The following is a 144179-nucleotide window of genomic DNA, read 5'->3' as shown; positions in this document are numbered from 1 at the left end:
CGCCTCTACTTCCTTTCCTTGCTGGTTAATGGTAGATAAGAGTCCCATGAACTTATCTGCCCAGGTTGGCTTCAAACCATGATCTTCAGATCTCAGCCTTCTGAGTAGCTAAGATTACAGATGCGAGACTAGGGCATCCAGCCTTCTTCTAATCTTTAGTGAATAGTGCTAAGCAATATTTCAAAACGTCAAGATTTGTTATCAACATTCTGGTACTTCCTAAGGATCTCTTTATGGTCTTCGCTACCTACCCTTAGGATAAGACTGTGAGAATGGAACTAGATAGGAAAAGAAAACAAAAACATATAGGAAGTACATTTCCACTAACAGTGTATTAGAGTTCTCTTTTGGCCATATTTCTCACCAGCATCAGTTATTGCTTGTTTTCTTGATAATGGCCATTCTAACTGGGGTGAGGTAGAATCTCAGTGTTGCTTTGATTTGCATTTCCTTTATGGCCAGAGATGTTGACTATTTCTTCATGTGTCTATTGGCCATTTTTACTTCTTCTGAGAAGAGTTTTTTAGCTCATTAGCCCATTTATTAATTAGGTTGTTGCATTTTTGAGGGTCTAATTTTTAAATTTTATGTGTATTCTGGATATTAGGCCATTGTTTGATGTGATTGGTGTATTCTAAATCCATTTGTTTGGTGATTTCTTGATTGTAGAGGTTATTCATAGAAAAATAAAAATGAATTTGAAACTTAGAATCATGATGACTTAGTGCAGATTGATAGAAGCACTGTTTGATTGCTCAGCCATCCATGCATGTCTATATTTTTATAGCAGATAATTTTCCCTTGCACTGGGACTATTAGGAGATGCCTCTTCCAACATAAGAGTTTCCACTGTTTCCCATCCTCTCTGCACTGCTAAAGGAATGTGCTCCTACATTTATCTTCTCTCAACAAGATTGTTACCATCAACATTCAAATGTGCTTTAATCTCGCTCTTGAAAAAAATGGGTAATTCCAGGTAAAAGGAAGGTATTATACAAAATAAGGCAAAAAAAAAAAAAACCTACCCATTTCACTAGATAGTAAAAAGTACCCAAAAAGCCAAAAGGGCCTGTCAAATTATTTCTGTGGCCAAACTGAACACAGTCCCACTACACAAAAATTGGGGCAACTAGTATGTCAAAAAGAATGATAACTTCAATATATTGAAGCATATTTAAATATATGTAAAACAATGAGTTTTTAAAAAATTCTATGTTGGAGGATACGCCAAGGGGAGAAGGGTAGATGAAAAAAAGAAGAGAAGAGGGAGGGGGGAAGAATATAGTCAAGAATTTATTGTATTACTATGCAATTAAGAAAAGTAAGGCGAGGAGGGAGTGAGAATGTTGAAAGAGGTGGCAGGGATCAAAATAAATTGTATTCATAAAGTGCATTGATAAATGGCAACTCATTTGTACCACTGTTTAAAGATAAAAGTAGAAGAAGAAAAAAACAAAAAGGAACAATCCAAAATTTATTCTTCTTTTACTATAAACATTAATGTGAGAAACCAAATAAACAGCAAGGGAAAAATTACAGGTAGTGAAGAAGGAAGGATATAACTAAAATGTAATCTTTTATAATCTCACATCAATGTAACTGTATCTCAAGGATTGATAGCTGCTTCCATCACACAGGAAAAAAGCAAGCAGACATTATGCTCCTTTTAACAGGTAAACATACAATAACCTCTCAATTAATCTTGTTAAAAAAAAGTAAACTCAAATGGATCCTACTTTTTGGATACAACTGTTGGTGGTGGTGAGATACAGAAGACAAGGAAGCCAGGCGCTGGTGGCTCATGCCTATAAGCTTAGCAACTCAGGAGGCTGAGATCTGAGGATTGTGGTTCAAAGCCAGCCCAGGCAGGGAAGTCTGTGAGACTCATCTCCAATTAACCACAAGAAAAACAGAAATGGCATTTGTGGCTCAAAGTGGTAGAGCACTAGCCTGAGCTGAAGTGCTCAGGGACAGTGTTCAGGTCCAGAGTTCAAGCCCCATGACCAAAAACAAAAAAAAAGAAAAAAGTTTTCACTGTAATTGATGTTGGTATAATATGGGGAACGGAAGGGAAAAAACAAATTGTTAAATAGGGATATGGGTGACCCATTGCAATAATGAGATGTACAAGAGGCTATGTCAAAAAACGAACTTTACAATTTGGGGTTGGGGACAGGGAGTGTAGTTGTGGAGATTGAAGGGAAGGGGAAAAACAAAGGAGGAGGCAACAATGCTTGATAAGAAATTTACTCATTACCATGCTCATGTAATTGTAACCCCTCTGTACAGTATTTTCACAATAAAAACTTATTTTAAACAAAGAAAAAAAGAAAAGGAACAGTAGTCAGGAATACTACTAAGATCTGAATGTGTCCAAGATTCATGTATTGAAAAGTTAGTGCCCTACCCTGCATTGGTGAGGGGTGAGGACTTAGGGGAGGTGATTAGGCCTGAGGAATGGATTAGGTAGTATTATAACAGCCCTAAATAGACAAAGACACATATCCAGACAATAGGATACCATGGGAAAAACAAGTTGGTTTCTTCCAAAATAAATTGAAACAAAGTGAAATGATGGAAAAGTAATCTATAAACTAAAAAATAATATACCACAATGTCAAACCTAAAGGGTATTGCTCAGAAATTATATCAAATAAATATATATCCTAACATTCATAAGACAATTAGAACACTCTCTTTATATGTGCCATTGAAGTATTGTCAGTTTTCTTTAATTGACATAAATATTGTGTCATACTTCTTTGCAAAAAAAACTCTTATCTTTTAGATATACATATATATATACATAAATGTGTGTGTCTAAGTGTGTTGACATATTTATAAATGAAATAATGATATCTAGGATTTGCTTCCATAACTATATAGAAGTGTAAATTGATATATTTTAGTGGTACTTGTGTTTGAAGCCAAGGCCACACTTGCTAGGTAGGTGATCTGCTACTGAACCATACCTGCAGCTTTTTCTTGCACAGGTTGTTTTTGAAATAGGGTCTCATTCCCTGCCTTTGCATGTCCCTGAACTATGATCTTCTTTGTCCTTGCTTCCTTTCAGAGCTGGGATGATCATCATACACCACCATGCCCAATTTCTTCCATGTGTCTAGAGGATTTTTTCTGCCCAGATTGGCCTAAAACCATGATCCATCTAATCTTACCCTCCCAAATAGCCAATATGAGAAGTATATACCACTATACCCAGCTACTAGTTAAGCTGGGGGCTCACATGTATGCCCAGGCTAGCCTTGAACTACAATCCACTAGATCTCAGACAAGTAGCCAGTATTACTGGCCTAGGCTTGGCTGGGATGGCTAGTGCTTGAAGCCACTGATGGTCTTAGACTAGTAAACCTTCATTAAAATTGTCTCTTGGTCATGTTTTCTTTTATTCATAGCTTCAAATTTCTGCTTCCTTGTGGAGCAAAATTCCATACAAAACTCTGGTCTCCACTATTCCATCTACCATTCACAATCTTTTCAATTAGGATCTTTTTCTTCCCCTTGCCCTTACAGATGCACTATGAACTCCATCTGCCAAAGCTAATCTTCAATTTCTTTCCTTATCTCACTCAGCTTCTTCATGGTATTTGACAGCATCTGGACCATTCCTTACTTTGGGGACTGCCCCTTCCTTATAAGATCCTTCTAATTTTATTGGCCTCTCCCTTTTTTCCCCTCAGGATTCTGGAAGGCCTCTCAGCTCCTGATCAATGCAACTCAGTATGCAATCTCATGCAATTCCCTAACTTTAAACCCAACCTAAACACCAATGATATCCTGGCTCCTGAATCCCAAATTGTATGTCCATTTCACAGCAATGTCTTTTAGGCACATTGTAACATTAGAAAATGAACAATGAAACTGCTAACCATGCTTTCCCCCTTCACATCCACCCCAAAAGTACATTCATACCACCACATCCAGATCTTCCATCTCTTCTAGTTAGTCATGAAGAATCAAAATTTCTTTCCTCTTTTCTTTCCTACTCTGTACAATCCATCTGTAAGAAAATCTTGTAAGCTCCAACTTAAATATATTCTATAACTGATGTGTTGGTCAGCTCAGGATGCCAAAAGAAAATATCATAGACTTGGTGGTTTAAATAACAAAAAAAATATTTATCACAATTCTGGAGATTGAGAAATCCAAAGGAGACTGAAGAAGTTCTTTTGGTAAGGTTCCTCTTCCTCGTTTGGAGAAGTCTACCTGTTTAGTGTGTCATGCAGAGAGAGAGAGCAAGAAAGAATGGGGTAAGGAGGAAGGAGAGTGCTACGGGCTTCCTCCTTTTTATTGGTGTACATTAAATTCCTACATGGTAAGAAGTTTTATCATGACACTGCCACATATGTACGTGATCTACTTGGAATATACCCACCTCCTCTAGTACTCTTTCTTATCCTCCTTTTCACTCCCATTTCCTTCCCCTTCCACCTTCCTAATACCTCTTTTATTTTCATGATCTTGTTTTGCTTTACTTTTCCCTAGTTCTCACAAGTGAGAGAAAACATGCAATATTTGTCCTTGTGGGACTGGGTTAATTCACTTCACATAATGATATTCCAATTCTGTTTCCTAGCAAATGGCAAAATTTCATTCTTCTTAATGACTAAGTAAAACTCCATTGGATGGGTATGTTACATTTATTTTATTATAGAGTCACTTCTCCTACCATATCAGAACCCCCATCTCATGACTTCATTTAATCTTATTTACCTCACTATATGTCTAATCTCTAAAATAGAAACACACAGACAGACATACTCACACAAAAACACAAAAATGCATACTTTTTAAAATAATGAAAACCAGTATTTTTGAATGCACATGTTGGTCCCACTTAAACATTTCCCCTGATCATCTTTCCAGACCAGTTGGTGATCTGTCTTGTTCTTTTTTTAATTTTTTTGTGCCAGTCCTGGGACTTTAACGCAGGGCCTGGGCACGTTCTCTGAGTTGTTTTGCTCAAGTCTAACATTCTACCACTTCAGCCTTAGCTCTACTTCAGGCTTTTTGGTCGTTAATTGGAGATAAGAGTTTCACAGATTTTCCTATTTGGTCTGGTTTTAAATGGTGATCCTCAGATCTCAGTCTCTTGAGTAGCTAGTATTACTGTCATGAGCCACCAGGACCTACCTTCCTTTTTGTCCTTAAAAAACTGATATTACATTCTATTAAATGAATTGTAGCTTCTTTATTCATACTTCTTTGGAAGGACATGAAATTATTAGTTTGTTCAATTATTTTTTATTTTATTGTAAAGATGCTTACAGAGGGGTTACAGTTACATGAGTAAGGCAAAAATGAGTATATTACTTGTTGACCATTGTTACCCCTTCCCTTGTTGTTGTCCTACTATCAAAGTACTTATACGTTATAGGGCCATTTGCTCATATGTATTTACAGAGCTCTGTTGATATTTTTCATAGACTGTATTACTCACTGTGAGATGGCTCTGTTAAATGGAATGATCATTCTCCTTCTCAAGTTCATGTATGTATTTCAACTCCCATCAGCAATCTATGGCATTGTCCTCATCAGCTCAGAATGCTCAAATGTTATCAGTTTCACTTTTGTGACAAACTGACAGACAAAATCATCTTGCCATTTTCATTTACTTAACTTTGTATGTCTCCATTGATCACTTATAACTGATAACTTTTATATTCATGTTTTAATGTAAAGGTAATTACAATAGCCTATTGAGATTAGTAAGTGATTGCATTAGAGTATATAACTATTAAAATGGATTAAATGAAATATTAGGACGGAGGATTAGACTTCTGTGATGTAAATAAGTATTTGTCACTGCATATGTGTGTTCATTTCCATAAACATTTATGGGATGTTTGCTGTTAACCAGGTATTCCTCTAGGCCCTTGAAAGCAAAAATTAATATAACCTTGGCCCTGAACTTGGAGATCTTCCACCTAATTAATTAAGCATCCAAAGATGGGAAATTAAAATACAAAATGATCAGTTTTGAAGCTTCAGACCCATACATTATAGTTCCTCAGTATATGTGCTAATATAAAATTCCTAATGAGAAAAAAATATAGGACTGGGTTTTTACTGTAATGGATAAAGTGATTGCAGATTAGCATTAAATACCTATTAGATTTTTATAATAAAAATGTGTTGAGGTTTCAGTAGGTAAAAACAAATTTAATTTCCCTGCAGACAGGGGAATATGCAGGAAGAGTTGATGAATTGCCTTCCTTGCTTCTTAAAATCTCTGCTTGATTTCTGACAGTTTGACGAATAACCAAGTCCACTGGGGGACTGCTTTCTCAGATGTATTCACTCATAAAGGAGTCATAGTTTGTAATAAAATCACTGCAAGCATTAAAAGAAAATGAGAGTGGGAACCACATGTGCAATTCTCTGCAAAGCTGAGAAACAACATGCTCTCATTTTAGACACCTTATCAAGGGCTGCTAAAGCAAAAATAATTGCACTTCGGATTTAAACCCAACAACCCAGATGCTGCACAGTTGGAAAAGTGGGACTGCCCTGGTTCTGGAACATAGTGGAAGAACTTCTGAGGCAAATTCAACATCCCTCCCCACAAACTGTCTTAGAATATAGATGTCCCCCTTCTCACCCTCCCAAACAGGACCATCAAGTGGGGTGAAGAGGGAGCTGAATGAGGATTCCCCCAGGAAACCTCATCACAGAATCTTCCTGCTATCCCTTTCCTCTACCTTTCCTTCCTCTGATCTTCCCTCCCTTTCCCCTCTCTCCTATCCTCCTCTCCCTTTCCCCTTCTCTCTTATTCTCTCTCCCTTTTCCCTGTCAGTTCCCAAGAAGGTTTCAAATCATTAAATCATTACGGTCAGTGAGAACTTTATGAGTTAGGATATGTTTGAGCAAGGAGACAGAAAGAGGACACAGAGAAGTGTAGTTAACTTGGAGCTCCTCCAGGGAGGCTGTCTGTGCTGTCTGCAGACTTCTTTCTACTCAAGGAACATTTTGCTCTAGACACTTCCATCCTTCTGCAGCCTCAACCCCACAAGCTGTGGTACACACTTTTTGATGGAAAAGACAATGAGGTATGGGCATTTTTGTAGCATCTTGAGTTAGAATCTCAGCTACACCACACTGGCTCCAGGGGTAGTGAAATTATCTTAGCCACTGGACTTTGTCCCAGAGCCTATTACAAATTAACTAAAATGTGAGGCAATCTTGCTAGCTAGAGATAGAAATTAATTTGCTACTTTGGCCTTCTTTTTCTATATTGATGTATATTTGGCACATGAAAAGTTGCACATGGAAATGTATGCAAATTGGGGAGTGTGAGCATGTGTAGATATTCATGTGATCATCACCACAATCATGGTAATAAAAAATGCTCATCACCAATCACTTCCAAAAGTTTCCTTGTGTATCTCTATATTTTTGTGGCAAGAACAATTGTTATGAGTCAGTCTCCTTTAACATATGAAGTGTACAATATCTTATTGTTAACTATATGAATTACACTGTTCTAGAACTTATTTACCTTGTATAATTGTTCCATTATACCCACTGAACAACTTCCCTAAGCCTCTTCCCTCCTTCTGAGAACCACTATTCTATTGCCTACTTATGACATTTGAGTACTTGACATGCTTCGTGCAGGAAGAATCATACAGTGTTTGTCCTTCTGTAAGTGACTTATTCAATTTTGCATATCTTCCAGGTTGGTCCATCCACATTATACCAAAACACATGATTTCATTCTCTTTAGGGACAGAGTAATATTCCACCACATATTCTTTACCTATTCATCTATTTATAGACATGACATAGGTTGTTTCCATATTTTTGGTACAATGCTACAATAATCAAGGGCATGCAGATTATTTTGCATTTTGACTTCAATTCTAGCCTTGACTCTCACAGATTGAGCTTTGATATATGACTGATCCCCTGACTCATAATGGGAATTGGAATCCTAATAGAAAACTTCATTACATGTATTAACTGTGCCCCCCCAAAGACATGTGCTATGCCTAACCTCCAACATGTATGACTATGACCTTGTGCTATGCCTAAACTCCAACATGTATGACTATGACCTTGTTTAAAAAGTCATTGCAGATATAATAAAGTTAAGGATTTGAGATGATTGTCACTTTAAATCAAGCGGGACCTAAACTGAAGGATGGTCTTTTATGAGACAAAAGGAGAGAAGACACAAATCCTTGTGAAGATGGAGGTAGGACTGGAGTGATGTGTCTAGAAGCCCAAAAACACCAAGGATCTTCCACGGCCTCCAGAAACTATGACAGAAGCAGGGAAGGGCCTCTCTCCCAGAGCCCACAGAAGGAACTAGCTCTCTCATTCTTGACTTCAGATTTCTGTTCTTCAGAACTCCCAGAACAACTAAGCTTCTGTTGTTTCTCCTAATTTGTGATGGTTGTCCTAGGAAACTAATATAGCCCCATAATCCAGATCCAAGACATTTGTGTGTTCTGGGGTGGCACAAGGGCTATGCCCAGTGGAGATAACACAGGGTTTGGAGTAGAGTGACTTTACCAATCACTACTGTGTGCACTTGGTAAGTCCTTGTCTAAGCTTTGATCTTTCCTTATTAGAGACCAGGAAAGCAGCCTTGAACATGGAATATAAGTTAGGTAACATAAGTAAAAAATGTATTACAGGTGATCAACCCCAGCTGTCCATGTATATGACCTGGAAACTTTAGAAACTATGTTTGGCAACACTTTACCCTGGATAATTAAATCAGACTTTCTGTGTCTAAGCCATGAGCTTATAATGGCTATGCTATGATAATTTTCAAACTCTTTGAGCACTATTCATATTCATTAGTGGATTTTTCATATCCACTAGAAGATTTTGTTTTTATAATTATAAAAGCCAAAAATAAATACACAGAAGTAGAAAATAGGTGTTAGCAAGGATGTAAAGAAACCTGAATTCTTGTGCATTATTGATAGGATAGTGAAACAGTGCAAGTATGGACAACACTATGGCAGTTCTTTAAAAATTAAACCCAAGGGCTGGGAAGGTGGCTCAGTGGTAGAGCACTTGCCTTGCATGCCTGAGGCCCTGGGTTCAATTCCTCAGTACCACATAAGCAAAAAAGAAAAAAGCCAGAAGTGGTGCTATGGCACAAGTGGTAGAGCGCTAGCCTTGAGCTGAAGAGCTGAGGGACAGCGCCCAGGCCCAGAGTTCAGGCCCCATGACCGGACCCCCCCAAAAAAATTAAACCCAAGATAGGTATGGTGATGCGCATCTATAATCCCAGAATTTGGGAGACTGAGGTAGAAAATAACAAGCTCAAGATAAGCTTGGGCTCTATGGTGTGTTTGAGGTTAGCTTGGACAAAACTATGTAACAAAAAAAAAACAAACATAAACTAGCATAGATCTAGCAATCTTCTTCTAATTATACACCAAAATGAACTAAAAGGGAATCAGACAGATCTCTTATACCAAAACTCATAGCAACATTATTCACAGAAGCCAAAGGTGGATACAATTTCCATATTCATCCATGGATGAATGGAAAAACAAAGTATGTGACCTTATTCACCACTAACATGGAACACCGTCTAGAACCTCATGAATGACTGTTAAAAATATTGTGTCAAGTGAAACAATATTTGTTAAGAGGACAAAGATTGCATGGTTCTAATTATATGAGGCAGCTGGAATAAGCACATTCACAGAGATAGAAAGTCAAAGGGAGAGTTCTAGAAGATGAAAAACAGGGAAAGGAGGTTATTAATAAATACACAGATAATTTCAAGTGGAAAAGATGAAACAGTTCTGGAGAGGAATATTGTTGATGGTTATGGAACATGTCAATATACTTAGTCCCATTAAGTTGTACATTTGAAAATTGTCAGAATGGTCAATTATATGACATTTATATATTTTTACCATAGTAACCAAACAAAGCAAAAAGTTTTCACATACATTGTTGCTCTGTTACTACAGTTAGAAAATAAGGATCCACAATGCTAAGTAACAGAAGTCAGGTCAGAAAAGTCATACAAGAGACATCTGGCCAATAGCCAGGAAGGGAACTCAAGGAGACCCAAGACAGATTCCCACACCTGGTAATTAGATGCCAGGAGCCAGGGCTCCTAGCAAGGCTGGGTCACCAAGGTCAGCTAAGTACTGAAATCTGTTCTTTCCTAATAGTCTATGAAGAACAAAATTAATTCTGACAATGGAACAGAGCTGAAGTTTTTGTGGACAATGATGTATTCTTGACAAATACATGGGAAATAAGTTCAGAAGACTGTTTTATGTCCAACTTTGCTTTGTTTTCTTTACATCTCAACTCTGTATTTTGTTTTGCGTGTGTGTACTTAAAGAAACTTTTGTGAAATCTCAACTCTTAGCCTTTTGGATAAACTCCCATCCTGCACATCAGTCTGAGAGAGGTTTGAAAGCCTGTAAGCCTTGCATAAGTCTGACAAGCAGTCTATCGATCTATTTCCAGCTCAAGAGTGGGTTGCAAAGAAAAGTTGAGCAAGGGTGTGTGGGTGAGGGGTGAGGGCGTGCAGGAATAGAGACTGCGTCTCTTCTTTTCCATTCAGAAGGAATATTGTTGACCTCACTCCCAGGTGTGAGCATGTACTCTCCTTGGACTGTGTACACTCCTGGCACTGCTTTTAACTATCTTCCTTAAAAATACGATAATATCACAACCAGACTCCAGCCTAATTATTTGCAATGATTTCGGCAATCCTGTTAGAAATGAAAGATTATACAGAACCACTTTTACCAATTGCATGTGTTTAGTCTCATGTGAGTTCATGTTCCCTAGAATAGGTAAAGACAGAAATAAATGATATGTAATTCCAGGAGTTTCATTAGGAAACACAGATACAGACGGCATTCCCTGTACCTTTATACTTATGTTGGTTCATAAATAAGGTTTGATTTAGTTAGGCTGTGCGTGATGACAGGTTGAAGGCAGATCATAAAGATACATCATTCAAGGTCAAGGACTGAGTGTAAGCTGATGTTAGCTGCTTAAATTCTCAGTAACATATTTTGAGGCTGCATGCCTTTCTGATAACACATCACTGCCCTGTGGAGTTGAGTTTCTCAGATGCTTTAACACTGAAAGCAGCCTTGATCTCCTATGCAGGTCAAAGCTTCAGATAATGTATTTACAGACAAGATTTCACATTCACCTTAGCCTTCTATAACAGAAACCTAAACCCTCATCACAGGTCAGTACTGGTTACTAGCATAGTCATGCTTGTTGTTTTTATAACACTGAAGAATTATTCATTTCAATTTTACTTAATCTCTTGTTGCCAAGCCCATAGGAACACTAGCTCTTCCTCTGTTTTGATGATAGATCTCACAATTCTGCTGTGTGGTTTCTCTTACTACATCTAATTAATAAGACTAGCTTTTTCAGGCTCTGGATGTGACATAATTTTGTGGTATTTAAGCAGATTTATCAGTAACAATTTCCTATAGCCAGTCTCAAGAACGTTAAAATGAATATGTAGTACCACATTAGATGGAAATGAGTTGTTACAGGCCACACCCAGAACCTGTGTAAAAGACATAAAATTAAAGAAGGAATAACTTCATCATTCTTTGCCTTTATTGGCTCTAAGTTATGTTCCACCCTTGTACTTACCTTATGCTACAGGAAATATGAACTATTTACTTGTTTTAAGGATTGTAAACATTTATTCCTTGTATTTATATATTCAGATATGCTGCATATACTACCCCTTGATAAACGTTATCTTGATTCTGATGTAACTGTGACCATTTTTGACGTACTATATATTTTGTTATAGCGTTTACAGTTTCATTGATAAGATTTGTAAACTTAATTCACAAAAAAAGTCAATTTCTCGTTGCTTTTAGCAAGGCACCAGCAAATGGGCAGTGAAAGAAGAATATGGGATGGAGTGTGTGTGCTGGGTCCTCAGGGCTCCTTTGTTGTTTGAGAAACTCTCTCCAGATTTGGAGTCCTGGAAGCTCAGCACAGACAGGAGTCTAGTAGTTCTATATTTCACGTTTCACAAAATACAAAGGCAGATAGCCCAGCCTCACACTCATTTAGGTAATCATTACAGGTTAAGGTTCAGAAGTTTTTGATACATCACACACAAAGGATCTCCTATGCCACCCTTTGCTCCAGGTTGAGCCACAGGGTCAATTTGAGATCACAGTGCAACTAGCCTGGCCATCACTTATTGCATTATTATTGCTAATAATGAATATTACCAGGTTGTGAGCTCTGTAATACACTCTTTCTTTGGGATAAAGCAGGGAAAAAATAAAAACGAAACCCAAATATCATGACAAATAATTGTCTCTAATTTTCTGCCCAGGTCAACAAAGAAACAATGAGGTGAATAGTAAGAGTCAATCACAGTAAACATCTCAGTGTGGATCAAAGGGAGATCTATCTCGATAATCTGAACTCTCTACTTGTTCAGAGGACCATTTCATCCATAAACTCTCCAATCTATATTATAAAGTAGACCTTTGAGTTCCTAGAATAATTGTTTGCCTCTGAAATACTTGGTTAAGAATGAGTAAAGTCCACAGTTATTATTATTTGTTGTACCTTCTTTCTGGAGTATGTACAGACCCTCACTAGTTAATGTAGCAGCTTACATTTTCTAAGCCAAGACTTCACTCTGTGATTTTTATATTTTTAATCTCTCAGATCATATGTATTCCAAGTCATATACTCTTTTAATTCATCCTTTTGAGAAATATACATAAAGTATGTTTTACTTATTTAGCAGTGCTGTGGTTACTAGGCAAAACAAGAAATAAATGATGCCATTTTTACTTTCAAGGTTTCCACGCTCTAGTTAGAAAAGTAGACAAGTAAAATCCCAGTATAGGTCTGTAAATAATCCTCATTTTGTATGGTTCTGAAGACAATCTGCAAGATGGCCTCCAAAAATCTTTACCTCCAAGACCACCAGCAATGCCTCACTTCCAAGATGGCCTCTAATGGTCCTCACCTCTGGTACCTGGATGCTAGCATGTATGACCAATAAAAGAGAGGGGGAATGAATTCTGAGGTAATAAAAACATGATAATTTATACAATGTTATTTTTAATCACTTATCAGCAAACCACACATCATGATGGGACTAAAGTGTTCATGAAAATACCTCTTAAATGCAAATCAAGGTTCCTAGACAGAACTACCAGCAATTTCCCAGTCACAGGACTTGTTCACATTGGAAGCAAATTATCCTGTCCCAGTCAAACCTTCAGCTGAATGCAGTCCTCAATGGCATGTGACTAACTCAAGAGAAACCCCAAGCTAGGACCAGCTATACAAGCCAATATAAATGGTGGTTATGATAACTATGAGAAAATAAGTTTTAGAAAAATTTGATAAACAGCACCAGATGATTAAGGTAGGCTATGCTTTTGTCTGGTAGAGTGAGCTTTTCTTCTGCCTGAAACCTTTGTATGTGCTTTCGTATTTCATCTCTTTCACTTTCAAAATCACAGACATCAATACTGATTTTCTGAATTATACCAATCTGAGATGGGTACCAATTACTTAGTACATTATAAGTATTATAATTGCTTGTCTATTTTTCACAACTATTCACAATAGTATGAACTATGTATGTTCAGGTTGTACTATACTTAAAGTTTATCAGTGTACCAATTCAAGGCCTGGCATATTTAATGTATATGATAATTAGTTAACTGAATTATATGAATGATAAATGGTAAACTTCAGTACATACACAAAGATTGTGCTTTATTAATTTTTATATTTATATGCTTCATTTCAAGGGATCTTTTGTCTTTTATGTTTACTTTCTCTACCAGCTTTACTCTGGACCTCATCTGTTATTTCCTTTCTGTCTCTTTACAGCCTCTAATATAGTGCTAGATACTCAATGTATGCTCAATAAAGCCTGACTGAATAATCATTTAATACCTAAAAACAGAAATTCAATAAATATAGTCCCAGTGACCTGAAAGAGTAATGTCCTTCCTTGTGTGTCTAATAGATTACCAAGGAGCAAAAGATGATGCTAAGCAAAATGAACCCCAAGATAGGGACACAAGAGATTTTATCTTTCTTGTTGTTCTTGTTAATGTACTTATAATGTACTATGTGATTTTTTTTGTCTCTTTGTATGTTCTTCCCCCATGGTATAACCCCTGTTGTCACTGTATTTGATTCTGGTGTCCTGCATTTTACATATACATTTTATATATACATATCTGGGAGGGGAAGGGAAATAACAAAATGCTGAAATAAGGATACAGAATGACCCATTGTAACGAGATGTACAAGACACTCTGTTGAAAATGAACTTTACAACTTTGCGTGGTGGGGGTAGGAGTTGGGGAGGTGGAGAAGAAAGGGATGGTAGGGGAAAAACAAAAGAGGGGATAACAATGCTTGATGGGAAGTGGAGTCATTACCTTGCTCATGTAACTGTAACCCCTCTGTACAGTAGCTTTATAATAAAAATATATATTAAAAAACTAGACTCCTTAGATTTCCTATGTGCACTGAGTTCACATTAAAAATAAGAGCCTTCCCTCTAAAAGAATGGATGTTTGACTATCCCAGTTCAGGAACCTGTCAAAGCTCCAAAGCATAAGTGAATTATCACAGATGAAAAGTTGGTGTCAAGGGAAGAACAGTCAAAAAGTCCAGCTGTCACTGCTGACTCTGCCTCTCTACTAAGCTAGATCGCTCCATACATCTTGCCAGAGCTGCTGTCCTTGGGTACTCTATCCTGACCTCTTTACCTTATATCTTCAGGATATAAAGTCCTTAGCTCTAGCCTTGACCAGGATTGGTTTAATTTATCTAACTTGCCTTTATCCATGCTGGGTTCTAACCGTGACCTCTTGGCTTACAACTCCTAGTGTATTTCCATTCTTCTGTTTAAGTACAACCTATAAACTTATGATTGAATATTTCCTACTCAGACAAAAACGTTTTTTATTATGAAAATACCATACAGAGCAGTTATAATTACATGGGCAAGACAAAAAGTTTTAAATTCTGAATTTATCCAAGTTTTTAAAAAAGAAAGAAACCTGAATTTTGGTAAAAATTATTCTTCAAAAATACTTTGTTATGTAGTATGGTTTCTCAGAAAAGCTAACTCACAGCCCAACAAAATAAATACCAGGAAATGGGTACCCAAAAGGGAGTTAAGAATAAAGCAGAGGGAGGTAGACAAAGAGAGGAAGAGGGAATAATGCAGTCATAAAATCCAGTTCATATTCTACAAAATTAGGAAAATTGAGGCAAGGGGGGAAGAGGTGGGGGAGAGAGATGGGGAAATGATGAAATGGGGGACTTGGAGCAAGATACATTGTGTTCATGCTTTGTTGAGTAGCAACTCCTTTGTACAACTAAAGATAAATAATAAAAATACTTTGTCATGATATATTGTTATCCAGAAATATGAAAACATAATATTATCAAGTGAGAGAAAAATGAAAAAGTAGAAGAAATATAATGAATATTTAAGACTTATAACTTACTAACATTTACCCTGTGGATTTTCAATAATTTAATAGAAAAACAAAATAGATTTTTATTATTCAACACGTTTGCATCCATTATCCATCAGAGATGGAAATGCCTCTAGTTCAATCATATTTATCTTGTAGGTATACTAATAACTTCATGTTGATGGCTTTTGTGTTTTATATCCAATTGTATATTTGTTATTATGAGAACAATAAATTTAACTTCATAAAGGAAAGAGAAAATTACATAAAGTAAAATGATATCTAAGGGGAATGAACTGAAGTAAACCTTATTAATAGAAAACTAGCTTTAGAAAATAAACTGATTTTAAAATTAATATTGTGGTATAGAAGGTTTAAAAACTATACCTTAGAAGAAATTAAAATGATTCATATGTGTTTTTTGGCTCTAAAATTCTTATATTTAATAATTTAAATAGTCTGAAAAATCCTTTGTATTTTATTAAAAAGTTCAATAAAAGAATACCAAATGAAGCATAATCATCAATTTTCTAAGTGGCATTTATTGAGCATCTGTCTTACCAAAAAAAATCATGTCAACAGCATAATAACAAAAAAAGTGTATTAAAAGTCAGCCATTATGTTGTTTCTATGTTTTTTCCACTATTCCATTTATAATATTTCCTACCACCACAGCAATGTTTATGGAGCATTCTTTGTAGGTCTTGAACTGTGCTGAGCACTCTCATGCATAATTTCACTTAATATTCCTATAACAGATAACCTGGTAACCCACCATACTGCTAATGAGTGAACTAAGACATGGAAGGATTTGGTAACTTTTCCTATAATATAGTTGGAGGTGAACAGAGCTAGAACTCAAATTGAATCTATTTGTCTAAAGTTGAGCTCTTACTTAATTCTTTTTTGGAGACTCTGAATTGTCATCTCCCTCGAAAGTCCTGCCCCCTTCTTTACAACATACAGATCCCACTCACTTTTCTAAGTCAAGGTTCTTGTCATAACTGGGGAATGATTGCCTAATGTACGTGATAACCTGTGTTTGATCCCAGCACTACAAAAGCAAACACAAATTTAAAAAATCTTGCAATGGATTCTGTATTTTGGTTACATACTCCATTATATTTATATGAACATGTTTATCTGAAACTTTACAAAGTAAACTCCTATTTAATGTTTCCATATACCCAGAAATTTACCAAATTGAAACATAATTCCTAAATACTAAATAATACTAAAAAAATTTATTCAGTATAGACATTTAAAGTTGGTAACACTGATTAACAAGGTATTTAGCACATTCATCCTAATATCATGATCAATACTTTACTATATTATTTCATTTAATCCTGGAAGCAACTTGAAAAGTTGGCTTCATCATGCCCACTTACAAATGATGAAACCAAATAAATATTAAGTAACATCACCAAAGTCACAAACTAGTGACTGGCTTTGAACTGCGATACTCAGATTTCAGCCTCCTGAGCAGCTAGGATTATAGGTGTGAGCCATCAGCACCCAGCACTAGTGACAATTTTAAGATTTGGGTTCAAATTATCTGAAAAATATCTGTCCTTATTATCTACTATACTGTTATATCAGGACTTTAATAGGATATTTATGAATAAAATTATTTTTGTTGCAAGGGAAAGAACTGACATGAATTGGTCATAATACTGCATTTTAATTATTGTTATATGTCTGAGTGCATGAATGAGAGTATGAGATATAACTCACTGATGATTTGATACTTTCTAAGAAGTAGAGGAGAATAAGCTAAATAAGAGTCCTAGAAATCACTCACTTGAGAGAGAAAAACAATTTAACAAATTACCTATAACTTTCTATCGCTAAAGCCTGACCTATCAACAGTCTCTAATTTCCTATGAGGTTGCCAAGTAGATTGGAAAAGAAGAGTTGGTTTTATCTGTTTTGTGCTCTACCACTCCAGCCACATTTCCACTTCCATCTTGTTGCTAGTTAATTGAAGCTAAGAGTTTCAGAGACTTTTCTGCCTCAGCTGGCATATCTTCAGATCTCAGCCTCCTTAGTGTGATTACAGATATGAGCCACAGCCACAGATGACTTAATAGAAGAAACATTTCACATTGTTAGAAAATTTAAAAAGCAACAATCTTGATTGTTCTCTTTTCAGTCACAATCTCTTGAAAACATATAGCCTAGGCTCCGTCCCTCAGGTTTGTGGCATACTATAAATTATGTTTTACCCTTTCTCGGGGACTGTTCTTTGACTTCCTTGCTTTGTCTTTTCCTAATAGATGATTCATCCCCCCAAAAGAGCCAATGAAAACAAGTCACAGGCAGACAAGGAGAACATTGCTTAGGGAGAAAGGAACCAAATCCATTGCAATTTCTCATAAACTGATGACTCACTTCTCTTGCAAATACTGCCTTCACTGAAGCCAGTTTCTGTTCTGTACTCTGTAACTGGGCCAAAGATGGCCACAATGGAGTAGAAGTATCCTTATTTTCTGGGAAGCAATATTTTTGATAGTTTACAAGGAAGCCATATCAATAGTTAATAGAATTTTCAATATCCAGCAGAAAAAAATTGATTTTTGAGAATACAGAAGTGGAAAATAATTTTTGGCCTCTAAGAGTTATATGTAACAATATATGCCTTCATGCTACCATTTCTTAAATGGCTAATATATTTGGCTGACAATGGAAAATATCATCCTATAAATAGGATTATTAATGGTGAAGAATTGGAGATTCAGTAAGAGAAAAGTGATTTGCTGCAGAAGCAGATACCGCTGAGCAAGGCAAAAACACGAGAAGAAAACATTCCAATACCATAGAAGATAATGTACTCAATTCCACAATGGGAGAGAAAATATTCATAACCCTAGGGATGTGACCAGAAGCAAACCTGCTACATTCAGGTAAACATTATTTATAATATTGAAGACATTGTAAATGACAGTCCATTCTGGTCCACTCATGCAAGACAACACAATGCAGCTGTAAAAATGAGTTGTTGGGGACTATTCAAAGACCTGAAAGAAAGTGGCAAAATACTATAAAATAGTAGAAACTACAAGATATGCACCGATTACAAACACACAGCTATTAGTGTGCACATGTGTCATATACAGATGGCAAAGGGGAGCAACAATTTACCATCAGTTCCAGCTTAGGAGCTTGTGAGCAGTTTTTAATATTCTCCTATGTGCTAAGTAACAGAAATGAGTAACTCAGCAGACAGATTAAGCAGCATATTAGACACAACTGCAAAGAGAGTTAAAAAGGGTAGAAGGGACATTTACGGAAAGTATCCAGAATGTAACAGCAAAAGAGGGACAAGAGATGGCAAACATGTAAGAGAAGTTAAGGGACATAACATAATGATGAAGGGGATACATATGTGCATCAGATGTGCGGCAGATCCACAAGCAAATTAAAACCATGGATGTAAGTATTACACATAGGACAAGGGCTACTAATGGATGGGAGCAAGACATGGGTTCAGCAATATTCAGCTTCAGAGATAATGACAATATTCTATTGAAGATGGGTGGTGGGTACTTTCCTAGTTTATTAGTTTTGTCAAAATACATTATAAATATTTTGTTATATTGTTCATAATTAGTTACAATATGGAAAAGTAGCCTGAAAGAAAATACTTCATTTCCAACATAGTGTCTAGTGAGTGTCACTGCGGAATTGGTTCACACTTTGTCCCACTATTTCTGTGCTTCCCCTTCCCCTCCCCAAATCTTATATACAAGAACTATACAACTTGGGGAAAAGGGGGTCGGGACGTGAAAAGCTGGGAGAGCATGAGGGATAGAGTGACACTGTTCAAAATGAAATGTACTCATTACTTGACTTATGTAACTGTAACCCCTCTGTACATCTCCTTTACAACAAAATTTTAAAACGCAAAAGAAAAGAAAATCCTTTACACTTTTAACCTTATTTGGATCCTAAGACTCATAATTTTTATATTCTTATATTTTCTGGTATTTTTCTTCTTGAGGCAATTCAATTTACAATAAAGATACGATAAGGACTCTTTATAAAAGAAGGAAATATAATGAACTCCCAACACAATAAGTATCTTTGCATAAAAGCACAAGCTGAGATGATGATGTGATCTAGAACCAATTTTTTTTTTACACACAGCACAATTTTCTAAATGCGTTGTATCAAAGTGGGAAGGCTCCTTAGGGTTCTGCTTTTTTTCTAGCTCCCAATCAAAGCAGGTTTTTAATTACTTTCTGGAACTAATGCAGGTTCTTACACTAAATTACTTCAGTTTCTTAATTGTATTTAATGACAAAATTAATTAGAGATTTGGGACTGGTAAGATTATAATAGCACTGCTGAGATTCTAAACTTGTTTTAAGCAGAGTTCATGGCAATGATAACATTACTTTCATTTTGGGCTGAACGTATTTGTAGGAATAGGGGTTAAGGCACATTGGGAAGAGAAATACTGACACTGGTAGATTTGTAGATCAAAATTTTCTTAGGTGTCAAAGCAATTTATTTATTTATTTATTTGTTTATTTATTTATTTATTTTTGTTGGTTGTGGGGCTTTGAACTCTGGGCCTGGGTGCTGTCCCTTAGCTCTTTAGCCCAAGGCGAGTGCTCTACCACTAGATCTATTGCACCACTTTCAGTTTTCTGGTAGTTTATTGGAGATAAAAAGTCTCATGGCCTTTCCTGCCTGGGCTGGCTTTGAACTGTGATCCTCAGATCCTCAGATTCTGAGTAGCTAGGTGTGCACCACCAGCACCCTGCTCAAAGCAATCTCAATAACTAACAATGACAGAAAATAGAAAACAGAAAAGTGAAAAACAAACCTTTAAAGTAAAAAATATGACCTGCTATAAAAGTATCACTTGCAAAATCATTTAAGGAGCAGAAAGAGATAAAATTTAAAAAGTAATCTCATTGGAATTTGCCTTATTCTTTTTTTTTTTTATTGTGAACATACTGTACAGAGGGTTTACAATTACATGGGCAAGATAATGAGTACAAGTCCTATCAAGCATTGTAGCCTCCTCCTTTGTTTACCCTTCACATCCCTTCCCATCCTCCCCCCGCCCCCCTAACCCTCCCCCCCTCCCACCAAAGTTGTAAAGTTCATTTTCGACATGACAACTTGTACTTTTCATTGCTGCAATGGGTCCACCTGTATTCTTATTTAAATGACTTGTTTTTCCCCTTCCCCTCCACAAATTATACCCACATCAAATACAGTGAAAGCAGGGGTTATACTGTGGGGGAGGGACATACAAAGCAACAAAGAAATAATCTTATAAATGCGTTAGAAACAAATGCATGAAAGAAAAAAAAACATTTAAATACATATCTTGGGGCTCATTTTCCTAACATCACCTTATCTGACCTTTTCTGCTTGACTCATACATATACTAGATATTGCAAATAAGGGAAACCATGGTTGTAACATAAATTTTCTTGTAACGAACTTAAAGCCGTTCCTATTCTATTTCCTAACTAGAAATTTTAAAGACTTGAAAAATAAGTTGTCATGATTATCTTGCTAGTTTATAACCATAGTTTTTGAGTTTGAAAAACATAGTTTTCATAAACAATGAAATGTACAGATATTAAGAATAAAGTTTGGTCCATGCTGATAAAATACTGTGTAACTCTCAAACCTATCAAGATTCTATCATTCTATCAATCTTGAAATTTCCCTTGTGCCTCAGTCTTTAAACCCATGTAACTACTCTCCTGATTTCTATTTCCACTAATTAGACGTAGGGTTTTAAATTTTAAAAAAATCTTTAAGTAGTTATAGGAAGTAGCTGCTATTTAACAAATTAGTTTATGAACACAGGGCATCTTGATTAGTGTCGCTCCTCTTGACATTCTCACCCATTCCTCCCCATCACTTTTCTTAATTGTAGACTATACATTGGATTCTTGACTCTATTTTCCACCTTTTCTCCTCTTCTTTTGTCAACTCTTTTTCCCTGGAACCCACCCCACCTCTTCGGGGGACCTGTTTCCTCATGTTTTATTGTGCTAAACTTTGACTTTGTAAACCAGGAAGTCACTGGCACAACCATATTTACTATAGCACTAATCACCATAGCCAAGGTATGGCATCATCCAAGATATTCCTCAATGGACCAATGGATCAAGAAAACGTAGTATATATACAGAATGAAAATTTACTCATCCATTAGAATGATATTGTATCATTGGTAGAGAAATGGAAAGACCTGGGAAAAATTATGTTAAGTGGACTAAGTCAGGTCCAGAGACAAAGTATGCATGTTTTCTCTTATATGTGGAAGATAGATTTAACTTATAAATTTAAAAGTATGTTGGTAATATGTGTTAGTGTATATAGATGTAGTTTTTGCATTTTAATTAGTGTATTTATTCTTGTAGTACTGGGGATTGAAGGGACTCTAGGCTCCCGAGCCACAACTCTAGCTCCTTTTGTGTGATTTGCAAGGTAGTGTCTTGCCTTTTCTCTGGGCTGGCCTGGGTTGCGTTCCTTCTACTTGTGTTCCTCATGTCTCTGAGGATAATAGTCATATGCAACTGTGCCCAGACATTGTTTCTGATTTTTGTTCATTGTTTGTTTTTGCTTTTTTAATTATGTACTGAAGATGGGGTCTTGCTTCATAGCCTAGACTGGCCCTGAACTTTTGGTCTTCCTGCCTCAGCCTCCTGAATGCTGAGGAAAATGCTTTTAAAATATTCTACTGTATACTACAACTCATTTATTCACTTTCCTACTGCTAATAGCTATTGGGGATGATTTTTAGCTCTAGTTACTATAAATAAAGCTATTGAAAATATTTTTGTATAAGGTTTTAGAAAACAATATGTTTTAATTTCTTTTGGATTAAAAACCTTGTTTGGACTAAACACGTAAGTTGGAATTGCTAAATCATAGAGTAAATATTTATTTAGCTGTTTTAAAAGACTGTCCAAGACAAATAAGTACATGAAGAAATGGTCAACACCCTTAAACATAAAAAAAATATAAAACAGGGCTGGGAAGTTGGCTCAGTGGTAGAGTGCTTGCCTTGCATGCATGAGGCCCTGGGTTCAATTCCTCAGCACCACATAAGCAGGGGGAAAAAAAGCCAGAAGTGGCGCTGTGGCTCAAGTGGTAGAGTGCTAACCTTGAGCTGAAGAGCTGAGGGACAGCACCCAGCCCAGAGTTCAGAGTTCAGGCCCCACGACCGGACGCTTCCCCCCGCCCCCCAAAAAAGAAATATAAAACAAAATGACATTGAGATTCCTTCTCACTCCAGTCAGAATAGATGTCACCAGGGAAACAAGTAGCAAATGCCAGTGAAGGTATGCAGGAAAAGGACACCTATGCTCTGTTGGTGAGAGAGTAAATTAGCATAGCCGCTGTGGAAATCAGTATAGAGGTTCATCAGAAAACTAAACAGAGAACTACCATACGATTCTGCCATGCTACTCTTGGACATGTGTAGAAAGGAATTAAGTCCAAAGGAGATAATCACAGAACAGCGTTTATAGCAACACTAATCATAGTAGCTGAACTATGGAATCAGCCCATGTGTCCATCAAGCCATGAAGGATAAAGGAAATGTGATACATACAGATAATTGGGCCATAAAGAATGAAACTGGGCTGGAGGCAACTTTCCTTCAGCAAAGGGTCCTTTTTAACAGACTGTGAATGATGGGGGTTAACTCAAGCTAGCTACAACTGAGATGAATAAAGACTTTCTTGTACATTACTTAGATTTAGTTCACCACAGACTTAAAAGCCTTTTGGGTACAATTAGGATATTCCCGATAGCATAGCTGGAGGTTTGGGTATTTGGACAGGTTATATAAATTCTCATTTCCTGACTTTAGCATTTAGTGTGTGTGTGTGATGCACTTGTTCTTAGGGGATTATCTATTGCTTTGTATGCCTTCCCACAGCCTTCCACATGGGGCTGGCAAAGGAGGTGCTGCTTTGAAACTGAGGCTTTAAATGCCTGTTTTTGTTGTTGTTGTTTCAGTTTTCCCACTAAAGCACACCCAGCTTCAGCAGACTCAGCTCTGTCAGTGGAGTAAGCGTATCTCTCTCAACCAAAAACCCCTTACCCAGCTGTGGGAAGACCCTCATTCTCAGGTCCAGAGTGCTCTTAGTTTTGTCCATTCTGTTTTCCTTAACACTTCAGCTTGGCTTCTGGGCCATTCATTAGTCTCTCCATTTTCTTGTCCTTTCACCAATCTTTTTAGTGTAGGCCCATGAAAAAGATCTGTAAAGAGCAAACTGTTTTTAAGCATGGTGCTCTTTGGTTTCAGATCATCATGCCAGCCTTTCCTCTGCCTTTGAAAATGTGTTAAAAGCTCTGCCATTTTCTCCTTAGTGTGGCAACTTCCTTCTCCAGCTGTTGTACAAGCAGCAGCTCAGGATTGCTTTTCTTGCTTTCTCAATTTTAGTTGTTAGGGTTTTTTTTTTTTTCCGTTTTGCTTTTCTGTTTCATTCTTTTTGCATTCTCAACTCTCTTCTATTGAATCAGACCATACATTTGTAAGTTATCCAGTTTTTCTTATGGAATAATAGAAATGTTACCTTGTTTTATACCTGAAGTGGAGACCAAAGAAGCAATATACAAGTCTAGTACTATGTAAATGTCTTTCAAATCCTTTTTTGCAATTCTTCAGATAAGTTTGTGGTCTCCTGCCTTCATGGAGAACAATGACTATTAACTTGGGCTTGTTCCAGGCTGTTCCATCTTTTCTTCATCAATTACTTTCAATATTACAGAAGTTTTATGCCTATTATAATGAACCATGCTGTAAGAAGTTTCTTCAGCTATGACCTCTCTCCTGCCCAACGCTGCCCATTACTTTCTCTGTCACCCAAATTACTTTAACCTTACCTGCTTTCCAATCCGCTCAGCACCCTTCTCAGAAACAACTCCCAAAACATTGATTGATACTGTAGTTCCCTGGTTTTAAAGTCTTTCAATGACTTTCTAAAGCATGTACAGTGATCTGCAAGATTTAAACATCCATTCTGGATCACTGATGTGCAGTTATTTTCATCTAACAATTCTTTACTTTGAACTCCATCCTGCATAGTATAATAAAATTACTGTAGTTAATCTCAGGGAAATCCGTAGAAATCATAGCTTTCTTGCTTCCCATTTTCTCCCCTAAATTGTCTTGTTCTGTCATGGATTGTTTGTGGAACATTTCAGTTAACACCACTCTTTGATGTAAAAAACTTTGTGATGTTTGTGTTCCTATCCTGTCTTTACTGGTCTTTTTTCCCTCTTTACCCAAACCCACAAATTCACAGGTTCTCAGTGTCATTTCAGAAAAATCTATTGGCAGCTTCTATACATTGAATGAGTCTTGCAATGAATCTATGACTTCCTGGAATTCTTTTGTCTGTCTGTGGCAGTATTCAGAATTTTTTTAAGATACTCTCCAGTGCTATCATAATATAAAAAATTTTAAGAGCTTGTCACTTATCCCAGCATCCCAGAAGGGCAGCAGGGCTCAAGACTCCTCTATTCTGACATCAAAATTTTATAGGGCCTTTTGTTCTTTCTTGATGTTCAGAAAAATTTCATCTTTGGTGGGAATAATAAAAGTAGATTCTGCCTCATCTCAAATTTCCCCAAATATATGTCTTATTCTTAAACTATGGCTTTTGAAACTCAAAAGTCAAGACTTGACATCTTTGTTCTGTGATTTGATTGGATGAACTCACATTGAGAACAATGGGGACTCCTGTCTAATGACAGAGAGGACAAACTGGGATAATAGAAAATGATAGGAAGGAAGTGAAAGAGAAATATCAGCGCCTATCTTAAAGCATCTACCCAATTAGCTTGGTTTTTTCACCTTTCAAAAATACTTAGCAAGAGCTAGAAAAAAAGCAAAAGCAGAGGTTTTATTCTCTGTAACTTGCTAGAAATTGTTTATACACTATGCTCTTGAACCTCTATCATTAGAGTATATATTTGGGTTGTTTATCTTGTTGTAGCTATATAGCTGTGTTAATTGTTTACCAGTCTCCTCTAATTTGCAACCCTGGTAAGTAATATACATCTGAAGAGTAGTGGCAAAGACATCAAAGTATAATCTAAAATGGCATGACCCCCAAAAATGAATTGATTATATACAATTCTTCTAAACACTCAGATAATAAACCATTAGTCTCAAGAGGATGAGAGATAGAACAGATGAATTTACTCAGGACACATTGTATTTATGCATGGAAAAACATGAAGACAATGCTAATAAACATGCTTAAAACAAAATAAGACAACCCCTATAAAACTCTTACAGTTAAGAACATTATAAAAATTGATGGTAGCTCTACTACATTACAAAGAGATGCATGCAGACTTTTCCTGGGGTTTCTGCTTTATGCTGTATCTATGGCAAAAGTTAAAATCATAGAGTAAATTGGGCTCAAGAGATCAAAGGAGATGTACTATATGTCAAAATAGGAATATGATCAGTTTTTCAAAGGCTTATTGGAGACTTCACAACCTTTCACAGTAAATTTGTTCAATTTTTCACTGGCAAGAAATGTATTCCTTAAGAAAAAAAAATCATGCAGCTCCTGAAGAATAGCTTTGACTATTATTTTCTAAAAAGAGAGTAGCAGTGATAATGATGGCTTGTATGGAAACTCTTAGCATATCTGAAGTTCATTTCTAGATCTTTAAAAAGGCTAGTATATAAACAACAACAGATACAGACCTTGACAAAAATGATGGAAAAAGCACTTCTAAATATTTAACACTTCTAAGGTAAAGATTGAGATTTATTTTATAGAACTGACTACCTAATAAAACACTAGAAGAATAAGAAGAAATCTGAATTATCATTAAAAATATTTACTGGATGTGTAAAAGTATGTCTTATACTAGTTTTTATGCAGTAAGTTCAGGGATCATTATTGAGTCAGTTAGATTCTGTTATGCACAAAACTGCTCTAAAACTAGTTTTTTTTTTTTTTTTTTAAAGCAAACATTCTTGAGAGCTTGTTTGGAGGTTCTAGCAGGGGAGCACAGCTACTTGTACACCCTTGACTGAAGACTGGTCCTCCTCTATCAGGGATGGTCATCCTCTTCGACCAAACATGCAGTCTCAGGAGGGATGCACGTGGAAAGGTGAGGGAGGAAGGGATACCTGCCTAGCCAGCCAGATCAGTCGAATTAACCCTGGCGATCAATGGGGCGGCGGATGTTGCAGCCAGATCGCCCTCACATCATGCAAACATTCTTGATTATGAAGGTTCTGAGAATTGTCTAGGTAGATACTTTGATCTATGCCTAACAGATCCAGGCTGGCAGCTGGCTTAATGTTGGTGACAATCATTATTGTCATCATCAATCATTACTGATGAGCCACTTAAGGTGGCAAGTGTGGGCCAAGGACTACTCAAGCTTCTGTATGTTGCTCACTGTTGATAATGTTCCACTGGCCAAAGCAAGTCACATGCCCAGATTGAAACAATTGAGAGTTGTTAGAATATATTTGTTATAAAAAGACCCTACTTCTCATTCTGATTCATATAATAATAAAGATTCACTATTTGTATCTCTTCTGGTCCCAAAGATGAAATCATAGACTATTTCTCTTGACACTGAGAGGAATTCATAGAAAGAATCATGAGCATGGTGTAATCTTTCATACCATAAGCTTTTTGCTTATTGTTTGCAATGGAATAAGTTCAGCTGTGTATTTGAGTTGGAATGTCATAAATTTACTATAAGAAATTTTACATTTTATTTTAACTTTTATTTTGCCACTGAATAAAAATATATACAAATTCTAAGGATTTACCTTTTTTTGGGGGGGGGGTCCGGTCATGGGGCCTGAACTCTGGACCTGGGCACTGTCCCTCAGCTGTTCAGCTCAAGGCTAGCGCTCTACCACTTGAGCGCCACTTCTGGCTTTTTTCTTTTTGCTTATGTGGTGCTGAGGAATCGAACCCAGGGCCTCATGCATTCAAGGCAAGTGCTCTACCACTGAGCCACCTTCCCAACCCCAGGATTTACCATTTAACTGATTAGTTTGGAATGAATATACTTTATAACCAACACCTACATTTAGAATCAAAACATAACCAATACAGTATTGCCTCTATTTATCTATTCTCCCATATTATTCTCCGCAAAGGTAACCACTATCCCCACTAGTTTTGTTGTTTTAGAGCTTTATATAGTTGGAGTCATATCGTATATTCATTTGAGTTCTTTGACATTTACTAGATTACTAGATTGAGTCTTATTTTTGAGCATAGATGTGGTTCTATAATTTTCATTTTTATGGTATTTAATTGTAAGAATATAACACAAATTTTGATCTTAGTTGTTTCCAGGGCTTTTTTTATTATTGAGGATAAGGCTATTTTGAAAATTTTTATACATCTTCTGGTGCACACACACACCAGAAGATGTATAAAAATTTTCAAAATAGCCTTATATATATACTGTGTGTGTGTGTGTGTGCACGCGGTATGTGCGGATTGTGTGTGCATGTGTGCTGGTTCTGGGACTTGAACTTAGGGTCTGGGCACTGTCCGTTAGCTTTTTTGCTTAAGGCAGACATTCTATTACTTAACATCCCCACTTCTGGCTTTTCGCTGGCAAAAAGATAAGAGTCTTAGCAGACTTTCCTGCCTGAGCTGGTTTTGTACTGCAATCTACATATTTCAGTATCTTGAACAGCCAGGATTATAGGTAAGAGCCAGTGAGGCCTATCTTATATATACATTTTGAATATACAATTGACAGTAGGATTGCTGAATCATAGCAGCAAATGTTTCTTTATCATACTTTTGTGGATATATTTTATCTTCTCTTTGTTGTCCTAGGTTTTCAGCTAGTGAACTCTTACCTTCTATTTTCCCCTGCTTTATTTTAAAACACTCACATATAAATTCTATCTGGGTCAATAGTAGTTGATATGTTATTGAAAATTAAATAAGCTCTCCAAAAATGTAAAGTATAGCAAATCACTGTCTAGTAATAAGCAAAATATCTGAACTGTTCCATTCATTCATCAGATTTTTTGAACACCTACAAGTGAATTTAGATTTATATATGGAGACATGTAGAAATGTAAACTTGCACATCCCACCTCAAAGTAGCCTCAGTGGTAGCTAGTGACTCATGTCCACTTTTGCAACTCCTCCTCCTGTTTACCAGTGCTTGCCCTTGGCCTGAGAAAGCAACACATAACAGGTCAGCAGCCACAAATAGGATTATTTGTACTACTTCAGTTCATCACTCATCCACTACAAATTCACTTTTCCTATTCTATCTTAGTAGATAACTATCTATAGTTTGATCTCTTTCTTTTAGGGGCTAAAATAATTACTAGGAATATGAAAACTTAAAGAATGATGCTATTATTCAATCTTCACATTTCTTGTATTTTAAGGAAGATGACCTTATACATTTATGTAAAAAGGAATTTTCAGACTACTTATATTGTGGGATAGAATGTTTATAGTGTTCTTACTGTTCAGTATTTTATACTGTAATATGACCAGGAGGATATATTAGTTTTTAGGTAATATGCTCAAGTATCTTTCCTGCTTAAGGGAAGCATGAAAAATCAAAATCGCCCATTAGTCCTTCTCATTGGTTAATGTTAAATCAGTTTTTGTGAATTGCATTCGTGCATCTATGTGTTCCTTAAGGCCAGAGTGTTGTAGAAGCTACCTGTAATTTACAAAAATGCAGCACTGAATTCTAGTAACACAATTCACATCATGTAAAATCATTCATATACATTTCTATATCGTATAATAACCCAAAGATCTTTTGCTGTATTTTTTAGTAGCCACTTTTACTAGATCTGTAATTTCCATTTGCAACCAAAAGGGAAAACTTCAAGGAAAAGAATGTAAACACAAGTGTAGTAAGGTGGGACTAACTATCCTTACCACCCAAGTGATCCAAACCCTCTCAACAGGAATCACAGAGTTAACACTGGTATTGTAAGAGCAAGTGGTACAAATCCAAATCAAAGCTGCTTAAGTAGAAAAGGGTACATTGGCTCATATAACTGGAAAATCTAGCTTCAGATTCAATTCAATTCAGACATTATTGGGACTCTCCCCTCCATCTGGCCCTGCTTCCTGTTGAGCTGTGCTGATTCTCTTCCACTGCAAACTAGCTTTCTCCACAGGACAGAAGATAATGAACTTCCACTAAACTCCCTGTTCTGCATACCCTTAGACACAATCTCATTTCATGGTCCAAACTGGAAAACTACTGGGGTGGGATTCTAAATGGATGAGCTCAGATCATACACTCACTCCAGAACTAATTGCATTGCCAAGAAAAATTGGGTATTATGTGTGCAATGGCAGGAGTTTTTAGTTGGCAGGTTCACCAGAACCATCTGCTCAGGAAGAGGAATAACCCTCAGACAATAGCAGCAAATGTTCACCATTGCCTTCACAGGAACTTCCCATGAACTGACCACAAAAACACAGTTTTAGGGAAGGAAGATCTCAAGTCAAACAGAAATGCAATTCATTAGCACACCAAAGGTGTCCTAATCACACCAAAGGTGCTATTCCAGAATTCTTATTTCTGGAAGGAAAGTTGATTTGAAGCAAGTTCAATCTCATCTGCCCAAACTTTTAGGTCTTGTAATGTTTAAAACAATGCATTAAAGAGTTATTCACCTTAATGGTATGAACTGTCACTCAAGTGCATTATCAATATATAAGGTGTTTGCCAGAGTATGTAGACTAGATCAAATGTAAACTATGGATTTGGGGGATGGTGATATAATAAAGTAGGTTTAATTTTAACAAATGAGCAACTGGTTGGGGATGCTGACAACTGGAGAGACAGTGCATGAATGGGGCAAGGGGTTTTTGAGATATCTCTACACCCACTGCTCAATTCTGCTATGCAACTTAAACTGCTCTAAAAACAGGATAACCTAGTTCTGTAATACAAGATTAAAAATAATTCAAAAGTCACAGGCAGTTGTTTTCCACTACTGAAGTATTATTAATAAGAATCTACAGTGAGAAACCAAACCCTAAATGGGACAAATCTTAAATGGGGTATTAACGGGATAATCACGCCTCCATTTTTGCAGAAACCTTACTAAAGTGTCAACCAGATTGTTTCCCTCATTCTGAGGTATCAGGGTATCTTACCAAACACAGAGTAGAACTAGTCCTTTCTACTGCTCTATTAAGTACTAAGCTCATTATTTAAAACAAATCTTGTCATCACAAAAACAAAAACAAAACAAACCAGCACAACTTTGGATTCAGGGACACTGTGATGCTGTACAAAACAAGCACTATCATGGCCATACATTAGAGTACCTCCTGATTGCCAGCTCCATGTCAGTGGTGATCAACTAGATGTGACACTGTCTCATCTTACCACCCAGAGCTTATCTGAAAATGTCTGAAGACAATCACTATATTAAACTGGGATGTGTGTTCCTCGTAGTTAGTTGGTAAGGGAAGGGATACTGGTGAAAACATCCTAACAGGATTAGTTTTGGACTAGAGACATTCATTAGTCCATATGCTCCGCAATGTTTAATTAAACCAAAATGAGAATGGGGAGGCTAAGAAACCTGGGTCTTGTAGCGGTACAGAGGAAAAGACAATGTTTAAGACAAATTCTTGCCCCAGAAGAATGATTAACCTACTTGGACAGAGGGATAAAATAAATAATGAACTTACTGTTCAATGTGTAAGTGATTACAAGGCCTATGCCAAATGTGCTTTGAACTACATCAAGTGCTGTGCCTTGTCAAGAGAAGCCTTCATGAGTATGAGGTAAATGTGTAGTCTTGGTAGTCTCAATTAAACACAAAAGGGTGTTTTAGTTGATAGAGGTGGCAGACACTCATGGTAAGAAAGAGCAGTTTCTTTTCAGGACAGTAGATAACCAATTTAGCCACCACAAGACTATGTGTCCAGACAATCATAATAAGAAAAAAGAAACACTTAACTATCACAGGGGATAGCCTGGCCAATGGATTTCTGGCTGTCATATAATAAGCTTGACATGAGCTATAAAATTGGGCAACTCTTATCTTTCAGTAGTTCCTGTAGAAACACTAAAATGCTGTCATGTAGTTGTGCCCAAATGATTGCAGCTCCAAGAGCAAGTTGAACTTGGAGGAAACTATAATAGGCTGAAATTTTACTTAATCCTCTAGTCTGGCCTAGTCACTGGACATAAGTGTGTAAGGGAATGAGAGGATAGGAATACTTAAGACTCAGTTGAATTGAGGTAGGTAAGATTCAGGTGGCTAGTGCACTCACTGTTACATTTTCTGAATTAATGGTTTCTGTTCTGTCATTTTTTTTTTAACTGTTTATTTGAGAACAGGTCCTCTTTTACCCACTGCTACACCCTTACCAACTAAAACAGTAGGTAGCAGGAAAGTACTGAACAGTACAACTAACAACTACACAAGAAGGAACAGAAATATAGTAGTCACAGTTGGGTAGAAAGATTGGGACATATGCTTAAGTTCTGACACAATTTACTAATTAGAAGAGAGTAGCATTGAAAACTCAAATCTGATGGAACAAATTGCAGAGAAATAGAAAAAATATATTTAATAATTATAAGGAGGGATTACACCAAGAAAGTACACTTGACAAGTTTTATAACAGTATAGTCAGAGGGGAATGCTGAGCTTAGCAGAGTACATGTGGTTTCTCAAAAATGATGAAGGGCCTATCTATTCTACTGTATGAAGAGCAGAAACTGAAAAAATGACCTTTACAAAATAGAAAAGTAAATAATATACAATCACAAACTACTCCAAATCTAGTTAAACTGTAGATCATGTTTGGTTTTCTTTGAAAGTCCCAAGCTGACTGTGAACTTATGGTCCTTCTGCCTAAAGGCATGTGCCACACACAGTACCATAAGCATGTGCTACTGGGCCCATTTTAACCCTACAGATCAGTGTCAGCATTTAAAAACTGGGAGCAAAGTAAAGATCCAGATTCTTTAACTATCTTCAACACCAGAAAGATGGACAAACGTAGGCCTTTGTTTCCAAAACAGGACTGCCAGAGCTGAGCAAATGTTGATGCCTGGGAAATGACCACAATATACCATTAGTGCAACCAGTCTCATTTGTACTGTCCTTTTTCCCACTGTAGGTATCTGAGTTTGTAATTCCTGGCCTAGTGGTACAAGGTCAGCTTTAATGACAATGACAACAATAAAAATGGTAACAATAAGCATAGAGACACTGCTGTAAGAAGAGCACTGATCAACATGCATTGTATTCATAAACTGCTTTGTTAAATGCCACCTCCGTTGTGCAATTACTTGAATAAAAAGTATAAAAAAGAAAAAAAGAATGCCACAGAGATCTTTCATCATCTGAAGGACAAGGGTAGATGACTTAAGTTTCAGCTAAAGGGTCTGTCTAAAAGGTCAACAGCAGCAAACAGTAAAAGATGATATTAAAAAAATATGCACAGTCAAATGTGTAGTTAGTTACCAGTGTATATGAACATGAACCTATCTTGTCCTAAAAACAAGTATTCTCACTTCCACAAGACTTCTGCTCTTTTATACATTGTCCACAGACAGAACTAGAAACCATTTTGTTCACTGTTTTATCTTTGGTATCAGAACAGAACTGGGCATATAGTAGAAGTTCAATATATTTTCAGTTAAATTTTAAGTTTAATCTATGTTAGTAACTTTTAAAGGTCTTTTAATTACCCAGTAAAAATATTTTTTACATTGTAAAATGAAGAACACAAACTACAATTCCTAATCTCTTTTGTTCCATTTTACCACACCTAAAGATGACTATTCAGGTAAAAAAGAAAAGAAAAACATAGAATTTACTTCCTACAGGGCCTCACAGCTTTGACAGTCTCTTCTAACAACATTCATTATCATTTAATGACAACGGTAGGAGAAACACAAAGAATTTTTCCACGTTTATCTCTATAATCCTAGCTATCAAGAGCTAAGATCTGGAGTATCATGTTGTTAAAACCCTGATTGGCAGAAAAGTCTGCCAGGCTTCATTTCCAATCAATGAGCAAAACGTTGGGACTGCAGTCAGATGTGTGTGAGCAAGAAAACTGAGTGAGACCTTGAGTTCAAGACTAGTACTGACTCAACAAAGAAAACATTTTTTTTTCCAAGCTGTCATATCGATATTTCTAATTTGGGGGGGGGAGGTGATGAGAAGGGAAAGATAGGAATATTTATGTGGACTTGACTGCTAAAGTTTCCAGATAACAAAGATAGAAAGCATTCTGAACCAGAACATGCCTTAAAGCTATTCACTATTCCTGAATGCAAACACTGACTAAAATGGACCATATCTACTTTTAAAGCAAGCAAGCAGAATACGTCCATTTAGTAAGTGGAGTTAAATATGTCAATCAATTTGAGATCTCAGAGGTAATATTTTATTTCAAAGTAAAAATGATTTGACCAAAGTTATAATGACAAAAACCCTAAAAATTATTATTAAAAAACAGAATTATTCCAAGGCTATTCACTTATGACATTTTTCAATGACCAGTCCAATTAAAAATTAAATATATATTAACTTACAATACAACTTCAAGACTGAAAAAAATGTTCTAATCACAAATAATTGTAGATCAACATAATTAGCAGTAAGAGGGAAGAATTGCGACCAATGGAGAATCCTAATTATAAATAATGTACCTGTGAATCAGTTTAAATACTAACATACACTTACCCCATTTAAGACATAATATAAAACTTGTAATTAACCCTCTACTTGCGAAGACAACCATCTGACAACCATATTTCACTAATAAAAAATTAATTACTGAAATGGTCTATAGTTTTGACATCAATTACATATAAAAAGTCACTAATCATAGTAAAATGTAATAATTAGAGTGTTAAAGAAAAAATATTGTCAATAAAAAAAACACACTGGTTTGTAGACCACCATTTTATTTATAAAATATAAGCAAGGCATACATCTTCTTTTGCTGAGACTTTTCTTTCCCAATAATTACACCAAGAGGGCCTTGAGATGCATCAATTATAAAACACACTGAAATGAAAACATTTTCAAACTATACAAATACAAACCAGTGCTTTGTACAAGATTTCTCTATGAAGTTCACAATGTAAAACACTTCCACTGATGGAATATAAGGCACGTTCAGTTTGTTATGTTGTAGAATTATTTTTGCTTTGCTGGAGACTTTTCTCTTCTCCAGTGTTGATTTTTCTTTGATTCTCTGGAATGTTCAGAGTACCTACTAGATTTTTCCCACCGTCTCTCAGAACCATTCTGATACCTATCTTCGTCACTTTTAGATGTTGAATGTTTTCTATTCTTTTCCCTTGACTTTGATCTTGCTTTTCTTCTAACACTTTCACCATCATGACTTCGAATTCTATGTTTCTCATTTTCAGGAAAAGAACTTCCTCTCTCTCCTCTTCTCTTTTTTGGATCACCATGCTTATTTTCTAAGTCTATGTGCATTTCTTGGTCTCGGTCATTCCCAACTCTACTGTAACTATTTCCTTCAAAAGGAATACTTCTGTCTGATGTGTGTTTTGTTATGGGATCTCTCCAATTTGGATCTCTTGAGCTCTGACCTCTGTGTCTTTCTGACCTTCTTTCTCTTTCAATCCTTGTTTCCTGGTGCCATTGTTCTGTAATTCTTTCTTCTTTTCTCTTATCATTTGCTTGTTGGTGCCTGATCAATTTATCTACTTCTTTACTTCTGGTCTTCCCTTGTTCCTTATTTCTTATATTTTTAGCTGTGTGAAAATAAAATTAAGTCAAACTTTTATTTTAACTGTAACTTACAATTTAACAGTATTTACAGATATAGTTACTCTTTTACATAAAATGAAAACAAAGCCAAACTGATTACCTGTAAGTCTGATAGAATATCTGACAAGATGTGTAACTTTTTATATATTTAATATCAATATTAGTTACCAAAGTACCACTCAAGACAATGAACAGAAACTTTTTTTTGCCAGTTGTTAAGGCTTGACTATCCCTGAGCTTCTTTTACTAAAGGTGAGTGCTCTACCACTTGAGCCACAGTGCCACTTCCAGCTATTTTTGAGTACTTTATTGGAGATAGTCTCATGAAGGTTCCTGCCTGAGCTGGCTTTGAACCACAATCCTCAGATCTCAGCCTCCGGAGTAGCTAGGATTACAGGCATGAGCCACTGGCACCCAGCATGAAAAGAATGTTATAAAAGTTTTTTGGTGTAACTAGAAATGTTACATTTGCACTTATATACTTTAACCCAAAATAGAAATTCTAGCCCATATACATTGTCATATTAGTTTCATTATGTCATATTAATTCTAGCTGTGGAACATAATCAAAACACAATGATCACCCACCACATCATGGATATCACTTGCTAAACACAGGGTGGGATGCACAATTGGATTCTTGACAGCATAAATCTACGAGATTCAAATAAAACCCTTTTTCTATGAAAGCAATAGTTTCTAGTACTGTCAGTCACTAGCTGTACCAGTAAAAGAATCTGTTAGGATTTATAGTCACAGACTTTATGATAGCAACACAGGTTTAACTTCTGAAAGGACTTCTAAAAAGACCTTGAAGGATTTAATATAATCACAAATACAAATATAAAATACTGGGAAATACTTTAGCATTTTAAATCCTAAAACAAACTTTGTTATTTTACCTTTGTTAGTTAACTACTTGGGTACATAATAGAAGTACTTAGATGACTAAAATTTTAAAAATTCTTACATATCAAAAACAAACGTGGGAGAATTATCTATTTTTACCCAAACTCTATCTAGCTTTCATTACAGCAACTTCTATTTCTTCTATCAGATTCTACCATTGGTACATGGCATTATTAACTCCTTTCTCTGGTTCCCATCACACCATTCTCTGAGCTGCAGCTACCCAAGCAGAAAACCATCTCTATGTTGACCCTCTTCTATGCTACTTTCCTAGCTCTGCCAACAGTAAACCTAAGTCATATAAAAACATGCAATCTCTCTTGCTAGGTCTGCTCTAGTTTTTTAATTTGTGGGTAATTCATACTGTCATAATATTATTTAACATTTTACCAATCCAAGTACTCTAGTAAAATTGTAAGATAAGGTAGATTAACTATGTATCAGCAAGCTTCCTTAGTGCTGCAGTTCATGCTGTGCTATCCTATGTTCTCAGAATGGACACCATGAAATACATTGTGTAGAATTAAGAGGTAAACGTTGAATGAACAGTATCTGAATTATTTCAATTTAAGGAAATGAAATCGTGCTCTAACAACAGAAAATACTGTTTGACTATAAATCCGATAATCCTACAATTATGGAGTTCATACAATATATAATGTATGTAAAACACTCCAAGATATAACAAGGTAGAGAATGAGTGTAAAGATTAACTTTCCAACCTAAGACTCCTGTAAAAAGTGAAGTATGGCATTAAAATCAAATCAAATAAAAAATATGTATTTTACATAAGCAGACAGTCCTTTACCCAGATAAGACTACAATTCAAGAAAGCAGAAATTGGGTAAAAAAAATCTTTTCAAAAACTGAGCAAGAATCAATCTTGAAAAAGTGTTTCACAACAATATCTCAAATTGTGATAATGAAGACTAAAAGATCTGTGCTTTGCTGAAAGCAACTAGAAATAGCAGAAAGATTTAAAATCTTCTGTTTAAAGTCAATGATGATCTGAAAGAATTTCAGGTGTTAGAATGACAGGAAGTATCAAGTACAGGGATGTGTCGAAAGAGCACAGGAGTCAAGCAGAATAAACTCCTAGCTGCCTAAAGTGAAATAACTTCAATAAAATAAATGATAGCACTGGTCTTTAAAATTCATAAAAGATAATCATGAGTTAATACTAATATAAAATTATGATTGAACAAATAAATGAGGGAAGAGAGGCAACTCTTTTTTATAGAAGAAAGTCACTTACTACATTCAGAGTAGAAAATTTTTTTGAAAATCACCATTAGGCAAAGATCATAGTAAATGTTGCAAAGATCCAAAGGAAGCTGCCAAAATTAGTACGTGAAAGCTGGAGGATAAAGATTTGCATAGTAATAGTTTCTACATAAGTAATAAAGTATCTCCATATGAGATATTAGTAGAAGAACACAGCTTCTGTAAAGACATCAGGCAAATATGATCTTAATCCAGTGATCAAATTAATATTAACAAAACTAAGACAAAGCAATATGATGCACTTGGAACATGTCTTTTCTGTGGTATGCTTGTCAAAAATGCCTACCCTCATGCTAATCAAGAGAAAGAAGCAGACTAATTTATATTGAAGGATGGCAAAAATAAGTGACCAAAGAACTGTACAACATTCAGAGAGCCTGGAAGGTAACAGAGGCTGAGAAGAATGTAGTTAATTCACACAGGAGCTTGAAAGAAAAAAGACATATGAGTTTGTTGATTTCTGATCAGCTGATCTGCTTCTTCATTTCCGGTAACATCCAAATAAGGCCTGCAGTTCAGTTTTACTACAGTTTATTTGGATATGATAGAAGAAACAGGATCAAATGTTCACATAGGGATTCCAAAGGAGGATATTCTTAGGAGAGAACCACAAATACTCAATAGCCAAGTGCATCTGATCATATAAAATGATGTTTATCAAAATGAACTCAAAGAAATGGAGGTTTTTTTTTTGTTATTTTGCTTTTTGTTTTCCCCTTTTTTGCTCTTTTGATTCCTGTACCTTTTCTCTTGTATGTAAATTTATATATTTGGGGGAGGATTAAAGGGAGCACAGAAATGATGGGACAAAGGGTGAACTAATACAGCAGTGAACTTGTGGGGGAGGAGGCAGAGAGGGAAAAAACTGGGAGAAAATGAAGAGGTGGGACTGTTCAAAAGAAGTATACTATCTGACTTATGTAACTGTAATCCCTCTGTATATCACTTTTACAAGAAAATTATAAATGCAATATTGTTTTTAATACTGTTCCAAAAATACTGTTCCAATGTTAATTCAGGTATTTCAGTTCATAATTAAAGTATGTTTATGTAAGAAGCTAACATTGGAGGAGTTAGATTGAAGGTGGATGTAGGTTTTTGTACTGCTTTTGCCAATTTTATTATCAGTGTGAAATCAGCTCAAAATGAAAAGTTAAAAACATAAAGGAACTGTTAAAAAATGAGAACTAGAAGGGCTAAAAATTAAGAAGACAGAAACATACAAAAGCTGGTATTCTATAGCTAGTTTCTATCTGGAAACATTTGCAGGGCTGCTGAGGGCAAAGACAGAAGACAGAAGAGCTCTCTGACAGCCTCTCAGGGTTGCAAAAACAAGAATAGCACTAGTTAGTACACACACACACACACACACACAGTCTACATGTGTATATGTATATAGTATAAATACATAAAATGTAAGTACATAGACTATATGTACATACATATATATGTGTTTTATGTAGCAAAAATGAATATGCAGAATACAGAAAGAACTACAAATCAATTAAAAAGTTAACTTAATAAAACCAAAGGGAGAAGGGGAAGAGAAAAAATACTTAAGCTGCTACCTAGCAAGAAGAAGAAATATCTGATGTAACTTAAAACTAAAACTACAATGCAATATTACTGCCAAAATGGCTAAAATTTTTAAAAAGGCCAAAATATAGCTGAAAGGAATAACATGGAATAATCACTTAGAACTACAACAGTGATTCCATCTGAAGGTATATAACCCAAACGCCACACACAAACATGTATTTTTCTCAATTTAATAAGAGGTTATGCCAGAGTGGAATATAAAATGACCTGCATGCTTTCCTACTGTCCCTGTGGGCACTATAATCTGATAGGTCTGACTTGCTTTGTCTTGTGTGCTTACTCCATACTACCTCTAGAATCAACCAGTGACCTATCAGAATCAACTAATGATCCAGAGTATAGAGCTAACTGCTGATCTAGACTGCAGACCTAGAGTTGACAACAGGTATGTACCAGGGGAACACACAGACTTTTAAATCACTTGGTGACTTGGTGTCAGCCATCTCCAGCTTTGTGGAATAAGCCAGTGAGGCCATAAATGATTATAATAAACCAGCTCAGTGCTTCCTCAAGAAACAAGAGTCTATCAGTTTATCTTTCAAACAAAATTACTATTAGCTGTAAGTATCACTGTGCTACTTATCCATCATTTCCTAAGAAGGCTCTAGTTTTGAAAATGCCTACTAGACCACACTATTGGGCGATTACAATTAGTGAACAAGGATGCCTGAGCTAAAGAGAACAGCAGAACGATACTTCTGGACAGGTACTGTCAACTGTAACCAGATCAGAGATAGGCATTTGTTTCTTAGGTCTGTGACATTTATTGTAAGCATAATAAACGTTCACTGGGATTGAAAAAGATGAAAAAATGTACAACCTACCAAACACAATAGCTTAGTACAGACTATTTTTAAGTATGCTCAGAACACTTATAATTGCCTATAGTTGAGCAGTGGGAAAGAGTATTAATGATTGAAAAAACATTAACTAAGCTAGAAATAAAGGTGTTCATATTGGGGCTGGGAAGGTGGCTCAGTGGTAGAGTGCTTGCCTTGCATGCATGAGGCCCTGGGTTCGATTCCTCAGCACTACATACACAGAAAAAGCTGGAAGTGGGTGCTATGGCTCAAGTGGTAAAGTGCTAGCCTGAAGAGCTCAGAACAGTGCCCAGGCCCAGAGTTCAAGCTCCAAGACCAGCAAAAAAAAAAAGGTGTTCATATTGCCTAATTCCATGGTTAAAACATACAAAACAGTTAGGCGTGGTGACACATACCTATGATATGAGAACTTGGCAGGAGGGTAAGAGTTTACAACTACTTTGGGCTCCATAATGAGTTTGAGGCTAACCTCAACTAACTAGTGAGAGCTGTACGAAAGAAAAAATTCAACCCTCAGTTAAGTTTCTGTGCTTTATCCTTATAGTCCTAGGTACATAGGAAGCTAAGATCTAAGGACCAGGGTCCAAAATGAGTCTGGGCAAGAAAAGTCTATGAGACTCCAAGTAACCAGCAAAAAAGCTAAACTGAAAGTATGGCTCAAATGAAACAGCACCAAACATGAGCAAAAAGCCATGTAAGAGTACCAGGTATCATAGGGATGGAAGGTAATAACAGGAAACAGAGAACTTTGGGTGAGTACTAGCTATAGCTATATGGTTATATTCTCTATACAAATTCATCTAACTCATGAGGTATACAATGAACAACCAATGCCAATTACATAAATCTTTAATACTAAAAGTAAAAAACTAAGATTTCAAATATAAACATCAGGAAAACTACTCTAAGAATAGACATTCATAGACATTCAGATGGCATTTGCCAAAAGTATTTTCATTTTTATGAAGTTAATTCCAAAATACCATTTTAGTATTAGAAATGCTGTAATCCACTGAAGACTTTAAGGGTGCTAAACATTTTTATTATTAGTTGTAGCTTTTAAATAGCACATTACAAATACCACTAGTGATCACTTGTTAGAAAAAGGAGATTAAATTGTAAATGAGCTTCAATACCTGAGGATGAGCTCTGACTGCCACTGGAGGAGGAGTCACTCTCATCACTGGAAGAGTCTGAACTGCTCTCGCTGCTGTCAGAAGCAGAGTTCGAGGAGTCTGACTCTGAAGAGGATGAGGCTGAAGAGGAAGAGGTCAGGGAGGATTTATTTTGTTCAACATCTGGTTTCTGTGCCACGATGACTTTGGGTGTATTTTTTAGATGCTCACGCAATTCATCCCTAATTGAAAATATAATCTGTTAAATTATGCCTCAAAAAGCAATTGTGAGTTAATTTTGAAAGCTGAAAATAAATTTCTGATAATCCTTACGTTAAGCCTCCAAGCCCTATAGAAGTGAAGAAGTTGATGGCAAACCGTGTGTTTCTTGGATTGTCTCGGGGTAATAATCCTTCAAAGAAAGGCTGTAGGGTCCTGAAAAAGGAAAAAAAAAAAAAAAGGAAACAAAGAGACATGTAAAGATAAACATGCAATGGCCTTCAACAGTCTTTCAGATTTTCCATATATTAAATTAGTAAGTGAAATGCAATCAACTAAGTAGTAAATATGTTTACAGATTAAGCCACAAGCTAGGTAAATGAAAGAAATAGTATCAAGTAACAATCTGCTAAACTCGATTTCCATAATTACACAATAGAGGTTTCTGAAAGACTTCTGATATATGAATATATCAACACACAAAGTTCAGACAAATGCATATATATGAATGTATATAGACAAACATGTATATACAAATATGTTAAAATTTCCTTTATCTTCATATGTGTGTATGTATGTGCATATACTTCATGTTAAGAATGAGGGAAAAGTCTAAAGCCCAGACTAAAACATGTTTAATGATTAACTTACTCATCTTTTAATCTTGCATTAAGTTTAGGAAGACCCATATATTCACACAGTTCTTGGAAAAATATTTTGACAAAAATTCTACTTGATGATGTAGTGGTTTCTTCACTCAGTTTTATACACTCAAGAACCTGAAAATTAAGACAACTTTATTTTGGTTTTCAGTAGGTAGGATGAGGTGACCATAAGTATAGGGATTCCTTAACACTTATTTCATCTTAAGCTAGAATTATCTCTGAATATCTTTTCTGATTTTTATTACTAAGCAAACTTTAGACATTCTCTACACTATTTTCAAAATTTAAGCTGTTAGAGAAGTAAATTCATTCTTTCTTGAGTAATTGGCCTTTTATAGCAGGGATGATATTCTCTCTTGAACATGTTAACATTGAGGTACACACACTCACTTATACACAATACAAGTAAAGAAAGAAAGAAGGTCGCTCATGCCTGCAATCCTAGCTACTAAGGAGGTTGAGATCTGAGGATCACGGTTCAAAGCCAGCCCGGGCAGTAAAGTCCGTGAGACTCTTATCTCCGATAAACTACCAGGAAACCGGAAGTGGGGCTGTGGCTCACATGGTAAAGTGCTAGCCTTGAGCTGAAGAGCTGAGGTACAGCACCCAGGCCCAGAATTCAAGCCCCATGACCAAAAAAAAAAAAAAAAAAAAGGAAAACAAAGAAAAAAAAGAAAAAAAAATGAAGGTATATTCTGAAAACTAAGATTGTAGCTTAAAAACAAACTCATAAAGAAATATTTTGGGGCAAAATAACTTCCAGTTTTTTAGGTTCTAGTGATCCATTGGTTAGTCAACTGTTAAAAACAAAATTCATTTTCTTGAACAGTAAATATCAGTTAAAGATTAATTAAGTTTCCGGGTTGGTTTACAAATGTCCATATAACTAGTTAGATATACCTAAAATTTAATATACTACAAAAATCACCCCATGATTACAAGTTGAATAGTATCTTATTATGTTATTAATTTAAGGTTTTCTACATTTTATTCTCTTTCTTCTTGGGTTGACTCCCTCCCTCCTTCTCTTTTTTTTTTTGTCATTGGGCTTCAACTCTGGGCCTGGGCGCTGTCCCTCAGCTCTAGCTCAAGGTTACTCTACCACTTGAGCCACAGTGCCACTTCCAGTTTTCTGGTGGTTAATTGGAGATAAGAGTCTCCTGGACTTTCCTCCTGGGCTAGCTTTGAACCACGATCTTCAGATTTCAGCCTCCTGAGTAGCTAGGATTAAAGGTGTGAGCCACTAGTGCCTGGCTCTTCTCTTCCTTTCTAAATTCCATTCTCAACTTTTGATTGCCCAGTACTTCTCTCATGACAAGATATATAGGTTGTAACTAAATTATGGTTATTAAATGAACAGTAGTTATACATAAATAGCAGCTTAATGAATATAACTCCAATTCTAATCCACTATCCATTTCCCCGTTAAGGGTGTCTTTCCTTGCTGTAACTCTGACAATAGGATCTCTTCCCTACAGGATACTCATCAATCAATGTACACACAAAGGCACATATCCTTCTAGGACACTTTTCTTGAGTTCTAACAAGAGGAACTATGAAAAGTTGGGAAACAGGCACGTGTGTCACAGAGGCACACAGACACGTGTGTCACAAGAGGGCAACTTGTGTTTCTCCTTTGTGACACATGACACAGATCTATGTAACAGAGATAAGACTTATACCTAGTATTTCCTCTGAAAACAGTCCTAGTCATCATTATTAACCAACATTCTGGTTTCAACTGTTGTATACTTTTTTTTTTTTTTTTTTTTGGGGGGGGGGGTCTGGTCGTGGGCCTGAGTGCTGTCCCTCAGCTCTTCAGCTCAAGGCTAGCACTCTACCACTTGAGCCACAGTGCCACCTTCAGGGGTTTTTTTCCTGTTTAATGTGATGCTGAGGAATCGAACCCAGGGCCTCATGCATGCAAGGCAAGCGCTCTACCACTGAGCCACCTTCCCAGCCCCTGTTGTATACTTCTTATTCTTACAAATTATAACTTACCTCCCCCCTTTTTTTTGCTTATGTGGTGCTGAGGAATCAAACCCAGGGCCTCTACCACTGAGCCATCTTCCCAGCCCATAACTTACCTTTTTTATCCCATGCTACATGAACATAATCTCAAAGATAAAAGTTATAGAAAAGTATACTACAAATGTCATTTTAGTTCACATATCTTAGTAGGATTAGTGTAGAGAGGGTATAATTAATACACATTTGAGAATAACAGAGGATGAGGAAAGAATATTGACCCAACTACTTACACTCCATGGAAGTGAATCCGTGTATAGTAAGTGAGCAAACATCTTGGCAACATTTCTCAATTTGTTTGTCTCCAAACGATGGATAGTGTCGTACTGTTCTTTGAATATACTTTCAAAGGATTCCATGTATTCTTTTTTTAGCATGCAAAATCGCTAATAAAAATTGAATGTCAGTATCAGTAAAAACTGAATTTCAACCGTTATAAGCACACTCACCTTTGTAATTTAAATCTAAAATAAACATATTTTACTTTCAAAAATATATCATCACTAGACTTTTTCTGTTTACAAGATGCTCAAAATGGAAGTTTGATATATGATTTCTATCTGCCTGGATTTATAAACTAAGACAATTTACTTCTGTCAGAGCTATGTTGTCATAGTAGAACAGGGCAGAACATAAAGCAAAATCATTCATTCATGCCAAGATTTCCCTTAGGGCTTCTGTTAGATTCTAATAGAGGCCAAAACTCACCCCTGCTAATAAGCCAAAAAATTTCTCATATGTCCTTTGTTGAGCACAGCAATCAAGTATCATATTACATAGTTCTTTCTGTTTGGAAAAAGTCACAGTAATTATTCAAAATACAAATACCCTATAAACAATTAAGTCTGGTTTAGAGGATCTAAGGCTATTTTTATGATTAATGATAAAATTCTAAATTCATATTAATATAAATCATTTCTAAAAAACCTGGCACATGAAACAGGTATGTCAGCAGAGACTAAATATATGGTAACCTAAAAGGACCCTAACAATTTATACACTTTCCAAATATAATAAACAAGACAGAACACAGTGAGTCTTTGCAAAAACGTGACTACAACAACTTTACTTGTAATTTAAAAGACCTTACTCATGGTTAAAAGGAACAAATGTAAAAAAATTAGAAAAACAAAGGAATAAAAAAAGTATTTTGAAAAAAAAAAAGTATCTTGGAGTTCATTTAGATAAACATCATTTTATATGATCATATGCACAGCTATTGAGCCTTTGTGATCCTCTTCTAGGAATATACTCCTATGGTCTCACTACTGAAGATTTAGAGTCCTTTTTAATTTATCATGTCCAAGTGTAAATTTCTGTCTTTTACCACCCATTGTACATTCTAATTATTACAAATGAAGGAAAACATGCAACCTATGCTTCTTTGGGTCTGGCTTTATATATTTGCTTTCTTTAAATAGAAAGCACTTCTATAAAAATAAAATATGAATTTTTTAAGTTAATTTTTATCTGTGTATCTTTATTTGGATCTAATGTCAGTTAATAATACATATGTAACCTAAGAAGTAAATCAATAAGAATTTACTATGCTCATCTATGTAAATAATGTTAAGAGATTTTGATGAGGGCCCTTACAGCAAGAGATCAGTAGGGGTCCTAAAAAAGCAGATAATGGATACTCTAGAACTCTGCAGTCCAGCAGGAATCAACTAGGCATATTTGCATTACTTAAAGTTGTATGCTGTTTGCATTACTTAAAGTTATATGCTATTTGCATTACTTAATGTTATATAAACTAAAATTTTACTTAAGTCATATTAGCCATATTTCACGCAACCCACACATGCCTAGTGGCTACTGTTCTGGTTAGGGCAGAATAGAAATATTCTGTCCTGGCAGGAAGTTCTGTTGGACAGTACTACTCTATGAAGAAACAACCTCATCAGAGGTCTCACTTTAAAACATAATAGTAATGTCATCACATTGCTAACATTTTTCTTTTTAAAGAAAACCTGTCACTACTCAATTAAAAAGTGTTTATAAATGCATCAGTCCAGAAAAAATAAGCTTCATCAAAATTCCATATGACACTGAAAACTTTAAATGAGGCTTTTCTACATTCCACTGTATTATGTTAACTTGATTTATTAAAATTCACTTTCAATTTCTCTTACTAACACTGTGTTGTACAATACAGCAGTTAATTAGATTTTAAACAATAAAACATGGTAATGTGCCAATAGCATTGCTAACAGCACTACTCGAAAAACAAATTAATTTCATCCCTAGACTAAATACAATTATGAGTTATTCCCTATGGCTTATACTAATAAAATATTTTAACATTTCAATTAAATATTAGAGCAATTTTAGTAGTCTACTGAGTACATAAAAACTAAAGTACTATGATACTTGCAAGTACTCTCAAAATATGTTGAGGTTAAGTTCTAGAACAACTACCCTTTGGATTGATGTTTATGATGTAACTGTAGTATTTAAATAATGTAACAAGATCATACATTAATTATAACCCTTCTTAATTATAGTGTTGAGTATAATTTTAAAGGTTAATTTACTATTTACTTTTCCAAAGATGATGTATCAATTGCAGCCAGAATACAAATAGGAACATCATTATTACTATATTATCAAATAATTTTTTTAATTCAAAAATATTTGTTTTTCCTCAAAATTCTACAGCACAGCATTTTAAGAACAAATCTATGTATTACAGAATAAGGATTAGAAAGTGTTTTCTCCAAAGTACCTGGTAGTACATATTGTAAAGGTTAGAGATAAAATAATCTCTGTTGAAATTACTTATTCTACTACCATGATGTGAAAACAGCCATAAGGAAAGGGAGATAGCTCAATTAATGGTTTTATTCTAATAAAACTTTATTTTATAAAACAGGCAATAGGTCTAGGTCACAGATCATGATTACTGCCTTACAGCAAAGAAATTACATCATCAAGGAAGGAAATCACATCTAATAGTAACTTAGCTCAGAGGATCAAGAATTAAAAACTGAGCAGCTTCTTAGATTGATACATTCTATCTAATATCTATGTGGAATCTACTATATGTAAAGCAAAGTGAAAAGTAAAAACAACAAAGCCTTGGCTCAGGTTTAAGGACCTAAATATCTATAGGTATAGAGAACAATAAATACAAGACCATTAGTAAAAAATACAAGACAATTTACTTACCAATTTGGTGTTTATTATCCTCATCATTAGAGTTCTGATATTTTGAAGACTGAGGTACAGTGAGTTATAAAGGGAATGAGTCCCAAGGGGTAAAGAAAAGGCCCTATATGTACTTTATAAATCTCTAAATCACTGAGCTTACAGAGAGTCTGACACAGAATATGTCAAATGAATTAATGAATGAAAAACAACAAATTCTATGTCCAACTAGTGCAATGTAATAGTATATACTTTTCTATAACAAAGTAATTCTTTAATGCATAAAGGGATGGATCAGGTAGTTCATAAAAGAACACACTTCCTACTATGACACATTTGATTTATACGCAGAAATTCTATATAAAACGTGATTGTTCTCGAGGCTGTCTTTCAATAGTTAATCAGATAATTTAATTTAGTGGAATAAGTAGCATTTTTAAGATACCCTTAAAAGACCTAAACTTTGAATTAGTGTTTCTATTTATAAAAACTGTCTTAAATATTTTTATAAGCAATACATATTAATTATAAAAGCATTATTAACATACTGTTTGACTTTCGGGAAACTCCATTTTCAGCAATTTGTGGGCACATTCTTCAAAATCTAAACTATGGAAAGATAAAAATGAGATAAGATGGTCACAATAGGTTAAAAGCTTGCAGTAATGAACTAAGCTCTCTTTAACTGAACATACAAGACTATTTTATACCTTTACTATTGTTTTGAATAAGTTTTTAATTGGAAAATATAAATCAAACACAGCTCTTAATTCCAGAGAATGAAAAAAAGAATGCATACCACAGCATGGATAAATCTGTAATTAGGATAAGTAGAAGTCAGATATGAAAGGCATACATAATATAACTGATCTATTTATATAAATGCTCGAAGTAGGTAAGTCTATATACAGAGAAAGAAGGTGAAGGGAATAGGAATTAACTTAGTTTGGCATGATGAAAATGTTCTGGAATTACTATTGATGGCTGAACAATTTTGTAAGTATGCTGATACAACTAGCTGTGCACTTGAAAAGTAATTTTATTACATGTAAATTAGATGCCAATTTAAAAAGATTTTTATTCTCTCAAACTAATTAACCTGAAGCTATATCTCATTAAAGTTTCTGTTATAAGGTGAAGAAATACAGTAATTCAGACTTTCCCATTTATGAGTATCCAATGTGTTCAGTTCCAAACTGAAGTAAAACAGTAATAAATTCTTAAACATGAGTAAAATCTTTTCCTTCAAATTGTGGAGGACAATAACTTCACATGAAGAATTTATCCTAAAGCTTAGAAAAAACAGGATTCTCAATAATGAGGGATAAAGAAAAGTAAAGCTTTAAAAAACCTTAGAGCCATACACATATGTGTGACATATATATATTACATAATATATGATATATATGGTAAAAAATGTTCTGGTCCTGGGGATTGAACTCAGGGCCTATGCACTGTCCTTGAGCCTCTCTGTGTTCAAAGCAAGCACTCTATCACTTGAGCTACAGCACCACTTCCAGCTTTTTCTGTTTATGTGGTAATGAGGAATCGAACCCAGGGCTTCATGCATGCTAGGCAAGCACTCTACCACTAAGCCACATTCCCAGCCCATATGATACAATTTTTGAGAAATATGTTCTTATTCTTCAGTCACAAAATAGGTAGCTAAGTTAATAACAGCCAGAAGTACGAACATCTGTAGCTAGGTGTTGGTGGCTCACACCTTGTAATCTTAACCACTCAGAAGGCTGATCTAGAGGATCCTGGTTCAAAGCCAACTATGGCAAAAAAAAAAAAAATCCTCAAAACTACAAGTCCAAAAATAACCATCAAAGGCAAAGCTGGAGGTGTGGCTCAAGTGGTAAAGAGCTAGAGCAAGCAAGCTTAAGGCCAAGTTGAACCCCCAATACCTACAAGAACAAAAACCAAAATACCTGTAGATAACAATCCTAATATAGGTTCACATACCTAATTAGCATTTCAGCATGACTTAGAGAAAAACTGATTCCATCCTGTCATTTACAGAGAGAAGACTCAGAGGTATTTATGAAAAGTTAAGACTTGAACATTCAAATATGCTTTCAATGGAATGCCTATAACTTTTAACTTGAAAAGCAGTTTCTTAAAATATATACTATGTTTAGAAATGGAAGGAGAATTCCCAATTGAAACAGGACTAAACATAAAGTTTCTCATGCTTACATTAAAATCTCAGCATGGAAGAATAAATGAAATCCCATCTACTAAACACTGTGAATGCTTTTAAATCTTTTGATACTGCTAAGAATTGCCACTAATTGCTAACTAAAAACAGGAAGAGGTGAACAACATTCCAGGGGGTCAGCCTGACATTCTAGTTATTGTCATCATTTAGACAAGTTATTTTATTCATACCAAACTACAGGCCTTCTACAATTTATGAAAAAAATCAACTTGTAAGGAAAAAAAAGCATGTGTTTCCAGAGTTCATACAAATTAATTTTAAAACACTTTCAACACACTTTGCCTAAGAGAATTAACAAATTAGGTGTGACTGAGGAATAATGTTAATGTATGCCCTATGTAGAATGTTCAAACTTTCATTTCTTTGAGATAAGCAGTATAAAAATCATTATTTAATGAAATATAATCAGTATAAATCTGGTTTTATAGTAGATCTAGATTTCTCAGGTTTTATTACATACAGGGGTTCATGAAAACTACTGGATCCTATAATCTAGGATGGCACAAGGCAATGGAATAAAGAATAAAATAAAAATGAATTCAGGCAGATTTTTTTTAACAATATAGCATTAATAAAAGATATTAAAACGTGATTTTCTTTTCTTTTTCTTAATAGAGTTAAGTTTTCAGAAACAAACAATAACAAAACCCTGATATTTCTGAAAATATTTAACAAGTTAAATATATGATAAATTTTCCTACTTTTAAAAAAATCTAATAAAGTATACTATATTAGATATATTCCTTGTACTTATTTTACTCTTAAAGCATATGATGCTTTTCTATACCTAAAACTGTTTTGGCATTGCAGTAATTATTAAAGTTTAGTTGAGATATTACATCTTAGGTTGGAAAATCAAAGATTTCTGAGTTTAGAACAAATCAGTAATGTCTGAGGAGAGAGTAGATAAAAAGGCATTACTAAATTACTCTCTTCTTGACATGAGGCTTTCAAGTCGTGTTAAAAAATGATTTTGTCGATGTGTCCAATTTAAAAACTATAAATTGGCAGGGACATGATAATCTTCCTTCCTCTGATACTACTTTATTTTCAGTAGTAAAGCAAACTTTATAGCCTTATATTTTACATAAATATAAAGAGCAATTTTAAACAATTTTAAACAATACGAAGAATACAAACAGTTAACAAAAAGAAAGAAAAAACCTGCAGTTTGCACAAAGGTCAGCTGTCAGGAATTTTGTTCACAAGATGCTCCAAAATCAACTGCTTGCCTCACAGCCATGAAAATTAATTATTTTATTCCATCTAGCCTATTATACTATAAACATTAGCATGTCACTGCATTATTTCTGGAATCTATTTTTTAGATAATATACTGCAAGCACATCTCTAGCTAATCTCACTTCACCTAACATTATGTCAGAAAATTTGTCCACATTTATAACACTGATTACTTGAACTTTCAGGGGGACATAAGGCTTTCCATAGTCTTCTCATGGGAGGTTGATCAGATACCTTGTTTACAAGTGTAGATATGTCACAATGAAATGCCCCTTTGTACAAGTATACTCATTAAATTTTTTAAATGTAAATTCTAAGGAAAGTGTACAAATCAATGCTTATGTGTTTCTGAAAAATCATGAAGATTAGCACTGCTTTTTCAAAAATAGTAAGTTACTAATTAATAGTGAGTAACAGCATGTCTTAGTCTAGATATTTGATAAGTTAAATTAAATTACTTTAAACATGTTTAGCTCCTTACATGATTATCCCATCCAAGTACTTTAAACATTTGTCTATTAAACTTTTTTAAAATTTAATTCTATTGTAAAGGTGATATACAGAAGTGTTAGTTATATAAGTAAGATAAAGAGTACATATGAGTGCAATAACCTTTGACATATACAATCAGTGGCATTAAGACTGAATTTGATTATTTCCAAGTCTTTCCATTTCCTTACAAATGGTGTCATTCTTATACACACATACACACACACACACACACACACACACACACACACACACACACACACACACACACACACACACACACACACACACACACACACACACACACACACACACACACACACACACACACATATATTTTCCTGATCCATTCATCTACTGAGGAACATCTGGGTTCCATATCTTAGCTATGTTAAATAATGCTGCAATGAAAGTGAAGTAAGCCAGACCCATGGTTTCCCTCATTTCTAATAATTAGCGTATGTTTAGAATAGTCCCAGAAGAGGATCACAATAGCACAATAGCTGTGTACATATGACCATATATGATGATGCTAAGTGAAATGAACTTCAAGATATGGAAACAGGTATTTATTTGTTGTTGTTTTTTATGTGCTATGTGCAGTTATTTCTTTTTTCTTTTGTTTTTTCTTTCCCCCACGGTTCATCACTAATTGTCACTGTATTTGATTTTGGTATCCTGTGTATTGTATATACATTTATCTGAATTAGGGAAGGGAAGGGACAACAAAATGGTGAAATAAAGGACAAAAGGCAAATCAATGCAACAGCAATACTCAAAAGGCAGTATGCTGGAAATGAACTTTACAACTTGAGGGGGATGCACTAACGAGGAGAGAACGTGGAAGAAAAACAAAGGAGGGGGAAACAATGTTTGACAAGAAATGTACTCACTACCTTACTATGTAACTGTAACCCCCATACATCACCTTGACAATAAAGTTAAATTAAAAGAAAAGAGAATCTGCTGTGTACTGTTTACTGTTAAATTTCTTAAAAAAAAAAAAAAAAGACAAGCAAGTTTATATTAAAACATTAAAGGTTGTGTTCTGGTAGCTCACACCTATAATTCTGGCTATTCAGGAAGCTGATGTCTGAATATCATGATTTGAAGTCAGCCCAGGCTAAATAGTTCTTGAGACTCTATTTTTATTAACCAGAAAAAAAGCTGAACTGCCAGGGTAGCTCAAATGGTAGAGTGCCAGACCTAAGTGAAAAAGCTAAGCAAGAGCTTGAGGCTCTGAGTTCAAGCCTTGGTGCTAGTACATACCCACAAAATATCCCAACATTTAATAGCTTTTCATGTAGAAAGGAAGGAAATAAGTAAGTTAAACCCCAAATTTTCTGTTCTGCTTTTAATATTCCTATGTTTGAAGATGAATCTAGAGCCAAAGTTGTCAGACTAAAAACATGATGACTCCTACTTATGAATCATTATTGGTATTACACCATACTAAATGGAAATATACAAAACCTAAGCAACAAAATGGAGAATACTAAATCAACAGGCTGTTTTGTATACAAAATAACAGATGCATTAAGCATTTAACATCATCAAATACATCCCCAAAATGAAACTCATAGTCTTCAAAGCAAGTAGGTTTTATTTTCATAACACTGTCTTCCTTGAGATTACTGCAAAGGGTTCTCATAACCTTCCTAAATCTAATTTCCAATCCCATTTATATTCATGTGCATCTGCATAAGAAGTTTCCCAAAGTCATCACAATCATGCTTCTCTGCTACATGAAAATTAGAAACCAAATTTTAAAAACATATATCCAACATTAAATTTGCATCATGCAAGAATTATGTTAGCTTTTAATATTATTTTCAGGGTTTTATTAGTAGTATTTAACTCTGAGAAATGACATAGCTAAAATATCTAATATGACACTATTTTTAAGCAAATAATTTACCCTTAAAGCAAAGTATGGACCTAAAAGCTCTGGCAAAGAACAAGGTTTGGGAGGAAGTATTCCAAGATCTCTGATATGGTGTCTAAATGGTATCAAATTTTGTGTTCTCAGGTTCTAAAATGCATCGCTGATCCTAATCTGTCTCATCATCCATTATTCAGGAAAAAAGAAAGAAAAGGAAAGGAAAAAAGGACCAACTAAGCTATGGTGTCTTACCTTGACTGAATAGCAAGATATATTGTACGACGGAATGAGACTAGATTAATTTCTGTTTTGTCATGAATAGTCATTTTTTGTCCTGAAAGAAATTAAAAGTACCTTATGAAACTACAAAAGCAAACTTGAAGAAATGACAATGTATCTCTGCCTATCTTTCCACAAATCTATTTAGAATCTTCCAGAACTTAATAGTACTCTTTTCTACTGTGTATACTGGCATTTACAGTCACAAACAATTGCTTCAAGTCTTTCTGTTCTATAATTCTCTTAACTCAAAGCTCAGAACTCTGTGTCATCTGCTCATTAGAAAAGGCTACATTCTTGCTCTTGTTTGGTAAAATATTATTTTCAGAACAATAAGCAATGTTTTGATAATTTAAAGAACTACAATTTACAGGCAGAAATTCAGTTTAAGAGAATACAGGTTTGTGAATCAAATATAAATATTTGTCAAGTTTCTCTCTCTCTCTCTGTCTCTCTCTCTCTCTCTCAGATTTTGTGGGTGCAGATGATCCAACTTAGGTTGGTATTAGTGTTACTGACAGTGTTCTGGATTAGGTGTTATTCCAGGTTCCTGATATTTCAAAGAACTGAGTAAAACACACCAGGAATAATGAAGAACCACAAGTTTACTGAAGAAAAAGTACAGAGAATGAAGTGAGCATAAGCTCTGCACAATGGGAGTGGGACTATGCAAAAGAGCTCCAAGGGCAAAATCATGTCTTACACTGTGTTTTGTTCTGGTTTGTTTTGTTTTGTTTTGTTTTTAGTGCTGGCCTGGGGCTTGAATGCAGCCATGGCCAGAAGAATGTTTTTGCTCAAGGCTAGCACTTGCTCTACAACTCTACTTCTACTTTTTGGTAGTTTTAGTGGAAATAAGAATCTCACAGTCTTTCTTGCCAGGGCTGGCTTTGAATCATGATCCTTGGATCAGCCTCTTGAACAGCTAGGATTATAGACATGAGATACTGAAGCCTGGCTTATATTGTTGTTTTTTATTTGAACAGCATAAAACAAAGAAATTTTAAAGTAAAAGATATGTGGCCAAGTTACATGACTTAAAAACACTTTTATAAAAAAGTGAAAGCCACTTTTATAAAATAAGTTATAGAACAACAATTTAGCTGTAGACCAAACTAAAATGTTAGTATTTTTAATATTTAGAATATATAATCCATATAAATAACTGGTTTATACACGTCCTGATATATGAACCGAACAGCACCAAAGTAGAGTTCTAGACTCATTTTTCTGTGTAATAATCAACACTGAAGAGGAACAATATCATGACTGCATCTGTATAAATATAGCTTTTGGCCTCCCTATTCTATTTTCCCAAAAAGAATAGCAAATATCTAGTCATTCATATCTGTCACATGTTTGCCAGGATTAAATAAATCATGTGCACTTAACATGAATAGGTTTCATATACTTTATAATATGATCAGAGGCCTAAAATGTCAAATTAAAAGTATGCTGATATTAAAAAATACATTTCTTTGTTAATACTTCTTGGGGCCTAGGTTCACAACGTAAGTACTAGAGTGCTTGCCAAGTGTGGGCAAAGCACTGGGTTTAATCCCTAGCATGACAAACAACAACAGAAAGACTACTCTTGGGATGAATACAATTTTTTGTGTGACAATTTTGTATTTTGATGTTTAACCCACTAGATACCACAAGTGTTCCTTCCAACATCCTCCCAGCAGATTGAGAACACTGGTTTATATTATTTCTTTGGAAATTTAATTACAGAGTATTGGTACTATTATCCACATTAGAGTATTGATACTATTAACCGAATTAGATTTTACCTTCTTCGTCTTCTTCTCCTTCTTCCTCCTCTTCTTCCTCTTCCTCTTCACTACTCCCAGCATCTTGGTCTGTGTTTGAATCACTGTCTCCTTCATCAAGTATTTCTGAAGGAAGAAGTAATTTAAGGAAAAAAAAAAATGAATGAGCAAGATACATGTATCTCATTCTGGGACCACACGTTCTCAGTTCATAGAAAGTGTTATAACAGTTTACCTGCCAACATGGATGACCATACAAGCCTTGCCTGTATTGATATCTAAGTGGTAAGAAAGCACTAAATTAATTTCATTCTTTTGCCAGATAAAAGTGGGCATGAAACAAGAAGCACAAAGAAAAAGTAGATGAGATGAAGACTGGGGAAAAAAAATACTCCAAGGAACTAATATATAAAAATCAAAAAATTATTGTATCATTAGAAAGAGGGTAGTTTACTTTGCAATGCCATGCCAATACACAGAAAATCAGAACTTAAGGTAATTCAAATAAACAGTAATGATACTTTTATCAAGATGTATACTTGTTAAACAGTATTAAAATCAAATTAAAGATTTTTCAAAACACTCTTTTTGAGGCATATCAAAGAAGGAATAATGAAGGTGAATGAATGTGAATATGGCCAAGTACTTTATTTACTGCATGTATGGAAACAAGAATAAAACCTGTTGGAACTGTTTTAACAAGGAGATGATGGGGTGAGTGTTGATGATAGAGGGAATAAGGTTGTTGGGGTACACTGTATGCCTTTGTAGAAGTATCACAACAAAACCCCACTTGTAAAACTCATATATGCTAATAAAGAATCTTTAAAAAAGATTTTTCATGGGGCTGGGAAGGTGGCTTAGTGGTACAGTGCTTGCCTTGCATGCCTGAGGCCTGGGTTCAATTCCTCAGCACCACATAAGCAAAAAGAAAAAAAGCCAGAAGTGGGGTTGTGGATCAAGTGGTAGAGCACTAGCCTTGAGCCGAAGAGCTGAGGGACAGTGCCCAGGCCCAGAGTTCAGCCCCATGACTGGACCCCCCCAAAAAAAATAAAAGATTTTTCATATATATAACTGAGGTTTTAAAAAGTGGCAATAGAATCACTTTATTGGACTACCATGTCTTAAAATACAACACATTTAGAAGTAAACAAAAGTATAGATTTGTATGTCACTACATAAGACCATTCATTATGTTAATAGGAAAGGAATGACAGAAACTAAAATTACACTTACTTAATAGCACTGCTAGGCTGATAACCCAGGCAAACTTATATAATTAATACGTTTTTTAAGATCAAATTTTAGCCAGTCACTGTTAGCTTACTCCTGTAACCCTAGCTACTCAGGAAGTTGAGATGTGAGGATCAGGGTTCAAAGCCAGCCTGGGCAAGAATGTCCATGAGATTCTCATCTCCAATAAATCACCAGAAAGCCAGAAGTGGCACTGTGGCTCAAAGTGGTAGAGCACTAGCCTTGAGCAGAAGAGCTCAGAGAGGGCTGGGAAGGTGGCTCAGTGGTAGAGCGCTTGCCTTGCATGCATGAGGCCCTGGGTTCGATTCCTCAGCACCACATAAGCAGAAAAAAAAAAAAAAGCCAGAAGTGGCGCTGTGTCTCAAGTGGTAGAGAGCTAGCCTTGAGCTGAAGAGCTGAGGGACAGTGCCCAGGCTCAGAGTTCAGGCCCCACAACTGGACCAAAAAATAAAAATAAAAAAGAGCTCAGTGGCAAATGGGAAGACATGGGAAAAATTATATTAAGTGAAACAAGCCAAGCTCAAAGAAACATAAGCTGCATGCTTTCCCTCATTTGTAATAACTAGAATATATCTATGATATTCTTAGCATGGGATCACAATAACTCAATCACTAAGTGCACAGGCCCATATATATTGAAGCACAACAAAATGAACTCCAAGAACTGGAAACAAGAGGTTTTTGTTATGCCCTGTATGCAGTTATTTATATATTTTTTCTGTCTTAGTCTTTTGTATATAAGCTTATCTGATCCATGGAAGGGAAAGAGAATACAGAAATAACAGGACAAAGGATGAACTAATGCCCAAAATGCTACTCACTGGACACTACACTGGAAATGACCTTTACAACATGGTACGGTGGGGAGTGGGGAGTAGTAAGTGGGAGAAAATGAGGGAGGGGTAAGAGTGTTTAAAAAGCAATGTACTCATTACCTTACTTTTGTAATTGTAACCCCCTGTTTATCACCTTCACAATAATTTTTTTTTAATCAAACTTTAGTCAACTCGGTTTTAGAAAAATTCTAATTTCTTTATGAATGTAAATAAATTGGTATATAAATCCAGAATCACATATTTAAACAGAGAACTACAGACTATGAAAAAAAGTTTTACAAAATTACCATTCTGCTCTTACCTGATGTATAAATCTTAGAAATATTTCTAACAAATTCTGCTTCTAGAAATAATCTCTAGTGTCTAGTTTATAATGTAAAACAGCTCAGACAGACTCTCAAAAAGAAACTATTTAGTATTCAAAAGTAGGAAGGCAGACTCTCCTGCTGTTTTCCCAAATGCTATAAAACCTAAAACATAAGTACACCTAGGTCACTCTAAGGTGCTAATTACTAAAGCTGTGCTGACTTCCTGCTGTGGCCATTTTTTTATTCCACTTCTAGAATATTTTACTAAGGAATGAAGGTCAAATGAATTGCCTATTAGTTTACATCATCCTCTTTTCCTCTCTGCTTTAGAATCTATTTACTGAAATCACTTAGGCAATGCCAATTAGATTTCTTTTAAATGAATAAAGCAGTGATTTCAAAGAATAGTCTAGGAGTCTAAGGGGTCTGTGAGGTCAGTCATTTTTATAGTAATACCAAGACATATTTTAATCTGCATTTCTGCTCTGCTGGTGGCTATGAGGGTCCAGGTCAATTTGGCTTGAAACTGCTTTAATACAAGAATAAATTAAGGAATTAAACTGTACACTCTTCACTGCACATTTACAGTAGAAAAAAAAAGTCCTTAATGAACACGTAGAACATTAATTTTCTTAAATTCCAGTCCTTAAGTAGAGACCTTTATCATAATCTGAGTGACAACACAGGAAGTCTGTGTATATATCACTTCTGTTAAAGAAAATCTAGAGTAATACTGGTTCCTTCAGGATAGGCAATAATATGACTTTCTGAATATTTGGTTTTAGCTGGAAAGAATTAGCCAACTACTCATAGCTATTCAATATCTGGCAGGCTTTTGTACAAATATAAACAGAGTAAGACTGCCATTACAAGGTAAACAACTAACAGTATTTGCTACTACCATAACTTTTGGAAACCTACATCTCTATCACTAAGCTTGATAACTTCCTAAACTTGAACTCTTTGAAGAGGCAGGGAGTAATACTAACAAAAGTGATTTCCTGATAATATACTAACATGTTAAAATGACAATGATAATTTTTATGTCTTGGCATTTAGAATATGTATATAACTCAATGCATCAGTAGTCTCCAAATGACCAATGATCATAACAAAACACATGCCTTAATGACCCACTGACAGTGACATCCTAATGGATTTTACTGTAATGGGGTTTGAAAATTCATCTATACTAATTTAGATTTCAAACAGAAATGAATCTTTAAGAAACCATTATCTACTTAATATAAACATAGTATTAAGGAAGATTCTCATCTGAAAAGGGTATTTCTCTCCTTTCTTAACGAATTATCTATGTGAGACTAGACAGTGAACTATAACATACTGACTATATAAACTGGAATATGCAGCTATTTGCTTTAGGCCAGGTATTAACCTACATAATACATAATTCCTTAAATTGATTTGTTTTATAAAATAACTATTTTCATAAAAACATAGTTTGTTATATACCAGCTTTATTATTTTGAAACAATAGAAAGTATTATATCCTTCATTTGATTTCTACACACTAAGTATCAGTAGATGTAACACATAAAAAGGAGCTCGTTGGAATCCACAGTAATTTTCAAAAATGTTAAGAGATCTTGAGACCAAACAATTCAAGAACTGCTGTAATAAAGCAAAGTACTACATTCCAGGTATTGGCTAACTGCCTAGACCTTAATGAAATGGATGCAGAATTCTCCAGATTAAAATACAAAGAAGTCATATCAAGTATAGCAAAATCTGAAAAGACATTTAGCCCTTTTTAGGAAGGCTGTTGGGAAAAAAGTTGTTAAGAAAAGAAGGCAATGGGTTTAAGGAGTTCTCTGTGTTTAGAAACTGAAGTATAACAGACAAAGCAATCTAGCCAATGGCAATGAAAGCTCCCAAGAAATCAGCAATGAAAAAGAAATGAGCTGCCAAGAAATCAGCAGTGAGAAACCTGTTTATTACACCAGATTTCTAGGATACTGTATAGAAATGGAAGTTCTTACACATTTGCTTTCTACTTCTAAGTACAACTAATAAAAAATCACCACTCAAAGAAAATAAATCCAAAAAGATACTACATAAATAAATCTGGACATTAGCTTTAGGAGAAAAATAATAATGCAAACGTGAAAATTGTAAGAGTAATGATAGCACTGTGTGAATACTTGATCTGTGGCAATACAAAGCATACACAAATTATATTTACCCTTCCACAAACAAATAACATTACTTGGACAAGGAACTTGGTTAGTTATAATGTTAAACACAAACCACAAACCAAAAATTTGTGCAATTCATTAATGAAGTACAAATGAGGTAGTAATGCAGTAGCACCGTCATTTAGTTCACACACATTTAGATCACTGGTAATCTATGAATATTTGTTAAAAAGGTGAGACTTAAGATTGAATAATTTACAGGGGAAGAGAGAAACAATGAGGTAAATAATTCAAGATGAAGTAATACTGTGGGCAAACATCACACAAAGAAAAACAATATATGGGGAAACCATAAAGGGAGAACAGCTTCGTAAGAGCAGAGATTTTACTTAGTAAGGATCAGTAATCTATAAATATACTTTCTACCATGAGTATTACATAACTGCTTGAATTGCTTCTAGTTATCCAAAATATTTTACATACCTTTCTTAATAGCTTTGTACTTCTCTTCATTCTCCATAAAGTTAGGATCCATCTTGAAAACATCTTAAAAAATAAAAGTTAAGTATTTAATTTCTGTGTTTATATCTGTTGCTATTGCATTTCTCATCTTATATCCCTCACACTTACTAAGAACATCTTCTGGGTTATAGTCATCCTCCAAAGGAAGCATGTGGGTGAACTGATCATCTTCCTCAACTAAGTCAAGTCCTTCCAGAATAACTGGGTGGTCCTTGAATCCATCCTTTCGTACAGCAAACATCACTTCAATCATATACTGAACTCTTTTGTCAATTTCAGATTCATGTAGAATGTTTCGAAGTCTTTCAAAAATAGCTAATGTTGGACAAATAAAATAAGTAACAACTGTTATTAATATTCAAGTAAAATACACTAGAATATATAAACTACAGTTCTCTACTTACCATTGATTCCTCTTGGTGACACTTGTGTTAATTTGAGGCCACATTCCTTAAGAAAACCAATGGCTACTTCAACACTATCATCTGTTGGCCTTTCTAGGAGTAAAGTAAGCATCTCTAAGCACAGAACTTCATGTGCCTTAAAGGGAATACAAAGGGAAGAGAAAAACATTTCACCATGGAAGAAAGAGGAAATGCTTTCATATATTCTAGCCTGTTCATACTAAAAATTAATAAATTTTCTTATAATTATAATATTGTGCATATAATTTATCTCTATGACTTTATGTATCTATTAGTATATGGGTATTACAAAATCTTAACTTTACTTGCTGAATACAACTATTTGAATTATTTCCAGAAGAAATATTCTTCTTAGATACGACGTATAAAACATTCTAGATTAAACTGTAAGTTAAATATCACAAATTATTATTGCTATTATATTTTTCAAACAGTGTCTTGCTATCTATGTAGCTCAGATTGGCATGGAAATCACTCAACACTTTTGGGACTAGACACCTAAATGCAAGGATTACAGGCATGAGCCACAATAATGACTTCATTCACTGATTTTCAATAATCATTTTCATAATCACCACATAAGGAATAGCAAGTTCTTTTCATAATTGCCTTTTTCTTTTGTTCTATAAGTAACTGTTAAACACAAATAGTCCTGAAGTTACAGGACTAAATTTTCAATGTTTTTGGGTACACAATAACCACTTGTAGTATGTCCTATTTTTCAATTAAACTACACTATTTTACAAAATAAGCAATGCCACATCCAATGAGAATATAATTCTATGATATGCTTTGCTGCAAGAAGGAAATGATTTACAAAGACTGTTAAAGACACCTTCCATCCAACCATACATCTTTATAAATCAGGCATCTAATAGAGATTGGAAGAAAGAAGTGGGAATTTCAACTCAGGAAAAGAGCCTTTTCATACTGTGCACAGTATCAAAAATATACTGCTGGCATTTTTGTTTACTTTCTGAGGAGTGGGGGAAGGTGCTAAATAGCCTTATTTTAGTGAGAAGAAAATGCTGCCATGTATTTCATTGGGTAGGTACAAAATACATAACATTCTATCTGCTGTGTGGCACTGCTAAAAAAAAGTCCAATGTAAGTGTAAAACACATTGGAAAACAGACACAGATCTCTGCAATTTTAGATGTGAAATTATGTTTCCATGGTCTTATGTAACAAATTGCCATTGTAATAATGTCTGACTAATTATGAGAGCTCACACTAGGAAGAATTTCAGGTACATAAGAATTAAAGTATTGTTTAATACTAGAGAAATAAGAGTAGGTTTGACTTTAATGCTCTTGCTGATACACAGATACCACATTAGAAATGACAGTACAAGCTGGGCATTGTGGTGCATGTCTATAATCTTAGCATTCTAGAGGTAGAAAAAGGAGGATCTTGTGTTTGAGGCAAGCTGGGTAAGTTCAAGGTCAGTAGCTCTAAATCATAATGCTCTATTTCAAGAAAACAAGGGCTAACACACAACAGGGCTGATATACTTGCCCTAGTTTGATACTCAGCACTAGAAAAAATAATATACATATAAACTCAAAACCATCAAGACATGCATGAATTCAAAATAAAGACATAGTTAAAATTATTTACAAGTAAGATATTTAAAACTATTTAACTTACTCTATTTTTACATATATCTAAGTATTAGCAGGGAATACTCTTAGGTAGACTACTAGGTATTTATTAGGCTGTCATGAACACCAAGCATACAGAAATGAGTGAAGAAAATTTGTTGCTTTTTAAAACAGGACATTAGGGCTAGAGGAGTGACTTAAGTGGTAGAGTGCCTGACTAGCAAGTGGAAGGTCCTGACAAGTTCAAAACCCATTACTGCCAAAATAATCAAGGATTAAATTTTGTTCTTTGGTTGTTGGTGGTGGTCATGGGGCTTGAACTCAGGGCCTGCAAGAGCCATGAACCTGAGTTCTTTTTGTTCAAGGATAGTGCTCTACCACTTTGAGCCAGAGCTCCATTCAGTTTTCTGGTGGATAATTGAAGGTAAGAGTCTCACAGACTTTCCTGCCTAGGCTAGCTTTGAACCATGATCCTCAGATCTCAGCCTACTGAATAGCTAGGAGTAGCCACCAATGCCTGGCAATTTTCTTCTTTAAAGAAGAGCCACATACAATATTAAGTTAAATTAATCTGAGTAAGTATTTTAAAAAGTATTCTCAGTTCTGTTTATATATCAAAAATATTACATATATTTATTATGGTTTTAAAATTAAAGTATCATCCAAAGTATAGATCTCAAGACTACAAATCTGAACAAAATTAAAGATGTATCACTGATATGGCATCAATCCCATGGCACTAAATGGGATCAAGTTTTGGAAATCACTATCCATGGGCTGGAATGTGGCTTGGTGATAAAGAGTGCTTGCCTAGCATGCATGAAGCTCTAGGTGTGATTCCTCAGTACCACATGAACAGAAAAAGCCAGAAAGGGTGCTGTGGCTCAAGTGGTAGAATGCTAGCCTCGAGCAAAAGAAGCTCAGGGACAGTGCCCAGGCCCTGAGTTCAAGCCCCAGGACTGCCACCAAAAAAAAAAAAGATGAAGAAGAAAAGAAAATCACTTACCACGTTTTGGTTAATAAGATGTGCCACAAATTTTGAAGCAGTTAGGCAAAGTTGCTGAAAAGTAAAAACACAAAGTTAATCCATAAACCAAAACCAACTTTTGTGTATTTGTTGGATCTACAACTTACAAATGGACTCTTAAAAAAATATGCAAAGAGGGGCTGGGAAGGTGGCTCAGTGGTAGAGCGCTTGCCTTGCATGCCTGAGGCCCTGGGTTCGATTCCTCAGCACCACATAAGCAGCCAGAAGTGGCGCTGTGGCTCAAGTGGTAGAGCACTAGCCTTGAGCTGAATAGCTGAGGGACAGTGCCCAGGCCCAGAGTTCAAGCCCCACGACCGGACCCAAAAAAAAAAAATATGCAAGGATAATTTTTATATGAAAATAATACATAGGAAACAAAGTCATTATTCACTAAGTTAACTGTTACACAAGTCTGGTAAAGTCATCATTCTTCTGAGTTACATGTGAGGGAAACCTTAATAAAACCAGAAGAGTCTTTATGAAGTACAGTTTTTAAAAAGCATTTGTGTAGAAACCAGCATGCTTACTTTTGTTGATACCGGCTTATTAGTTTGTTCCTATGTGACAGTCTACTATAAGCTGTTCATAGATACCTTATCATTTCTTCGATAGCCTTTTCGAAAATTAAGAATCAGCCTCTTGAGGATTAATTCTCCAATTTGTGGAAATTTTGAGTTGATAATTGCCACTAATGCCGCATAAACATGGGTGAAGATTGGAGAAGCACTTTGCGCTTGCAAAACAGATCTGGACAGCAGCCCTCTGGGTATAAAAACATGGGGTCAAAAACAGTCTACTTAAGAAAAAATATTTAAAAACCAGGAATATTATTTCTTTGTAAATACTCAGAAAACTGAGCTAGAAATGTAGCTAAAGTGAGCCGGGCACTGGTGGCTCATGTCTGTAACCCTAGCTACTCAGGAGGCTGAGATCTGAGGATCACGGTTCAAAGCCAGCCCAGGCAGGAAAGTCTGTGAGACACATCTCAAATAAACAACCCCCCACGCCCTCCCACCCCCAGCCCCAGCGAGAAAACTGGAAGTGGCGCTGTAGCTCAAGTGGTGGAGTGCTAGCCTTGTGCTGAAGAGCTGAGGGACAGTGCTCTAGACCAGAGTTCAAGTCCCAAGACCAAACAAAACAAAAACAAAAAACAGAAATGTACTCAAGTTGTAAAGCACCTGCCTAAAAAGCTCAAGGTTCTAAGTTCAAACCCAAATATCACCAAAAAAATTTTGACATCTACTTAGACTATGCAGTGCAATCTTGTCTCAACAAAATAAAATAAACATATTATCATAAAAGACAAATTAGAATTAATTTTTACCATCTTATTCTAGGAAGAGAGTCTTATTAATTATATATATGAAAAAGAAAAAAGAAAGCTTCATGAGGAAACAAAACTTGAATTTGTGTTGTTGTAAGAATAGAATAAAAATAGTGGGTACTGGGGTTTTATATCTGTAATCCTAGCTACTTGGTAGGCTAATTTTAGAGAAGTGCAGTTAGAAGCAAGCCAGGTTAGATTCTTACCACTAATTAACCCACAAAAAGCTAGAAGGCATGGTTCAAGTGGCAGAGTACCAGCTTTGAGCAAAACAGCTGAGCAAGAGCAAGAGGATCAAAATATATCAGCACAAAAGGAAAAAAGAAAGAAAGAAAAAGGAATAGAAAATGAATACACTGGGCAAGATTACACCTGTAATCACAGCACTCAAGGAGACTCAGGAGGACCTTGAGTTCAAGTCCAACCAGGGCTACACAAGGAGACTGTATCAGAAATCAAATGAACAAAATTAGAATGAGCTATTATTACAATTTGTTTTCAAAAGTACCTTATCTGAAAATAGGCTGGATGCATGGCTCAAAATGATGAGAGTTCTGGCCTGACAAGTAAAGCTATGAGTTCAAACCCTAGTACTACCAAAAAAAAAAAAATTAAAAACAAAGTCATTCTCTTCTTCTCTCCTAAATTTTACTCATCACATTTCCTATTCTCTCATGCTCACCTTACTTTCATTAAAGTAGGCCATACTGTAAAGCCTAGCAAACATTATACTCTCAATAGTAAAAAGCTAAAAGCTTTTCCTTTCCTATCAGGACCAAGACAAGGATGACTACTTTCACTGTCTTCAATTCAACACACTCTTAGACATCTTAGCCAAAAAAATTGGCAAAAGAAACAAATGGAAGACAGAATTTGAAGAAGTTATAGTGTCTCTATACTCATAATCTTATATAAAGATCCTACAGACTCCACCAAAAAAAAAAAAAAAAGGACAAAGCTGATGAAGGCTGATATAAAACAATACTTAAACAATTGGGAGCATTCCCATATGCTAATGAAAAAGAAACAAGAAAATAATGCCATTTACAATAGTTACCAAAAAAAGCCTTAAGAATAAATTTAATAATGTAGATATATGTGAAAGACATTATGCTAAGAAATAAGTTAGATACAGAAAGACAAACATCCTATTACCTCATTGTATTTAGTCTAAGAAAGTTGAACTCATAGAGACAGAATAAAATGGTAGTTATTAGAGGCTGTAAGGGTAAATGATGCATTGGTCAAAAGACACAAAATTCTGTTTAGACAAGAGTAAGTTCAAGAAATCTACTATACCTCAGGTGACTATATTTTTACCACAAAGAAAAACTATTAAGGTAAATACATATGCTGAACAATGTTATTCATTAAAACATGTTCATCATAAATATATGCCATTTTAACTTGCTAACTGAAATAATCACAAAAATAATATTGGTCTGACATGGCATGTTTTAACATTCTATATTCCTCATGGATTTAAAATATTGGAGAGATAGTCAATGAAAACAAATGTGCAAAAATCATTATGTACTTTGTGGAGCTGTGGCTCAAAGTGGTAGAGCATTGGCCTTGCAAAAAAAAAGGCAGTGCATAGGCCCTGAGTTCAAGCCCTGCAACCCACCAAAAAAAAATCATTATGTGATATCACTTCTCAAGATATAAGAACTCCATAGGTTACAGTTACATAAGTGATGAGTATAGTTCTTTTTGAACAGTGTTGCCCCCCTCCCTCATTTTCTCCCAGTTTTTTCCCCTCCCATACTGCCCCCGCCCAGGATCAAGTTATTTCTTAGTAACCTACATTTTCATAGAACTACATTTTGAATAAAATTATCAATTACATTTAAAGTCAGGAAGCATAATAAATTAATGACTATTGTCCACGCAGATAAAAGCATACTATAAAATACTACATATAAAATGGCACTTACCTTCCTCTAACTATATTTTCTTGAAGAAGCTCTTGAATAATAATACTTATATTGGAAATGTTGACTTTGTTGATAAGACCATTGATAGACTTCTTCAGTGCTTCCCAGCTCATTCTCTGGTATGCTAAGCTAAAAAGAAATCAATTTTTTTTACAAAGATTAAAATTTTGTCAACAGTTGCAATATCAAGAAGCTATAATTAAAGCCATGGATAGTAAAGCAAGGCTAATGTGTGAATTCTACCTCCAAAACCAACACAACCATTAAAAGATGTGCAAACATTCCTCCTTCCTGGCTTATTTAAATCTGTTTTTTCTTTAAATAACTACATTTGAAGAAAACTTCCTGGCAATTAAGTTACCATTCAATTAGGATCACACTTTTCCTACTTAGCATCTCATTCTACTGGAGAACCTTTTCAATGTTTCAAAACTTTTTCTCTTTTTAGCACTTTCTTTCATAAATAGCTTCTTACCCTTCAAAATATGTTGAAAATATGGAAGCTCATTTATCAATTTTGTTTGACTAGGGAAAAAATAGTCTTTGCTACTGCAGTCCAGACACAGAGGTGGGGAACATCTGGTCCATGGGTCATATAAAGCCTGAGAAATCATTTAACACATTCCTGGAACCACATATAAGCTTCTCATGAGCTGCCCTTGGCTATCTATGACTGTATGAAACCTCTATGCAGCCCTCAAATAATGTATGAATATCTCAATGGCCCTTGACAAAAACAAGCAAAATAAAAGGTTCCTCAATTCAGGTAAAGAAAAGAAAAAAAAAGGAACTACCAATTTCCTTTTATATTCACACAAGAGTTTGCAACCTACACATACTGTATAAATGATCACATATAACTAATGATTATGAAACACTCACTAATAAACAGAAACCATCCCAAATCTATCCAAATGCACCTACTGTAAATAAGGCATATACCCAGTTATTTGCCTATATTATCTACAACTGTTCTTTCATAGTACATTTTTGAAGTTAAATAGCTACAACAGAGACAGAATGACCCACACCCTAAACTAGTTACAATTTAATGTTTGACAGAAAAAATCTGCTGAATCCTTGCTTAGTACAAGTAGAAAGATTCATTTTATATCTAAACTATCAATATCATCTCTTAGTCTTCTACAAAACATATAAGTGACTAACAGTCTGAAATACTAAAATAGCAAAATAAGGAATCTTTTCCTCAAACTTCTAAATTCATTCACAAAATAAAAAAAAAAAGATGGGCAAGTAGTACACAGCACTCAGCGCTTATAGAGCAAAAAAAAGAAAAGCAATTTGTAATCTCATGTCACGGCTGACTAATGTGTATTCTCAACAGTTAAAGCTAATTAGGCCTCATTTGACTTATCATTCAATGAGGAAATCACTGCTTTATAAGCTAGCACATTAACATGCCTGTTTTTGTCTGTAATCTGTTCTTGCATCATCCTAAGCTTTGCAGGAGGAATATATGCTCCACCAGTTCGAGTAAGGAGAGGATCCAGATCATCTTTTTTCTTCTTCGAAGTAGGTTCATCCTGAGCAGAACTCTGGGTTACTGAAGGTGGTGGGCTTCTTCTTCCAGGAGATGGGGATTTCCGGGACCTTTTTCGATCTGTATCTCTTTCTCTTTCTCTGCGTTTTTCTCGGTCCCTGCTTCTGTAATATTAATAGTTTTTAGAAGGAGAAAACACATCATAAAATCATTCATAGAAGGAACTACATACCAACTGAGTAAACATAAGTGGGCCCATAAACTCAGACCATGCAAAGTAGTTTAGGATGGTGAGATAGAACTTCACAAAGAAAAGACGACTACCAGGGCTCAAAGATTGCTCAAGGTTTAGCTTGGAAGCAAGCTGGGAAAAAATACCGAGAGGAAAGATGGCATTCTGCAATTTATAGGAGAACAACAAATGAAAAAAATGGCCTGGGCATTAAAGCCAGAAGAGTATAACAATCAGGAAACAGTAAGAATTCATGCATGATAATAGCTAGAAAGATGAGTTTGAGTCAAGACTGACATTTTAAATGACCGGGATCTTTTAACCTTTGTATACTGGAAATGATGGAGAATCTAAAAGTGACATGAAGGACAGTGACATGAAAACAGCATTTTAAGAAGGTAAACTGTATAAATAAGAAACCTGAGTTTACTTCCAAAAATGGCAAATATAGGTAGAAGATTACTATAAAAAAAAGTATTTAGTGCTCACTTTGACAGCACACATACTAAAATTGAGCAATACAGAGATTAGCAAAAAAAAAAAAAAAACAGTTTCTTGAGAGGATTAATATTTTATTAGAAATTCAGACAATAATAGTTAACTGAGACAATGTGAAAAAAAAACTTTGGCAACAATTACTCTTTCATCTAATATAAATGCTTATCCTTTCTTAATCCTTTTCAAACAGAAGAATATTATTCAGTGAGTCCATTAAGAATGTTTTGTTACCTTTTCCTAGTAAACAGTTTGCTCACTTAGACATTTCTTTACATACTGTTTTGGAAAGTAAGATCATTCTGCTCATGCTTCGTACAAAAATGAATTATATAAATGTAATAAACAACTTCCATATTACTACATCACTATAAAATTGTGCAGACTTTGGTAAAATCTAACAGGTATATTCAAGAAGATAAGTTTTTAAATTCTCCTTACAAAGAGAGAAAGCAGTTGCCCACCCAAGCAGCTATGGAAGAACAGTTTAGATGCTGAAATATAAGGACATGAGTGACTGCCAATGAGTACTGACTGTGCATATTAGGAAACAGGAGAAAAATTGACTAAAATAATCCACACTTAAGTCATAAAGGCAGATGCTTCAAATTCTACCCACTTATTTGCAACAGAGTTGTTTCTTATGAATGTAGCATGTTTTAATAAAGCAGTTACAACGGGGAAGTAGCTAACACTGCTTATATTCTGAAAACCAGGTGAAACAAAGCTAGTTGGATGATAAAAATCATATCCTACAAATGATCATGTTTGAACAGGCTGAACAGGGGGATATCAGGAGGAGTGTGGAAGTCTAATGAAGAAGCTGACTGAAAATGAATATAGTCACATGTCTGAAAATAGAACAATGAGACCTTTTGAATTATTTTAAGAAGGGAAACTGCAATAAGGAGAGCAATGGGGTGACGTTAATCAGGATACATTGTACACGAGTGGAAATACCACAAGTAAATCCCCTGTACAACTAATGTATACTAATGCAAAGAATCCTATTGGTTCTTTTGTACAAAAGCTATTCTCAAAGTCTAAATAAAACATGTTTTCTTCAAATTTAGCCTTTATATTCTACAGAATACATACACTGTTTGCTTCAGTGTGACTGTTTGTCCCAAGTTCATTATGTTCCTATGCTGGACCAAATACACTGAATAACACTTTACTGTATAGTCAGGGATTGCAAAATAACAAAGCAAAACAAAAACAAAATGACCATAGACTTTTATATCCAAATTGAGATGAAATCCTAGTATCAGTATCTGTAAGATGGGTAATGTCAACCTCGTGTGTATTACTCATATCAAACATGCTTCCTAACTTTAAATTAGGAAAATGAATTTTGACAATACTAAAAAAGTATACAAAATGTTTAGCTTATCTTTTAGTGGTAGTAGTTTTTCTTAAGGTGTCATTAAGATAACTGCTGATGAATTTGGCTTTTCGTGACTATTTAACCTGACATTTTAAGAATGAGTGTGTGTGTGTGTGTGTGTGTGTGTATATATATATATATATATATATATATATATATATATATATATATATATATATATATATATATAAAAACATGGGTGCTGTTGGCTCATGCCTATAATCCTACCTACTAAGGAGGCTGAGATCTGGGGATCGCAGTTCAAAGCCAACCCAGGCAGGAAACTCCATGAGACTCTTATCTCTAATTAACTGCCCCCCAAAAAAATCCAGAAGTGGAGCTCTGGCTTAAGTGGTAGAGTGCTAGCCTTGAGTAAAAGCAGCTCAGGGACAATGCCCAAACCCTGAGTTCAAGTCCCAGGCCCTGAAAAAATAGAAAGAAAGAAGAAAGGAAAGAAGGAAGAAGAGGAGTATATACTGGAATGAATAGAATTACTAAGAAGAAAACTTAACATCTACTCATGTAAGATGGCAGATTTGATCCAAAAGTTATAATGAGGGGACTGGTCCTGGTGGTTATAAAAAGGACCTTATTGAGCAATAACATATAGGAGACAAGGGTAAAAAGATAAACAGGAACATGCAGAGAGCTGACTTTATGAAAATGATGATCAAGATGAATGCACAGATGATGCAAAAAAAAAGACAATAGTTATTGGAAAGAAAAAGAACATGGGAGACAGATGACAGTTATTTTATAAAATATTAAAATAGATATTTTCACAATAAAAATATTAAAATAGAATTTATTAATTTTGTCAGATTAATTAAATATATTCAAAGTGAACCACTCTCTATATTAGGAAATCTGAATTCTTCTACTGCTTTCTATATGCTATTCAAAGGGCCACTGAATCACTATATATTATTACTTAAATAGATATTTTGAAATTAATATATTTAAAAGCTACCATTTCCGAATATTTATTATGTTCAGACATAGTAATAGAAAACAGATGTTATCTTAAACTTGAAGCATAAAAGACACTCGTTATCACACAAATTTCACAGATAAGTAAATTGCAGTTCAGCAGGAAGCTGATAAGAGTATTTTTTAATAAGATATGAACTGTCATCTATATAAATACAAAATCCATACTCCTTCTAATATGTAACTGACTCATTAAAAGGGTTAAAATACGGGCATTCTAAAGTCAATTTCAAGTAAGTTCATATTCTACATTACTTATTTCTCTATGCCTATTTGTTCTACATGCAAGTAAACAGAGAACTAGCTATGTAAGCAATTACTTTGTTAAGCAGTTGAGCATATTTCTATCTCTAACAGAACTCCAGTTAAACTCCTCTGCCTATATGGAGCATCCATTTCTTTCATTTAGCAAACAGTCTCAAAAACATGTCTCATAAGTCAGTCTCTCTTGCAATACAATATAATGACTAAAAGCCTGGGCTCTAGATCATAGACTTGGATTTTTCCACTGATAATTCAAAAATACAAATAAGTTACTTAACGTTTGTAAGCCTCACTTTCTGTAGCTGTAAAACTGATGTAATATCTGTTTCTCCTATTTACTTCAATAAGCAATTAATTCACATGTAATCTTTACTAAAAAGCTTGGTACCAACAATATCCAATTAATGCTAGCTGCTATTCTTGATGTTTTGTTATAAAAAATGAAGAAAATTAACCAAGCACCGGTGGCTCACACCTATAATCCTAGGAAACTGAGATCTGAGGATAGCAGTTCAAAGCCAGTGCAGACAGGAAAGTCCATGAGACTCTTATTTCCAATAAACCACTAGAAAACCAGAAGTGGCACTGTGGCTCAAGCGGTAGAGTGCTCGCCTTGAGCTGAAGAGTGCAGGGACAGTGCCCAAGCCCAGAGTTCAAGACCCACAACTGACACACAAAAAAAAAAAAAAAAAAAAAAAGAAGAAGAAGAAGAAGAAGAAGAAGAAAATTTAGCCAGGCATTAGTGGCTCATGCCTGTAATACTAACTACTGAGAAGGCTGAGATCTAATCAATCTAAGGATCATGGTACAAAGTTAACCTGACAGGAGAGTCCATGAGACTCCTCTCTCCATTTAGCCAGCAAAAAGCCTGAAGTGGAACTGTGGCTTAAGTGGTAGAGTGCTAGTCTTGAGCAAAAATGCTAAGGGACAGTGCCCAGGCCCTGAGCTCAAACTCAAAACCATCACAAAAAAAGAAAGGAAGGAGAGAAAAAAAATTAAATGAATGCAGCCTTTCTACAGTATTCACCTTGATTCCATGCTGCCATCGTAAGAATGTCCTCTTCTTGAACGATCATAGTCTGACCTACTGTAGTCAGACCTGCTGTAATCAAAGTAATCTCTCTCCCGGGAAGACCTTTCTTTTTCTGCATATCTAGCATAAAATAAGAAAAGAAAGTTGAATATTGAAAACAACTATATTTTAAATATTTAAGGAAGTCATATTGGTAATTCTAAAGAACTCTATAACTCAATAACACCTTTGTTAAATTTTTTATAGCAAACAGTTCATTTTGTGAATATCCCTTTATTCATTCTGGATTATAAAAATGTTCCTGTTGCACACATCAAAGCTACTTCTGGAATTCACTTTACCAGACTTGTTCATAGTGATTCATATTATCCTTAGTGGGACAAATAAAGAAGGAGACAATATATAATTAGCAGGAAAAAAGGCTAGCCTATACATAACTACTTTTGCTTAGATAGCTCATTTATCAAAACACTGAACAAACGAGACCGTCCTTTGTCTCTGTAAATACCAACTGTACTCCAAGAGGATATATTCATCATTTGCTATTCTTTCCTTTTTTGGGGGTTGGGGGACAGTACTGGTCCTTAAACACAGGGCCTCACACTCTTGCTTGACTTTTCCACTCACGACTATTGCTCTACTACTTTAGCCAAGCCTCCAGTTCTAGCTTTCTTGCAGTTAACTGGAGTTGAGTCTCCCAGAAAATGTGACGTTGGATAACAGACAAAATGAACTGAAATTACTAGCATATAAGGATAGATAGTATCATAAATATTTTACTTGAATCTTAAGTAAATACAATCAGATAACTTAAAGAGACATAAAATAAATTCATAATATTGAATAATAGTAACACAATCCATATTTCACATACAATTAACTTATACATCCATACGTACCTATTTGTGTTGAAGGGAGATATTTTGGGGAAGGAAAGAGAATGGAAGAGAAGGGGAGAAGAGGGTAGGGGAGCAGAAGAGAAGGGAAGGGAGGGGAGGAAATAAAGAAAAAGTAGATGCTTGGTGAAAGTAATAAGTAGTCATAAACCAGGGCAAGTAATTAGATGTTCATAAAGCAAATCCTCTGGTAGACATATGCTTTTCACATAAGATTATTTTTAATGGTTACAACTAAGTAAACTAACTGTAGTCCTAAAATAAATGCTGCTATACAATGGAACCATTTCCAGACTGTTGACCTTAACATAGTTACAATGATATACAGAAATATTGTACACTATAAAGAGTTATGTGAACATGTATGATTGTAGGAACTAGTAAAACTAGTAGTTCAACATCTAAACATACATTAATAGCCAAAGAGATAAATTCTTGCTTAAACACATTTACAGGCTTTAGTAGTACTCAGAACATAAAACTATTTACCTGTCTTCTGGAGAGGAACTCCTCTGATATGAATCACAGCTTTCCCTTCTGTCATGACCAGAAGAATGCTGTCATGGAGAAAGAAAGGAATATTTTGAAAATTATTTATGTAAAAAAAAACACAACAAAAACAATGATATCTGTGCCTCAGAAAATTGGAAGTATTTCAAAATTACTTCAAATCTTGTTTTACATCACAGAAATAATTCATCTTACATAGGCCTACCACTTGAGCCACAGCGCCACTTCCGGCTTTTTTCTTTTTGCTTATGTGGTGCTGAGGAATCGAACCCAGGGCCTCAGGCATGCAAGGAAAGCGCTCTACCACTAAGCGCTCTACCACTGGCCCCACTGGGGGCCATTCCAGATAAATGTCTACATTCCATACTTGTTTTCATTTTAGACCTGTATTTTATGTGGGGGTGTGTGTGTGCCAGTCCCGGGGCTTAAATGCAGGCCCTGGGTACTGTTCCTGAGCTTTTGTATCCAAGGCTACCACTTGAGCCACAGCTCCATTCCTGGCCTTTAGTAGTTAACTGGAGATAAGAGTATGGGATGGGGGAAGAGGAGGCAATATGGCTTAGTGGTAGAGTGCTTGCCTAGCATGCATGAAACCCTGGGTTCAATTCCTCAGTACCATATAAACAGAAAAAGCCGGAAGGGGTGCTGGGGCTCAAGTGGTAGAGTGCTAGCCTTGATCAAATGAAGCTCAGGGACAGTGCCCAAGCCCCAAGACCGACAAAAAAAAATTTGTAATGCCGGGCACCAGTGGCTCACGCCTGTAATCCTAGCTACTCTGGAGGCTGAGATCTGAGGATTAAGGTTCAAAGCCAGCCCAAGCAGGAAAGTCCGTGAGATTCCTATCTCCAATTAACCACTCAGAAAACCAGAACTGGTGCTGTGGTTCAAGTGGTAGAGCACTAGCGTTGAGCTGAAGAGCTCAGAGACAGTGTCCAGGCATGGAGTTCAAGCCCACGACAGACCAAAAAAAAAAAAAGTATCAAGGACTTTTCTGCCTGGGTTAGCTTTGAATTGTGATCTTCAGATCTGTCTCCAGAGCAGTTAGGATCACTATCACCTGGCTAGACCAAATATTTTTATTTTTGTGGGGAAAAAAAGGTAGGAAAGAAGAGTGCTCAAATTTTTTATTCTACTTACTCAAGATTTTATTCCTATGAACTAAATTATAAATTCATACAATAGCATTTACATAAATAGCTGCTCATGGTGAAAAAAGATAATTAATTTTAGAGGTTTTCTAGAAAGATCATGTTTGTTTAATTCTTACAACATAGCACTTACCTTGTATTTCCTTTGGCTTAACAAACACACATTTAGTATGAATAACTAAATATGGATAAAATAAACAGCTAGAAGAAGCTAACAAATATATTTATCAAAATCCATGCTTATTTTCAACAAATATTATTTGACCATCTGATTTAAGTGGTACTATGTTAGATGATAAGAATTAAACATTTAGGGCTAGGAAGGTGGCTCAGTGGTAGAGTGCTTGCCTTGTATGCCTGAGGCCCTGGGTTCGATTCCTCAGCACCACATAAGCAAAAAGAAAAAAGCCGAAAGTGGCGCTGTGGCTCAAGTGGTAGAGCATTAGCTTTGAGCTGAAGAGCTGAGGGCAGCGCCTAGGTCCAGAGTTCAGGCCCTACGACCGGACACCCCCCACCAAAAAAAGAATTAAAGCATTTATGATGAAGGTTCTGGAAAAATTAGGAATCCAGGGAACATTCCTCAATACAATAAAGGCTGTATATGACAAACCTACAGCTAGCATTATACTTAATGGTAAAAATCTAAAGCCATTTCCTCTTAACTCAGGAACAAGACAAGGATGTCCACTCTCTCCACTTCTCTTCAATTTAGTATTAGAAGGCCTAGCTACAGCAATAAGACAAGATGCAAACATAAAGAGGATCCAAATAGGGAAAGATGAAGTAAAACTCTTCTTCTTCGCAGATGATATGATCCTGTATTTAAAGAATCCCAGACTCCACTCCCAAATTACTTAAGCTGATTCAAAGTAGCAGGGTATAAAATTAACCCTCAAAAATCAATGGCTTTTCTGTATGCCAACAATGAGAAAAGTGTGGCTGAAATCAGGAAAGCAACTCCCTTCGTAATAGCCTCACAAAAAATAAAATACCTAGGAATTAACCAAAGAAATGAAGGACCTCTATGATGAAAACTTTAAAAACCTGAAAAAGGAAATCAAAACAGAACTTAGAAAGTGGAAAACCCTCCCATGATCCTGGATCGGAAGGATCAACATCGTGAAAATGGCAATACTTCCCAAGGCTATCTACAAATTCAAGGCGATACCTATCAATATTCCAGCCTCATTCTTCAAGGAAATAGAAGAGGCAATCCAAAAATTCATATGGAACAATAAAAGACCCTGAATAGCAAAAATGATCCTTAACAGAAAGAACAGTGCTGGAGGAATATCAATACCAAATTTCAAACTCTACTACAAAGCCATAGGAATCAAAACAGCTTGGTACTGGCACAAGAACAGACCTCAGGACCAATGGAATAGAATTGAAAACCCAGAAATGAACCCACAGACCTATAGCCATCTAATCTTCAATAAGGGAGCTAAAAAAGTAGAATGGAAGAAAGACAGACTCTTCAGTAAATGATGCTGGCAAAATTGGTTAATCACTTGTAGAAAACTAAAGCTAGATCCTTATATATCACCCTGCACCAGAATCAACTCCAAATGGACCAAAGACCTCGGAGTCAAAGCAGACACTGCAAACATTACAGGATGGAATAGGAGAAACCCTAGGTCTCCTTGGCACAGGCCGAAATTTTCTTAAAAGAGACCCAGAAACACAACAAATCCAAAGTTGGACAAATGGGATTGCATGAAATTGCAGAGCTTCTGCATAAAGACATAGCTACCAAGATCAACAGAAAGCCCACGGATTGCAAGAAGATCTTCACTAGCCATAGAACAGACAAGGGTCTCATATCTAAAATATACCTGGAACTCAAAAAATTAAATCCCCTAACAACAAATCCTCAAAGAAACACCTGCCCAATAAATAAGTGGGCTAAAGACTTAAAGAGAAACTTCTCTGAAGAGGAAAGGAGGATGGCCAATAAACACATGAAGAAATGCTCAACCTCCCTAGCCATAAAAGAAATGCAAATCAAAACAACATTGAGATTCCACCTCACCCCAGTTAGAATGGCTATAATCAAGAACTCTAATAACAGATGCTGGAGGGAATGTGGCCAGATGGGAACCTTACTGCATTGTTGGTGGAAGTGTAAACGTGTTCAACCACTTTGGAAAGCAGTATGGAGGTTCCTCAAAAAACTCCACATAGAGCCTCTATGACCCAGCAATCCCACTTTTGGGCATTTACCCAAATGATCACAAACAAGACCACACTAAAGCTACCAGCACAACTATGTTCATTGCAGCATTATTTACCATAGCTAAGATATGGAACCAACCCAGATGCTCCTCAGTAGATGAACAGATCAAGAAAATGTGGTATATATACACAATGGAATTCTGTGCCTCCATCAGAAAGAATGACATTGCCCCATTTGTTAGGAAATGGAAAGACTTGGAAAAAATTATACTAAGTGAAGTAAGCCAGGCCCAAAGAAACATAGGTCCCATGGTTTCCTTTGTTTGCAATAACTAGTATATGTCTGAGACAAGCAGAAATGGTCAAATAAGTTGATGTTAGGCGAAATGAACCCCAAGATAAGGATTCAAATGTTTTTTCTTTCTTGCGATTGTTTCTAACATATTTATAAGATGATTTCTTTGTTGCTTTGTATGTCTCTCCCCCATGGTATAATCCATTTTTTCCACTGTATTTGAAGTTGGTACAATTTGTTGAGGGGAAGGGAAAAAACAAATTGTTTAAATAGGGATAGAGGTGGACCCATTGCATCAATGAAATGTACACGCAGAACAGTTTTGAGAAAGTGAGTACAGTTCTGGTTTCCTGGTACTCTTCTGACATCACGCCTAGAAATCACAGTAGCTTCTCTGTTCATACTCCCAGGCACTCTTCCCCTACATATATGTTAGCTCTCTTGACTAGTGTCAGTCTCTTCTCAAATGGCTCACTTCCTTTCCAAAAGCCCAACACTCACCTCCCTACTATAAACTGTACTCCATCAGTGTTATTGATCATATTACTTTTACTATAGCTAATCTAGCAGTGAACACTAACATATTACTTATGTATCAAATTTATGACTTTTTGTTTCCTCATTCTAATAGGTAAATTCCATAAGAATAAGGATTTTTGTGGTTCAAAGTCATTACAATACATTTAAGAACTGCATATGTGTGTGTTGAATACATAAATGCCTACCAAGTACAGCATAGTATAGTGCCAATATGTGCATCTGAAATATGGAGCAACAAGTTCATAAAATGAACAGACATGCAGGAACCCAGACTAGTCAAAGGAAGGGAACATCTGCCTTCCAAGTCACAGTTAGGAAACAAACTCCTAGAGAATGATCATGGAATTTCCTACACCATTTCTAATTTACTTTCTTTTGCATTTGCTCATTCACATGATTTAGGTAGGTATTGATGTGGGCATGTATGTGTACACACATACAGAACATACACATCCTCTCTCATGCCCCTTTGCACATGTTTATTCCCATCTGGCCAAGTATCTACCTTAAAATTTAATGGTGTTACTAAGAGGTATGATGCCATCTTATTGGCTTATTCTAATATTCTAATTATATAAATGTATTGTCACTTATTAGCCTACATCTTCTGTCATAATTTTAAACACTTACCTTTATATGTGCTACACTGCTTTTCATTTTGTTGCCAGCTGATCCACTAAACCAACAACTCCTCACCTAGTCCAAGTAATAAGTACTCAGAGAACTGAATTCCTTGACAGTTCACTTTTTCTGCCTGCAAACATCACCTACAAAACACAACAAAAAAGGCTTTAACACTGAGAAGCAATGTGTGAAATATCAATACATTTTTATCCTCACAATGGACATTAAATCACAATGGACATTAAATTATTTTTATAATCGATAATCAGTTATAACCAATAACTTAAAATATGTAAGAATCAGATCTGCAAAACAATATGCATAACACTTATTTCAGCAGTTTTAAAAAAGTTCTATAAGAAAAAGAGCAAACAGAAAACTTTATTCTAATGATTTAAAGGAATAAAACAATATGAAAAGAGAGAAAACACTTTCCTTGAAAATACTATCAGTGGAAGGGATGTAAACCTTCATCATGAAGCAGTAGTATTACTATTATTATTTTTAGACCTGAGAAAATAACCAAGTAAGAGAAACAGTAAGCTAAAAAACATTCAATGTTTCGGGCTGGGAAGGTGGCTCAGTGGTAGAGCGTTTGCCTTGCATGCCTGAGGCCCTGGTTTCGATTCCTCAGCACCACATAAGCAAAAAGAAAAAAGCCGGAAGTGGTGCTGTGGCTCAAGTGGTAGAGCGCTAGCCTTGAGCTGAAGAGCTGAGGGACAGCGCCCAGGCCCAGAGTTCAGGCCCCACGACCGGACCCAAAAAAAAAAAAAAAATGCAATGTTTCTATACAAAGTATGAACGAACAACCATGTTTATGCAATAAAAAGTATTTGACTAAAAGCATACTATGTCTGGAAATATACAGAGCTAAACTAAAATGTAAAATCTACTGAAAGCAGTAACCTTCAGATGTACATGCACATTTGAGAACTAAGTAGTTCTGAATAAACCTATAAACCTATGCATTTATTGAATTCTAAAATATTTTGTTAAATACATTTTAGTCATTTTTTGCAAAATGAATTGTTAATGTTTACACAGAACTGCCATTCAAGCATTTTACAGGAATTAAATAACCCCATTTATCAAAAATAAATTGAAATAGAAAAAAATGGAAGAATTTAAGAGAGGCAAAGAATACAGAAAAAACACTGCTCATTATAGAAAATAACTGAATACAACTAGGAAAGGTTCTAGGGTTTTGAACTGAAGGCCTCTGGTTACTGGCCTGCTTGGTAGGCTCATGTTTTACCACTTGAACCACACTGTCTTACTTTTTTTGCTGGTTATTTTGAAGATGAAGTCTCTGCTCTGGCTGACTTCAAATACTGATCCTCCGAATCTCAGTCCCTTCAGTAGCTAAAATCACGGGCATGAGGGGTTAATGTGGCTCAGTGGAAAAGCACTTGTCTAGCAAGTAAAAGGCCAAAAATCATACATCAGCCACTAGCACCTAGCTATGAAAAAGGATTTTTAACTGGAGCACTAGAAAGTGTTAACAGACTACATGATCTAATTCCTTGTTTTTAAAGTTATGAACATGGAAAGTCAGTTAATCATTCAAATGTGTAACTAGAAATGTAGAGTAAGGATATGTATTCATTTCACTAGACAACAGACACAAATAGTAAGTCTCAATACCATTAAATGATGCACAGCTGCTATTACTGTTGTGGATAGACATAGAAAAACTTCTATTATAATGGTTATCAGGTGATGGAACCATAGATAGACAGATAAACAGACAGACAAGGTTCTTTTACAAAATTATCAATGAAAGATTGTTGTAATCTAACACCACCACTTATGGTTTTACAACTGCAGATACACTACCATGACTAATTTTATATAAAGCCTCTTTATAGAAAGCCTGTTTCTTTTAATTAGTTACTATTTCAGTTATATATAAAGTGTAATCTTTTATTTGTGACTGTCAAGTTATCCTGGAAAGAACTATTAATTCATTCATTCCTTCTCTTTCACATACATACACACATTCTCTCCTGTTCTCTCTTGATCTTCCTCCCTTTCTCCTCCTCTTCCCTTATTTGAAGATGGTATAGTCTTACACATAAAAGATCCTCAATATGCCATCAGATTCTTGGATCTGAAATACACTTTTAGCAGAATACAAAAATCAATAGCTTTTGTTATATGCCAACAACATATCCACTGAAAGGGAAAAAGAAGTCAAGAAATTCTATTCGTAATACCCTCAATTAGAAAATGAAATCAAAAACCAAAAAAACCCGAGGCACAAACTTAACCAAAGATATTAATAGACCTCTATACTGGGAACTATTGAACAATGAAGAATTTGTAGAAGACAAGAAAAGACAAAAAGAACTATGATTGTGGATTAATAGAAAACTAAAACAGCTATGTTATCAAAAACAATTCTATAGGTTTGATGCAATTTCCACCAAAATTTCAATGATATTCTTTACAGAAATAGAAAAAACAATGCTAAAAATCATATGAAAACATAAATAATCCTAAGTGGTCAACTAGAAAGAGGAATGCTGGAGGTCTCACAATATCTGACTTCAAACTATACTATAGAGCCATAGTGTTGTTAAGACAGAGCTAATGGCACAACAGATGCACACACCAAGCAATGCATACACCAATCCAGAGATAAGCCCATGAAGCTACAGTCACCTGAATCTTGACAAAGGTACCAAAAACATATACTAGAAAAAGACAGCCTCTTGACAAATGGTTCTTTTTTTTTTAATATAGGCTTGTTCATGTTCAAAAATGAAACAAAAATCAAATCAAAATCAGTCAAAGATCTTAATGTCATACCCAGATCTTTGAAACTACTACAGGAAAACAAAAGGGGAATTTATTTACATCTAATAGGCAATGACTTTCTAAGAAGGACTTCAATGGCTCAGAAAATAATAGCAAGAATTGATAAATATAGGGCTGAATTAAATTAAAAAGCTTATGTACAGCTAAAGAAACAATTAAAAGGATGAAGAGACAATCTAGACAATGGAAGAAAATGTCTTCTAGAGAGTCATCTGACAGGAGGTTAATACCTCAAATAAATAAACAAGTCAAAAAACTAACAACAAATGACAAAATAAGCCATGTCCCAATAAAGGGACAATGTAATTATACAAATGCTTTTCAAATGAAGAGTACCAATGGAAATAAACACATGGAAAACATGTTAGACATCTTTCCCCATCAGGGAAATGAAGATCAGAACTACACTAAGATTCCACTTACCCCAGTCTGAACGGCAATCATCAAGAAACAAAAAATAACAAATATTGGCCAAAGGAGTTGAGAGGAAACAGGCACATTATTCACTGCTGAAGAGAATTCGATTTGTGTAATCACTATGGACATCACTATGGAGGCTCCTCAAAAAAAAAAAAAAAAAAGGAAAAAATTAAAATAGAACTTCTGAGCCAGTTGCTGATGTGCTCACACTTGTAATTCTAGTAATGAGAAGGTGGAGCTCTGAGGTTCATAGATTGAAGCCAGCCCAGGTAGGAAAGTTCCTCAGAATTACATCTCCAATTAATCACCAAAAAGCCAGAAGAGGAGCTGTGGCTCAAGTGGTAGGTAGTGCGCAGTACTGAGCAAAATGTTCAGGGATAGCGCCCAGGCTGAGTTCAAGCTCAAGTACAGGCAAAGAAGAAAAAAACAAAAAAACCTGAACTTCTGCATTATTCTGCTACACCACTTCTGAGCCAAAGAATCAATTTCAGCAAGCTGCAGAAATACCTGCACATCAAAGAATGTTATATGTGGAAAAGTCATAATTAAACATTTTACTTAATATATGCTAACAAAATATTTTAAAGAGCCTATCTGTGTCAATGCGTTTTAAATGTGAGAAATTATAGGCACATTTATAATCATTTTAGTATTGTTCAATCTAATAAAATTTTCTGATGTGTTGGCTTTTTTACTTTTGTTTTTCAACTAGAGAACGAAATTACTCAAAGTTCAAATGATTTGTCCAAGTATATTATATTCAACTAGAGAACGAAATTACTCAAAGTTCAAATGATTTGTCCAAGTATATTATAACTAGTAAAAGGCAGAGCTGTAATTCAAACCCAGGTTTATCTGATGCCCCCAATCATCTAATATTACAGCTTAATTTAAATGTTCTTATCCTAAACTGCCAGCATGGGCAGAAAAGTCCATGAGACTCTAATCTTCAACTAACCAATCAAAGACTAGAATTGGTGCTGTGGCTCAAGTGATACAGCACTAGCCTTGAGCACAAAGAGGCTCAGGGACAGTGCCAGGGCCCGGAGTTCAAGCCCCACAACCAAGCAAAAAAAAAAAAAAAAAAAGAGAGAGAGAGAGTATATTTCTTTTTGAATAATGTCAATCCCTTCCCTAGCTCTCTCCAGAGGTTTTTCCCTCCTGTCCCCACCACCCACAAGTTGTATAGTTCATTTTCAACATAGTATCTAGTGAAACTGCTGAATTTGTTCATCCTTTACAATTTTTTTAACAATTTAACTTTAACCCATCATCTAAAGTTTGTTTAACAAAGTACAGTATGACCAAATAAATCAGTTAACTCTATTGTATAAGATGTAGCATTTTCCTTTACTACTCACTCCTCTGTCCTTAAAAAGTTTCCTTTGCTATCCTATCCACATTTTTTAAAACCAACTTTTCTGTATTGTATTTCAAGTTGCCTTAATGATTTAATCAACTTATTTTTCTGATTGATGTTATCTTTCTCTTTTTACATTTCAACCTTTTCCAGCAAATAATTTCTGGCAGTTAAGTATCACCTTTTATACATACTTCCAAATTTCAGGACATGAGTAAACTTAGCAACCCTGTAGACTGTTACTGCATTTCTAACAACAACAACAAAAAAAGATGCATGAAGTACTTATCACTGTCCAGACTTATTCAGAATATGCCTATAGGGAAATTATGAGTTCAACACGTTCATGCTTATAACTTAAGACTAACTGGAAATCCCTGAAATGAGAGCAATTTATCTAGAGTTTATAGCTCTCCCTGCTCTTCTTACCATTACTTTGTGGATTTTATGATGAATTATTAAACGTCTTGCCTTGTCACAAGTAAGCAACTCAACAAAACCATACCTGTTTTCCTCAGCAAAGAAGGTGTTTTACAATAGGAGATAAAGCCCTGGGAGCACTAGTTTAAAACAATAAACATTTTTCTCTATTTCAGCAAGCATTAGATAGCAAAATATTCTCCAATAACATTTCTAAGAAATATTTCACACTAAGAATCTATGAAATAATAACTTGTCAAAATTATCTACAACTCAGACCATCAGAAAATATTCAACTAATGGCTAAAATGCACTTCTTTCTAGATTATTTCAAGAACAACACAGTTCCACCACTTTATATGGGTCTCTTCAGTCATTGAAGCATACTACTGTAAAACTACTAAAGCAAATGGGAATTAAAGCAAGGTTCTTTAGTTTGTACCTCTGTAGTCTATAGAATAATAGCAGGCCAAGTTGGGTAAATTTTTAAACATAAGAATGCTTTCTAAAAGAAAAAAAAATTCTAGGCCCGGAGTCAGTGGCTCACGGGTATAATCCTACCTACTCAGAAGGCTGAGATCTACGGATCACGGTTCAAGGCCAGCCCAGGCAGGAAAAGCCATGAGACGCTTATCTCCAACAAATCACCCAGAAAACTGGAAGTGGTGCTATTGCTCAAAGTGGTAGAGCACTAGCCTTGAGCAGAAGAGTTCAGGAACAGCACCCAGGCCCTAATACCCTCCCCCACCCCTGCCTGAAGAAAATGATACTATTCAATGTTCAAAATAAAACCTGTTTTTAAAAAAACTTGAATATACACTGACACGAGTTAAGTACTCAAACATATTTAATTGGAGAATAGTGACCTAGACCCTGAAGGGGGATTACTAAATAATACATACACTACATTTCTTTTCTCAAATCAAAACAATTATTATTTCAGAGAAGTTCTGGTTCCAAGAATTACCAAGATTTATTGGCCTTTACTCATTTGTTGTTTGATTCCTATGCACTGCATACAGCAGGTGTGTTCTTTGTTTTATAATCACTGAATGATTACAAATCCAAGTTCAACTACTGTGCAGAAAGTTCTAGATTTTATTAAATGAGAGAGGAATAAACAGAAAAACACTTGAGGGTCTTTGATGCTTTGTAAAAGGACAGAGCACCATAAAATTTAAAACAACTTAAAAGTAAAACTCAGGCATAAAAAAATAAAAGAAATTTTAACGCACCAGGTAATACCAGTATCTACACCAAAAACTACCTATGACAAATTGGAAGCATTATATCTACTATTTCCTACATCATGAAGTTGAGACTATACCAGCCTATATTTAAGCAATCAGATATTACAAAAAAAAAATACATTCACTTGGCTATTATATATACTTCAAAACCAGCTTGGGAAGAAAAGAGCATGAGAGTCAATCTCTGATTAGCAAATTGCTAATTCAAGTGGTAGAGTGCCAGTTGGTGAGCAAGCCTCTTGAGTACAAGGTCAATTCAAACCACGATACAGGCCAAAAAAGGGAAAAAAGTGACATTTATAGGACAAAATCCTTTTATCCTGTCCCCTATTTAGTTCCACTTTCTCCTCCTTTATACAGCTGAACTAATTTTGGTATGTCCATTTTTGAAGTGTCTAACTCTTAACCTCACCAAACCTCTCCTTACCAATGTTGGTTTTCCATTCTTCCACAGCACGTAACAAGGTTAAAATTGACCTTACTGGTGCTACATCCAGGGGCAACTTTTCACTTTTGTTACACAGTACTCCAGCATTGACTCAGGGAATCCCCTTTTTCTTGAAGTTCTTCTCAATTTCACACAGACCTTGTAAGGTTTCCATTCCTTTCTTCTGTTACCTTCTCCTTTAATACCAGCTTTTTTTTGTAGCAGACATAGGATTTAATCTTTGCCCTTGCATTTTTGTTGTTATTGCTCAATGCTCATTACTAGAGTGCTCTCTTTCTCTGTATATATGTATATACATATTCATTAAAAGAACAAATGAGTGGTGTTGGTCCTTTTTTAAAAAAATTTATTATATTTAAGTAGTTGTACAAAGGAGCTTCCATTTAACAAAGCAGTTTATGAATACAATGTATCTTGATCAATGTCACCCCTTTCAACATTCTCACCTATCCATGCCCTACCCACCCCTTTCCTCATTCTTCTGAAACTTTGTAGGATATACATTGGATTCTCATCCTCATTTTCCCCCTCTTCTCTTTTTTTCTACCCTTTTCCCCTTGAGCCCACCCCACCCCTTTCCAATACCCTGCATGTTATCTCTGGGAGACCATCTCTATCCCCAAACTTCAATTAACATAAAAACTTTCACTCCAATCCAAACTTCTCTACACAGCTCCAAATTCTATGTCCTAGTGGCCATTGGAAACTCTATGTGAGTATCTCAAAGGTCCTCCACATTAATTTTCTTCTCATCTCACCTGGAATTATCATCTATAGCACTTCCCAAATGACAATTTCCTATTCTCCCAGTCACCAAATTCTGATCTCAGTTAGTTGAAGCAAATCTGCCTCTAATTTTCTCCCTATTACTTTAAGCTGTGTACAATGGGGGATGACTCTATTTAGGGAAGTCTCCTAATGATACCACCTTAGTTTCATTTAAGGACAGATGGAATAATTTTTCTCACCAAGTCTTTATCTTGACTTTAAAAGCTTCTCCAAATTAAATCTAAAAATATTAAGTCCTTAGATATTCTATTCATGTAGGACAAAAATATTGTTTAAATACATTAATCTGACCACTGGAAAACCAAGTTTCCAAATTAAAAACACATTCCATTAGGACACATTCAATACTATCCCACACTTTCCAACTGTCCTCTTTAAATTCTGTCTCTATTCTTTGCTAACAATACTTGTTGTATATGATTTTAACAGAATTATAATTTCTTAACTTGTAGCAGATCTTCTGCTATTGAACAAATACTAAGTGGATCCTTTCAGTTGGCATACCTTCAGGCACTGACACTTACATCCTCCCAAGCCTACAACTCTTCTTGAGTTTCCCCCATACATCCTTGGTTTCTCTTGGCTTCTGGCTTAGCTTCCTGAAAGCATGAATTATCTTTACTCAGTGACCACAGCATCTCATTCACTGAGTAAACAGTACTATCACATCTTTTTCTTAAATCTAGTGAATAAATTTATATCCATATCCATGATTAAAAAAAATAAACCTTAAATTTCAAATCTGTATCATCACCTTCACCTCTATTTAACTGCTTTGTTTCAAATAAACATGATCATGTAATGACTCCTTCCATCCTCATATTATAAAATTGTATTTGTACAGAAGTCTATGGTGTTATAACAATTGAAAAAATATCTATAAAAGATTTTTTAAAAAAAGATAAGCTGAAGACCAGTTGATAGATCTACTAATTAATGACTTGAAAAGTGACTACGAGAAAATGAGGAGGTATAAAGCTAAGAGAGTGAAGTACAGCCATAGTCTTCTTGGTAAAGACAAGTGCCTATATAAACCATGTACAATGAGATGATATCTGTATCGGACAACATACACAATACATCAAAAGGTAAATATGCCCACTTACAAAATAGGAGAAAAGTCTAATTGTTATACCAATGTTATTAAAACAGTACTTCTGGAAAGGAGGAAGTGCAACTAAGTAAGCCCTGAATGTACACAAAGTGGTCTTGGAGGACAAATAGGAATTATTCACATGAAAAAGTCATTCAGGAGATGAGATTCAAGTGTGTAAGCACTGAGACATGAAGACAAAGCAAAAAACAAAAACAAAACAAAAAAACCAAAGGGCCTGGATGATTCCTGTTCTTTAATCAGGCCAAGAAGTACATACAGAAATTTGAACATAAGTGAGAGGGAACATGAAAGACCTTGTATGAACACAGTAGAACCTAGAAGTTCTTAACAACATATCCAGAAGCTAGGACCCTTAAAAACTTCCAATTCTAAACTTAAAATTTATGCAGGGCACTGGTAATTCATGCCTAATCTCTTAAGAGATTTGAGGCACTCAGCTCAAAGCCAGTCCAGGCAAAATTGCCCTCAAGAGACTCTATCTCCAATTAAGTAGCAAAAAACCTGGAGTGGAGGTATGGTTTAATAGAAGTGCTAGCCATGACCTGACAGATGAGTAAAGAACAGTACTTGGAACCAAACAACAGGAATGCTAACAAAAATTATTCATTAGCTGCTACATCGCAGCAGAAAATAAAATAGCTAACACTTTTTTAGGCACTGTGTAGTGCTTAAATGAACCATGGTTCCTCATATCTAAGTGGTAAGGGTTTTTGGCATCCATTGATAGAAGTACTGACATTTTTACAGATGAAGGACCGTAGACTACAGTAGTTAAATAACTTGCCCCCCAAAGATAGACCCGTTAAGCTAATAGATCCCCAGCACCAATATAACTAAGTTTCTTCTCTTAATAGATACTCCCTGTTGCAATGCTTCTCTAGGTTCAAACAACTTTTCACGTCAATTTTAAATCTACTTTTTCACAGGATAGTAACTGATATTGCCTCCTGCACTACTAGGCATAACCGACAGGTCTAAGCACAGATTTTCTTTAAAAAAAAAAAAAAAAAAGGTGAGGGAGGAGAAGGAAAGTCATGTTAACTGATTGTCTGAAAACCAAGACTGCCTATTATCTATTCTGCTCTCAACATTTAAAAATGAAAGGTTAACTGCACTGTAAGTCAACCATTTTTTTTGCATCTAGAAATAGCCTTTCCCAGAATCTTTCTTTTCCCACTTTCCGTGAAGAATTGAGGATCAAATAATAGGTAAAGAGATTTTTTATTTCTAGTTAGCCTCGGTACTATATACTACATAAACTGTATGTAATGTCTTATATACTAGACACACACCTATGAACTAGCATAATCCTGTTCCACGAACAAGTAACCTCAGTAGAGGAAAACTGCAGACTGGATTTGAGAGTCGCCGACCTCCTGCAGCGAGTTGGTGGTCGGGCTTCTGAACAATGACGGATGCAGAGCACACAAGGCGGGAAGCAATGTGCCCCGGGCTTAGGCAATGGGAATACTTTTCCTTTCAGACTAATGACATCTTAGAGAAGCACTGCCAGGGATGCTCGGCTGCAAAGAGCCAACTCGGAAAGGGGGCGGCCCTGCGGCCCCTCGGGGGATGCGAGGTTAGTGATCCATCCCGGAGCGCACGCCGCTCGGAGAGGAGGGGGCCCGCGCGGGTGCGGAGCGCGGCCCCACACCGAGCCCGCGGCCGGACGGCGCACGCCGGGCGCGCCGCCCCGAGAGCGAGTCCTCCCCGCCCGCCCCGACGCGCGGGCCCGGCCCGCAGCCCGACCCCCAGCTCGCGGGCCCGCCAGGGGCGGGGGTAGAGCCCCACGCGGCCCCGTGACGCCCACCACAGACCACCGTGCCCGCGCCCACGCCCCTCCTCCTCCCGGACCCACCGCCCGCGGCCACCCGCCACCCAGGATCCGGCTCGCCCAGGGCGGCGAGTCGACGGAGTTCGATAATTACCTAAAGCTCAACCGCGCCGCCATGGCACCGGAAGTGCATCACTTCCCCTTCCCGGTACCGGCAGCAGGGAAGAGGCGGAGCGTGAGAAACCAACACTCACACTAAGTTGAGCTTGATAAATAAGACTAGTGAAGGAGCCGTAAGAGCGTATCATCATACCACTTTCGAAGTAGTCTAGATGGCCACACACTCCCACGATCAAGACGGCGACCAAAGAGAACTGGGAGAGAACTACAAAATCCAGAATCCATCGGCTGCGCGGCAGGAAATGACGAAAGCCCCTGAATAGTGAGGACGACAGGGCCGCCCAGTGTGTGATGGGAAATGTAGTACTGCGAGACAAGCCTCTTGGCGAGCCTTCAGCCTCCTCAAAGGAAATTTAGCTAATGATTAAGGTTTAGCAGATGAATTTTTATCTAAAACTCATCAGTTGCCAAGAATGTTCTTAGTAGTATATTTCCTCCCAAAAATATTTTCTTTTAGCCTTAGTACTCAACCTAATAATTACACACTAGGCAAGCATCACAGCACTGAGTCTCATCCAAACCTTTCCCTGAAGATTTTAGGGAGAGTGCAGAATTTTTTCAGACTTTTTACTAATAGCTTGACTAAAAGCCTAACAAGAATAAACATTACCAAATGTTGAGCATTTATTTTCAAGGTTTCAAGACCAAGTGAATGGAAGACATTAAATCATAAATGATAAAATGAGATAAACCTGTTTTGCAGAGACTATGAAATCTCTATTATGGCAATATATTGTACAGACGAGGTAATTGCCTGCCAAAGTTGAAAACAGCAGTCTGTAATAGTTTCACAGCTTGGACACCAAACTGTTTGCTTAAACTTCATTTTTTTATATTAACAAAACCTAAAAGTTAAACCATTTATTAATGTGGTAGGAACTCTTCTTAAATACAAGAGTACCTTTATGTTCCCCAGACTTTAATAAATGAGGCCTAGGTTTCCTAAACAATTCTCTATTACATTAAAGTATTTTTAACTTTCAGTTCTTTTCTAGAGACAGAGGACTAATTGGGGTATAAAAATACAGAACAAGATATATCTCTGAAAGATAGCCTTCATCACCTAGTAACCAAGTTCTTTCACTAGGCAAAACCCCCTAAAGTTTCTAAAACATTCCAAAATAATAGTGCCAGAAAAGGGGCCTGGGACTACCTTATCCTGGGCTAGCTACCCAGAACCAAGAGCAGCCTCAACCACCACACCTCTGTGCCTCCAATGGGCAGCCCTGACCTTGGTTGGTCTGCAAACTTCGGTCTGCAACCTCCAACACCACCCTCCAAAGCTCCTAAGCATTCCATCGCCTAACAGGAAGGCTTTTCCTTTTCCTTTTCCTTTTCCTTTTCCTTCCTTCTTCCTTCTTTGCAGGCCTCTCCCCAGGCCTCTTTGCAGGCCTTTCCACAGGCTTGCCCTGCCCTGCTCCTGTAGCTGTCTCTTGCCATCTCTCTTCTCCTGCTGTCTGCTACTAGCTTGAGAAACAATTAGAAACACTTGGTCTGTGACTGCATTAAATTCTTCCTAAGCCTCCATTTGTGAACAGGTGCATAGGAGAAATTCTCTTCTCACAGTCTTCAAATGTGATTACTCATTCATATCTTCAAGCCTTCCATGAGCAGAGTCTGACTTTGGTATGTTGTGACCAATATCTGAAATGTCTCACAATGGGCATCTTTCCTTTCTAAAACAACATAGATAAATATGTGGACAAAATTTGTAACATGAATGGTCTCTAGTCTGATTCCCAATAGAGTAGCATTTCTTGTGTGAAACCTCATGAGCCTGGCTTTTACTATATTCATTCCTATAGACATTCTGATTTCTCAGGCTCTGACTCACAATATTAAGCTGGATCCTTAGATTTTAGATTTCTGAGTATCTAAGATTACAGGTATGAGCCACTGACACCTGGCTAGGATCGCCAAACATTAAAATTTTTCTTCTCTGCGTAACTTCAAATACCTTATGAACCCTATTGTCAGATTTAGCCACAGAAAGTACCACATTTCTCTAGTGCCAATGTTCTCTGTTGGTTACTTTTCTGATTAATATGACAAAACATCTGACAGGAACAATCTGAAAAAGGAAGAAGAAGAATATTTTTATATGTTTTTATTGTAAAAATACTGTTCAGAGGGATTACAGTTACATGAGTAAGGTAATGAGTATATTTCCTAGCAAGCACTGTTACCTCCTCCTTTGTTTTTCCCCTACCATCCTTTCTCACCTCCCCAACTGCTCCTGCCTACCCCCTCCACCAAAGTTGTAAAGATCGTTTTCAACATAGTGTCTTGTACATCTTATTGTTACAATGGGTCAACCTGTATCCTTATTTCAGCATTTTCTTATTTCCCTTCCCCTCTTCCAATTTGAAAAATGTATACACAAGATGCAAGGCACCAGAAACAAATACAGTGAGTTCAGTGAAAACAGGGGTTATACCATGGGGGAAGAACATAAAAAAGAAACAAAAAAAATCACATAGTACATTATGAATATGTTAAAAAACAATCGGAAGAAAGGAAAAAACCACTTGTGTCCCTATTTTGAGGTTCATTTTGCTTAAGATCATCTTATATGGTCATAGGTGCATAGCTTTTGACCTTTTCTACTTGTCCAAGACGTATACTAGTTATTGCAAATAAGAGAAACCATGGAACCTATGTTTCTTTGGGCCTGGCTTACTCCACGTAATATAATTTTAGGAAGAATATTTTTTAACCAAAGGTTTCAGAAGATTCCAGCCAAAGACACTTGGCCCCACAAACTTGGGCAGAACATTATAGCAGAGGTAGTTTGTGGAAGAGGAACTTATTCATCTCAGACAGAAATAAAGAGGGAAGAAGAACTCTGAACTATATGTAACCCTTAAAGAAATGACCATAATGACCTGCTTCCATCAGCTAGGTTCCAGCTGGGACCTAAACATTCAACACATATGCCAGTGGGAGACATACTCAAACCATAACATGATATTATAAGTTCCCACATACTATGTTATATGACATGTAGTGGGTATAAAATGTAAATGAATGGCCAGGCACTGGTGGCTCATGCCTGTAATCCTAGCTACTTAGGAGGCTAAGATTTGAGGATGCCAGTTCAAAGCCACCCCATGCAGAAATCTCCATGAGACTCTTTTTTTATTATATATTTTTATTGTAAAAATATTGTAGAGAGGAGTTACAGTTACATGAGTAAGGTAATGAGTTCATTTCCTATTGAGCATCGTTACCCCCTCCTTTGTTTTTCTGCTACCATCCTCTCGCTCCCCACCTCCCTAACTCCTCCTGCCTACCCTCCCCCCACCAAAGTTGTAAAGTTCGTTTCAACATAGTGTCTTTTACATCTCATTGTTACAATGGGTCAACCTGTATCCTTATTTCAGCATTTTGTTATTTCCCTTCCCCTCCCCAAATTAGAAAAATGTATATACAAGATACAGGCACTGGAATCAAATGCAGTAAAAACAGGGGTTATACCATGGGGGAAGAACATACAAAAGAAACAAAAAAAATCACATAGTACATTATAAATACACTAGAAACAACAGCAAGAAAGATAAAACCACTTGTGTCTGTATCTGGGGTTCATTTTGCTAGCATCATCTTTTTTTTTTTTTTTTTGGTCAGTCATGGGGCTTGAACTCTGGGCCTGGGCACTGTCCCTCAGCTCTTCAGCTCAAGGATAGCACTCTACCACTTGAGCTACAGCACCACTTCCGGTTTTCTGGTGTTTTATTGGAGACAAGAGTTTCACGGACTTTCTTGCCTGGGCTGGCTTTGAACCGCTATCCTCAGATCTCAGCTTCCTGAGTAGCTAAGATTACAGGCGTGAGCCACCAGTGCCCAGACTAGCTAGCATCATCTTATGTGGTCATATGTACATAGCTTTTGACTTTTTCTGCTTGTCCTAGACAAGTTATTGCAAATGAAGGAAACCAAAGGACCTATAGCTAAGATATGGAACCAACCCAGATGCCCCTCAGTAGATGAATGAATCCATGAAATTCTTATCTCCAATTAACCACCAGAAAGTTGGAAGTAGAGCTGTTGCTCCAAGTGGTACAGCACTAACCTTGAGCAAAAGAGCTCAGGGACAGTGCCCAGGCCTTGAGTTAAAGCCCCATGACTGACAAAAAATGTAAATGCAAACCCAAAATAAGTTATCTAAGCCTACGAGATTCACTGATAGAAGGGAAAGGTCCCATTATAGCTGACTTACCACACAGTGGCTACTTTATTGAAAGACCTTTGTCATATTAGGGGGATCAGCTTGCAAGATTGAAATTCAGTCATGATCCCTCCACTTTCTACCATTATGGTTTGGCCAAACTGACAACTTTTATTGTCTGCTAGAATATGTATATATACATACATACCACATATACATAAATATATAATATATATGTAGTATATAAAAGTTAATCTATCAATTACAACTGTACAAGTAGAAACTGGGTAATGACCTATCATTAGTAGGTATATTGCTTTAGATATTCGAGTATCAATGTCAATTCTGGCCTTGTATTTAGTAGTTCCCATGATATGTGGAAATCTGTTCTTCCCAACATCTACTATTAAAACAAGTGGAAGTGGATGTCCTTGGGAAAGAATCAAGGGAATCATTCTATACTTTATATGGTGTTGCAGAGAGTCTTTTCCTGAGACTCAACTAAGCCATAATTAATTATTTTAAAGTTGGCAGAATCGCTGGACATGGAAGTACATGCTTGCAATACCAGCATGCAAGAGTCTAAAGCAGAAGAATCACAAGTTTAAGGATTGTGTAGATTGCAAAGTAAGACTACCTCAGACAAAAATAGCCATCAAAAGTCTCAAACTGAACAAGAGATTGTGAGTTTCATTGGGGTGATCATCATCATCAGCTTCCTACTCATATCTTCTTTCTTTTTTTTTGTGCCAATGCTGGGGTTTGAACTCAAGGCTTGAGTACTGTCCTTGAGCTTCTGTTTGCTCAGGGTTAGCACTCCACCACTTGAGCCACAGCACCACTTCCAGCTTTTTCTAAGTGGTTCACTGGAGATAAGAATCTTAAGGAATTTCCTGCCTGGACTGGCTTTTAACCACAATCCTCAAATCCTCAGATCTAAGCCTCCTGAGTAGCTAGGATTACAGGCATGAGCCACCAGCACCCAGAACTTCTTTCCTTTAATTTTGTATATTAAGGAGTACCTTGATTAGGTATTCTTATCTTGTCTTCCCAGTGAGACGGAGTTCCATTAACCATATTTATATTCCCTCTTGGGTGCTGCTCTGACATGGCTGGAGCCTATGATTATGACCCTTGACCTTGAGGAGGTACTGACCTTTACTCAGTATCTCTTATTTAAGTGTCCCACCATGCTGATTGTTAATAATGAGACAATTTACACCACAGTCTAGCCTTCATCAGTAGAGAAGAGCCACCATTGACTATACTGGAGATGTTGGTGCCTCGTTTACCAGAACCTTTCTCATACTTTTGGATATTCTTTCCTAATTTTCTGAAGAGTTTTATGTGTTCATTCCACTCCAGCATGTTCACATCCACATTTTACTTCTTTTCTCCATGCTAATGTGTGGCAACTTAAGAAAATGGAAATCCATTTTCTTCATGGGTCATCATTTTCTTAGCTGAGACACCCTAGCAACAAATTCCTTCATCCCCTTGAACTTTCTTGCTTAATCTTGTAATGCATGAATGTGCTTCAACATAAACAAACTGTCCCTAATCTTGTGTTATATTCATATGCTCTCTGTTGGTAAAAAGCTAGAGAAATGGGGCCACCATACTGTTCCAGGAACAAACTGTACAATCAAGAATAGAATATCCTTTGCTATTTAGGCAATGTGGGATTCAATCTCAAAATCGTAATTTACTACTGGATTTGATCATTCCCTGTACCACAATGTTAGTTGACTTCTCTTATAGGCTGTCACTACAGTAGAGTCAGGGTATAAAAGGTTGATTAGGGAGGAATAGCAATGAAAGAAAAGGTAGGATTCATTAAGGAACATAAATGGACCATGATGTAACTCTGACAAATCTCTGAATATACAACAGCAGAGAAGCTCAGAGAAAGGAATGCCTATTAGTAAAGCCTTGCATTGAGTGGCAATCATAGCCTTCTTGGACATGAGCCAAGATCAACCCAAGAAGCCTAAGACCTGAATTCTGAGGTGGACCAGAAAGAACAAACAAGAAGATATGGAAGTCTAACATCTGAACTGTGTATTTTTATGTCTTCCACAACAGGCCTTAGGTGATGCCAGAATTAATTAAATTTGTTTTAAATGCTCTATATTTCTTACTCAGTACAACTCTATTTTAAAAGTTTCAGGGGAAGTCTTGACAAATCAGAAAAGAAATGTTCAGCCTTCCCTAGGTTGAGTCAACATAAAAACTTCAAAGGTTGTGGATTTTAATGGCATGATCTGGAGACTTGACAGTACCCTCTCTGTCTAACAAATTCTTATTTCAGGGAGAGCATTGATCAAATTCTTATGAAAAAGATAATATGGAACTTAACTCTCCTTTATTCTCATATTATTGATTAAATAGTAGACTGCAGCTATTGGCTTCATTACCAAGTAAATTTGTTTCCTTCGTGAAGATTGAATGAAACTCTAGACAGGAGGCCTGACTTTGTGTCTCTATCAAAGACTCAGAGCTCTGTGAAGATTGCACTAAGTACTCTGAACTACCAAAAGGTCCAGGGTCAAATCTTCCATAACAATCTTGCTGTGTCATGGAATTTCAAGATGTACTAGTCAACCAAGTCAGAATTTCCAGGACTCTGTTAGCCAATTGGATGGTTGGTCAAATCCAACTACTTTATCCAGAGTCCAATGAAAAAAAGAATCAATAACAATAGACATAATAGCCTAGTAAGGAAGACTTTAATGTAATTATTTATTCTGAATATTTTAGTATTATATTTTCTATTTAGACCCATGAGTTTTTTCCAATCATTAATTTAGAAGACTTAGAAGACTACGCCCTTGGATTCTAATTTCTCATTGACACCCAAGAACTGAGAAACAACTATTTTTAACCAAGTTTTCTTACTTTCATGATATAATTTTTGTATATGAACATTCCTTTTTACTAGAATATAAACAGACAAATTAATTACCTAATAAGGCTATATATGAACATTTGGCAATATGTGAATAAGTTTATATGTCACATTTGAAAATAGTTTTCATTTAGATATGTACCAACCGGGGGGATGACTAGCTTATGAGTGACGCCAGCTGTTTACATTAACTGTGAAGGCCAACCAGCTGAGTAATAACCATTACCTTGGAGATTAGAGGTCCTAAAAATGTTAGACTGATGTAAACATCCTCAAGAATCCTTTTTCCCCTGTAAAACCCAGATGTCATCTTGGAGAGGAAATGGAGGAGATACACATGATTTGAGGTATTTGGAAATATGTAAGGCAGTTAAGATCATGCTCATGTAAGAAGCTTTTTATGGCATTTTATAGGGGAAGAAGGTAGAAACTTGGAGAGTGCACATAATGCTAAATATCTGTAGAGACTGAGGAAGATTGGTCCCATGAAGAATGCCCCTTAAGCTGGGTGCTGGTAGCTCTTGCCTGTAATCCTAGCTACTCAGGAGGCCGATAAGGATCCTGGTTCAAAGCCATCCTGGGCAGGAAAATCCATGAGACTCTTATCTCCAATTAACCACCAGAAAACCAGAAATGGTGCTGTGGCTCAAGTGGTGTAGTGCTCATCTTGAGCTGAAGAGCTCAGGGACAGTGCCCAGACCCAGAGTTCAAGACTCATGACCAACCAGAAAAAAAAAGAATGCCCCTTAAATCATCATGAGTAAGAGGGGCAGGTACTGTTTAAATCCTACCACTCAGTAGTTCAGGGAAATACCTTTCTAGATGTTCTATGTTTTCTTCTTTAAAACTAAGTGAGCAGGGCTCTTGAAGAAGATGTTTCATTTTAATCAAATAAAGAATCATCTTGCTTCCCATATTCAATTTGTAATAGGATTCTTCCAATTGCAGCTTTATTTGAAAGTGTGAATAATCCAAAGGTGAAATAGTTGTAGCCATAGTCTTACAAGCTAGGAGTACAGATATCTGGAAGAAACAGAAGATAGCCTCTGGTTTTCTTCGGATATATTTTTCGTTGTTTTTTGTTCAGAGTGCTTGATCTCAGAACATCATGTTAGTGATCCTGAAAAACTAAAAAGTTTGATGCACTGTTGAGTGACTCAATTCATATCATGTGCTGAATGTCTTAACAAGTCCCCAGCACTTATGTAACCCACATGTAATAACTTAAAAGGGCTCCTGGAACTATTTATGACAGCTTCTACAAAAACACTTTAATTGGGTAGCCAACAGCTTTAAATTGCCACAGGGGATGTTTTGATATGGGAAATAGGTGGAAATAAAAACAAAACAAAAACACTGAAGAAGGTTCTCTTGAGCACTCATCTCACTATTGCTTGTGTTTGTCTTTCTGCTGCTGTTTCCAAAAAGCTGCTCTTCCCAGGCAAATGTTAATGTTGCCAGAAAGTAACTAGTGCCTTCTTTCTGTAAATAAAACCAGAGGCAGGGGAAAGAAGTTCATAGGAGAGAAAAAGTGGAGATGAAGAACTTGGGAGTCTAAGAGAATAGTAAAATGAGCAGAGAAACAAATCCACAAACCTCAGTGTAACAATCTACTTGTGTTGCAAATAAGAGGACAAGAAACTTTCTTCAGGATAAAGAGAAGTTGATATTATGTGTTCTATGTCGTAGAACCTCCAGACTACCTGGAGCTATTTGGGGCAGGAAGAAGGTTACCATTTGTTGGCCCTGGCAGTGGAAATTAAGAACAATCCCCAAGTCCTAGGGAGCAGTAGAGCATGGTGGTTAATACCTGAGGTCCAAAGCCAGATTTTTAAAATCTAAATTTACCAGCTACAGTAGATATGTATTGCCACATGATAGATCAAAATAACATTTAGACACCAGATCTGGTAATGTTTTAATATTGAACGACTCATTCTTCAGAACGGTAAAAAACAAGATGTTGTTTTGAGGATTTTTTTTTAAATGTTTAGTGTTCATAGCATGCCTTTTATGGTATTTTTATTTTGGCAGACTGAACAGAAAGAGACCTTCCAAGCTTACTCAGAGAGCTTCCCAGCTTACTCATGTGGTCATTGGCAGGTCAGGCCCTCACTGGCGGCAGCCCAGTGATGTTGACTGCTTGCTATTGATGTGGACTTCTCCTTAGCAAAACACAGGAGCTGGCTTTCTTCAGAGTGATTCAGTGAGAAAGGATGATGAGAGAGGGCATAGTCTAATCTTAGAAACGATATACTGGGAGGGGATGTAGCTCAAGTGATTGAGAACCTGCCAATCAAGCTCAGAGCCCTGAGTTCATACTCCAGTACAACCAAAAAGGGAGGATAATATCATCATTTTTGCAATGTTCTATTTGTTGATATTGTTAGTGTAGAGTTAAAAGGAAGGATTTCTTCTTTTCTTCTGAAGGTTCACTGAAATTAACTTACAGTAAGAAGATGTTGCCATGCAAGGGAGGAACCATAGCACGGAGATCACAGCAAAGTAGATTCTGATGGACAGATGTATAAGGCTTCAACAACTCTCCAAACTTCAGAAAGAAATAAGAATTTAGAGCAGAGAGAAACTGGAGACTTACAGATGTGATGCTTACTAGCCTTGAGAGGATCTGGAGAATAATTGTGTAACCCAATGAAGGCTGTCTTGTTATTTAGGCAAGTTTTCTTAGCTCATCTCTCAGAGTTACTCAGAATAGAAAGAAGTTAGTGTGCTGGGCATGAAGACTTATAATCTCTTCTTTCTATGTAGCTTAATCTTTACTGATTATTTGATGAGATTCCTAGCAAGGAGGCCTAAAAAAACTATCCTTCTTTTAAAATTATTATTATTATTATTATTATTATTATTATTATTATTATTACTGAATTTCTTTTAGAACAAGCTTTCCTCAGACAGATAAGGGAACTTCAGGACTAATGCTTCCCTGTGCTTAACGGTAAGAAGTAAGATAGTGTAAAAATTTTGATTCTGAGGCAACCTCTAAGGCCTGTCTTCATACCAAAGTACCAGGGTTTGGAAGTAACATTTGCTGAACCCCAATATTAAATAAAAATAAAAGAATGTTATTGTTTTGGTCTGAGCATTTTTTCCCAGGCCCAAACAGACCTGAAGTTTCTCAGCTCTGAAGGGTAGATAGTTCAAGATCAAAGTGCTAGGATATTTGATGTCAAGATGGAGCCACTCATATTAAGATTCTGTGTCACCAGGCCAAAACTGAGGTGTTAAATGGCCTTGAGGAAATAGTCAGCTTTCCCAGTGGGGCTAGATTTAAAGAAACCCAGAGAATCTGAGGTTAATTAGTGAGTTATAATTCTGTTGTTCTTTCTCCCCGTTCCTTCTTATAAAGAAAGTCATTTTTCAAAACATGTTCAAAAAGTTTTTACTCTATTTCTGTGCTTTTCACCCCTTCTCGATTATGAAACACAATCTATTCAAACACACATTATATTTTATAAAATGGAGCCTTGCCCAATTCTAGAATTGCAAGTAAAACTAATTAAGATTTTTAAACTAAATATGCCATAGTTTTGTCTTAACAGCATCAAATTACCAGGGTCAGTCAAGACTCAAAGAAAGGGACTAAAGGAGTCTGAATACAGATTATATCAAGTCTGCTTTAGCACAACAGCTAGGAAACACAACCTACTAAATCTGTTTTACTAATTCCAATGTGAGGCTAAATAATAACATGTTAAATGTCAAATACAGAGTTAACAGTACTAGAATTAAGATAATGGAAGTAATTGCTAACCACAGTTCCTATAAAGGATAATTAAAAATATTTACTATATTTTTCTTCCTAGATACTTTCTTTTCCTTTCCCTCATGATTTCCTGTGATCATTATTTAGAAAATAACTATGACAAATATGATAAATATGTTGATGGACATCTGGTATTATATTCCTGATTTGGTTTCTAGAAATTGCTCCTAAATCCTTATGGAAATAGAAAATCTCAGTGAAGAACAAATATTTGGAGGAAAAAACACAGGGTAAACCAGGTCCCATAAAGAAGAGTTGAGTGAATGCTGAACTTTTGCCTGCTAAAACTTATGCCTGCTAAAACTTATGCCTGCTCAGGCATAACAAACAAAAACATCTTTGTGTCTTACTTTGTGTGAGTAAGCAATTTGATGAAAATATGAACTTTTGAATAAGTAATTCAGTGAAGGAAAATGGCCACACCCTATCACGGAGAAAAGCTCTCACTAATCTCATTTGATCCTGTTGTGTGTGTTCTATAATCCTGAGATTAAGTCATAATGAAAATGGCTGGAAAAAGCAATATTAAGGGTTTTGCTACCTGGTTTAGGTTTAGACTGAGTAAAAATTTAATATCACTTGGTATTGTTTTTAAAGTCATATATCTGTAGTCTGAAAACTAGTTAATGCTATATTAGAATATCACAAATATTCTATTAGACAATCAAGACTGCTCCAAGAAAAATATGTCTTAAAAGGCACTGTTCAGCATATTGGTACATTTCAGAATAAAAATTGGAACATACTTACTGTATGTATGTGTTTTTAATTTTTTATTGTTATTATAAAGATGATGTACAGAGGAGTTACAGTTACATAAGTCAGGTAAAAAAGATGTTTCTTTTTGGACAATGTCACCTCTGTGGCCATATATATGTTTTTGATGCACAAATGAGAACTATTACATGACATAGGCATTAAGGTACCATGAGGAATACACAATTTAGGGACTATTTTCTTGTTTTAAATGTCAAGTTTTTTAATGTGAAGACCTGAGTTGACATATTGTACTTTTATCCTTCCTGATTTCTATAAGTCCTCAAGGAATAGGAATTTGTTCCAAAACCCTGTCCTGGATGACAGAATATTGTAATGATTGAAGTTATTGGCCTGAAGTGAGGCTGGTAGAATTTGTACTATGGCACTGTCGCTTACTAACTTTTTGATTTTATTGAGTTATCTAGTAATTCTGTAACTCAGTTTTCCTACTTATCAAACAGCAATACTAACATTATTTATATTATGTGGTTATAATGAGAATCAAATGAGAAAATCTCTGAAAATTCTTAAAGCCTCACTTTGAACGTGAAGACCCAATAAACATGAACATATTATTTTTAACTGGATATTGTTCACTTCCCCCCCCCTCCACACACACACACAAAACTGCTCATGTTTTTCTTTTTTGTTTTTCCTTTTTTTTTTGGTTCAGTCATGGGGCTTGAACTCTAGGCCTGGACACTGTCCCTGAGCTTTTCAGCTCAAAGTTAATGCTTTATCACTTGAGTCACAGTGCCACTTCCAGCCTCTTCTGTTTATATGCTGGTGAGGTATCACCCAGGGCCTCATGCATGCGAGGCAAATACTCTACCACTGAGCCACCTTCCCAGCCCCTCATCTTTTTCTTGTTAATACTTTCTTCCAATTTCTACACCCTTTCTTGGTTATTATTTTTCCCACATAAATCCAAGAGATCAGCATGTCTACTAATGCTGAATTGCCTAAAGCACACAGCATTTTATAATACTGCACTGAGGTGGTAGGAGATACTAGATGCACTGATGAGAATATTTGGACTATAATTCAGAGAAGGAAAACCTAAAATAAAGCATTAGGTACTATGTTTTCTTAAAGTTTGTTATTCATATCTTGTAAGAGGTTCCCTAAGAAGCCATCTGTGTCCTGCTATCTTTCCTATGCTTAGCCTTTGTGATGGATGAGTTGGTTCATTTTCCTAATCAATTTTGCCTCCATAGGATACAGGGTCTCAAAAATGATCCATATCACAATCGTTTCAAAGGGTGCTTGTGCTCACTCCTGTAATCCTAGCTACTCAGGAGGCTGAGATCTGAGGATAGTGGTTCAAAGCCAGCTTGGGCACAAAAGTTTGTGAGACTCTTATCTCCAATAAACCACTCAGAGAAGTGGCACTGTGGCTCAAGTGGTAGAGTGCTAGCCTTGAGCTGAAGAGCTGAGGGACAGCACATAGGCCCAGAGTTCATGCCCGACGACCAACAGAAAAAAAAAAAAAGATGACACTTATTTACTAGGGAAATAGTACAGATTCCTTTCTCTTCATCTCAAGCATTTCCAGTCCCAATTTCTCCCTTTGCCTCATATGGCCTAATGGCCAAAAAATGCATTTTTATTGAAGCACTGTCTTTTTCTAAATATGTTTTTGTACCACCCCTAGAACTCAGATTTCATTCTAACCTTCTTCTCTGTCAAATCCCATCTCCAGATCCCTTCTCACAGACTCTATCTAATTCCTGAGTTAGTGTTTCCAAGATAGAGGAAGGAGGAGAAGACAATGAACAATCTGTACTCCAATAGTAACAGTCAAGTTATAGTTACTATACCCAAATAACTATTTACTGTCAAATTCAAGCCTTCTTTCATAAGATATAGTTTATCTGATATCTGAAGCTTATCAGTTATCATGTTTTTGGGGGAGTCTGTGCTCCTGATTAAACACCTTCACTTAAAAAATTATATTGAATGGCTGAGGAAAACCAAGATCTACAGACCCATGAATTCTAAGTGAGTTAGAACTTACTGTTTGATCTCAAGCAAAAAGGGGTTGAAGAATTTTCTTAGATTCTTCATTAATTTTGTTATGAGTAGTACTGCCATTCTAGAAAGCAAGTTTATATTTGGAAGCTTCCATTCAGGATAATTGAACTGTGGTATACAGCCTATCTGTGATAGAATCATATAACAGTAATGAAATAAATCAAGGACCTTCCAATGTGGTGGGCAAATGGCTACCGAAAGGAAACTGAGAGGTCATAGTGGCCCCGCTGAGATGCAGAGGTATTTGAACTAACTTCTTCAGTTTAATGGGTTGTAATTTCTTGTTACCACATAAAAGATTGATGACTATTTTAGCCTAAAGAGGAGGCAGCGTTCCATTTATAACTTAACTTTCACCTACAAGGAGGAGCATTTGAGCCCATAATGTTCAGGATGTTTTCATATGGAAGCACAAAAGACTTCAAATAGACAAAGCAATCATGAGAAAAAGTGCTGGAGATATCATAATACCAGATTTTAAATTATATTGTAAAGCCATAACAACAAAACATCTTGGTACTGGCACACAAATAAACTTGAAGACAACTGAAACAGACTAGAAGAAGATACAAAATATAAAGCCACACATCTACAGGTTAATGGTGTTTGACATAATGAGTTAAAAATATACATTTGAGAAACAACTTCTTCAACAAATGGTGCTGGGAGAACTGGATATCCACATACAGAAGAATACAGTTGGACTCCTATCGCTTACTCTATACCAGATATAATTAAAAGTGAATTAAAGCTGGGTGCTGGTGGCTTATCCTCTAATCCTAGCTACTAAGGAGGCTGAGCTCTGAGGATTGTGGTTCAAAGCCAGCTCAGGCAGAAAAGTCTGTGAGACTCTTATCTCCAATTAACTACCAGAAAACCGGAAGTGGCATTGTGGCTCAAGTGGTAAAGTGTTAGCCTTGAGCTGAAGAGCTCAGGGACAGCACCCAGCCCCAGAGTTCAAACCCTAAGACTGACAAAAAAAAAATGGATCAAAAACCCAATTTATGACCTGAAACTTTGAAACTGCTACAGGATAAGATAGGGAAAACACTAAGACTTGTTTGCATAGGAAATGGCTTCTTGAATAAAACTCCAGTAACTCAGGAAATAGAAGTGAGTCTTGACAAATGGGATTGCATCAAACCAAAAGACACAGCGAAGAATGTAGTCACTGGAATGAAAGAACAAATATTTTCCATCTATGCAACATCTTTTAGCAATTAAAAAATAGTTTAACAAAAAATGTCAAGCCAGGCGCCAGCGGCTCACGCCTGTAATCCTAGCTATTCAAGAGGCTGAGATCTGAGGATCATGGTTCAAAGCCAGCCCTGGAAGGAACCAGAAAACTGGAAGTGGTGCTGTGAGTGCTTGCCTAGAATGTCAAGAAGTGGAAACATGTCTTGCTTTTGGAGATGAGGAGGAATGGGAGGGAAGGAGAGCTAGACAAATGCAAAGATGAATGGTAGGTAAATATGGCTATCATATTCCATGTAAATTCAGAAAATCTGATCTAGCAAACTGTACTATGAGACAGGTAGAGATGGAGCAGATGAGAGGGAGGAGACAGATAGATGGAAAGGATGACTGATCAAGATGCATTATACATATAAATGGACATGTTAAATTAAAACCCCATTGTAAACTGGGTGCCGGTGCTCACTTCTATAATCCTAGCTTCTCAGAAGGCTGAGATTTAGGGGTTGTGGTCAGAAACCAGCCCAAGCAGGAAAGTCCTTGAGACTCTTATCTTCATAAACTACTCAGAAAAAGCTGGACATTGTGCTTAGCCTTGAGCAAAAGAAGCTCAGGCAGGGACAGTGCCCAGACTCAGAGTTCAAGCCCTCAGGACTGGACAAAAATAACTCCAAAAACAAAACAAAAAATATTGTACAACTATGTACTTCATGGGCTGAGGGGATGTGACTTCCTAAACCTGTGCTGAGATTGTTTCATAGTGTATCTTTGAAGTAACACTGCCTAGAAAACAACAATGACTCCCTTTCTTCCAGACAAGGAAGCTATCTATCTATCTATCTATCTATCTATCTATCTATCTATCTATCTATCTATCTATCTATCTATCTATCTATCTAATCATTACCTTATCATCATTATTATCATTATTTTCAAATAATTGTTCATTTTTTTGTTTTTGTTTAGAACAATTGTTCTAAAATTGACAGCTATGAAGGTCATATATCTAGAATGTACTAAAAATTACTGTGTTGTATACTTAAAATTAATGAATTTTATAGTATGCGGCTATCACAAAAGCTGCTGTTTATTTCTATTTGTTCATTCATTCATCTATTTTTAGACAGAATCAATGTAATTCAAACTGGACTCAAATTCATGATCCTCCTGCCTCCAGCTCCCAAGTGATGGGATTATTGGCATGCACTACAATGCCTAGCTCCAAAAAAGTCACAAAAAAGTCTCTGTACAAAGAATTTATGTCATGAAGATAGATTATTGCTACTAAAAATTCTGGATTTTCATGATTTAATATTGAGTGAGTAAATAGTATTTTAGAATTTTAGTTTCAAGAAGAAGAGAAATAGTCTTTTCAGTTTACCTTAGACAAAAATCAGGTAGAAATTCCATCTGTTAATTGGGGATAAAAAGAGAGATTTACTGCTTAGGAATGGTGTACTGAAACAAGATAAAAAAACAAGAACAATTACAGATCAAAGACATTTATTGTCAGGAAAAGAACTAGATAAGTTTCTAAAAAAGTTATTTTGTTTTACTTCTATGAAATATATATTTATATACATATGTATACATATGTACATATGTATGAATATTTTAACATTTTTTCTAGATGAGTTAGAAATAAATGTCCTTTCTTTTTTTTTTTTTATACATTTACTCTATAGTACTCTTTCTTTTTTTTTTTTTGCTTATGTGGTGCTGAGGAATCGAACCCAGGGTCTCAGGCATGCAAGGCAAGTGCTCTACCACTGAGCCACCTTCCCAGCCCCTAAATGTCCTTTCTTTTCTTTCTTTATTTTTTAAAAAAACTATCTCTTGAATTTATCTTAGATTCAGGTCTGCTCAGACGTAGAACCTTACTCTCTTCAGCTAACTGTAGTTAGAGGTGCCCTGAAAGGAAAATCCAAAGAGGCTTACTAAATGATAGAAAAAGTGCAGAATGTAATATCAGATTTTTACAGTCATCTAATTTCAACCTGAGAACATTCCTGGTATTTGTCTTGGGGAAAAGAGTGGGTTAAGGTAATTATTTTGTCAGTCTCATTATTGTGTGCTCTTCACATGGAAGTCATGTTTTGATTTAGGACAGACTTTTAGCTTTGGGTGTATGAAATGAGGGCACTGCTAAGAATTGCTTCATCACTAACTTGGGAAAGGTTTTTGTAGAAAAACTGTAGATCTTATAAATTTGTTTTCAACTTTTTCAACTTTTATTACTTAAAAATTTTAATATCCTAGTGTTTAATAATAGACATACTATGTAATAAGGCTTAACAGACAGTAAATTCTTTTTTTTTTTTTTTAAATTTTTTTTTTTTTTTGGGTCCGGTCGTGGGGCCTGAACTCTGGGCTTGGGCGCTGTCCCTCAGCTCTTCAGCTCAAGGCTAGCGCTCTACCACTTGAGCCACAGCGCCACTTCTGGCTTTTTTCTTATATGGTGCTGAGGAATCGAACCCAGGGCCTCAGGCATGCAAGGCAAGCACTCTACCACTGAGCCACCTTCCCAGCCCAAACAGACAGTAAATTCTTATGGTAAACTATTTTTAACCCAATAAAGAGTCTACTAGGAGTAGGATATATGACAATTTAAACATTTTGTTAGAAGTTGGTATGAAGTAAGCACCTAACTAATCAAGGTTGGTAAGGGTAGGCACTTGGAGAAAGGTTATTTGTAGGATTACTGCCTGGTTTACCAAGAGACATTAAGAGAGACTGAGCAATTTTCACAGAGAGATACAGTTAATAATGTTGGGTAGAGCCAAAGAAAACTTGTGCTATTTCATAACTTTGGCTACAGCTAACTTTGTTCCGTTGACCTCAAGCTGGGCATCACCAGCTTCTGAATCTTAAGATATATAAAGTAAAAATGTTCTATTAGCTAATTTTTAGTATTACTGTTTATTACTTTGGCACACATTCTTGGATTGCATCATCCATAAACAACAAGTAATAGTGGACAATTATAACTATTGATGATCCAAAATGAGTGTCCCATGTACTTCCCATCTGTTTCCCAGGGTTAATGAGGAGCCATCCCTGGGGAATGCCAGGATTCTATGGAACATTCACTTGACTTATTTGTAGTGATTTTGGATTTGAGAACGTCATATTTAAAATTGGAGTCAGAGATACATTTAATATTCACACTATGGTAAAAGTACTAGGAAGTAATGTCTTTTGGGAGACTTCAATTGACCTTCGAATCACAGTACAGGGAATACTAATTAGAATCCTCCCAACACTCTAGAACACGTTGTTCCAGATCCTGAGGACTAAACGTTAAAAATCAGGCTTCTGGATATTGTTCTCAGAGTCCTAAATTATATTAAGACTGATGGAAATTAATAAGAATCTACAGTTTAAAAAAGGTTTTCCTTTGCTATTGTTTTTTCTTAATATATATTTTTTATTGTAAAGATACTGTACAGAGGGGTTACAGTTACATGAGTAAGGTAATAAGTTCATTTCCTATCCAGCATTGTTACAACCTCCTTTGTTTTTCCCCTACCATTTCTTCCCTCCCCACCTCCCCAACTCTCCTTCCCCCCTCCATAAAGTTGTAAAGTTCATTGTGAACATACTGTCTTGTACATCTCATTATTACAATGGGTATTATTTTTAATGTACTATGTAATTTCTTTTTTCTTTTGTGTTTTCTTCCCTATGGTTTATCGCCTGTTGTCACTGAATTTGATTTTGGTACTCTGGGTATTGTACATATGTTTATCTAAATTATGGAAGGGAAGGGCAGCATCAAAATGGTGAGACAAAGGAGAAAGGGTGAACAAATGCAACAGCGATACAAAACACTATGTTAGAAATGAACTGTACAACTTGGTGGGGGTGTTGGGGGAGAGAAAGTGGGAGAAAAATGAAGGAGGGGTAACAAGTTTGATAAAAAAATATACTCACTACCTTACATATGTAACTGTAACCCTCTGTACATTGAAAATAACATTAAATTAAAAGAAAACCCTAAAATCCTTGTAAGGGTTATATTTGCCTATTATGTTGTTGCTTATTTGTTTACTGAACTTATTCAATACAGGAGTCCATAAATTAATAAAAAAAAGTATCAATGTAGTTAAAGATTATCACAGAAGTTAACACATGTATTTTTTTTTTTTTTGGTCCGGTCGTGGGGCCTGAACTCTGGGCTGGGCACTGCCCCTCAGCTCTTCAGCTCAAGGTTAGCGCTCTACCACTTGGGCCACAGGGCCACTTCTGGCTTTTTTCATTTTGCTTATGTGGTGCTGAGGAATCAAACCCAGGGCCTCATGCATGCAGGGCAAGCACTCTACCACTGAGCCACCTTCCCAGCCCCAACACATGTATAAATGGAGTATTATAACTGAATTGAGAAGAAAACACAAGAAGGGATGAAGGAAGGAGATGCCACTTTTACATTATGCCTGACCTCACAGTTTGAAATTTTTCATAGAGTGATTTAGAGCCAAATCTTTGTAAAATATGAAATACAGCTAAGAAAATTTCTTTAAAGGTAAGTAAGGTAAGTAACCACAATATTTCATACTGCTTCCCCTGATCCTGAGGCCTCAAAGATTATGCATGTACCAAATTTAAGACCCAGATAGATTTGAGCCTGAGCTTTCTTCTCAGATTTATCTCATTTCATCCTTCATTGATGGTATATTTTTATTTTTTAGTAGTAGTTAAAAACAAAGAAGACAAAAAGAACCCTTATCACTCTGGCTTGATTTACAATCCCTTCATTTCTCCTCAAACACCTCAAATACAGGAAAGAACTTGGATTTTAAAAAATATATTTCTCTCCTTATAAGATGATTTCTTTGTTGCTTTGTATGTCCCTCCCCCATGGTATAACCCCTGCTTTCACTGTATTTGATGTTGATATAATGTGTGGAGGGAAAAGGAAAAAACAAACCATTTAAATAGGGATACAGGTGGACCCATTGCAACCATGAGATGTAGAGTCCTTATGTCGAAAAATGAACTTTACAACTTTGGCTGGCGGGGGAGGGGGGGAGGGTGTAGGTGAGGGGGGGGAAGAGGTGGAGATGGGAAGGGATGGGAAGGGGAAACAAAGGAGGAGGCAACAATGCTTGATAAGAAATGTACTCATTATCTTGCCCATGTAATTATAAACCCTCTGTACGGTATTTTCACAATAAAAAAAATATATTTCTCTCCTTTCAACCCTAGCATGATAACACGGGAAGATCCTATTCCAACACTAGTCCCTTGAGCGTGGTTTTCTCTTGGATTTGGAGTGAGATCAGGGAGGGCTCTTGCCAGGAAAACTGTGGGAGGAGTAAGTTGCTCCAAAAATTAAAAAGCAACTTGGGGGTGATCTGTTTTTTCCTAGTAAATCATGTTCTTATGATTTACAGATGAGAAATTGGAGTCCTGAACAAATTAAAAAACTTGCTTGAGATCTCAAAGTGGCACAATTTCAAGACGACTTCGGTTTTCTTCCAGCGACGCCTTGACTACTACATAATATTTTATTTTTGTAGCCTGTTTTTTTTTTAAAGTTGTGGCAAAAGAATTTCTATACCATCATGTATGAAATTAGTCTGATTCAGAAGAATGAAGTCTTAGGAAGCTACCCAACAGAAAAAAAAGAGTAAAAGAAAAAAGCCGGAAGTGGTGCTGTGGCTCAAGTGGTAGAGCGCTTGCCTTGCATGACTGAGGCCCTGGGTTCGATTCCTCAGCACCACATAAGCAAAAAGAAAAAAGCCGGAAGTGGTGCTGTGGCTCAAGTGGTAGAGCGCTAGCCTTGAGCTGAAGAGCTGAGCTGAGGGACAGTACCCAGGCCCAGAGTTCAAGCCCCACGACCGGACCCCCCCCCCCCAAAAAAAAAGAAAAAGAAAAAGAAAAAAAGAAAACAGTAGAGTAAGTGCCATATATCTAAGACTATTTATAATCAGGAATCAACCAATACCATGTAATTGTTTTATGAAATACAACTCAATCTGAAAGTCTGTTGAGGGTTACTGAAAAATAAGATCTGTGTGTATTTACTTTCTTTTTATATTATCTTGGTATGCCAAATATAATACCTAAGTGAAAAACTTCCAGTAAAATAACTTACAAGGAGCAGAGTATAATTAACAGATGATGATAATAAACAAAATGTCTCTTGGTAAGAAGGGTTTGGAAAAGCTGCATATGCACATGTTTCCTCTCCTAAGTCCATTTCCCTCTTTCTTCATAAACTGCTTTCTAGAAGCCAGTACCAATATGTACTTCCTTTTCTTGTGTATGTGTACCAGTTTCATCACTTTCTTGTTGATGCTGAGTACTATTAATTTATCTAAGTTTGCAGCTCTAATTTGGTGAAATAAAATCTCATTTTAATTTGCACCTTCTTAATAATGAGCCTGAGTGTGTTTTCTTTTTTTTTTCAAGTAAGGGGTAGGTTTATTCAGTAGACCTGCTGGGACCAGGCAAGGTTGGCTCTCCATGTGGCTGGGAAAGGAAAGAGGAAAGAAAGGAAAGAGAGAGAAAAGAGCTAGAAAAGAGAGAGAGAGCAGAGAGAGCAGAGAGCTAGAAATGAACAGAGAGCTGAGTGTGTTTTCTTAATAATTGCAATAATTGAAAAACTTATTGGATGCATATTCCTTGATAATTACTTAATAAATCCCTCTGTAGATGTTCTGCTTTATTCTGACAGTATCCCTGCGATATAGGATGTCAAATCATCTTTATTTTACCCATGAAACTGAGATATAGAGAGATCAGTGACATGCCCAAAGTTAAATAGCTAGGATAGTTTATTTATTTAGTTATTTACTTACATTTTTATGTGTGTGTTTTTGTGCCAGTATAGAGGTTATAACTCAAGGCCTGGTGCTTTTAATTTGCTGCTTCACTCACAGCTAGTACTTTACCACTTGAGTCATACCTCCAGTTCTGGGTTTTTGTTGGTTAGTAGACAATAAGAGTTTCTTTTCCCTGGTTAGTTAGCAATAACTAACTGGAGTGGCTTCGAACCTAAATCTTTAGTTATCAGCCTCCTGAGTACTAGCTAGGTTTATAGGCATGGGACACTAACAACTGGCTCTACAGCTAGGATTTGATTTTAGATGGTCTGAGTCTAGAACTCCATGTCCTTAAGAATTGTGTTATGTTGCTTTTAAAGAAAGCGTGTTTCATGTCCCTTTGACTTTGTTCTATTTTATTTACATAACAACTTGATGAAATTTCATTACTTCATTCAGAGGTTGTGTTTCCAATGACTTGGACTTGTAGCAGATCAAAGGACTAACTTGAATTGGAGCAATATGAAATGATTTCAGTGTTTTTTTGTTTAATTTTTAGTGTTTGTTTTATTTTCTTTAAAAAAATTTCAGGCTCATAAAACCATATATAGTAAACTATTGGGAAATTTTATGTTTTGATAATTTATAAACTTCTTAGTCTTCTTTCTGAATGTCCTTAAATGATAATTTAAAAAATGTTTAGGAGACAGTGTAAAGGAATATTTAGTAGTCAGACTTACTTTAGATATTCTTGAACACTTCAAAAAATCCATAATTTAATTTTTTTCCCAAGACATAGTTGCTGAGCATATTTTAATCTTTGAAAATATTACATAATTGTAACTGGCAGAAAGCATTTGTACCAACAACCAACTTGAAAATCACTAAGAGAGAATTTCAAAAAAAATGGTCAGAATATGAGATGTTGACTTCCTTTTTCTTATTGACATAGAAAAGGTCATTGGTTCCATTTTATATGACCTGGTTCCTTTTATAGAAACAGATGGTACAGATCAAATTCTGTCCTCTCTTTATTCTTATTTTCTTGGGATACTTTATCCCTTGGTGAGCAAAATTTTGTCTTTCAATTATGTTCACTGTTTAATTTTGAACATGCTTAATTAAAACCACTGCAATGATGTTTATCCATGAAAATGGATGAAAAACCCTGAGATGTTTGTTTGTCTGATATGGGCAGCATTAAGCTAACAGTTGACCAGCACCCATTTATCAGAATGACCACCTAGAGCCAGTCTTCTGCAGTCTGGCTTCCACTGTTCTTAAAGAGGCAACTTACAAGCTACTTTTAATAAATTAACTAGGAACAGGCTAAAGGCTAGGCATTCTATACATTTTGATTTCCTATGTCCTTTGTTTTGAGCCATTCCTTCTTTCCTACAGTCACTTTGAAGCCATTTTGGAAACTAGAAAGGTCCTTCCAGGTGTCAATGACCATTATTATACCAAGTTCCTACCTGATCAATACTGAGACAATGGAATATCAGACCACTGTAGCCACCTCTGACCACACTTATGACTTGGAATTATTTTAACTATGTATACCTTCTTATTCCTTGCCCCAATTCACTCTGTTTAAGCTAAGGCCAATACCTGTGGCAGATGGCTGAAGCTGATCGGAAATGCCATTATGCTATGTAATTTCCTTTCTTTGTCAGATTTCTTTCCTAATAAACTCTCCAGTCATTTTTTCTAGAATCCACTCTTGCCTAACTTCTTCTCAAGTTAGATGCTAGAAGGAATAGCTTCAGCAAGTTTTCTTCCTTCCTTCAGCCTGAGGGAGTACCTCCCCCACCACTTTTATAGTGCTTTTGCAAATTTGATTCTTGTGTCTTTACTTTTCTAATCAATGTAGGTTTGATAGAAATAGGAGAAGAAAGGGTAAAAAGAGATTAGGAGATAATAATCATATAAACTGCCAAGACAACCATTTCCTTTACTAACTTGGTCCTCTCCCAGCCTTGGGGAAGTTTCAGATTAGCAGAGTATTTCCCATTATATCTCCACAGCTCTTCCCTACCTAGAAAGTGTGCCTCAAGTGCTCTTAAGAAGTGCTTGAAGATTCTTCTGAATATGAAATACATTTTATCACATAAATCTTCTGTTATCACTGATATTACCTTTAACTTTGTGAAGAAACAATTCAAAAGCCCCAGATAGGCAGCCCAACATCCTGCAGCTCCCAACTAGGAGAGGGTCTTGTCAGCTTTAGATAAGCTAACCACAATCTGGTAAATTGCCTAATGGGAGAAGGAAAAGGAGGGAGGTCAGCGTGTCTCTGGCCAAACTCACTATCTCCAGCTATCACCCAGGAGAGGGTCTTGCCTGCTTCAAACTCATCTGACAAATTGCCTGAAGCCACAATCCAGGACCACAAGGTGGACAACTGGTTTCTAGTCCTGCTGCTCTTCCTTCTGAGTGGCCTTTATGTTCTCCTTTAAGTAAACTCCTTATAACTGTGCTTTATAATTCCTGACTTTTTTTTCTATGATGTTGGAGAACAAGAATCCACCACACTCATGCATCATTTGCTATTGAAGTTTGAACAGAATTGAAGAAGGGGATAAGCCTAACCAAACAGTAAGAAACCTTTTGAATTTCATTATCTCTTTAATTATTAAAGGTAAAACTTTGGAAAAAGCATAGAAAAATAGAGTAAATATTGTGAGATGACTGTTTCTTTCTTACAAGAAAAGCCCTTGACAGAAGCAAAAGATAGAGCAGTAAAAAGCAGAAGTAGATTGGCCAACTCCTGGTCTTTAAAATAAGAAAGAAAGTTAACACAGCACTGGCCAAGACCGTGGCCTTATTAGTCATCTTTCTTAGGAACCCCTTACTCCAGTACCCAAGATCCACATCTACCAGAGCCCTTCTCTGCTTCGTGAGAACTGAATCAGAAACTTGGATCCAGCAAGGAAGAAGGACTCTGGAAGCAAACTCATGAGCCCCAGCTAGTTTACGCTGTCAATGTGTTTCACTTGGCCAGTGAGATGTTTCACTGTTACTCTTAAATGTGTAGGACTTTAGTGTCCTGTGCATTCTTGAGTTGTCCCAACACTCCCTGCAGCTAACACCAACAGTTTTGGTTATTGATGTTGATTGCCCAGTCTTGAACACATTTATCATCTTGATTACAATTCCAAAGCTGGAAATAGAAATAGAACATGGAAAGATGTGTTCTCATTTCCTCTGTTGGTTTCTGCAGGGAGAACGTTTTTATGGCTCACCTTTTTATGTGGAAGAAGAAAGGGCTGTTTTGGTGCTTTTTCTCAGTATGTTTTCTGTTTTGTTTTGTTTTGTGAGAATGGCTATTAAAATAAAGAAGGTGATTAATATTTTTTTTACATTTCTTCCAAGACCACTGGCCTTAACTTGAGACATTTTCTTCCTTAGAAACATGTTAGGTTTAAAGAACAGAAAAAGGAAAGCAAAGGATCACAACTATTAAACTTGTAGCAGAGAGTATTCTTGGGACCTGATACTCTCTACCGGCATCCTGTGCAATTTGAAAGCAAATGATTTAATTGAGTGAAAATCAATTAACCATCCATTAAGGATGGTTTCAGAATATTGTATCATTAAGTAATAGCAGCTGCTGATTTTTCTTAACCACAGTTGTTAATGTGAAGAAATTAGAGTAATGGGACTATTGTGAATGATTTAGTTGACCTGTAAAACCTTCTCGAAGGTGCTCTAATTCTGCTCAATTCAAAAATATAGCAGCATTTTTTTTGAAATTTCAGTGGTTCTCATAAGTAGGGAGAAGAAAGGAACTAAAGAGGGCTGGCAAAGGCAAAATGGATCATTCTTTTGAACTGTGGCTCTTAACTTCTTTTGGGCTAGAGTTTTAGATGGGTAAAAATGTATAGCCTCAAAACTGTCAAACATAAAATTAAGGTCGAGGGCTCATGGACTGGCTAAATTTTATCTACTTGTTATTCAAAATTCTGTGGACCTAAAAATAACATTTCCCTTAGGCTTTGCCGTCAGCTTGCATGATCAACCATCTAATGCCCTGTACATACTTTGCTGTAGAGATGATCCCACACTGGAAGATGACAGACAGCAGAAGGATATAGGCAGTACCGATATGCAAAGTTATGCGGGTGTCACAAGAAATTATCCCCATCATCTCATTCCTAATAAGACTCCAGCCTGGAGCTGAAGTTGGCTTCATCTCTCCACAAATAAGTTTATAATGGTTATTAAGCAGGGCAGTTTTAATAGCAGACTAGAATAGTAAGCAAGATATTGAAAACATCTTAATAGGGGTAGCTCAGAAGGCACTTGGAAAGTATGTGCTACTGAGAGGCCTCATTCCAACTACAGGCATTTTTATTTTTTGCCAAACACTACTTTTAGCAACATATTAAATTTATAGGCATTCAGGGATTCTTTTGTATTCTATGCCCTGGTTATCATATTATGTAATTTTTGAATTCCTACTTCTAGATAAAAAGTTTAGAGACTGTATTTGAGTATTGGTAGAGACATAAGGAAGAGTTAGTGGTACTTATGTGTTTGATTTCTGGATATGAACTTGGAGTCATTTATTTAGAAGCTATATGCATAATGTTTATTTCTTACATAGAAGGCCACACATATAACCTTTGTATAAAAATTGTGCCACAAACATTTTTTTCCTCTGGGTTAAAGGGAAGACTAGAGCTCCTTTTACTATGCCATTTCCTAGTGCACTCTCCATATTGACCTGATTCCTAGCTATGGCTTTATTTTTTTACTCTTGTAAGTCAGCTATGGGAGCTATGCTCCAAAGAGAACCAATTTATTATTTGGCATTTTACCCCTCTCTTTAATGGCTTGCACCATCAGTCCCATCCCCCTGAGCACAGTCTGACCCAATGTGTCATCTGGCATGTTCACACCTGCCATATTTTAGCCCTGCTCTCTCATGCACAAAAGTCCAAGCAACATGCTGTTTAAATGGAGTCATGCTGACAGTTTCCCATTCATTCAAATAACATCTGTGAGATTTGCATGGATTAACATTCAGATGATACAAATCTACTTTTTATTCAAATAAAGAGATAAAGACCGGTTTATTTAACCACAGGCCAAACATTGGGGAAGATTTCTGTCTCCTCTTTGGAATAAACCAGTGTCTATTATTATTATTATTTTTATTTTATTTTTTTTGTTGGTTGTGGGGCTTGAACTCTGGGCCTGAGCGCTGTCCCTCAGCTCTTCAGCTCAAGGCGAGTGCTCTACCACTTGAGCTACAGCGCCACTTCCGGTTTTCTGGTGGTTTATTAGAGATAGGAGTCTCACAGTCTTTCCTGCCCTGGCTGGCTTTGAACTGCGATCCTCAGATCTCAGCCTTCTGAGTAGCTAGGATTACAAGCGTGAGCCACCAGCGCCCGGCTCAGTGTCTATTATTTTAACAAAGGTTTTCCATCTAGCCTGACAATGCATTTGGACCAAGGTTCCAATATTTCTTTTATAACCAAAGCATCACAAGGTACATGTAAACAATATTATGTTTATTATTACTGGGACATTTCTCTTGAGTAATTGAAAACTACACTAAATGTGTCCTCTGCACCCTGACCTTTCAAAATCTCTAAATATGTCCAAACATCTGCATATCAGCTTCATTCTTCAAGGGAAGAATGAAGAAAATAAGGGTCTGTGGAGCCTAGAATGACAATTGTCTTTCAAGAATTAATTTTGGTTAAATAGTATAATCTATGGCCTCAGAGATATGAAGGAAAATGGTAGGTGAAGATGACAGGGTTATCAAGATTCAGAACAAAGGGTACCAATCATAAGGAAGATGACTTTGACGCCGGGCGCTGGTGGCTCACGCCTGTAATCCTAGCTACTCAGGAGGCTGAGATCTGAGGATCGCAGTTCAAAGCCAGCCCGGGCAAGAGAGACCGTGAGACTCTTATCTCCAATAAACCACCAGAAAACCGGAAGTGGCGCTATAGCTCAAGTGGTAGAGCACTCGCCTTGAGCTGAAGAGCTGAGGGACAGCGCCCAAGCCCAGAGATCAAGCCCCATGACCGACCAAAAAAAAAAAAAAAAAAAAAAAAAAGGAAGATGACTTTGTGTAAGCAAGCCTATTAGTGTAGCATGGGCTGGATAATTTTAAAGCTGTTTTATATTAATAAATACTGAATAAAAATATAAATCTGGGCATAATTGTGAAGTTCTTGAACTCTAGTTTCCATGTCATTTCTACAAAAATGTGATGTAGAGTGGACTAGCATCTGATGCCTTCATATTCTTTGTTTCTACTTTCTCTTTTTTCACACACTCTAAGCCTAAGGGCTCTTCCTTAGCTCTACCCAAGCTTGTATGTTATTATTTGAAGCCAAGATCACATTGATATTAAACTAAAAAGTAACTGCTGATTTTTTTAGTCACAGTGAAGCAAGAGAGTCTGGAGTTAGCATTTTGTATAGCATAACAAAAACTTGATAAAACATGTGAAACAAGATATCAGTTGAATCACAGTAATCCTTGCAAAATGGAGAGATGTGAGGTGAGTTCTACAATTGTCCCAATCAATTGTGGCTAGAGCATCTGGGAGAAGGAACACAAGGGTAGCCTACGGGGGGTAGCCTCTGAGTTGAGGAATGAGGTTGGTTTTGGTTGTCTCTATGACGTCTGTCACAGGACAATGCATACTTGGCAGAATTGGCAAATACCACCGAGAGGAAACAATGATACATGATCTCTGCTGAAAATACTGAGGAGGCTCATGGGATATCTGGGACTCTGTACTAACACTGTGATACCAAAGGCAGGACAATTCCTAAAACACAAGGAACATACATGTTTAGAGAAGAAAATATGACAATGCATATTTTGACCAGTCTGAAGTTTCAAGAGGGATCGTCTTCATTTAACATGCTGTAAAAATGCATGACCTTGAAGTACCCTTTTGTTGGTGATATATTCCAATCTCTTTTGAATTTTAATTTTGTATTGGCATGGCCGTTTATGAACAGGTGTCTCTAAATAAAGAAACATATGGTTTTAACATGGCTTTGTGAACTGGAAATCACATTCCTGCAGATGAAATGGCACTTTAGACCAATACAGGCTGCCCACCTGAGAGCATTTTAATCATGAATTATAAATAAACATCTTGGCCTCTTGGTGATAAATGAAGAGAAGAAATTTTTCCTGGTTAATGACTGTGTCAATTTTGAAAGCAAAAACAAATAGTTTTGCTGGAGAAACAAATCTTTAATTTCAAAGAATAAAAATGTCTTGCACCTAAGTTACAAGCATAAACAGAAATCAATATATGAGGGTTAATAGATGATTAATATAACCAGAGAAAATAGTAAGGTTGCCTCAGCTGAGTAGAGTTGAACCTAACTGTTGACTAATTGGTACTTCTCTTATTTGTACTGATCAATACTTCTGGAATGTGCTGTTTGGAAAGGAACAATGCAGGTATTAAGATACCATGGGAACAAGATTCTGCTTTTGTTTTCTCCATCCTTTCAGTTCCTGTCAGTTCATAAAAATGAAGTATCAGCAAGGCTGGGAAGGTGACTCAGTGGTAGAGCGCTTGCCTCACATGCATGAGGTCCTGGGTTCAATTCCTCAGCACCACCTAAACAGAAAAAGCTGGAAGAGATGCTGTGGCTTAAGTGATAGAGCCCTAACTTTGAGCTGAAGAGCTGAGGAACAGTGCGCAGGCCCAGAGTTCAGGCTCCATGACCAACCAAAAAAAAAAGTATCAGGGACTGAAGAGGCAGATTCTCAAGTACACTGAGGTAGAAAGGTTTCAGGGAAGGATTCACTCTGTAGTATAGTGGAATTTGGGATCCTGGGAACAGTCCTGGCACCAATATAGGAGCCCTTGCAAGCCACCTTACTTCCTGGGAGTTCCTTCATCTATGAAATATGCACCAGTCCTTTGATGTAAAGTGCTTTCTCCCCCTAGTTTTAATTCATAAGTGGAGGCAATTAGTAATGAACACAGTTATTTGAGGGATCTATGATAATTCCTATGCTCAATGTTCAACTAGAAGAACTCACAGCATTCAGAGATTGTTATACTCATAGCTCTAGATACACATTAAGAACTGCAAGCAGAAAAGATATAGCCAGAGCCTGGAGGAGGCTACATGCAGCCTTCAGATTTCCACTTTCTGAGATGGTCTGTTGGGAGGACAGGGAGGTGGTAAGTACTGAATGTCACATAGAACTTGCTTCTTCCTGTAGCTTTAAAAGACAGCCCATGTGCTCAGTGTCACTATAGCTTCCCTATATTTTTATATGAATCCTACTTCACAGTGGGAGCCAAGAGATTTTATTAGCAGCTGGTCATATAGGAATTGTGCCTGTGTAACCAGCCACAATTACTGAGGTTCCAGATTCCCTGAAGCAAAGCAGGTGCTCAACAAAAATCACATTGTTTTCACAAATAGTCTAGCAAGCCAAGATTAGTACCCCAGCCACACAAAACAATTCAGTAAAATGGCAAATATTCCAAAATTCAAGTTCCCAGACCTCCCAAGAAGGCCTTTCTAAAGAACAATGTCAAGTCTTGTATGTTAACTTTTCCTGTAGAGGAATAAACAAGTGGATAATACTGTTTGCTATTACATGGCAAAAGCCGTGAAAAATAGAGTAAGGTGGATGGATGATCTATGTAGGGAGGCAATGAGAAACATTATAATTTTCAATAGTTTTTCAGAAAAAGCTTTTCCTGTTAGAAGGTGATACTGGAAAAACATGCATGAGGGAGATGAGGGAGCTGGTGTGGTAGCTGGAAAAAGGTTGGCCTGTGGAGGAACAACCCACGGTTGTTTATGGTAACAGACAACAAGGAGAACCATGTTGTTGGAGAAGATTGAGAAGAGGAGATGGGATGGGATCAACAAGGCAATATTTTGATTTTCTTTTATTGAAGCTTTTCACATTCTGCATTGCGACTTACTTTTGGTAATACGATGACTATAACTTGGAATTAAAGTTGGTTTTGATATGGTTCTAGGGCTTTCTGGTGACTACCTTTTTCGTTGTTGTTGTTGGTCGTGGGGCTTGAACTCTGGGCCTGGGTGCTGTCCTTCAGCTCTCCAGCTCAAGGCTCTACCACTTGAGCCACAGTACCACTTCCAGTTTTCTGAGTGGTTAAGAGGCTCACAGACTTTCATGCCCGGGCTGGCTTTGAACCACGATCTTCAGAACTCAGCCTCCTGAGTAGCTAGGATTACAGGTGTGAGCCACCAGCACCTGGCTTCTAGTGAATATCTTAATCCAAATGTAAACATTTAAATGTGATGTCTTAAATGTGTTCTTTCTTGGGAAGCAAGGTAGAACTGCATGGAGGGTTAAATACGGCCAGCAGTCGTAACATGGTAGTAACATAATGCATCCTTATAGTTGTGGCAAAAGTGGTCTCTTCCATTAGCTTCCCCAAGTAGGATCTGTTGCTTCTGAGGCTGATTTCATTGTTCTCTGGGCCTAGTTCTAGTGGTGACCTTTCTCCCTCAAAGCTGCCCCAAGACTCCAGTTTTCACCTCTAGCTCCTGACCTGGGAGTGTTTAGACTGGTGTAAGAGTTGCTTGAGAAAGTGTTTGCAGTGAGAGAATGAACTTCTGAGATCTGAGCTTCAGATCTCCTCTGATTGTGTCAGTCTGGAGATAGCTGGGCCAGTGCGGTACCATCTTTCCAAATTGACAACATTGTCCTCATTTGGAATCTCTCAGGTCAATTTCTTTAGATTTAGATACTTAATTCTAGATACTTAATTTTAAGAAGGATTTTTTTTTTCAGGCCAGTGGCTCATGTCTATAATTCTAGCTACTCAGGAGGCTGAGATCTGAAGAGCAGCTTGAGTAGAAAAGTCTCTGAGACTCTTAACTCCAATTAATCAGCAAAAGCTAGAAGTCAAGGTATGGCTCAAGTGGTAGAACAACAACCTTGGGTAAAAAAGCTAAGAGAGAATGTGAAGTCTTGGTTTCAAGCCCCAGTACTGGAACAAATAAAGAAAAAAATAAAGATATTTCACCAAGGCTGTTGAATAGGTGTCAATCCTCTGCAATAGAGGATTAGACTTGCATGGACATAATGCCATACTGGCAATGACTGGAGTCCTCACGCACTTGAACAGCACTGTGTTGAGTCACTGATGCCTACTGGAGCAGAAGGACAATGGAAAGATATACATCTTTCATGTGTTTGTCATCCCTGTCCTATCTAATGAAAAAGATGACTGTAATTGTGGTTGCAGTCACTAGTGAAACAAAGGAGCTTCAGGGGAGCTGGCAAAGGCCAATTTTGGAATTTCACAAATGACATTACAGAGTCACTCTTACATATACTCCCAAGTTATATAGGGTACCTGCAGCAGCATCAAGCTTTCTTTTAATTAGGTGAGAAAGCATTGGTGTTATACAACTGGACCTGTTCTTCTGTAATTGGGACAGAGGAACAAAAGTCCTTGTTAACCATAAGGAGGAGCATAGTCCTCAGGGAGGCCTGTTTATTGAGGTGAAAGAGACCTAGGAGAACATGTCATCAAAGACAGGAAGCAAGGCTGAGTCTGTCTTAGCTATCTGTAGTTAGAACACATTTGGATTAGAAAGAGATGTCTGGAGCCTGATTGATATAGTAAGCTAGGTAAGTATTTTACTCTTTAATAGTTTTTGTGTATATGTCCTAGGTATAAGTCCTTAAAATATAGGATCCCTCTATTTCCTGCGGCCTCAGCTCCCAATGAAGGCCTCAGTACACATTTGTTGAATGTTGAGCTCTTGTCAAGCTAAGCCCATGATTTCCAAAGTCTGAATTAATCATATTTTTTCCCACATAAATAGTGTGAAAAAATAGGGTACCGAAAGATTGTTGCTCCTTTTAGTCCCATTCACAGATAGCACAGCACCAATACTTTCAAATGCGAAGTCCCTCGCCAGAAATATCTGGAAAATAATATATTCCTTGCAGGGATGTTATATCTTGTAAATTAGATAATTCACTTTGGGGCTCATTGTTGGAATGAAATAACGTTAGCTTCTTTTTCTTCTTTCGAAGATGACAACTTAAGAAAAAATATAGCACAATCTACAAGATGAGAACTAGGTAATAAAATTCAAAATGGTCTTTGAAGTTTATTAAATTTGATTACTCTTGCCAAGATGTACTTTTGTTTTTTTCTGTTGTTTAAATGTAGCTTAAATGAAGAAGTTAAGAACCAATCTATAAAACTTTTTTCAATTAATTTTGGCACAGATAGTGTTAGTTTGCTCATTATGTTATTACTATCTGGGATTCTTTTTTTTTTAGTTCAGTTTATAACTGGAAAAAAGTGTTTTGTTCTGATATAACAGGCCCTTTGAGATTCAGTAGGGTATTGTGAATTGCATCAGAGAAGAATTCAGTTAATGTTTAGAGTACTATTTTAGTTTTGTATAACTCTTTAATTTATTTTTTGTCGGTCATGGGGGCTGAACTCTGGGCCTAGGCTTTGTCTGTCCCTCAGCTCTTCAGCTCAAGCACTCTTTCTACCACTTCTGGCTTTTTTCTGCTTATGTGGTGCTGAGGAATTGAACCCAGGGCCTAATGCATGCAAAGACAAGCACTCTACCACTGAGCCAACTTCCCAGCCCCTAGTTTTGTAGAACTCTTAAAAATTAAAGACATCAAGTCAGGCAGGGTGGTATGTGTTTGTTATACTTGCAATCCCAGCTTTATTAAAAGTGTAAGTGTGTGGGGGTAGGAGATGGGAAGGGATGGGAAGGGGAAACAAAGGAGGAGGCAACAATGCTTGATAAGAAATGTACTCATTATCTTGCCCATGTAATTGTAACCCCGTTATATGGTATTTTCACAATAAAAAAAAGGTATAAGTGGGTAGATTAATTCTGAGGCACAGCTTTGGCAAAAACATGAGACCCTATCCAAAAAATAAGTAAAGCAAAAAGGACTGCAGGTATAGCACCAGTGGAAGACTATCAAGTGTCAGGTGCTGAGTTCAAACCCCAGCACCACCAAAAAGATTATGTTGAATAAGCACTGACATTTGTGGGATTATTAGATAATTAGAGTAGTAATGAAATAAAGTTTAGTTTTTATGTTGTAGATACTGATCTGAAAATTGGCACTGCTCCATGGAAGAGGTCTCCAACGGGGAGAAAACCTCGACCTGGCCCTTGGGTAATGTTTGTAATGTTGCTGCCAAAAAGAACTTTAGGACACATTGAGATAGATATCAAAAAAGTTTCTTAGAAAAGCAAGGCAAAAGGAATATTGGATAGTAAACAACCAAGACACAAGTATAGCACATCTGATCACAGGTACAATCGGTATAGCAACATCTTCCATCAGTTCTATGTTTTGATATCTAAATTGGAGACTTGCTCCTACTTTATCTGGAGAAGGGTGCTCCTCTTTGTTCTGAACACCAGAGCCATTTGTATCAGTCTTCCTGTCATAATGCCTTATCAACTGGACTTTGAGTTGAGGTCAATTGTTTAGTAAATTTTGGAACATATGACATAAATACTCATGCATCTCTCTAAGAGGAGTCATTGTTCCAGGTGTTTCCCCCCAGGGCAGTTGTTTTTCTTTAAGATAGCCTTGCTCAGTTCCCAGACTAGCTATAAGGACAACCAGACAAGATTGGAAGAAGAGAGAGCTGTTCTTTCTATTCTTTCCCTTCTGTCGGGTTTTCCTTTTTCCTTTCTTCCTTTCTTCTTTTCTTTCTTTCCCTTCCTTCCTTCCTCCCTGTATCCCTCCTTCCCTTCCTCCTTACTTCTTCCTCCCTCCCTCCCTTCCTTTTTTCCTTCCTTCCTTCCTTCCTTCCTTCCTTCCTTCCTTCCTTCCTTCCTTCCTTTCTTTCTTTCTTCTTTCTTTCTTTCTTTCTTTCTTTCTTTCTTTCTTTCTTTCTTTCTTTCTTTCTTTCTTTCTTTCTTTCTTTCTTTCCTTCTTTCTGTCCTTCTTTCTTTCTCTCTCGCTTTCTTTTTAAACTGAATGTTGCAGTTTATTGAGGGAAGTGTGCCTGTGTGCTGGTAATCAAGCTCTTAATACAGATTCTATATTCCTGGATATCATTTCCCATGCTTCATTTTTTCCTGGTCTACCCTGATGTGATATGCTTACCTCTTTGCTTCTGCAGTAAAATAAGACATCCTGCATAGCAAAATTGCTGTCTCTGAAAGAATATCTTAACTCCTTAAAATTATCATGTAAGACTGTTTCTGTGGCACTTCTGAGTTGTATCTGTACCAGACAATGAAAAGTTATATATATATATATATATATATACACATACACATTTCTACTCTTCTGTTTCAATCTAATAAGCTATTTTCATAATATTATCTGGGGATACTTAGCTAAAAAAAAGGTCTTATATATTACCTAATCCAATATCTTTATGTTTGGAGATGATGGGAGGGGTTGGTAAGCTGGAATTACCTAAGGGCCCTGTGATTTAGAAATTGTGTAATTTTCCTAGTCTTACTGTCCAGGAGTTGTAGCTTCTATGCTGTGTGAACAGGAATCTGGAAGTTGGCCTAAAAAAAAATCAGTGGATTATGGAGTTCTTAAATGCTGGAGCTTAAAGTTAGACCTTCTAGGTTTGATTTTGCTTCAACCCAGCCTTTATTATTTAACCTGTGTCTCAGTACCAGTAGTTATCTTAGTCTTGATGACAAAAGTAAATGAGCTAATGAGACTTAAGTTCATCTGGCAAGGCAAGGTAGGAACTTGATAGATATTAACACCACATAGCTTCTCAAGAGTCTGGTTTGCTCTGCCATTTGGCCCATCTTTAAGAATTCTGTCTGCTAATGTCAGTTCTGTTGGTGCTGGAGTGTTGTTATACATGCCACTTTGTTTAGCCCATTGGAGAGGTTACTCCCATTAACCTATAGCTTGACTATTGAATAAAATGCCATTAGAGCCATGATAAAAGGAAGTGTAGGGTGTATATCTCTGGTACTTGCATTCATTAAACTGAAGGGTTTTTTTTTTGCTTCTGTTAAGTATGGGGTGCAGAAATCTTTGGAAGGATTCCTGCTGCTTATATCCAGGGAACCAACAGTTTAGTTTACATTTCCCACATGGACCCATTTGGCTGGTGGTCACAATTTAGTATCTTTTGCATCTATTAATTGCTGCTGTTGTTGAAACAGCAACAGGCCCCTAACCTGTTTCTAGCACCAAGACAGCTTGAGTAGCTAGCGCCAGAACTATGTATTTGTTTTCTCAGTTATGATTGGCAACATTCCATCCCCACAGCTGTGTTAACCCATGAGCTTCTCATTTGGGCAATAATTCAATTGTTTCCTGGAACTGAGTATCATAATTTTTTTTCCTGAGGGTTGTTAGACTTGACATGGATGCTAAATTGTTTTAATTTCAACATATTAAAAGATGTTCCATTGAATCACGTCAGTGGATTGCCAGGCTCTTACTATGACAGATTTTTTTTACAAGGAAATACTGCCCCCTAGTGCTCTGAAATGATACACCAGTCTATGAGGATCATTGTAGAATAAGTGTTGTAAATTCAAAATTCTCCTTTAAAATAGGGACTCTAAATTAAAAAGGGCATTAAATAATGTATAATGTGTATAAGAATTTTTACACACTAATAGGTAAATATGAAAAAGGCAGATTGCTATTCCTTTTATCTAGTATTGCAGGGAAAAACACAATTGTTGCATTTTAAAAAGGTTTTGAATTGTTATTGATGAAATTTTCTTCTTATTGTTGTCACCATTTTACCGGGAAGAAATATTAACTGGTTTCTGAGAGTGCTTTGCAGATAACAAAGACTTTTTGCATGTAACCTAATTTGCTGCTTAAATTACCTGCTTTGAGAAAAGATGTGCTTCATTTTCTCACAAAGGAGAAAGAGGAGGAGAAGGAGGGGGAGGGGGAAAGGGAAAAAAGGAGGACAAAGGAGGACAAAAAGAAGGAGAAGAAGGAGAAAGAGAAAGAGAAGGAGGAAAATAGGAGGAGGAAGAAGGAAAAAGAGAAGAAGAAGGAGAAAGAGGAGGAGGAGGAGGAGGAGGAGGAGGAGGAGGAGGAGGAGGAGGAGGAGGAGGAAGAGGAGGAGGAGGAGGAGGAGGAGGAGGAGGAGGAGGAGGAGGAGGAGGAGGAGGAGGAGGAGGAGGAGGAGAAGAAGAAGAAGAAGAAGAAGAAGAAGAAGAAGAAGAAGAAGAAGAAGAAGAAGAAGAAGAAGAAGAAGGAAGAAGAAAGAAGAAGAAGAAGAGGAGGAGGAGGAGGAGGAAATTATTAGAAAGTGTGATTAGTAAGAATAGAAGAAGTGGTTAGAAAGTGAGACTAGCAAGAATACAAAGGGGTAGGTTATAATGTAGAGGATTCTGCATTGTAGGATTTTACAAGTCTGTAGACCAATCATATACAAATTTACAACTTACAATTTCCTATTGGAATTTGTAGTCATTTGCTGATCAAGGAATATAAAGACTATTCTAATTTCATAGCCTCAGTTTCTATAAAATATTAGACTGCTATTCATGTCATTTGGAAAATGTCATTTGTAGGTTAACCAGGATGGTAAAACCTGCAAAAATAAGATAAATGTTAAGCAAGCTTGCCAGCATTGTTATTGGGAGTATATTTGATAGTTTACAAAAAATCATTTGCACTAAAGAAACTATTCAAAAAGAAAAGTATATAAAATATGCTAATCAAACATTACATAGTTGAATCATTTTATTTCTTGTTACACTTGAACTCTTAATTGATAAATTCCCATGGATAAGATTTTAAACAATATGAGAAAAGAAAATAAAAAAATCTAGAGTATATTTTCTTATTGATTCTCATTTTCTCTTTCAGAACAAAGCATTGTTATTATTCTTTTTCTAGTCTATTTCCTATTCATTTATATTCATTTGTGTGCCTATGTACACATACATTGTTTTTTGAGAACATATGGTCCATTCATAAATATTCTGGTTACTGCTTTATATTCACTTAAAATTAGACTGGATATCATTCCATAAAATGCATATAGATCTTCCTTGCATTTTTTTAACTAGTGCAAAATAATGCATGTGTTAGTATAATTCATGAATTATCAGTGGTCATTCAATAAGCATGTGACTATTGGCAAAGCCAGGTGTTTTTCATTAGTTTGGAATAATTTTGACAGTGTATATTTATTCAGAAAATTATTCAAGTGAAGATGATCAAATTTAAGTAGTATGTACAGTATTTATAACTATCATACATATATTTCAATGTATATACTAATATTGCCTATTAATGTTTTCTTTTTTTGTTTTGATTGCACATGCAAATGTATTTATATAATTTTAATGATCTTATTTCTTTTAAAAAGATTCCTTCTTTCTTTTCTGTTTCTCTTTTTTTCTCTCTCTTTTTTTCTTTCTAAGTGAAAGATGTTCATTAGGGAGAGTTCTTGGAATCAAAACAACCATGTGGAGGGGAAAGAAAGGAGGAAATGTGTTAAACTACAATGCCCTTTGTGGGAACAAAAATTCCCCATGAGAGCAGTTCCAGGTTTACTCACAAGGACTCGCCTTTGTACCCTCTCCTTGATCAATCATTGGAATTGTTTTTATGTTTTGTTTTATTGTCTGTTTTTTTGTTGTTATTGTTTGTCTTGAGCAAAGTGCTTTGTTTCATTTGAGACACTCCCTGAAGGGATCCATCAGCCTTTTTGAAAGGGATTTCTGGTGTATCACTATGTCAGCCACACTTGATTTGCTTACCATTTTTGTATCTTCTTCTGGAGTCACCTTTCCTCCTTTACAATTTTCTTCATTAAAGGCATATTTAGTGAAAAAAATTTGTTTTAGACCTTTCTCATTCTTATAATGTAGTTTTTCTAGGGAAAAAATATTTGGTTAAGAATTTTGTGTTTTTTCTTCTCAATATCTTGAAGATAAGATTTCAATATCTTCTTATTTCCATGAAGCTCTGGGTTCTCTCTCTCTCTCTCTCTCTCTCTCTCTCTCTCTCTCTCTCTCTCTCTCTCTCTCCCTTCCTCCCCCCTTCTCCCTCTCTCTCTTAGACACTTTAAATTATCAGGCACATTCAAGTCAAGAAAATTTCAAAGAAGAATAACAAATTTTCCCATATAGGCATAAAGGCTTCAGCAATATTTTGAATTATTTGCTTTATCATTAGTCCTTTTTTCTATGTGTGTATTCCAGTTAACATAGCAACATATGATATTTTCCCAAATTTTAATGGTGTGAAAACCATTTGTTATGCAAATCGCTTCTATGTGTTAGGAGTTTGGATGCAGCAAGAGGGCCTTGTTCCAGGAAGTGGGGTAGAAGTGAAGGTCAGAGGCATGTACACACTAGTCTGCCAGTAGATGCTGGCCAAAGGCAGATGGAGATTCACTTACTGTGCACCTGGGGCCTCCCCAGGTTGTGGCTCTCTTTTTGTCCAAGAAATGGTTCTGCTCACCTTGGCCTTATTTCTGTTATATTATCTCACGGTTTTCCATTTCCCTCTTTTCATTTTTTCTTCTTATTCCTGTCTTGTGTAGACTTACTGTGTTTTAATGACATTTATCCAAAACCAACCAACCAAACAAACAAACAAAAACCAAAACCAAAATAAAATACCATTTCACCTGGTTGAAAATGGCCTATTCTATTTGTGTTATGGAGGTGACTCTACATGTGTTGACCAGTAAAATCATACGATCGATGGTTTCCTAAGAAGGTCTAAAATTCATGTACAAAATCATAGGCACTTCATTTTCTTTCCTGCATGCTAGAGATTTTTGTATTACCTGTGATTAAAGATGAGATTGGCAATAATTCTATTTGTGTTACACTTCAAAAATGATTTTGTCTGCATTAAACACATTCGTTAGAAGTAATTTTGGGAGGATAGATGATAGACAAGCAGCCTGAAATACAAAACAGAGTTCCCAGGAGTCATTTCTATTCCTGAAGTATGCTAGTGGGTGGATGTTGACTACGATACAGAGCTAAAGGAAAGATTTAAAAAAAAAAGAACTTTGATTTCCAATGAGGAACTATGCCTTCCTCAAGGCCCCAGTTGTTTCCTCTCCATATGACTAGGGAGAACTTCTTTCCAGTAAAGGTAGAGTATTCTAATTGCCTCTCTGTGGGCCTCTGGCCCTTATGTTCTATAGTGTTTGCTGGGTTTGGTTTATTTCATAGATAGATGTTGTTCTTTATACCGATTTTATTTAAGGTAAAAAATTATACATGGACAGAGAGCAAAAATGACGCTAGCAAGAAAATGTTGAAAACTTAACTTACTTCTTTCTGTGTCCTTAATACTTTCTTTGGAAACAAAGTTAAAAATCTTCCAGTCTCAGTTTTCTTGTAGGAAAAAGAAAAAGGAAAATTACCTCCTGCCTTTCAAAGTTGCTATAAAGATTGGAAATAATTTAAGTACCAAGTAGGACAGGGTGGATGCGGAATAAATCATCATTTTTACTGTGTCCTCTTATTCTATTGCATTTTATTTGTTCATTTATCTGTGTCCACACTGATTAGTGCAAAAAGGGCTATCTGTTGAGAGAACAGTGGCCTAGGAGATGTGTGTGTGTGTGTGTGTGCATGTGTGTGTGTGTGTGTGTGTGAATGTGTGCATGCATGTGTGTGTGTTCCAACCGCATTATTGCTATTATAACTGAGGATATTGTTACTCAAAAAATGTTACCAGAGACTTTAGAGTGAATTTATCAGCTAGCTTGATTTTTAATGCAAGCAACTTGACTACTGAGTTGATGCCAAAACACATGGGGATATTTCCTAACCAGAAACCTGATATTATTAAGGAACATTTTACTACCTGAGGTCCACGTCATCCCACCCCCATTTTTCCTCCCAACACAATCATCCTCCAAGTTCTCAAACACAAAACCTTCTTCCATCTCCCCCTTCACCCTGAGCCAGTAGCTGTGTTTGTGATATAAACATAATTTGGAATATGTAACTAAATATACTATAAACTATTTTTCCAGTTTAGGAAAACATGGTAGTGTTATATCATACTACTTTTCAGTTGAATAGGAAGCGCTTATAGTTTGAACTTGTGTCATTTATATTACAGAAGCATGGCACACTTTGCTCATGTAGATTACAGCAAGTTCATATTTCATAATCACGTAAAGACTGCATTAAGTCCTCTAGAAAAATATTTCATTGGCTATGTGTTCAAAAGCTCTTTTATATAAGCTGATTTATATTCTGGCAAAAAGTAAGGTCTGATTGAAAAGCAATCAGATGAGAGCAGCCTGTCCTTAGTAATACTGTGTAATCTGATAAACCGCTCCCAGCTTTCCTCCACTGAGCACAATGGATAGGGATCTTGTGCTCCTAGGCCAGAGATGAGCTGTCATTCATTCTAACACCAAGGATGCAGACTGTAGCTTCCAGGGTAGAAAATGTAACGGGGGAGCTATCTGTGTTAATATATGTGATTCCTTAAGTCTTTTTCACTATGCAACAAGTTTTCATAAAGGACTTGGGATAGGACTTTTTGAAAATTGTGGCTTAAGACTTCTCCTGAATATTCATGACAGATGAACAAAACAATTATTGAAAGAAAGAATCAGAGCTACCCTTCTGCAAAAAAGGACAGTTGTTTCTTTTATCCAGCCCCTCCTTTGCTGCTCATCCGCCTTTATTGCAGAGGTCTTCCCCTCTGCCTGCCCATCTGACCCACATGCACATTTACTGTATGCCTACACATTGGTGCCATTTTTTCTTCCTCTTCTTCCTATAGTCTACTGCCTTTGTTTGAGGTTCCTTCAGGCCTGGGTCTGAGCACCCAGTGTTACCATACATGCAGGTGTGTAAACTCCCTTTCTTTTAGCTCCATTATTTTTGCAGTTTTCTCTCCTACGGGACATAGGAGATGGTTCTGACTACTTCACAGTCTCTCACCAACATCAGGTGCTGTGGATGATTTTAATTGTAGCCACTCTAGTGACAATGTCCTTACTATGCTGCTGGTTTGCACTTCTTGCTGACTAATCAACCTTTCCATTATCTTTCTTGTTACCTTTTCTGTTTCAGTTTGGAAAAATTTGGTATCACTTTTCGTTGTTGTTGTTATTGTTGCTGGTTGTCAGATAAGTGTCTCAAATGTTTTTCTAGGGCAATCATTTCTACTCATTTTCTTAAACCGTTGCTGACCAACAGAAAATTTTAAAATTTTTACTTTCTTGGTGGTACTAAATGGAGGATTGACACTCTATGCACAATTAACAAACAAAATTCTGGTTTGGAGTGGCTCAAGTTGCAGACTGCCATCTGTGAGCAATAAAGTAAAGCAAGAGCATGAGGCTTAGAGTTTAAGCCAAGAATTGGGCATGTAAAAAATGTATCAACATTAAGAATTTGAATATTTTGCTATTTGTAAAATGAGTTGTTACTTATCTTGGTGACTTTGCATGCTGCATAAGGGTAACTTGTTTCTTCAAGCATGTTGCATCATTTAGAATTTTTTTAAGTTGAATGTGTTTTGGAATTTTATGTTTGGAGACAGGTCTTACTGGGTAGCTGATTTGGGCCTACAAGTAACAACTCTCCAGATCTATGACTGGATCTATTTCCCCTAAGGAAGGGAAAAGCATACTTGCTAACATAAAAAACTGAAGTATTCACCTTTCCTTTTCTTTTGCTTGAAAATAAAATCAAAACAGTAAAATATCTATTTTGGAAAAGTATAAAATTATATCTTTGACTAAAATATTTGGGACCTAGTGATAGAAAAGAAAATATGTGATAACCTTTTTATTTTGATTCTGCTTAAAAGAAAACTACATCGATTCTATGAATATCATGAAATTTTTACAAATTTTGTAATGAGCTAATTCTTACAAGATGAAAATAAGAAAACTTCTTTGATTATCCTTACATGCTATTTAACGAGAATACCAGAAATGAGATTCACATTCTCATTAACTTCTCATATTAGCCAGCTTTGTTTTCAGAGAAAAATCACCTCACGTTTCTGAGCTTTGGTTTCTTTACTATTGTGCCTTTCAGACAGGGCCTCTTCTGTAATACATGTCCTTGGCATCTTCCTTGAGAATGATTCAGTGAAAAGCTTACAGAGAACCTAAGCACAGAATAGCCACACTGAGAATTCTGATCACCTTAGGATAGGTGTATCAAGGAGAAAGAAAAATCAGAAGCACTTGCTGTGACAGAGCAAGATAAGACCAGCGATAAATCATGTTCATTCCAAGTATTTAGGGTTTAATGGAAGTCCCGAGAGAATGTATTTCAGTCACCTCACACCAAACACAGTCTCAAAATGAGTAACAGAAGAAACTGAGTTATGACTACTCCCCAACTTATTAGTACAAGAGACCCTCCAACCTAACATGATTAAAGTCATAGCCATACTCGAGGAAGTAACAATAACACTAATAGTAATTATAGTTTAAAACTTAGCAATCATTAGCTAGTTAGGATCTATGTCATACCATTATCTATATTGGTATGATTATGGACCTTGAGGTATAGGTTATTAGCCAGAACATTAGGAAAGTGGTGTAACTATTAACATCTGTAAACCATAAGCGTAAGGCCTTGTCCTAAAGCAGATCTTTCTCATTAAGAAAAATTCTTGCAAAAGTGTAACATTTCAAATTTCAATTATCTCCCATGACCCATAGATCCTCCCTCCTCCCAAGCAATGCAGAACACACCTGAATCCCTTTAAGAAAACTTAGAATAGGAGCCAGGTGTTTGTGGCTCACGCCTATAATCCTAGCTACTTAGGAGGCTGAAATCTGAGTATCTTGGTTTGAAGCCAGACTGGGCAGGAAAGCCCGTGAGATTCTTTTTTTTTTTTTTTTTTAATTGTGAGAATACCGTACAGAGGGGTTACAATTACATGGGCAAGATAACGAGTACATTTTTTATCAAGCATTGTTGCCTCCTTTTTGTTTCCCCTTTCCATCCCTTCCCACACACCTCCATCTCCCCACCTGATCCTTCCCCCAACCCCCACCAAAGTTCTGCAGTTCGTTTTTCGACACAACGGCTTGTGCATCTCATTGTTGCAAAGCCCGTGAGATTTTTATCTCCAATTAAACACTAGAAAATGGGAAGTGGAGCTACAATTCAAGCCACAGAGTTCCAGACTTGAGCAAAAAAGCTCAAGGGCAGTACCCAGGCCCTGAATTCAAGCCCCATGACTGGCAAAAAGCCAACCAACCAACCCACCCACCAACTTAGGATAGTGATGGCTTGCAGCCTCCTACCTTGGTGTGGGAGTGGGAGCTCTCCCATTTCCTCTTCTGAGTCTGCTCCTTCTGATCTTCAACAGTAAAACTGCATTTGATTCTGGTGTCCTGAATCTTTTTTTTTTTTGAGTCCGGTCGTGGGGCCTGAACTCTGGGCCTGGGCGCTGTCCCTCAGCTCTTCAGCTCAAGGCTAGCGCTCTACCACTTGAGCACAGCGCACTTCTGGCTTTTTTCTTTTTTTGCTTATGTGGTGCTGAGGAATCGAACCCAGGGCCTCATGCATGCAAGGCAAGCGCTCTACCACTGAGCCACCTTCCCAACCCCTGTCCCGAATCTTGTATATACACTTTTCTAATTTGGGGAGGGGAAGGGAAAAAACATAAATGCTTAAATAGTGATACAGGTTGGTCCACTGTAACAAGACACTATGTTGAAAAAAAAATTACAACTTGTGAGGAGGGGGAGGGAAAGGATGGTAGGGGAAAAACAAAAGAGGAGGTAACAATGCTCAATAAGAAATGTCCTCACTACCTTACTCATGTAACTGTAACCCCTCTGTACAGTATTTTTACAATAAAAAATATATTAAAAAAACTGGCTTTTCCACCAGATCAAGTTCAAAACCTGATTTTACCAATCAGCTATGAGAGACATGAAATTTGGGCAAGTTTCTAACTGCTCTCTATCTTTTCTTCTCCTTTTCTTCTTTTTTTTTTTTGTAATAGAAAAGAATAGGAATGCCACATATCTTATTGTTTTAAAGGAGGTCAATAAGATAACCAATATAAAACACTTGACATGGAGAAAAGCACATAGAAATACATTATAAATGTTGATTAACAGTTCTTTATGGGAGACTAGACAAAATTTTGGTGTGTATTTTATCCTGTAGGCACACTTTATCTTAGTCTCTCTTTCTTGGTACTTCTGGGTCTGCCTTGATTGTCTTCAAAAAACATTAATTTGCTTCAGTAGTAGGGACATTATTACATTGTTCATTAGCCTTTCTCTCTGTTGATAACTCAGAGTTATCAGTAAAGTACTTGGCCTAGTGCTGAAGTCCATAGCAGATAGAATATGAAGAGTAGCTAGTTTTTTTTTTTTTTTTTAATCAAACTGAGGAAGTGTTTTCTAACCTCCAATGAGAGTTACTTGGTGTATGCTCCCTGAAAACGCATTGTACTTGTTCCCCAAACTCATTTGTCCATTCTGCTTGTTATTTTTAAAATGTCATCCAAATAGATTTTCATATAAACCAACGAAACACAAATGTGGAGAAGATATTTCTATATTCAACATAAATTGAATGCTTTGAATATGCTTGATAATAGTCTTTAAAGTTACGTTAACTTAGTGGTGAGCAAGAAAATTAAAAGATAAGAAATTCTTATTAAACTCCAGTGAGATTATAAACTCAGATTTCTTCCAAGGAGGTTTATAATACTTATGTTCCCTTATGACATTGAGCCTGGGTAAATATAACATTCACCTGTTATCTCCTGTAAAAAGAAAAGGTTAATTTAGCAGGTGGTTCACATTATATATGTAAAAGTATATAGGTAGTTTTCTCTTGTATACAATTTGCTATATTATGTCTCTCAGAGATATTCTGGTTAATATTTATGCAAGTTGGAAATAAGAGGTGGTACATTATGCTTTTATTTATGATGGTGACCTTTGTGTAAAGTAAGTCAGTTAGGTCCTGAAGGGAGATGAGAGTCCTGTGGTTGAAATGGAGACTTCTATTCAATTCACAGCTTCAAATTTAGAACTTTTCTGGTTTAGAAACGATAAATTATTTATGCAGCATCAAGCTTTTTAAACCCTGTTTATGACAGGTTGGGATTTTTGCCAATCTCAATTGAAGCAGTCTAAATAATTTATCTTGTGTTCCTTCACTGTATAATACATTCTGAAGCCCAAGAAATGGTAAGTAAGTTTTATTTTTTCTCTGCTATGCAGAGGTCAGGGAGGTTAAGTTCTCTGACATTCTTTGAACACTTCTTGGCTTCTTGTTTCTCCCAGTATGCTAGGTCTTTTGTTTTTATTTTCTTATTGTGCCTTTTTCTCATGACATTTCCATGAACTTTTTTGAGACTCCTTTATCTCCTATTAATTGTCTCTACTGGATTCCTATACATTTTCAAGGTATGAGAATACCTTTGCAAGTAAAGAACTGCATTATTTTTAGTTCTATCCAGTGGCATAGACAATGAATATTACTGATTTCTTTGTGTTGAAGTGAGTGAATCATTAATGACAACCATCAAAAGAGATTGGAATTTTGCTAAAATCTGGTTATTACTCAAACTTTAGTTTTAATATATTAGAAAGGAGCTAATGCAATGGTATGCAGTTTTCATTCCATGAATTTTAATAACCTGGTGTTACCACGTTAGTGAATGTGGAATCATGATTTTAAAAATAGATGTGAGAAAAAGGAAGGGCATAGAAAACTGTATTTAATCACTGGAGCAAGTTCTCTTTCAGTAAAGGATGAAAATAACAGTAAACATATAAATATGAAAATATTACATTAAATAGAAGGCATGGGTATTGCTGGTGACACTGATTGTTTTCAATGATTTAGTTATTTTAGCTAATATTTCTATGTAAATAATTGAGATCCACTCCTCACTTACCCTTAGTAAGTATGATCAGCAGGAGGACTAAGGGTTGTCAGCAAAAATCTCACCTTCCCTTGTCTTCTATGAGTAGTTGAGAATTGCCCCTAATGCTAGGTCAATGGAGCATCCCGAGACCACATGGTTTCTACAGTTGCTCAAGTTCTTTCACATCTGCTTTGGAGAAGTCTGCTTGAAAAAGGAACAAGAATTACAGTTGGAAATATGGCAGCTCAGTTGGCGATTATGCATCAAGATGAATTTATCCTCCAGAAGTTGTTTTGATTTCATTATAATTAAATTCTTGGAAGTGGTGCTGTAACTCAAGTGGTAGAGCGCTAGCCTTGAGCTGAAGAGCTGAGGGACAGGGCCCAGGCCCAGAGTTCAAGCCCCATGACCGACAAAAAAAAATAATAATAAAAATTATTTTTTCTGCAATTATTTTGAATTAGTTTTCTTCTTTTGAGACAATGCTCTCTTACTTCCCTCTTTTAGGTGGCACTAGGGACAGAATTTAGGACTTCATGCTTGCTAGGCAGGTATTCTACCACTTGAGCCAGGCCTTCAGTGCAAAGAAAATGTTCAAATTGATTTTAAAAAGTATGGAAAAAAGTGTGGAATAATAAACCATTTTGCAAATACAGGCAGAATTCACTGACCAATAGTTTTCATTTATGGATTATTGATTAAACATGACAATTTATATACACTGCCAAAATTAAAGTAGTTATAATTACAAATATTTGTTCATTTAAACATAGATAGTCATTTATGAAGTAGTTTGATATTAAATTGAATACTGGCAACCAGCATATTTCTTTGGGATTTTATTTTTTAACTTTTATTCAAAATTCTATTCCCAATTTTATTCACATAAACAATATATTTTTTGAAAATACGAAAAATTGATAAAAACTCTGAGGATAATGGTAAAAAGTTATAAAATTGTAAAATACGTTTTGTAGGTCCATGGATTTTCTGGATGCCATATGTAGACTTGTGTTTATTAAGTGTTAACTACGTCTTATAAGTTGAACATTGTGGTACATACCTGTAATCCCAGCACTGCAGAGGGGGAGGCCCTTCCCTTACTCTCTCCCAGCCCCTCCCTCTCGTTACCCATGACTTGTCTAGTTCACTTTCATCACAGTGTCCAGTGAGCACCTCTGCTGCACTTTTCATCCTTTCCCCTCGAATTCTATACCCTCCCCACACCCTTCCTACAGTATACATGTGAATAAACCATACATAAAGAAAACAGAACCAATAAAATAAAAAAGGAAGAAGAGAGCTCTTGCAAACAAAAGAAGAGATATTTTGCTTTTATATCTTGGAGTTAGTTTTGATATATATATATAATTTTTTAATAAATTTTTATTGTGAAAATACTGTACACAGTGGTTACAATTACACGAGCAAGGTAATGAGTACATTTCTTATCAAGCATTGTTGCCTCCTCTTTTGTTTTTCCCCTCCCATCCTTGCCCTCCCATCTTCACAACTACACTTCCCCCCCACCAAAGTAGTAAAGTTCATTTTTCGACATAGCATCTTATACATCTCATTGTTGCAATGGGTCCACCTGTATCCCTATTTAAACAATTTGTTTTTTCCCTTCCCCTCCCCAAATTATACCAACACCAAATACAGTGAAAACAGGAGTTGTACTGTGGGGGAGGGACATACAAACCAACAAAAAATCATCTTATAAATACGTTAGAAACAATAGCAAGAAAGAAAATACCACTTGTGTCCTTATCTTAAGGTTCATCTTGCCTAACATCATGTTATCTGACCTTTTCTGCTTGTCTCAGACATATACTACTTATTGTAAATTAGGGAAACCATGGGACCTATGTTTCTTTGGGCTGGCTTACTTCACTTAATATAATTTTTTCCAAGTCTTTCCATTTCCTAACAAATGGGGCATGTCATTCTTTCTGATGAAGGCATGGAATTCCATTGTGTATATATACCACATTTTTTTTTATCCATTCATCTACTGAGGGGCATCTGGGTTGGTTCCATATCTTAGCTATGGTAAATAATGCTGCAATAAACATAGTTGTGCTGGTAGCTTTGGTATGGTCTTGTTTGTGATCATTTAGGTAAATGCCCAAAAGTGGGATTGCTGGGTCATGGGGCAGCTCTATGTGGAGTCTTTTGAGGAACCTCCATACTACTTTCCAAAGTGGTTGAACACGTTTACACTCCTACCAACAATGCAGTAGGGTTCCCTTCTGTCCACATCCCCTCCAGCATCTGTTGTTATTGGAGTTCTTGATTTTAGCCATTCTAATTGGGGTGAGGTGGTATCTCAGTGTTGTTTTGATTTGCATTTCTTTTATGGCTAGAGAAGTTGAGCATTTCTTCATGTATCTGTTGGCCATCCTTTCCTCTTCAGAAAAGTTTCTCTTTTAAGTCTTTAGCCCACTTATTTGCTGTTTCTTTGAGGATTTGTTGTTGGGGGATTTAATTTTTTGAGTTCCAGGTATATTTTAGATATGAGACCCTTGTCCATTCTATGGCTAGTGATCTTGCTAGCTATGTCCTTTACCATGCAGAAGCTTTGCAACTTCATGCAAGGCCATTTGTCCAACTTTCTTTGATTTGTTGTATTTCTGGGTCTCTCTTGAGGCTGTGTTTGAACACATAATTCCCTGTCTAAGCCTTCCAAATAGCTGGATTATAGGTATGTACTACAGTGTTTGGAAGGACTAAGTATGGTTTTCTGTTTACTTATTCCAGTTCATTGTTGTTGTTGTTGTTGTTATTTTGTAACACTATCTTCTATCAATTTCTCAATAAATTGCCTTAAAATTAAATGGCTTAAACAATACACATTCATTTAACCCAGAAAGGGCTGTGGTGGCTCAGTTGGAGTTCTTTGTACACTTGGTATGGTAGGAAAGCACTCCTGGGAATTGGCTCCCTGCCAGTGATGGTGACAGAAGGGCAACTGGGCACCTGTTGTTGAGCAGGCTTGTACTTAAGGTGACTTGTCGAGTTAAGAAAGAAAGATAGCTAGAGGTGGAACCAGAACCCATGGAGAACAGTCTCTTGAGAAACCAACTCCCAAGTTTGGGACTAGGCCATAGTCAGGGATGATTCCCTATCTCTGAGTGGGAAGAACTAAGAACACCTGCATGGGCTGGATGTCTGGACCATAACTGTTATCTAGCATCTGTCTTTCCCTTTTAGAATGGGAGTATCTGTTGTGGATTTTCTTCCCTGTTTCACTAAGTGTAGGCTGAGTGTTGTGTGTGGAGGGGTGATGATGGTAATACAGACTTTTTATTCTTAGATCAGCAATCTCCAGTTCAGAACAGTTTTATTCAGACAATCTGTAGATTATAAGATTCTAACCTATGAGTATAATGCTGTGTAGATTACATTTGTGGATGTCTCAAGAGGAAGTAAGGACATTGGGTCAGTGAGAAGTGTGAATAATTATTATTAGAAGCCAAGCTATTGTAGATTGTTTGTGGCATTGACCACAATTCCATAGTGATTCCAATCAGATTCCCATTCCTTTGCAATGTGATTTTGTAGAATTTTCTATCAGGAGTGGATTCAGTTTTTCTGCCCCTCAAACCTGGACTAGCTTTATAATTTTCTTTGACTAATAAAATAGAACAGAAGTGAAATCATATATCCATTTCAAGAAGTCTCATGTGTTTCTAATTACGCTCTTAGGAACCTTCTCAAGTGCCATGTGGGAAAGCCTGAGCTTTCATTCTGGAATGTGGAATCATTGCCCAGGGAGCAAAGATGTCTCAGCAGAGGCCATCATAAAGTAGTTAATTCCCAAGCCTACCTGGCAGCTGATCTCAGATGCATTAGATCTCTGCGGTGTGCTGAATGCAATCCAAATTGCTTAAACATGGAATCATCAGACAAATTGTTATTGTTTTAGCCCAGCATGTTTTGAGGTAGCTTGTCATACAGGAAAAGTTTTCTATCACTTTTTCTAACTCTTTCTAGAATGTAATATCTTCATCAAATTCAATAAAAATGATATCACTTTAAAATCTGTCACTCTGAATATTTACACACTTCTACACACTTTTGGTGTCAGATTAATATCATTTAAAAATTTTATCCCACATAATTAGCTGATACCAAAGCTTTTTCATGATCCCTTTGTATTGTATTTGTCATTTAGATAGGTTATCTTTGCATTTTTTTATGTTACAGGTTAATATGCTATTTATTGTCTTTCTATTTTTTTGGTCTCAAGATGGTTTTCAAAAATAATAACCATGGGACCACCACATTTCTTTCTTTTTTTTCAAGAACTTTTAAACAATTAAATATGTATTTTTTATTGTAGATACTGTACAGAGAGGTTACAATTACATGAGCAAGGTAAAGAGTCCATTTCCTATAGAGCATTATTACCTCCTCCTTAGTTTTTTCCCTACTATCCCTTTCCTCCCCACCTCCCCAATTCCTCCCCTCCCCCGAAGTTGTAAAGTTCATTTTCAACTTAGTGTCTTGAACATCTCATTGTTAAAATGGGTTATCCTGTATCATTATTTCAGCATTTTGTTTTTTCCCTTCTCCTCCCCAAATTAGAAAAATGTATATACAAGAGGCAGAACACTGGAATCAAATACAGTGATAACAGGGGTACGTACTTATAATGTACTATGTGATTTTTTTTGCCAGTCATGGGGCTTGAACTCTGGGCCTGAACGCTGTCTCTCAGCTCTTCAGCTCAAGGCTAGTGCTGTAACACTTGAGCCACTACTCCATTTCTTGTTTTCTGAGTGGTTTATTGGAGATAAGAGTCTCATGGACTTCCTGCCCAGGATGGCTTTGAACCATGATCCTCAGAGCTCAGTCTCCTGAGTAGCTAGGATTACAGGCGTGAGCCACCAGCGCCCAGCTACCATTTTTAGACCTTATTCAGTTGTCTAGTAGCTAATATATTGAAGGAGAATGCTTTCTTTGTTTTCATTGAATCAGTTGTGTTCTGAATATTTAGCTTTTCTCTTTCATGTCTGAAATTATACTGATGAGTGCTAATGATCTCTAAGCATGTGACACACTATCATTTGACTGCAGGCTCAGATAGCTCAGGAGAATATTCCTTGCTTCATCAATGATTGTGTATTCCATTCCTCATGAAAAATTCCTTCCCTCTCTTCCTCTTTTCCTCCCCCCTCCCTCCCTCCCTCCTTCCCTCCTTCCCTCCCTCCTTCCCTCCCTCCTTCCTTCCTTCCTTCCTTCCTTCCTTCCTTCCTTCCTTCCTTCCTTCCTTCTTTCCTTCCTTCCTTTCTTCCTTCCTTCTTTCCTTCTTTTTTCCTTCCTTCCTTCCTTCCTTCCTTCCTTCTTCCTTCTTTCCTTTGTCCTTTCCTTCTTTCCCTCCTTCCTTCCTTCCAGAATCTGGTTCTGTAGCCTAGGCTGTCCTGGAACTCACTGTATTTCCCAGGCTGTCCTTGAATACAAAATCCTCATGCCTGTACCTTCTGAGTGCTGGGATTACAGGCTTATTCCTCCACTTCTAGCAAAAATCTCTACTTCTCTCCTTTCTTCTTCCTCTTCTTCACACTATCTCCTTTCCTCCCTCCCATTTTCTTTTCCGCTTTTCTTCCCTCCTCCTTTCTAACATGAATAATGCACCACATGATTCTTGGCGGCACAATATGTATGCATTATGTAATGGTCAAATCAAACTAGCATATTTATTATTTCACATTATTATATTTTTCATAGCAAGAATACTGAAAATCTACTATCTTAGCATTTTATAGTACATAATGCATTGCTGTTAACTACAGTTACCATGTTGTATTACCATGTTGTATACAGTTACCATGTAGTTCTCTTATTCTCTTGTATTTCTCTTATCCAACTGAAATTATGCTTTGAGTAATATCTCCCAATCTTGATGCCCCACCTCCTGCTAGACCTTGATAACTATTGTTCTCTACCTTTGGTGAGATTGGTGCTTTTAGATTCTATATATAAGTGAAATTGTGGCAATAACAAGGACCTATTTCCTTAAAATGGAGCTTCTGGTATTCTTTTATATTGCTCAGTATGTTTCAATTTCTAATGCTTTAGCTTTATTATTTTATTTTCTCTTCTATTTTAGAGGATTTTTCTCAAATTATTCAGACATTCTTGTGTTTCAGCACTAATTTTAAAAAGTCTCTTATCCTATGAACTTACATGGCAGGTTAAATCTATTAAGTACAAGGTAATAGATAAATGGGCTCAATTCTTGCAAGCTTATTTTAATTAAATAATAGGAAATTAAATTTAATTAATTAATTTTTATTAATTTAAATTAACTAAATTAAGTGCTAGAATAATGTCATAAATGCTTAAAATATTAAGCTTTTTATGTCCTACTGGAGTGATTCTGAGATTCAGAGCCTATTTCTGTGTGCTATTCTTTGCACATTAGCCTTAAATTATTACCTTCGTGCTAATGCTTTCTCAATCTACAATTTCCGTATTTATCTTTTAGTCTGCCTCTAGTTTGATTCGTTCATCTATGATATGTATTCCCTTCATGCCATATCATGCCAGGTCTGGCATGAATTGTCTCAAGCCAACAACTCTATTCTTCCTGTCATCTAGCTCAAAATGTGATGAAGTCAACATGATTTTGTGTGCAAATTCAAATGGGTAAAATGTGACATTCCCTGTTTTCTCATAATGAATTGCAATTGTATTTTTACCTCATGAGTCATTTCTTCTAATAGGAACACAATTATTCCAACTACTTCTAGGAAAACATAGTCATCTCAGTAAATTCTGGGTTACTAAACAATCAAATGATCTTTCAGAGAGAGAGAGAGGAGTAAATATATGAATATTTGTACACTTCTATTTAAATATATGGTATTAGCTGTAAATGATTTGCTGCAAATATATATATATATAACACACACATATATCTTTACTGAAAAGTGCATTGTTGGTGAGGGAGGAGTGTCTCCTTTTCAGCCTTGATATATCCCATACAGTCACTGATGAAGATATATGATCTTCCTGTTATTATCTTGGCTATTAGCATCGATTTTTTTTCATTTGCTGAATTGTCTTTGGTTCCAGTGGAGTGTGGGAGCTGAAGTACTAATACCACTTCCTGCTGACACTAGTCTTTGTTTTTTAAACCAGTCTCTATCATAATATGTTCTGCTTTGAGTTACCAACTTTCTCAAATACATTGTGTTGCTCGGGTTCCTGCTCCAGGGGAACCTTCCTGCCATGTGTGTGTGTGTTGAGGATGATTCATCCACTTTGTCTTTATATTCTAAAGACTATGGAAAGGTTAAATGTCCTTCTGTCTCTTTTGAGTGCCAAGGCTTAGGAATTGGGGCTAGAGAGAGGCAAAGGAATAGGGGTGTTAGTGTACAAGTCCTTACCATGAGTTTCTAAGCCTTTTCCTTCCTGCCTCATGAATTTCTTTTCCAGAAAGGGCAGAAGAAAGGTTTTTAATATTTTTCCTTGAAGATCTTCTATGTCATACATACAATGTATCTTTATTTTCAATATATTTAAAGCAAAGGGATTGCATCTTTTAAAAAATAAATCTCTCTTTGAAATCCCAATGGAGTAGTCTACCCCAGGTGTCTTAGTCCAACTGAAAGTAGGTTAGGGGAATAATGTACATGTGGAGAAATGTCTGTCAGTATTTTACATTTATGTATTAAGTTTGGGCTTATCTAGAATTCTCACCTTTTATTGGCTTCCAAATTGAAGACTCAGTGCACTGCCAAGCTGTGCTACTTCCAAAATTAGTGATCCTAGGTTTTTTTTTTTTGTTTTTTTTTGTTTTTGTTTTTTTGGGTCCTGTCATGGGGCCTGAACTCTGGGCCTGGGCGCTGTCCCTCAGCTCTTCAGCTCAAGGCTAGCGCTCTACCACTTGAGCCACAGCACCACTTCCGGCTTTTCTCTTTTTGCTTATGTCGTGCTGAGGAATCGAACCCAGGGCCTCAGTCATGCAAGGCAAGCGCTCTACCGCTGAGCCATCTTCCCAGCCCCAAAATTAGTGATCCTAGGGTCAACTAAGAAGTGAAGCTAGAGGGTTTATGTAGGATTCCCATGGTAATGCCCAGAGGATTATTATAAAGGATATTAGGAGGGATATAGATGAGCAAGGATATGGAAAAGATTCATAGATCAATGTGTTAGAGACAGAAACTCTGAGCTTCTATGCCCTCTCTGGATGTGTCAGCCTTCCAAATCTTGGTGTATTCACCAATGTGATAGCTTTCTGAACTTACTGCTGAGTGTTTTGGTGGAGATTCTCTTATGCAAATGTTACTCGATTTCCAGCCCCTCTCAAGCAATTACAGCAAGTAGGGCTGTAAGTTCCAACCTCTACAGACATTGCTGTTGGGTCCTCTTGCATTCAGCCTCCATCCAGAACTCATCAAGAGTTTAGACTCAGGTAAGCCTTACTATATACAAAAGAAGATGGCTCTTCTGTCTATCACTCAAGAAATGTCAAGTGTTTTAGATACTCTTCGCAAGGAATTTGGAGTGATTATCAGGGGGGATGATAGTATTTCTTATTTTATTGTAACCCACGTTGCCCAGCATTCACTCCTCCTGCAGCCTCAGCATCGTTTGGATTACAACGATCTGTCCATTCATTGTGCGGTTGATCTCAGACTCTTTCTAATGACATGTTTGGGAATATGAGAAGCCAGATCCTTTGCTTTTGATATAGACAAATTTTCTGAAGGAAAATTTGAATTTCCTTCAGGGCCAAACTGAGATCTC

At 36.3% G+C, this 144179-nt stretch overlaps 1 protein-coding gene across 3 annotated transcripts; it reads right to left on the bottom strand.

The window, feature by feature from the left end:
• Positions 1–34395: 34395 nt before the first annotated feature.
• On the bottom strand, positions 34396–89206 carry Cwc22 (CWC22 spliceosome associated protein homolog). Of its 3 annotated transcripts, none has more exons than XM_070019828.1 (20): positions 89120–89206; positions 78415–78551; positions 73606–73673; positions 72215–72340; positions 67741–67983; positions 66319–66447; positions 63651–63819; positions 63037–63090; positions 60406–60541; positions 60110–60316; positions 59963–60025; positions 54947–55051; positions 53130–53211; positions 47589–47649; positions 44599–44676; positions 44124–44276; positions 41849–41976; positions 41312–41413; positions 41000–41220; positions 34396–35234 (listed from the first exon to the last, which is right to left on the bottom strand). In XM_070019828.1, the coding sequence occupies exons 2-20, from the start codon at positions 78439–78441 to the stop codon at positions 34648–34650; spliced, it is 2739 nt and encodes a 912-aa protein (XP_069875929.1). In that variant the 5' UTR covers positions 78442–78551; positions 89120–89206; the 3' UTR covers positions 34396–34647. The 3 variants fall into 3 exon arrangements, with proteins under 3 accessions (XP_069875929.1, XP_069875912.1, XP_069875920.1); XM_070019811.1 differs by lacking the exon at positions 89120–89206 and adding an exon at positions 88961–89028; XM_070019819.1 differs by lacking the exon at positions 89120–89206 and adding an exon at positions 81652–81788.
• Positions 89207–144179: the final 54973 nt, after the last annotated feature.

Source organism: Dipodomys merriami, unplaced genomic scaffold (genome assembly GCF_024711535.1).
Source record: "Dipodomys merriami isolate MVZ:Mamm:240054 unplaced genomic scaffold, mDipMer1.0.p SCAF_1, whole genome shotgun sequence".
Lineage (NCBI taxonomy): Eukaryota > Metazoa > Chordata > Mammalia > Rodentia > Heteromyidae > Dipodomys > Dipodomys merriami.
The sequence above is the reverse complement of the archived record's forward strand: the minus strand, read 5'-3'. Positions and strand labels throughout refer to the sequence as shown.

Bases quoted from the DNA above. Each gene is read 5' to 3' on its own strand.
- Cwc22 (XM_070019828.1), bottom strand. From the start codon at position 78,441: ATGAAAAGCAGTGTAGCACATATAAAG. The intron at 66,448-67,740 runs GCATGTTAATGT...ATTTCTTTTTAG, and splicing joins CAGATTACAGACAAAAACAG to CTTAGCATACCAGAGAATGA. The intron at 60,317-60,405 runs GTAAGTAGAGAA...GTCCAACATTAG, and splicing joins GTCACCAAGAGGAATCAATG to CTATTTTTGAAAGACTTCGA.